General features: G+C 40.3%; 13 protein-coding genes and 1 long non-coding RNA gene across 28 annotated transcripts; 5 read left to right on the forward strand and 9 right to left on the reverse strand.

Moving 5' to 3' along the window:
• Window positions 1-1102: 1102 nt before the first annotated feature.
• On the forward strand, window positions 1103-11444 carry LOC135641355 (alpha-humulene 10-hydroxylase-like). Its single transcript, XM_065156714.1, has 4 exons — window positions 1103-2007; window positions 9639-9771; window positions 10004-10135; window positions 10756-11444. The coding sequence occupies exons 1-4, from the start codon at window positions 1120-1122 to the stop codon at window positions 11442-11444; spliced, it is 1842 nt and encodes a 613-aa protein (XP_065012786.1). The 5' UTR covers window positions 1103-1119.
• On the reverse strand, window positions 10687-16918 carry LOC135640430 (F-box protein SKP2A-like). 3 transcript variants are annotated; one of them, XR_010497320.1, is made up of 7 exons: window positions 16777-16918; window positions 15862-16121; window positions 13907-14258; window positions 13683-13824; window positions 11988-12366; window positions 11591-11745; window positions 10687-11504 (listed from the first exon to the last, which is right to left on the reverse strand). XR_010497320.1 is itself a non-coding variant. In XM_065154846.1 (6 exons), exons 2-6 carry the CDS (start codon window positions 16104-16106, stop codon window positions 11712-11714), a joined length of 1122 nt encoding a protein of 373 aa, XP_065010918.1. In that variant the 5' UTR covers window positions 16107-16121; window positions 16777-16918; the 3' UTR covers window positions 10687-11711. The 3 variants fall into 3 exon arrangements, 2 of the variants coding, with proteins under 2 accessions (XP_065010918.1, XP_065010917.1); XM_065154846.1 differs by having other exon boundaries at window positions 10687-11745; window positions 13683-13794; XM_065154845.1 differs by having other exon boundaries at window positions 10687-11745.
• A 969-nt stretch (window positions 16919-17887) lies between these two features.
• Window positions 17888-29702, reverse strand: LOC135584332 (serine/threonine-protein kinase CDG1-like). Of its 11 annotated transcripts, none has more exons than XM_065154833.1 (11): window positions 29166-29700; window positions 27465-27649; window positions 26800-26897; window positions 24450-24826; window positions 21799-22248; window positions 21484-21644; window positions 20602-20714; window positions 20363-20507; window positions 20131-20280; window positions 18395-18468; window positions 17888-18118 (listed from the first exon to the last, which is right to left on the reverse strand). In XM_065154833.1, exons 1-10 carry the CDS (start codon window positions 29473-29475, stop codon window positions 18397-18399), a joined length of 2061 nt encoding a protein of 686 aa, XP_065010905.1. In that variant the 5' UTR covers window positions 29476-29700; the 3' UTR covers window positions 17888-18118; window positions 18395-18396. The 11 variants fall into 11 exon arrangements, 10 of the variants coding, with proteins under 10 accessions (XP_065010905.1, XP_065010911.1, XP_065010912.1 ...); XM_065154839.1 differs by adding an exon at window positions 28565-28678 and having other exon boundaries at window positions 17888-18468; window positions 29166-29181; XM_065154840.1 differs by adding an exon at window positions 28565-28678 and having other exon boundaries at window positions 17888-18468; window positions 29155-29169.
• A 1436-nt stretch (window positions 29703-31138) lies between these two features.
• On the reverse strand, window positions 31139-32354 carry LOC135640432 (NAC domain-containing protein 104-like). Its single transcript, XM_065154849.1, has 3 exons — window positions 32038-32354; window positions 31651-31949; window positions 31139-31578 (listed from the first exon to the last, which is right to left on the reverse strand). The coding sequence occupies exons 1-3, from the start codon at window positions 32186-32188 to the stop codon at window positions 31450-31452; spliced, it is 579 nt and encodes a 192-aa protein (XP_065010921.1). The 5' UTR covers window positions 32189-32354; the 3' UTR covers window positions 31139-31449.
• Window positions 32206-39348, forward strand: LOC103988477 (protein DMP6-like). The gene is made up of 2 exons (XM_065156715.1): window positions 32206-32292; window positions 38917-39348. Exons 1-2 carry the CDS (start codon window positions 32206-32208, stop codon window positions 39346-39348), a joined length of 519 nt encoding a protein of 172 aa, XP_065012787.1.
• Window positions 39349-39781: 433 nt separating this feature from the next.
• LOC135640431 (MADS-box transcription factor 2-like) lies at window positions 39782-42283 on the reverse strand. Of its 2 annotated transcripts, none has more exons than XM_065154847.1 (7): window positions 41850-42283; window positions 41689-41755; window positions 41493-41554; window positions 41304-41403; window positions 41163-41192; window positions 41015-41059; window positions 39782-40436 (listed from the first exon to the last, which is right to left on the reverse strand). In XM_065154847.1, the coding sequence occupies exons 1-7, from the start codon at window positions 42035-42037 to the stop codon at window positions 40293-40295; spliced, it is 636 nt and encodes a 211-aa protein (XP_065010919.1). In that variant the 5' UTR covers window positions 42038-42283; the 3' UTR covers window positions 39782-40292. The 2 variants fall into 2 exon arrangements, with proteins under 2 accessions (XP_065010919.1, XP_065010920.1); XM_065154848.1 differs by having other exon boundaries at window positions 40298-40436; window positions 41163-41242.
• Window positions 42284-56952: 14669 nt separating this feature from the next.
• Window positions 56953-60853, forward strand: LOC135640428 (protein kinase STUNTED-like). Its single transcript, XM_065154831.1, has 10 exons — window positions 56953-57602; window positions 57698-57819; window positions 57892-57998; window positions 58084-58797; window positions 58875-59123; window positions 59221-59387; window positions 59474-59553; window positions 59632-59779; window positions 59966-60115; window positions 60342-60853. The coding sequence occupies exons 1-10, from the start codon at window positions 57231-57233 to the stop codon at window positions 60600-60602; spliced, it is 2370 nt and encodes a 789-aa protein (XP_065010903.1). The 5' UTR covers window positions 56953-57230; the 3' UTR covers window positions 60603-60853.
• LOC135640433 (uncharacterized) lies at window positions 60623-65134 on the reverse strand. The gene is made up of 6 exons (XR_010497321.1): window positions 64888-65134; window positions 64662-64767; window positions 62553-62575; window positions 61772-62309; window positions 61552-61625; window positions 60623-61254 (listed from the first exon to the last, which is right to left on the reverse strand). It is a non-coding gene; the product is annotated as an uncharacterized LOC135640433 (long non-coding RNA).
• A 5373-nt stretch (window positions 65135-70507) lies between these two features.
• Window positions 70508-75726, forward strand: LOC103988151 (F-box protein At5g39450). Of its 2 annotated transcripts, XR_010497319.1 has the most exons (3): window positions 70508-72858; window positions 74690-74866; window positions 75092-75726. XR_010497319.1 is itself a non-coding variant. In XM_009406693.3 (2 exons), the coding sequence occupies exons 1-2, from the start codon at window positions 71010-71012 to the stop codon at window positions 75109-75111; spliced, it is 1869 nt and encodes a 622-aa protein (XP_009404968.2). In that variant the 5' UTR covers window positions 70516-71009; the 3' UTR covers window positions 75112-75726. The 2 variants fall into 2 exon arrangements, 1 of the variants encoding a protein (XP_009404968.2); XM_009406693.3 differs by lacking the exon at window positions 74690-74866 and having other exon boundaries at window positions 70516-72858.
• Window positions 75727-75785: 59 nt separating this feature from the next.
• On the reverse strand, window positions 75786-77883 carry LOC135640429 (NAC domain-containing protein 48-like). Its single transcript, XM_065154844.1, has 3 exons — window positions 77247-77883; window positions 76897-77171; window positions 75786-76607 (listed from the first exon to the last, which is right to left on the reverse strand). The coding sequence occupies exons 1-3, from the start codon at window positions 77866-77868 to the stop codon at window positions 76149-76151; spliced, it is 1356 nt and encodes a 451-aa protein (XP_065010916.1). The 5' UTR covers window positions 77869-77883; the 3' UTR covers window positions 75786-76148.
• Window positions 77884-80372: 2489 nt separating this feature from the next.
• LOC103988153 (beta-galactosidase 3) lies at window positions 80373-91256 on the reverse strand. Its single transcript, XM_065154317.1, has 18 exons — window positions 90957-91256; window positions 90765-90860; window positions 90549-90661; window positions 90387-90453; window positions 90179-90266; window positions 89305-89453; window positions 88723-88811; window positions 87371-87476; window positions 87185-87272; window positions 86945-87063; window positions 85965-86126; window positions 84883-85076; window positions 84280-84386; window positions 83261-83358; window positions 82616-82723; window positions 81485-81595; window positions 81067-81278; window positions 80373-80699 (listed from the first exon to the last, which is right to left on the reverse strand). The coding sequence occupies exons 1-18, from the start codon at window positions 91125-91127 to the stop codon at window positions 80573-80575; spliced, it is 2205 nt and encodes a 734-aa protein (XP_065010389.1). The 5' UTR covers window positions 91128-91256; the 3' UTR covers window positions 80373-80572.
• A 14651-nt stretch (window positions 91257-105907) lies between these two features.
• Window positions 105908-107934, reverse strand: LOC135639660 (protein DETOXIFICATION 54-like). Its single transcript, XM_065153515.1, has 2 exons — window positions 106939-107934; window positions 105908-106568 (listed from the first exon to the last, which is right to left on the reverse strand). Exons 1-2 carry the CDS (start codon window positions 107875-107877, stop codon window positions 106020-106022), a joined length of 1488 nt encoding a protein of 495 aa, XP_065009587.1. The 5' UTR covers window positions 107878-107934; the 3' UTR covers window positions 105908-106019.
• Window positions 107935-112736: 4802 nt separating this feature from the next.
• On the forward strand, window positions 112737-117277 carry LOC135641727 (UDP-galactose transporter 1-like). Its single transcript, XM_065157385.1, has 5 exons — window positions 112737-112963; window positions 114249-114498; window positions 114582-114789; window positions 116591-116822; window positions 116922-117277. The coding sequence occupies exons 1-5, from the start codon at window positions 112853-112855 to the stop codon at window positions 117144-117146; spliced, it is 1026 nt and encodes a 341-aa protein (XP_065013457.1). The 5' UTR covers window positions 112737-112852; the 3' UTR covers window positions 117147-117277.
• A 6495-nt stretch (window positions 117278-123772) lies between these two features.
• LOC135640900 (patellin-3-like) lies at window positions 123773-126748 on the reverse strand. Its single transcript, XM_065155725.1, has 4 exons — window positions 125379-126748; window positions 124751-124875; window positions 124520-124661; window positions 123773-124394 (listed from the first exon to the last, which is right to left on the reverse strand). Exons 1-4 carry the CDS (start codon window positions 126663-126665, stop codon window positions 124134-124136), a joined length of 1815 nt encoding a protein of 604 aa, XP_065011797.1. The 5' UTR covers window positions 126666-126748; the 3' UTR covers window positions 123773-124133.
• Between the last annotated feature and the right edge of the window lie 8689 nt (window positions 126749-135437).

A 135437-nucleotide genomic window follows, 5' to 3' on the forward strand; every position in this document is an offset into this window, starting at 1 on the left:
GGGAGTGGAAGCAACATTTACACTTTTAGGTCTCTTCCTATCACAAAAAAAATATATTCAAGATTTATTATCAAAGACAAACATGCAGGATGCGAAAGAGGTTACAACTCCTCTCTTTACCAGTGAATCACTTAAATTATGTGATGGAAGTCCTGCTACAGATTCGACTCAATATTGACAAGTCCTTGGCTCCTTACAGTACTTGGCTCTCAACCGTCCAGATATTTCATTTGCCGTCAATAAATTATCGCAATTCATGCATCGACCGTCTACTATGCATTGGTCTGTGGTCAAATGAATTTTGCGGTATCTTAAAGAGACTCTTAATCATGGTATTTTTATTCGCAAAAATACTTCACTCCATCTCCATGCCTTTGCTGATGCTGATTGGGTACGGAACTTTGATGATAGAACATCTACGTCAGGATACATTGTCTTCCTTGGAGCTACTCCAATCAGTTGGAGTTCTAAAAAACAAAAGATGGTTGCACGATCTACAACTGAAGCTGAATATCGTGCCATCGCCACCACCGCTGCTGAACTCAATTGGGTCACAAATCTGCTCAAGGAACTCAATGTCAACTCCACAGTTATTCCTACAATATATTGTAATAATATTGGAGCTATCTACTTATGTGCTAATCTAGTATTCCATTCCCGCATGAAACACATAGCCATTGACTTCCACTTCGTGCGAGATCAAGTTGTCAGACATCAACTCCATGTTTCTCATATACATACAGCTGATCGACTAGCAGAGTCACTCACAAAGCCTCTCGCCAATAAACTTTTTTCATCTCTTCGGTCGAAGATCGGCATTCTTGATGAAGCTCAATCTTGCAGGGGCATGATAAGCAGATAAGATTTCCTCAAGGTAGTTGAGAAAAATCCTCCATACTGAATATGTATAACCTTCCTGTTGACGTGATCGATCACCGGTATCAGTTGTGGTGATCACATCGCCCTTACTGCATTCAGTCAATTGATAGATAAGCAAGTGGCTACCAAATTCAACTCATTCATATCCTTGGGTATGCATCGCACTGATGATGAGTGCGGCTGTTCCACCTACAAGTACTGCGCGCACAAGCTGGCTGGCTTCGGTGAACCCATCGACACATGGATCTCGGACTTGCTGCTCTCCTCCCACTGCTGCCTTTCGCGTTCCTCCTCCTGGTGGCGCTCAGGAGGAGATCCATCTCCGAGTTCCAGCCGAACCATGAACCTCCTCTCCCTCCCAGCCCACGGGGGCTGCCCGTCATTGGCCACATCCACCACCTCGTCGGAAAGCCCACCCACCAGGCGCTGCGTGACCTTGCCGCCCAGCACGGGCCCCTCGTGCTCGTCCGCGTCGGCCAGGTCGACGTGGTGGTCGTCTCCTCCCGCGAGGCCGCCGAAGAGGTCCTGAAGACCCAGGACGCCAACTTCGCCGACCGCCCTGCGCTCGCCGCCGCCAAAGTCATCACCTACGGCTGCGTGGACGTGGCCTTCTCCCCGTACGGGAGCTACTGGAGACACCTGAGGAAGATCTGCGCCACGGAGCTAATCAGCATGAAGCGCGTCAAGTCCTTCGCCTCGGCCAGGGAGGACGCCATCCTCCGCTTGCTGAGGGACGTCTCCATGACGCCCCTGGCAGTCCCCATCAACCTCAGCAACAAGTTCATGACGGTGATCGGCGACATCATTTCTGCGGCAGTGGTTGGCAAGAGATTCGAGCACCAGCAGAACAATCTGCTGCTGCCACTCGTCAAGGAGGCGTTGTTATCACTGTCCAGGTTTAGCTTCGCTGATTCCTTCCCCAAGTTGAAGTTCGTAGATGTTGTCACCGGCACCAGCTTCAGGTTGAATAGGATCCGACGGGAGTTCGAAAAGATCACGGACGGCATATTTAAGCAGCACCAGAGAAAGAAGGCGGGCGGAGCAGGAGACGTGGAGGAAGATTTGGTTGATGTGCTCCTCAGGATTAAAGGCTGTGATCCAGGTCGGAACATCTCCTCTCTCGTAAACTGAAATGTAACATTTATTTAAATTAGTTGAATATAATATATATATATATATATATATATATATATATATATATATATATATATATATATATATATATATATGTTTGAAGAGAGAGTTTTATCATGCCCCCACAAGATTGAGTCTGCTAGTTGATTAGTCATTGAGGTCCCTCTAAGATACCGTAAAATTCGTTTGATTGTAGACCAATGCATAGTAGATGGTCGATGCATGAATTATGATAATTTATTGATTGTAAATGAGATATCTGGACGAGTGAGAGCTAAGTACTATAAGAAACCAAGTACTTATCGATATTAAGTAGAGTTCGTAGTAGGGCTTCCATCATATAATTTGAGTGATTCACTAGTAGAGATGGGAGTTGTAACATTCTTTACATTCCGTATGTTTGTCTTTGATAATAAATCTTGAATATATTTTTCTTGTGATAGGAAGAGACTTGAAGATGTAAATGTTGCTTCCACTCCTGGAATGTAGCTCAGGGTTCTTAGATCTTTCAGGGAGAATCGATCGACTAATTGCTTTAGGAATGCCTAAATCTCCAAAGGATCATTGCCCGTGATGATAATATCATCAACATATATCATAATATATATTGTGCCTCTATTTTGTTGTCGTAAGAATAACGAGGTATCAGACTTGGAGTTAATGAAGCCAGTTGATGTAAAAAATGAGCCAAGTTTAATATATCAAGCTCTTGGAGCTTGAATAATTGTGATGGGTTCACTGGCCTTAGGGGAGGAGTTTGTTATAGCATGTAGGTCAAGGATTTGATGTTGTTTGAAAATATAGCTTTTAGAGCGTGTTGTTATTGATGTCTAGGGGCTATGAAAGTGGTAGATTATGTTGTTGGTATAGTTGGTGGTGAATCATTGACACGGGCCGAGCCAACCTGTGGCACTTCAATGTCACTAGGTCTAGGAGAAGGTAAAGCTAGTGGCGATGTTGCCGAGGGCATTGCTTCATCAATAGGGGAAACTTATGAAAAAGTGTGAGACCAATTTCAACTATATGCCGATGTTTGCATTCGGTAGAGCCAACTAATTAAGGAGTATGTGAGGGTGACTTGAGGTGTTGTATATCACAAGCTGAGAGGCAGGATGTGAGGGCTTGATATTCACCTCCGTCATCAAAGTAAACTATTATATTTGAAGACCGAAAGAAATTCCTGACCAACTTTCTAGAGTTGATAAAGATTATTAAAATTTCAGATTTATCGTGGAAAGGATATAACCATATATACTTAGTGAAATAGCCTACAAAAATAACATAAAATATGAACTTGTCAAAAGAAAGGGTTGGAGTAGGGCCCCAAATATCGGTATAAATAATTTCAAACGGTTTAGAGTAAGATACGAAGGATGTGCCAAAAGGTAGTCTATGAGTTTTATTGCTAATACAAGTATCACAATGAGTTATAATGCTATTAGTTTTAAAGGTAGGAACAAAATAATGAGAAAGTAATTTTTGCTAGATAAAGGACGATGGGTGACCAAGATGACGATGATATACATCAATTAGAGCTGCAACTAAAGAGTGAACGATGGGCTGGGTTATTTGTGAAGCTAATGGTTACTCATAAATGTTATCTTTATTCTAGCGTTGGACTAAGGATGCCTCTGCGCTCGAATCCTTGACAAGAAAAAAGTTATGAAAGAATTCAATTAAGGTATTATTTTGTTTGTAAAATCAAGAAATAGAAATGAGGTTTCGTTTAGTGTGGTGTACACAAAATATAATCAAGTGTAAAGGTTGTGTTAAGTGAATTAAGTGTTGTCGAACCAATATGAATAATGAGAATTCCTTTGCCATCACCGATGATGATATCTTCATTTCTACCATAATTGTTGTGGATAGATAAGTTCTGAAGATCAAAGGCGATGTGATGAGATGAGCGAGAGTCCACAATACAATTAGGTTAGCTTGTAGTCGGAGTAGTCATGAGATTCGCTTGAGACCATCATGTTGGAGTACGAAGTCTGGGTCGAGACTGACAGACTTTTGCAGAGTATTCGACTTTATCATACAATTGGCAAACGACTCTTTGTTGGCTTATGAGGTTAGTACGCCAAGGCTGACAATTATTAAAGTTCCCACCTTGATAGTAATGATTGAGATGTTGATGATGTGGATGAGGGGGGGTTTGTTTGGGATCCATAGGGTCAGGAGGCAGCTTAGCCAGACCTTTGTTGACATGTTTATTGTACTGGTTACTCTTCCTCTTGGATTTTTGACTGACCTGAGATGTGATAGTTGGTCCGGGCAACTTATCATCACTCTTTAAATATGTCTCATAGGCAATCAACTTGTCATAGAGTTCTTCGAATGATATTGGTGAGTTGCATGCCTGAATTATTATTGTCGGTTCCTTGTACTTGTCTCCTAGACCGTTAAGGGTATGTACTAGGACTTCTTTATCACTGAGAGAATGACCTATCAAAACTAAGTCATCGATGAAAACTTTGATATTTTGTAGATAATCGACAATAGTACTTGTTAGTGTAAACACTTTTAAGCCGTGGCCTTGGGGCCGACGCGGCTCGGTTCGGGTCTGGATGACGGGGAATCTCCCGGGGGAGGGGCTCCTCGGGACAGGCGGGACTCGACGGTTTCCTCCGAGAAGGGGCTCTTCGCCTGTGCGCCCGATGAGAGCGCGTCTTCCTCGTACCTGCACACAGGTCGGGTCGGAAGCTCGGCCCGACCCCTCCGACGATCAAGTTAGTGATGTGGAGTGAGGATTTCAGATGAAGAAAGGTTTTTGTGTCGGTCCCCTCCTTTTCCTTTTGGGACTCGGGGGTATTTATAGGTAAGTTTAAGGTTACCTGACGGGCCTACCGACGGGGGCAGGATCGTACCTCTGATGGCGTCTGACATGGCCGCTGGCGTTGCGCGGAGAACCGGACTGCCGCAGGGTATGGACGAACCTCGGTCGTCGTGTTCCTCCGCCTCGGTCAAGCATGCCGGGTCAGACGACGATGGGATCGTTGTCTGAGAGTGGGTGACGTCAGCACACATCGCGTCGGCATTATTGCCCTCTTTTGGGGCAGAGCGTCATCTAGGCGTGGTTGACATCGTGGCACGTCATGTCACCATTATTACCCTTATCACATTCCCCCCCCCCCCCCCCCCCCCGAAAGAAGCTATGCGTCGGTCGTCGAAAAAAAGAGGGGGAGTCCGAGGCATGGCTTCAGCCTCTAATATCACGATAGTCCCAGGCGACATGAGGCCGAGCGGGTCCCAGGCGACATGAGGCCGAGCGGGTCCCGGGCGACGTGGGGCTGCGGAGCGCGACGCAGGCGGGCTGGCCGCGCAGGTGTGGTCTCGGGCAACATGTGGCCGAGGAGCACGATGCAGGCGAGCTGGCCGCGTAGGTGTGGTCTTGGGGGGCATGGTGCCGAGGAGCACGACGCAGGCGGGCAGGCTGCGCAGGTGTGGCCTCGGGCAACATGTGGCCGAGGAGCACGACGCAGGCGGGCTGGCCACGCAGGTGTGGTCTCGGGGGGCATGGAGCCGAGGAGCACGACGCAGGCGTGGCCTCGGGCAACATGTGGCCGAGGAGCACGACGCAGGCGGGCTGGCCGCGTAGGTGTGGTCTCGGGGGGCATGGAACCGAGGAGCACGACACAGGCGTGGCCTCGGGCAACATGTGGCCGTGGAGCACGACGCAGACGGGCAGGCCGCGTAGGCGTGGCCTCGGGCAACATGTGGCCGAGGAGCACGACGCAGGCTGGCTGGCCGCGCAGGTGTGGTCTCGGGGGGCATGGAGCCGAGGAGCATGATGCACGCGGGCTGGCCGCGCAGGCGCTTTGATTGGATCCTTCACGCTGTGATGTGGGAGGCGCGGGTGGCCAGGTAGCCTTTGGTCTCCCTGGGAGTCCAGGGGACGAGTCCTTTTCGCGAATCGCTAGTTTTCTAGAAGACCGGCGCTCCATGCCTGTCTTTTGCCACGCGTAGTGCGCCTGTTGGCTATCCTGTCAAGCCGCATTTATGGTGGAATGACGTTTTGGTCATTCCGATGCAACACGCCTCTGGAGGGGAAGGGTCGCTGCTTTCGGCGGGATCCTGTTTATAAGTAACGTGGGGCTAGCCCCCTGAGGGTCTTCCCATCTGTTTTTACTCTACTGCTTCAGACTCCACTGTTTCGTTTGCGTCGATCGTTCTTCTCCTCTCACTAAAGGTCAGTAAGGATGGTGTCTTCTTCCTCCTCCTCTTCGTCCTCTTCTTCGGCTAAAGTCGGGAAAACGGTGATTGTGTCGAATCCTAATTCGTCACCTGACGAAAAAGCGGCTCGGGCCCTTGAGGCCCTGATGTGGCCACACGACCTCGACTCAACTGTGAGCGAGTCATTGCTCAGTCGCCTCTGGGATCTCTACGGCATCCTAGAGGAGTTTGTTCTCCTTGCTCCCGAGCCCGGCCAACGGGCGTACGATCCAATTCCCAGGGGTTTTGCCCTCACCATTGATGCTTTCGAGGCCGGGTTACGCCTCCCCCTGCACCCCCTCATAACCTCCTGCATTTCGTGGTGGCGCATCTCTCTGTCTCAGATGGCGCCCAACTCTTGGCGCTATCTCGTGGCGTTCCTGGGGAAGTGCCATTATTCCAATATCACCCCAACCCGGTCCCTCTTCCTTTCTTGCTTTCGTCTTTCCAAGGGGTCGGGGGGCTACTATCTGTCCGCCCGAGAGGGCTTACGAGTTAGCGGGGCTCCTTCCGAGAGGCGGAGGAACACGACGGAACGGGCGTAGGCCTTCCTCCCAGACATACTGGTTCCCCCGGCCGTCGGTCCTCCCATGATGACATCGATGTGGAGCTCTACGGGGCCCTCCGGGCGGGGTGAGGGTTCCTTGCTCCGCCGGACGTAGCGGTTGAAGTGACCCCCGCGGACAAGTTCTTCGATCTGCTGTTTCAGTTGGCGACAGTCTTCGGTGTCATGTCCGCTTTGCCTGTGAAAGCGACAGTGTTTGGACTGGTCGGCGAGCTCTTGCGGGTTCCTCATCGGGACGGGGGCCTTGAGTAACCCTTTCTCCCTTATCTGGAGAAATATCTCCGTCCGGGACGCACCCAGAGGGGGCAGAGGAGGCGCCAAAGTGGGCAGATCGAATCGGTTCGGCCTGCGCCTAGTCGCGGCGGGCTGTTGCCTGCGAGCCGGTTCTGGCCTGACCCTCGGGGGCCTTTCCCGCTTTTCGACCATCCAAGCCTCAGCCGCGATGAACTGGTTCGCCCGTTGAAGTATCTCAGGAACCGTGGTGGGGGGTCTCTCCACGAGGGACCAGAAGAACCGGGAAGGACGTAATCCTGCCATGAACGCCTGCATCAAGAGAGAGGGATGAGCGTCAGCTAACCCCCGGATCTGTGTTACAAAGCGGTTCACGAAGTGTGAGAGGGACTCGTCCTCCCTCTGATGTAGTCCGAGAAGTAGGGCGATGGATGGTTTCGGCCGTGCGCTGGCCAGGAAGTTGAGCTCGAAGCCTCTAGCGAGCTGGTCGAACAAGGTAATCGTTCCAGTCCTCAAGCCGTTGTACCACATGCGGGCGTGTCCTCTCAGGGTTGTGGGGAATGCCCTGCACATCAGAGTGTCAGAGGTTCCATATAGGGCCATTTGGGTGCGGAAGGCCGCTACATGGTCAGTTGGGTCGGTGGAGCCATCATATGCGTCCAAAGAGGGGAGGCGAAAGTTCTGCGGGACCGCCTGATCCCATATTTCAGGGACGAATGGGGATCCCGGATGTGCATCCTCCCCCAGCTCTCCTTTTGACCTGCGGATCTCCTTCTGCACCTCGTCAAGCCGCTGACAAATGAGGCGCAGTTGGGCTCGCAAGGAGTTCGTCGAGGCCGAAGAGAGGGCCTCCGGTCCCGCGTGGCCCCCATGGTCCTCCGTCGCTCGATCCCCGAGCGGAGACGACGGGACCCGAGGCGAAGCGGGAAGCTCCAAGGGCGGGGCATGAACTTGGCCGGGCGTTTCTTGTTGCCGAACTGGTCGAGCGGCCGGCGGGTGCAACGTTGGGGCGACGAGCGGAATGATGGACTGCACCATACCGGTCAGAGTTTGGACTTGATGGGTGAGGTCGAGGAAGGTTTCGGTCGAAACGAGAGAAGGTTCGGCAGAGGGGGCGTTGGGCGGCGACAAGCCCGGGTCGTTGAATATCCGCTAGTAACGCTCCAAAGTTGCGATGGGGTGTTCGTTGCGAAGACCCGCTTGCGGGGAAGGTTCTTCCGGAGCCGCGGCCGGGTGCGACCCCTCGGCCGCGGGTCCGATTGAGCCGGTCGGGTGATACCTCGACATCTTTCAGGCCCTCCTTCTAGCGCCAAAATGTTAGTGTAAACACTTTTAAGCCGTGGCCTCGGGGCCGACGCGGCTCGGTTCGGGTCTGGATGACGAGGAATCTCCCGGGGGAGGGGCTCCTCAGGACAGGCGGGACTCGACGGTTTCCTCCGAGAAGGGGCTCTTCGCCTGTGCGCCCGATGAGAGCGCGTCTTCCTCGTACCTGCACACAGGTCGGGTCGGAAGCTCGGCCCGACCCCTCCGACGATCAAGTTAGTGATGTGGACTGAGGATTTTAGATGAATAAAGGTTTTTGTGTCGGTCCCCTCCTTTTCCTTTTGGGACTCGGGGGTCTTTATAGGTAAGTTTAAGGTTACCTGACGGGCCTGCCGACGGGGGTAGGATCGTACCTCTGATGGCGTCTGACATGGCAATTGGCGTTACGCGGAGAACCGGACTGCCGCAGGGTATGGGTGAACCTTGGTCGTCGTGTTCCTCCGCCTCGGTCAAGCATGCCGGGTCAGACGACGATGGGATCGTTGTTTGAGAGTGGGTGATGTCAGCGCACATCGCATCGACATTATTGCCCTCTTTTGGGACAGAGCGTCATCTAGGCGTGGCTGACATCGTGGCATGTCATGTCGCCATTATTACCCTTATCAGTACTTTCCTCTTGTTTCATTTTCATTATATTGGATAAAAATCCGAGCCTGTGAGTACGCGAGCGATTTGCTAAGGTGGTTTGTAACTTGTATCATGCTTCTACAACAATCATACATGAAGATATCAATAGGGCGATGAACCCAGTGATTGAGGCTTGAATAGCTTGGAGGATGAGACAATCTTGATGTAACCATAGTTTGTGGGCTTGTTGGAATGAGTTCTTTTGGGATATTGATCATTGTTGGTGGATATAAGAGAGAGGCGTCGATGTAGCCTAGTAGATCATATCCAAATAGGAGATTAGAAAGTTGTGCATGCTAGGATGCTTAATTTGAAGGGGATGAGTATTGCAGCATTGATGGTGATAAGGCCTATATGTTGAGAAGTGCTATAGTTCCTTACGAGGATAATAATTGGAGCGTCAGAGGTAGACAATGAAGACATTTAGAGGATATGTATACGAGGGAGCAAGTTGGGAGTTGTCAATTGTAGAAGGGTAGAAGATGGCTGCGACAAGGTGCAGTGCTTCTTCTAGAGGCACGGTTGCTGCAACGAGCAAGGCAAAGTTGCTGCAGTTATACAGATCTTGTGGCGGAAGATCTGAGCGATAAAGAACTTGTTGTCACATCAGATCCACCAAGAAGTTGGTCATTGGAAGCTCTCTTGTTGTTACTATGAGAGTTCTCAGATCGTCAAATCTGGGATGGAGACAGTGTTGTCGAAGAGGGTGGCAGCATTGGGAAAGGTGGGAAGGGGCGCTAGGGGCAAGCAGAGTGCCCTGCGCTCTTCTGCTGGAGGGGAGAAACTCGAGGACTTTGGAGGTGTCACGGGATGGGGCTAGTCATGTTCGTTGCAATCGTTGCCTCCGGGATGTCATCTGATGGCTTCATCGTAGGTGGCAGAGCTGTGGCTTGAGAGGTTGGAAAGCGAGGACGCGACACCGGAGAGGAGCGGTAGTGGTGAGGTGGCCAACGTTGTGCTCTCGCGAAGAAGGCATATCAGCCACTTGGTGGATTCTGCGGTGTGGATCTACAATCGAACCTGGTTGAGGAGTTGTCGGTGGCGCTGCACCTAAGCCTGACGGTGGATTCAACAACGGCTCTAGTGATGCGTTCGGCGATAGTGATGAACATACGCGGGCTGCAGATCTCTACCGGAATTCTTCAGCTAGAGGAAGGAGCAACGGTTAGTGATAGAAGTAGGGGTTGCAGATCTCTACCGGAATTCTTCAGCTAGAGGAGGATCAATCACTTGTTGTCAACCGGAATTCTTCAGCTAGAGGAGGATCAATCACTTGTTGTCACCAAAGAGATGTCGTTGGACAATGAGAAAGGAAGATAAATCTTACTCTAAGACAATAGATGCTATGATATTATGATAAACTGAAATGTAATGATAAAGCACACACATTTGAATTAGTTAAATATAATATCTATTCATAAGTGTTAGAAGAGAGGATTTCTCTCAATTGATTAACGAGATTTCCTCGTACGATTGGGGAAAAAATAAACCACGTAATATCGACTTTGAAATTGAGATCTCGATTTTGAAATCGATAATTTTTATTTCTAATTTTTAAAAATCAAAATAGAAACCGAACCACATAACTGAAACCAATTCAGATTTCAACCATCGATTTTTTTATTTTTTAATTAAAAATAATTTAAAATAAGAAAAATATAATTTAAAATAAAAATCGAAACTACCAATCAATTCGATTATGATTTGGTTTGGAATTGAGGAATCATCGAATCAATTTGATTTTTATTCTAATCTGATTTGAGCCTTGAGTCGATTGTGGTTAGGACTGTTGCGACTCGATCTCCTCATCTTTTCTTCCTCTCCTTGTCAGGATATATTCGTGGGAGGGATTGACACCTCGTCGACGACGCTGGAATGGGCGATGTCGGAGTTGATGAGGAACCCCGAGACGATGAAGAGAGCACAGGAGGAAGTGAGAGAAGCCATGAGAGGCAAGGGTAAAGTGGAGGAACGTGATGCGGAGGGGCTCAGCTACTTGAAGCTAGTAATCAAGGAGACACTGAGACTGCATTCGCCAGCGCCCTTGCTGATCCCGAGAGTAGGCAGGGAGACGTCGCAGGTGCTGGGATTCAAGATACCGGCAGGAAGCAGGGTCGTCGTCAATGCCTGGGCACTGGGGAGGGACCCAACATACTGGGGCGACGACGCCGAGTGCTTCCGGCCTGAGAGGTTCCAAGGAAGTCCTGTCGACTTCAAGGGGGCCAACTTCGAGTACATACCCTTCGGAGCTGGGAGGAGGATGTGCCCCGGCGTGCAGTTTGCGTTGGCGGCCGTCGAGCTGCTGCTGGCTGATCTTCTCTTCTACTTCGACTGGGAACTTCCCCATGCCATGAAGCCAGGAGATCTGGACATGACAGAGAATATGGGGGGAACTGCATCTCGGAAATCAGAGCTGTTCTTGCTTGCTGCTCCTCGCATCCCTCTCCCCGACGTCGATATAAGCTGGTCTTGATCTAAGCAGTGCGTCGGTCCAAGGGAAATACCAGTTGAGCGAAGGTGGAGTCTCTCCTCTCTCTCATCATATCGGCAATTCATATCCTCTATCATGATCATAAGAATTTTAACGAAATGAATGGGAAACATGGGAAAAGATTGTACCATAGTAGCTGTGTTTCAGCATGATCTTTTCTTCTTTTCATCTATGGAAGTCATGATGACATGCAACTCTGGACAGAAAGTCAACCCGCGACCATGACCAACTTTTATCACCGGTGGAGGTTCATTCTCCGGCAGAATTAGCTTGCTCGTCGTTACTGTAAGAATTAGGAGGTAGTATGAAGGTAAGGAAGCAGATACTTTAGATGCTGAAAACCAATGCACAGGGATAGTAATGAACACCATCATTCATCCTCTTAACATTTGAGTCATGGGATCCCCAGCCAGTAATGAAGCAACCACATAAAGACTATTATCTATATATAGTCATACTCAGAAGCCAAGAAAGGAAACAGACAACCAGAACACTCGTTCGAGTTCTAAATTCTAAAGATCTTACATTGGTGTAGCAATGTTGTGTGGCGATGCTAAAGTTGCTCCACCGGCACGGGAAGTTTGAAAGGTGCAACCACAGTGAACAGAAGTGAGGCTGAGGCAGCCGCTGATGATGAGTGAGTGCCTTCCGGGGCAGGTATGAAGCCCTGGGAATGAGTCACAAACAGCTTGGACTGCCGGAGGTGTCAAGGCCGTGCACTGGCTGATGTTCAGGTTAACTAGTCCTTCTTGGTCATGGCTGCTGTTCTGCCACATCCGAGTGTCGTTCCTTGCACGGCTGTTTGCGAGCGAGTACATGGCCCGATCAGTGATGTTTTGGCAGTAATACAAGCCGAGAGATCTCAGATGCGGACAGCCATTTGCCAATGCAATCACACTTTTATCTGCAATGAAGCAAGCAAATCATTAACACTAGATGCTGGAGTATGAACTGACTCGCCGCTAAAAGATGATGTGTAGTGATCACAGCAACTAGAGGAGGCAGCAATATCCATGCAACACAATCTACTATCATCTGTCAAAACCCAAAGACAATAAATACCATCTCAATGAAAAATCCATGAGCAACTCCAAATTTACCTCTCTGCAGAGAAGTAGCAATGTAAAGCAGAACCATCACTATGTTAATAATATGTTCAGGCATTCAAAACACCTTAAAAGGGAAAGACAAAATTGTACTTCTATTCAAAACACCATAAAACTAAACATATGTTTACCACATATAGTTAGAACTCAGTATACACTGAGAAAAAAGCCAAATAGTAGCTTTTGTATAGGCATGAGTGGCTTTCACAGCTTGTTGGTTTGTTTTACTCTTACCAGTTTTCTTCCATTCGGCATTTATTTGAAAAAAACTGCTGAAATTACAGGGATTAAATAAGCGTTTATCATCTCATTTACACAAACATAAGATCACAAGATAGGAGAGATGAACTAGGCTCTATCCAACTTCATAAAATTATGCCATGTTTGGGTGAAAAAATGCTTGCCAAGAAGAACCATAAAACATAAAAAACGACTAATAATCTATTTCAAATAACCATCAAGGGCCTTTAACCCAAAATCGATGATACCTGATAAGTGTAAAATTAACGCTCCGGCAATAGACGTACAAAATGTTCTTAAAAAAATTGAATGTATGTAACTCATTAGGCTTAGGTCATTCACCAACTCACCAACAGATATGATAAATTCAAACTATTAGAATTTTCTAATGTACATGATATGCAAATGAAATGATAGAGCTAGCTCAAGTACATCAAATACTTGAAGGAAAGATTGCTTGTATATTATCACATTGTATTTGACAGGAGTTGTTCCAAGATGCATTCTTCTAGGTTACTCTGATTTCTAATCATGTGTTGTTCATATATGTTATGTTGGGATTTATCCTAAGCTTGTAATGGTGTACCTTGTATAACACACTGCAAGATTGATGCACGTAACTAGACCAACATTAATGCATGAAACTTAAAGGGAAACAGGTTCAAGGACAAGGAACATCAGCAGGTTCCTAGGTCCTATTTAAGCAAAGTAGACAAAATAAAACAACCCAAGTATGTCACTAATCTAAACTAGATATGAAGGTTTGAATGTAAAGCTATTACATCGTTCATGGAATAGGATGAAATAAGACTATTTAAGTTTGATATCCCTTTCTTGGTAATGATATTTGCACATGACTCTTCAAGGAGATTACCTGTTATATGAACACAGCCACACAAGTCCAACGCCCTGAGATCAGGGCAACCTACTGCCAAATTGGTAACTCCTTCATCACTGATGTCTTCACACCAGCCCAAATTCAAATACTGCAATTTAGGGCAATTAAATGAAATAGCCTGCAATATACCCATCAGATCTAAGGAGATGTTGCAAAAGGATAAAGCACCAATGGGACCAAATTACCAAACAAAACCATACCTGTAGAGCTCTGTCTGATGCAGCTGCCGAACATCCACAAAGGTTCAAGTTTTTCAGGTTTTTGCAGCAACTACTCAGGTATACAAGAGCATAATCACTGAAGGCTTCACAGCCACTGATGTTTAGTTTTGTTAGGTGGGGACATCCATCGGCCAAAGCATACAAAGAGCGGTCACTCAGTTTCAGGCCTTTGCTAAGGTCTAGATCCCTCAAATCATGGCAGTACCTAGCAACAATCTCCACAGCATCATCCTCAAGCTGAGGTCGATAATTTTGTCGAAGTGTCAACACCTGCAGCTTCACAAACTTAGGGGCAAGCGATTTCACAAGACTGTTCATGTTGTACTTGCACCTACATCCAACAAGACACATCTCTGATTATCAAGTCTTATTTTCATCACTAAAAAATCCAACACACACAATAAGGATGGGATTAAGAAACTTAAAAAGAGAAATACAACATAATAAAAGTTCCAAAAGATGCAAATGATTTAAGAAAACTCAAATTGATTGGTCATCCGTTGCAGGTCAATCTGGGAATCGATCATAATATCTTGCTAGTAGCTATCCTCATTTACAGAACAATCCTGGCTCTTATGTAGAGTTGGAAAGTGAGCCTGCCATAGCACCGATAACAGCGTAACATGTACTGCTGAAAAATCTATATATATTAATTTAGAATTATCAAAGAAAGTTAATCAGCTTTTGCTTCGCGATTTAGATTGATACATACAGCTATGTTTTCAGGCTTCAACATAACTTATGACATTCAAATATGAGGATGGTAACATTGTATACTCCATAAATTTCCATAACCATCTTTTCAGGTTTAACAATATGTCCTGCAGAAGCTGATTCTGAGACAACAAAGGTTCAGATATAGGAACAATGACTTTCTGCAGAAGCTTTCTTCTGGAGAGTTCTTGCAGTCCCTAGTTGGAGAGTTCTTGAATGAAATACCCATATTTCCTTCTAGTTCTAATATCTAGCCTCTTACAGAACTAACATCACCACATAAAGAAAATATACTATATTCATAATGCTGACCAAGTTCCTATATTCATGATCTTGAGCGAGGAACGTCACAAAAGAAATACACAGATAAACTATCAGCCGGTCCATTGGATCCCTCTTGAACTGCTGCTTCGAATAGTCAATTATATGTGTCCTATTATCTCTGAAGATTGATGCTTTATGTAAACAAGTCTCAGTCTTCGACATGCACCCAAATGGTGCACACATGGATCCCTTTCAATGTTTGGACTTGCCATGTGGATGCCACATAGACAACAGAATTCAATTAACTTGCAGGCCAGAATATTGTCAGCCAGAAACATCACCATAGAAAAGAAAGACGACTGATAAGTTATATGCTTACAAACAGGGAAATGATAAAAAGTGACAGGAGACAGCATTTGCAGCAAGGTTATTTCAGCCGGTAAGCCCCTCATCAGATGCTGGAAATTATCTTCGGGTATAAATCAATCAGCAAAATAAATCAACCTCAAAACAAGATTGATAAGGAAATTTAGAAGGATGGTCCACTAAATGATAGCTTTCAACAGGCGAATACAAAAAACACATCAACATAGTGTACCCACTCCTATGTAGCATATATAGCAGGATACAATAGGTCAAAGAATTTAGTAGGATAAGAAATTCTTGCTAGACATTTCAGAAATTGTCAGAAATGGTGATTGTAACCAAGAAGAGAAGATGGGGGAAATAACTCATCTACTCTCATACATTATCACGTAACCTCCCAATATGAACGAATTGGTCAAGCATCAACTGCCAGTCAATGAAGCCACGACTCATTCTTAAAAATGCCATTACTTCCTACTGGATCAAAAAATAAAGCAAACGTCTGGAGGATGAACAATTAAAAGCGTCCAATAGAGTTACAAGCAGCAGTTTGTAGAGGGATAACAGAAGCAGAAAACAGGAAAGCATACCATGATAGAGAAATACTAGTAATTCCCAACCGCAGTGCATCTCTCCAGCTGGTACAAACATCTGAAGCCACAATCACAGTCCGGTCGTCCACTGGAGACAGGACTCGCAGCAAAAGTTCCATAGGGAGGTCCTTCCAACCTGTCATGACATCCCCTGCCCCCTCCATCTTCCCTCCACCACCAGACACAATGAGGCGCTTAAACCAAATGTCCAAATCTCCCGACTCTGAACTCCTACCAAGCATTATTCAACAGAACACCTGCATCATAGCAAGTTTAAGCATAAAAAGTAAACAATAAAATTGCATCAAATTATCTTTTTTTTTCTTTCCTTCTGTTGGAGGCAAAGACGCAAGGCCAAATAAAATATCATACTGAGAAGAAAAGAATCAACGAAGTAACAGTGACGCACAGACTGAAGCTAAAATCCTCAGTTCCTTTCTTCCAAGAAATTAAAGAACAACCTTTACGCTAAGAAAGATAACATCTCAACTGTTAGCAACAAAATAAGCGATAACGGACACTCGCAGAAGGAACATTTAAACGTATATCAAAGATGACCTACACAAACATCATAACCCACAAACCGATGCTTCAAGAAATCCACAGAAAAGACTGGCGAAGACGGAAACTTTCGGAAACCCTAATCAAGAAACAACGAAGCATCGGACAGCTGGCTCTATAAACCTCATTAAGTTCGAAACTGTTCATCGGAATAAGGCGAACCGAGTTTTGCCCGGAAGGAAAACTGACGAGCAAGGGAAACAGAGTACCAAAACCTCGATCGCAAAACTCCTCCTCGTCTTCAAAGGGAACGACCGAAAAATTCGAACTTGGAAGTGGATCAACGAGGGTTACACGAATTCTCAAGAAAGAAAAGAAAAGAAAAGAAACAGGAATCGGAGAGACGATCACCTGGTGAAAGAATCGGATGCTGAAGTAATCCGAAAGGAGGGGATCGAACCGAAGCCGGAAGCGAGACGAGGGATCGAAGCCGATGCCCTGAGCGTCGGAGCTCCCGCAATGGTTCATTTATAGCCAGGTCCCGGGTCACGCGAGGAGGGGGGGGAGAAGCGGCGGTGGGCCGCGGAAGGACACGTGTCTGCCGAGCTCATTTCTGGCGCCTCCTCGTGGGACCCATGCCGCCGAGCGCGACGCGGTGACGAGACTCGGTTGATTCGAGGATTCGTGAGAGAAAAGTGTGGGCGACGGGAGGGGTGAAAGGAACCACAAAAAGACGACGTTTTGTTGGGTACGTCAGACCTCTTTTGATAAAGAGAACAGCCAAAAGCAGACTTCACGGTAAGATGGACGATTGATTCATCACACAAAAATCTCAGTCCATCCTAATCTATGTTCATAAGTGTCTGTAGTACATTTAGATGGAGAATTGCTTTGGCACATACATTAATATTGTCGATGCATTTTAGTGACTTGCCATAATAATCCTATGTAGTGTTGGATATTTTAAAAATAAAAACTTCTACAATATTGTATTTAATGCATGAAATTTAGTTAGAAATTGCAACTGTTACATGTCTAGTGAATCTATTCTTGTTCCTCCATGATCAACTTTCTTTGCATTTTTGTAGTTTTATGTTACTTGTTCTATTTCTATACCAAATTTGCTGATATTGATCCGAGATTTTGGACGTTGCTGAATAGAGATGAGTGAGGAATTTTCATTTCCGGTGGGTGTCTGATAAAATTGATGTGAAATGTCATCTATCATACTTGGAAGTTGGCACAATTGGCACCCAATTCGGCAAATGATGATGCTTTGGACTTTGTCACATCAAGATAAAGCTGGGTGATGTCAATTTATAACTTGTCGGCCACTTGCAAGAACCATTTTGACTAGATTGCCTGGAGAAGATTTCTAGTTCTTATCCCATTGAGCCACCATCACACTCTTTATCTGCTCTTTTTTTTTCTTTTCATTATAAATCGGTCTTACGTAGATACCTTAATCAAACAACATCGATAATGTCAATCCATTCAACATTAGATCCTCGGGTTCAACTAATTGAGATAAAAAAATTAAGATTTTAATTCCACATATATTATCTAATAGCTTAGAGCAAAACGAATACAAATTTTATTTTTGTGACGAGAACATTTAGCATTGTTTTGGAAGGGGAAAACCTACTTGGGTGGTGAGGGTGACGTGGCCGCTTGGCATACGGACGAGAACCCACCATGCGAGATGTGCCATCACCCCTGTTTGCTTTCAGAATGATCCGAAGCAGCGTTAATGCTGAATTATGAAACAAGATTAGCAGTAAGAGTTGATGAGTGCCAAAATAATAAGTGACACAAAGCTTTATGATGCCATGTCACTTGATACACATAAAACCTAACTCAAAACATATGCATGATTCTGCTAGGCTAATAAGGTCGGAGGTACATGAATCTTTTACTGTAATCGATGTATATAGCGTGTGGTTCAACAAAAGTATTGAAGGAGCATCTCGGTGATGTATATGATCCAAAGGATACACAGTGCATATGAGAAACCAAAGAAGAGGCATACATTCATTTGATGTAGTGTGGAACAAACTGCTGTGCCAAGTCTCGTACATGGCCTGCTTCAAGAAGGTGCACAACCTGTCTTTCCACAAGTGAAACTAGTTACAGCAGCTTAAGTGAAAGTAAAACAACAAGAAAAGAGAACACACATGAAATTTAAGTCACTATTAGCTCCATATATTATATTGATGTCAATAATGCGAAAGCAAGATAAAAGTCGCACAAACAAACATCAGAATCATCTGTCAAACTAGCCGAACATTTGATAATAGTCCAAGCAGCTTGTAATTGTTAGGTCCCTAGGAAACCAACTCGCTATTTGTTTGGTGTTCTTGAGGATTTCAGGATGAAGGCTGCCAAGTGAACTGTATGTTTCTCTACTTTCTTCAGGTAAACAACATCGATGTGGTAATAGGTGGAGTACATATAGCATGAGCTTTTATGTGTCAGTCATAAAACACAAAACATCATAGGTATGATACGACAGTCTATCTTGCCAGCCCCACATTCTCTCAATCCATTTAGATTAAAGGCTTTACTCTTAGAACACTGTGATCAGAAGGGTTAGTTGCAGCTATAATCAGGGAAGATTATATAACTTCGTGTTTGACCACCTCAACATTCAGGTCCAGTATTATTCATTGCAACATGAATTCAAAAATAACTGAAACTAATTTGATGATCCAAACCTTTCAAGGTGATAATATCTGATTAATCAAGATAGAAAATGATGTTTTCTCAAACTCCTTGTCATCGGATAGCTTCATATCATAAAAAAAACATCTCAAGGACAGATTCAAACTACCAACCTTAATTCTGTCATATTAAAACGATCTGAATAAACATTCAACTATTGAGAACACTTCCATAGAAGCGGTAGATCATAGTATTGTAACATCTAAGTTACCTTCTAATTCAAGTAAAGAACTCTGTTATCTTGTGATGTCCAAATATCTCAAACTCTTCTATGCTCTACTAGTTGCCCATGTTGCTTAGTCTTCCTTTAAGGGGGTTGTCGTGTGACAAGTGCATAACTTGAAGTACCTTTGGGATTTAGATCTTTTCTAGTAAAACTTGAAGTAGGTTGTTCAACAGCCTTTACTGATCCTTGTGTCTGGTACTGCACAAGTCCAGCCCTAAATTGTTCTCAACCTCCTTATGATAAATCATCTGCTTGCCACTAAAGTACCCAGCCTATCCATAACAGTGAAGCCGACTTCTTCCTAGTTATACATGCCTAGTAAATATATATGCAGATGGATATATCCATCAAAAATCAATCATACAAGGTAATATACTATTTTGCTCTTAAAATAGAAATTGCAGTTAAAGATTTTAGCTGGCTAGGCAAATTAACTGAGGAATTAATGGTGCGACAACATACAATTCAATAATCTTGGCTCCAAGAAAATATTGCTCCAAAATTACCAAAATGTTCAACCATAGCTTGTATTATGCAGTTGTTTGAGGTTAAAGTACATGATTGTAAATTTACTAACAATATGGTGATTATCATGCACTAAAATTATTAACAAATGTACTTTACCAGTTCTGCATTCAGAAGGCCAATTCTTGGAATAGATTATCTACAAGAATGGAATTTCAAAAAACCTGAGTCTAGAAAGCAGAAATCCTGTTGCAAAAGTGCTTTCTGAACTGCATCAATCATCTATCAACCAAAATCACTACTCTTACGTGAACTAATTGAAGAATTATAACGATGAGGGTCTAAAGACAAACCTCTCCAATGGATGGACGCATCTCAGGGTTTCTCCTGACACAAAGGAATGCTGCTCTAGCCAAATGGTAAAGCTCATAAATGTCATAAGATTCTCCAAGGCGGGGATCGATAAGCTCATGTAAAGCCAGATTTTCAACTAGTGGCTCCACCTACAAAATATTAAAGACCACCAATTACACATGCTGCCATCTGACAAGAAACAAGAATTTAAATATAGTAATATGCTCATACCCATTGCAATAGATGTTGGTGATGCCCATTCGCTTCATCAAGTACCCTACGTCCTGATATCAGTTGAAACAGTATTATTCCAAATGCATAAACATCAGTCCTTACTGAGACAATACCAAATTCAGCATACTCAGGTGCAATATACCTACATTCGATCAAAAATAGTTGTCAGCATGAATAAATGGAAGGTTCAGATAAAACTGTCAATCAGCGCATAGTAACCGACAGAAGCTCCCTACCCAGATGTGCCTAGCACTCTCGTTTGGAATGAATCACTATTGGACTTCCATTTAGCAAGACCAAAGTCCCCGAGCTGTTTAAAAGCAGACTTCATCATACAATGCTCTAGGCACTGTGTAAAGATATAAATGCAAGTGATCTTTTCTCTTACAAACAAATAAAGTAAGCTACATGAAAGATATGCAGGTTGGAAATAGTAGCAAAGGACCAGAATTTGAAATTAATTTCATTATATTACGTGCCTTAGGCTTTGGGGTGGCTATGGTAGCCCAGCAAATGAGGATATGACTAACATGAGGTGAAAATATATTTAGATCTTAACCTAACAAGAACTTAATCTTTTAGTAAGTTCAAAATTAAAACTACATGAAAGTGAAGAGCTTCTTTTACCTTTTGTATAGTAAATTCTTTGTAGCACAAAATTAGACAAGGATGCAGGGTGTCAATATCGAAGTGGATGCAAGTGTTCTGTTGTTTCATAATCCCCAAATAAAAAAGACCTCTCCTTTGAAGCAGTAGAACAAATATTTAAATGAATTTTAAGCTATTTATAACAGAAAGAGAAAGCATGAGAAGAAAAATGTTTGACATAATATATGGAAGAACTTTGTGCATGCCTAGATACAAGGGACTAAGTGTCACTTGATGTAAAAGCAATTTGACAGTTCCTCGAACTAAGTGGCAGTGGTTTTGTGTGACAGAAAGTAGCATACTACATCCACATCACCTAATTATTGTGTCCACTTCTGCCAGATTTTGGCATTAAGGATTTTTTATCCACATCAAAGCAACTTGTTCTTGTTCACATAATGAAAAAGCAACATTTGAAATAGTTTGAGTTAAAGCAGAAGCTAGTGGATATAAGTGATGAAGCAAATTACCATGGGAACAAAGTCATGCGTAAGAAGAATATTTCTTGGACGCAAATCTCGATGAATAATGGGACCTCCACGGCACTCTTCATGTAGAAAACGGAGACCTTTGGCTATTCCCATAGCGATAGCATATCTTTGGTGCCATTCTAGTAACTCTGCAGGTTGACCTAATTTTTTGTTTAAGATATTAGTATCAATCTAAAACCAAATTCTGGTAGGTTACTGATTCATTGCATATAGCTGTTAAACTACAATATAACTGACAATTTATCATTTTAGTATGCAAGCAATAGGTCATATTCAGTCCTATATATCACTTACTAAACAGATGCCAGTGAAGAGATTTGTTGCAGATATATTCATAAACCAAAATGTTATATTTCTCCTTGCAACAATAACCCAAAAGCATCACAATATTTCTATGTCTTGCAAAACTTAGAACATGTACTTCAGAAAAGAATTCAGTATATCCTTGGGTGCTTTCTTCTTTTCGCATTTTTGCTGCAATAATCTGGCCATCTTTGAGTTGGCCTTTGTATACAAGACCAAATCCACCTTCTCCCAATAGATTCTCTTTTGAAAAATCAGAAGTTGCATCTTGAATCTCTGAAAAGCGGAACTTCATAGACTCTTTGATATAAAACATTGACCGTAGTCCACAAGTAGCACAAAGAATTGGCTTTTCTAAGAAATCATGCTGAAAAACATTTTCATTGTTGCCCGCCAGGACCTTTGCAGAAAAGAGACTTCTATGTTCTTTGGAACTCGTCCCTGTAAGAAGACACGCTCGTTGTTACAATAAAAACTTGGATGAAAAAAGAACTTCCAGCTAGTAGATTCCAGCAGACAAGTAGAATAGCATATTAAGCTATTGTAGAATTATAACAAGCTATAAAGCACTCATCATCATATTGATTTTATCGAGCACAAAATTACGGTATTCATTATACAACCAACATGAAGTATAAAATGAAGGCTACTTATTATGTACTAGAGGATACATGCATACAGATTCAATCAACTGTGGCAGTTTGCTCAGTATTCCAATGAACTGAGTTCACCCTTCACTCAAGGTTTTTCAATTGGTCCTGGCTTCACACCTAAACGGCATGTGAATTTTTCCTTGCAACCTTCCAATTCAGAGTCAGCTAAATCCAGCAGCATTCACAGCAGATATCACAGAAAAATTGTACAAAAAATTGCAGGTCATGAAACGTCAAAACTAAAAAAGATTAATTATGTAATTAGAAGATATCATATGAAAACTAGAGTTCTAAATTTCAATGTGTACCGCCCAGTATGGGCGGTATGTACCGATCCGAGAGGATACTGGTACGTGAACTACTCTCTACTAAGCGGCACCAGTATTTTGATTAGTACCGAGGTGTACCGATCGGTACCGCCTCGGATTTTGACTGTTACCAAGGTGTACCAGTCGATACGCCCTGACATGGTAAGTAAAGGTATTTTTAAGGTTTTAGAGTATATTGTCAGTATGTCTTAACGTACCAATGGTACATACTGTTAAATTTCAGATTTTGGTGAGAAAATAAATTAAAGAATTTATAGGCTAATATGTTTTTAAGATAAGGAACATAGGAAAACTTCGATTATGGGCTCGAACCTTTGAAGGATAAATTATCGAAGCAGGAGAAATAGATGTTGGGTCGGAAAGCATCATATCATAAATTGGACGTCGAGCCAGAGGATTGGTCGATGTGCTGAAGGATGGACTTCATACCATAAGTTCGAGCATCAGGTAGGAAGGATCAGGTATTGCGCCAAAAAGATCGGATATTGTAGGAGGTTAACATACCGATAAGAGTGGGAAAGGACGATGTGTCGGACGTTCGGATGAAATACCGGATGAGCAGATGACATGCTGAACAACGTGCTAAAGGCTTCATGATTGTAATTAGAGTGGTTAAGTCCTGATCGAAGTCGTTTGGAGTCTAATTGAGTTGGTTTTGGGTCATAACCATGGCAACTTAATTAGAAGCTCATTGGGCCTATTGGAAAGTCAATTCGGTGACCTGAGATTGGCCCAAGCGATGGTACTGCTTGAGAGTCGGAAAGCACGAGTTGTGCTTTTCGGGAGTTTTGGCGATAGTATCGCCTAGGACGACAGTATTACCGCCTAGGCTGGCAATGGTAGTTCTAAAGCCCAGATTCCCAGGCTCTGTTCGGTGATAGTACCGCCAATACCTCGAAAACTCAAGGATTTGATTTTTTGGCTCTATTTTTTAAACCATTTGGGGTCTATAAATACCCCACTCATACTTGCTTGGTGTATGAACGAAAACTTATGATTTGAAGTGTGTAAACTCTCTTAAAAAGTGTCGAGTCTCTTCCTCCTTGAGTTTATAGGTTATACTAAGGAGGAGTGAGGTCTTTTCTTAAAGAGATGTGTGAAAGTTCTTTCGAAAGGATTATAAGGAAGGTAGTTGGTCTTCGCCCATTGAAAAGAAGATCGGTAATGAAAGCCGATGGTCTCGAGGGAAGAGGAATCGAGAGTGGACGTAGATCGGGACGACTAAACCACTATAAATCGGTCTGCATCCTTTTCTTGCTTTCCCTTATCATTACTTATTGATTTACTCACTACTCTTACTCACATTTTTAGTTAAACACATTTCCGATACAGGTTTTATCAATCGAAATTTTCAAATCAATACTTTATTTCGAAAGCACTAATTTATCGATCCCCTTCTTTGTGTTTTTATGATCCTAACACATATCGGTATGTACCATACCGAGCAAAGTTTGATACGTTGGTACGAACCGATATTCAAAACCGAATGAAAATCATAAAATTCTTATCATTAAAATTCTGAATATCATTCCAAGATTGCACAATTGTGTGACTACCGAATGAAATGAAGGTCAGGAGATAATAATATAAACTTCCAAAGAAAGAAACAATTATGCAAACAAAACCTTGTAATAAATGGTAGAGGTCCACTCTCACGTACCAGATTGCTTAGATGAAGACACAGTCGTATCAGATGCCAATATACTATAATCCCAGGACCTTCCAGGGGATGAAGATATCATGCTTGACTTTGGCTTCAAGGCATTGGAGCAATCTTGGGCAGTTACAGATGCATAATAGTCTGCAGAATACATCAAAGAAGACAAATTGGTTTGATTCTCCTGCTGGTTATCCTCCTGTATGTTTGAACTGGGTTGAATGGTTTTCCAGACAGAATAAAACTTCTGCTCTAATATTCCTTTACTTGAAGAATTTGTTACGAATGGCTTTGGCACTTCAATTGATAGATTATCACTGATCAATGCAACTTTGCAAGATATGTGTTTCATATAGAATTTCAAATCCCTTCGCAGGTGTCTGTCAACACATGTCATTATTACGATTTAGTAAGCACTTAAGGTTGAAATATTAAAAGGAAAAAATCATAACAAATTTTGTGCTTCCATGAGATAAGAGGAAAAAGAGGCATCCAGGACAAATAACTTGCACTAGCAGCTGTTTGCATGGCTTTTCTCCATCATTTGAGAAAAAAAAAGTGGTATACTGAAAAACCAACCTGTATTTACTGGTCCAGGCACATCCTGGTAAGTGGACGACCATTTCTCAGCCCAAAATACAGTTTTAGAAGAACATGGTTCAATCATGATTCGGATGGTTCTTTCAGTTTTGTCTCTGTACTAGATGAAGGAAAATGAGTTTTGGCTAGTACATCTATTTCTGCTTTCGATAATCCACTTGCTAAGTGAAGTGAATCAATCATGCAAACCTGTATACTTTGAGGAGCAACTTTTAGTGGAAACTGGAACCTAAACCTTAAAGTGGTTCATGAATGAGAGATTCAAGTCCCGAACATAAGGGGATAATGATCAGGAGGAGGAGGTGGCGGTGGTCCTAATCGGATATACTATGAGACGATTGAATCACAAAACCGATGCGGTGGAGGAGAGGATGACAAGGATGCCCAAGTACCTAGAACTCCAATCAACTCCACCTCCACCAAGAAGCAAAGGGCAGACAAGCTGAAATCACTTTCTTTCCTCTTGGTTTTTTTTGGCTGGGCCTTTAATCTTCCTTGTGGTTGCCTATACAGATATACTGTACCAAGCTGCTAGCAACAAAGTATCCGGTATGGACCAACACCTAATCCTTCCTCAAATCCTTTCAGAGGCTCAATTATTCAATAGAGGTTGAGATGCACTAGTTCAGTGATAATTTTTTTTGTCTATTTGACAACTGACAAATTCACACTTCCTGCAGCTAGCAACAGTTGGCTAATATTTGATCTGTTCAACTAAACTACAAACTCCATTTTCTAAAACAAAATTCACCTTTGCTATTGAATAAGACAAGTTTGTGCAGTAAAGACTAAAATTTGAGGCATAAATTTCATGCATGTTATTTTTAATAACTAAGAAAAATATGTGGTGATTTTATCTCAACTGCATCCCAAAGAAACAAGCAAGCAACCTGAAATAATTTATTTTATGATAGATTCATTAGAACCCTACCGGAATTACTAAGCTTGTTTCTGGTCCCACACACATTAGCATGAAAGACTTGCCAACACATAAAAGTTGCGACTCAGTACACAGAATGAATTCACTAATTATACATCAGAACAAAGCTCTGTTTTCTAAAACAAAATCATTTTGTCACAATTAAAAACATATGTCCCAAGTTGCAGCTTGTTTACCAATCACTGCTCTTATGCCCTCAACCTCAAAACGCTTGGCATATGGAACCAATGATCCAAATTTATCAAATTTAAAAGTTCATTGATTATTGTTAAAATGGTACTCTAAGGATAATGAACGAAATGCTAGGAGAAAAGGCATCCATGTAAACCAATTCAAACTGAATCATGGCCTCAATGTAGAACTAATTTGATATAGGGCTGTCACAAGCAATAACAAATATATGTCAGAAGTAGCTACCTTCAGCAGAGCGAATTTTATATAGATTATTGATATGACATATTAAGTACCAGCCAAGCATTATTAAAAATCTATGTAGATCTCTCTTGCATGCATATTTCCAGAAACAGAGCATAAGTAGTGGGAGCCCATTGGTTTAATGCAAAGTTGCAAACCATTGTTTCAATTGATTGTTTATAAACATGAATACTGCACTCAAAGGGCATACTTTGAAATGCAAATTCATTTAGTAGCAACAAATGTTATAATACAATATAAGAGCCAACGGATATATATATATATATATATATATATATATATATATATATAATCTCTATTGACACATCTAAAATCTCTATTGATTCACTTGCATTGAAATAAGAATCTAAATAACACAAGCAATTATTAGCATAATACCTATCAAGTATCACCCAGGAGGCTTTATTAGAAACAACCGCTTGCAGAATAACAACCTTTGCTGGAGTTCCGGCAGTAATTTTGACATTAATGCTGACCTAGCACATTGATCATATGATATTAAACAGATACATGAGATATAGTTTGCCCCTTTTTTTTACACCCTCTACATATTGGAAGGTGAAAATAGATGCATAGCCACATATATGAATGAAAAGGCATCATTGCCTTGTTGAACAAGATATATATCGATAAAAATTGAAGAACCAAATAAAATTAGCAAGAACCAAATTTGGCTTCTGCAGAAATCCTTCAAGCATTCAAACATGTGAGATGCATTTATAAGATGCAGATAAAGAATTGCAGCTAACCAAATGTTAACTTGACAATGATTTTTTGTGTTTTCCAATAGATGCAAGATTGCATGACAGAATAAATCCAGAATCCAAAGTGGAAGAGAAGATTCAGGTGGATATCATAAAATGATAAAATAAGAGAACAAGAAGATGTAAATCATATATGTGCCTCAAGTTGAAGATGCTTGACATGAGTGCTTATGCTAATCCCAATTGATTCACATGTACTGGAAGATACATTAAGTGTCACCTCAATAAAACTCATCATGGTAGAAACTCTGCAAATGGTAAGTATCGAAAGTAAATCACCTTACAACAAATAAGTAAAGGTGTTTGTTCCAAATTTGTTGCTATTACCGCTTCATTGTTACACATTTCAGCACTCTGTTGAAGCATGCTCTCATATTTATCAACCTTCTTTGAGACCTCCTCTTCAAGTGCCCAAAAATTCGTCCCACCAAAGGAGTCAGCGCATGCTTTTGTCTGATATCCCACTAAATAGAGCAAACAAACTGACTCATAGTAATCAAGAAAAGAAGATAATGCAACACATATTAGACACTTAACATTGTAGCTTTTTTATTTTATTCCCTTCTAGAACATTATGTTATTCCCTCCCAATTATGGTTTACATGTGACAACAAAATAGTTCAACTCATCGTAGAAAGTAAAATTACATAACGCTATCCAACTCTTTTGCCAAAATACATGCATAGTTGAATAATTACTTGCTTTCGTCCAATAATGCAGCAACCATTTTCACTTCAGTCTACAAATGCTTCTTCAGTATCAATTCTATCCATAATTAGATATTTTTCTAGCAAAGAAACAACCCTTGTATACTCTGTGAACAATGTCTGAAGCAATAAAATGAATGCTAAACTAATAACTGACAAAGAACAGAAAATTTAAATCCGAATTTATAGCTCAGTGGAGAAACACGAACACAGTGGCTAGGTTTATTGGCAGATAGTCACCAGGAATTTATTCAATATACTGCCTAAGGTCATCTGATTGACAAGTTACACATGTTTTTGTCTTCAATTTTTGTCAATAACCACAGAAAAGCAACATCAAACATTCATGATCTTAATCGGGAGAATATGTAAGTTCTTACCCCTGTTTTATTTAAGCATAACCTCTTACCTTGTGAAGTTAAAATCACAATTGACATCTCAGCTTTTCCGGAGTTTAATAATGCAATAAGTTTCTTTTAATTTGTTCTATTAGTCATACTTCCACTTCAAATAGATAACTAAAACCCCAAAGGCAACACTCAGAACAGTTAACAAGGGACAAAACTACCAACCGTATTAGGAAAGACTCATGACTTCTCTACTTTCCAATAGTATTTTCTAGTTTTCATCTCCATTTTTTTATCTGGTGAGAAAAAAAGAAGTTATGTTTACCAGTCATGGCCTAACTAGTGGTATGGCTTCTCTACTTGCTGGATATGAACTCCTCGAAGACATTTGCTGCTGGAGGGCTGAACTCAATGCAATCAATTGGGCTTGGAAATTTCCCTGAAGAAAGGGATAACACATCTTGAAGTTGAATCAGATGCAGAACTTGTTACTAAAATCCTCAACAAAGAGGATAATCCTTCATGACACTTGATAGATTGTGTTAAGAACTATTTTGAGTCTGGCAAGCTGTTTTCAGCATTGCACTTTTGGTCATGTTTTCAGGGAGAGAAATCAGAGTGCTAACTGGTTAGCACATTTTACGAAAACCTCAAGTCTTCTAGTATTTGGAGGGGATCTTAGCTGACTTTGGTCAAATTTTGTGCTCCGAGGAGCATAGTTTACTTTGTATCAGGCTTTTGATGTAATATAGTTTCTTTTTTCGGGGGAAAAAATAACTGGTGGTAGCTACGAGCAATGTGGTGGCGGTAATGGTGATGTGGTAGCGGAGGTGGAGAATTTCGAAACAGTTTTCTTAGCATTACGAGGCACTTTCTTGATTAATTCAAGCAGAAAACAATAAGAAGAATGTGAACCTCAATCTTACTGGGGTTGGTGACGGTGTGGAGGACGCCGAGGACGAGGAGGGTGTCGCCGCCGCAGAGGATGCCGCCCCTCGTGCGGATGGCACTCACGATGAGTCGGAGCTCAACCTCGTTGTGGTCCCTTGTGGCGTCGCAGGCCAGGATCACCACGTTGTGCGGCGGCAGCGAGGATCGGCGCTCCTCCTCCTCCTCCTCCATCTGCCGCCACAACGAGTCAGCCGGTCCCTTCTCCTTCCTCGTCTCCCTCTCCTCCTCCTTCCCGCCCCGGCTACTAGGGTTCGATCCCCCACTCCGCTCCTCCATCTTCCACATCGAGCCGATCGATCCCTCCTCCTCCTCCACATTAGGAATCGATCCGTCTTATGACTTGGCACTCGGGATCGGAGCATCAACAAATATTCGAAGGATATCCTTCGAGGATATTCGGAAGAAGATTTGGTTGGAATTTGGAGGTGTCTGGGGATATTATAACGGCGCCTGCCGGCCGAGTGGGGCGGCGAAGAGAAAGAAGAAGAGGATGAGACGAAGGGAAGAGACATTTCCATGCAGCGGGTGTAATGACATGTTACACCTCTTTAGCATGTCTCTCTTAGATTTAAAAAATAAACTTTTATAATTATAAAAATAAAATATTTAATTTTATTTATTCTATTATAAATGAAAAATACAGTACGTGCGTGAATTATATGAAAATGATAGATAAAAAGATAATTTTAATTATAGTAACAAGCTAATTATAAATTACCTCTTCTAGTTAGATCTTTTTAACGTCTCGATCTATAAATTTAAAAAATTATATTAAATTATCTATAATTACTAAAGTAAAATATTTAATCATATTTATCCTAATGTCATCCGTTTTACTGACGAAAGATATAGTATTTATATTATGATAAAAAATGATGAACAAAAAGGTAATTTCAATGATGGTGGCGGATAGTGACAACATGAGTGGCTGTTTGTGGTGATGGTCAATCTTGTCCATATCAATCTGAACATCAACGATGAGGAGGAAGAAGAGGGAGGTGAGATATCTATGTCGGTACCACACTGTTTTGTCTTCTCTTTCTCCTTCGATATCGTTTTGCATCTGTGTTGATGCTATAAGAGGAAGAAGAGATAGATGAGGCATTTGCATCATGGACAATGAGGAGGAAGGAGGAAAAGAAGGCAGGTGAGGTAAAGCGATTTATTCATATACTATATCTTTCGTTGGTAAAGCCGATAGTATTAGGGTAAATAGGATTAAATATTTTACCTTCATAACTATAGATATTTCAATATAAAATTTTCAAATATATGGATCGAGATGCTAAAATAATTTAATTATAGGAGGAAATTTATAATTAGTATGTCATCGTCATTGAAATTATTATTTTTATCTATTATTTTTATGTCATTGATGTATATGTTGTATTGATTAAATATTTTATTTTTATAATTATAAAAAAATTAATATAAATTTTTTTAAGTCTAGAGATCAAAATACTAAAGAAGTATAACTATATAGGGTAAGGTAATATGTAATTAGCCATCCATGACCCTCCATGACACTTTAAAAAATAATGTTGAATTAATTTGTAAGGTCACATCTATTATGATTGGCTATATAAGCTCTTTAGTTAGGCATCCCATAAGGGTTGCAAGATTTGAATCCACATGATGAGATTTGTGGAAAAGAGGCGGCTGGGCTCACTCATCTCTCTAAACCTTCATTTGGTCAACAAATCCACATCAGATCATGATTACCTCAAGACTATAAAGCACCTGAGAACTTAGAAAAATATGTGGAATGATCAGCCGACAGGGTGTAGGAATTGGCCAACCAACATTCTTTGATGAGTGTGCCTTCGTGTTTCCCACCAAAGCTTTGGAATTAAAGCAGAAGATTAGGAGCGTACAGATGGATTACCAACTTATTAAGTAAAGATGACGCAGTCATTATCCCATGCACAGTTCACGAAAAGGATGCATGAAACTGAAGCACTTTGCCAATGAAGTTAGGCACAAGTCACTATGAAAGAAACTCACTTTTCTTGTGCAGTTCTGTTCTTTCAAAGAGAGTTTATTGGGACAAAAACACCTTCTGCATTGTTGCAGATTAAAGAACACCGACAACTAGCAAATCAACAGTGCATGGAGGAGAATACAAGATTAAAGGCCAAAGAGTTGATTATAATCTCATTGGCAGAAGAACTGTTTCACTTGATCTATACATATATGCTTGAACACACACACACACAGCGACAGGAACACGCCTTGATCGAGAAACTACGTGCATGAATCCTAATACGGCATGCTTATCTCGTCGAGATCATCCAAGGACAAGAACACCTCGTCCAAGCACGAAAGCTCGGTCTCCTCGACGCCGAAGAAGCTCGCCTCCTGGACTCGGCAAATTGCGAGGTTAAGATCCTGGCGAACAAAGGGAGATTTAGTGAGAGATCTATTACAGGGAAAGATAGCGTGAGGGCTTAATGCACTCACCGGTCTCTTGTTCCCTCTGGCTCTGGATGCAGAAGAACTGCTGTTTCTGTTGGTTCTGCTACTGGGAACAGCAGCGCCGTCCTCCAAGAGTCGGTATTCATGCATCACCCAACTGGTTTTTACCCCCAGAGGGGCTTCTCCTATGTGGAAGACAAGAGTAGTCTTCGTACCGACATCCTTGTCGCCGCTCGTGACCGTCTCCTTTGCTCCGACCGGCATCCAGTAGCCGCTCGGCGAGACCTTGTTTACGGTGGCGTGACTGAAGAAGTAGCAGTGGTTGCCTCCTTGCAGGGCTTTACCTAAAGGTTACGTATCGATACAAAGTGATGGGTCCAAGTCATGCATGACGATCGAGCAAGAAGAACAGGTGAGCACTGTGAAGCTGACCATTTAGTTGCCATGGATCGAAGCGGCGGAGATCAAGGAAGGGGACGACATCAGGCTGGCATGGCAGACGCGAAGCCTTGCGGGAGAGGAAATGGACGACGAGCTCTTCATCGGTAGGGAAGAACCGGAAACCAGGAGGGAGGTCACTCATCCTGACAACTTGTATCAATGGCGGTGGAAGAGGAAGAAGAAGATGAGGATGATCCAGGAGCTTATATGGTGCTAAGATTCATGGCCGTGGTGGATATAGCAGACGTAAGAGACACGGGTTTGGAGACCAAGAGAGTAGAAAATGGAGGTGGGGTGCCGAGCAAGAGATCAACATGGAGAAGTTAATGATGGCCGAAGCCCCCACATAACATTTCCCTGCATCAAATCATGCGTGCAAGCACACACACCCCAATTATCGTGGGGGTCCTATGGTGCTTCTCGACTGTGTCAAACTGGTATCTAATGATGATGGAGCTTAACACTACGTACCTTGCTACCATGTACTGTATCAGAGTATTCTCCTATCATTGACCTTACTGCAATATCTATTACCTAAATCATTCCCAATCTGCTCTTCTGATTAGTAAAAAGCTCACACATAGCTATAGCTCTCATCAAGTGAGCAAAAGTAAACCAACATAAAGATTTGCTGAATACAAAGATCGATAGGCCATAAGAATTCCCCCATGAAAACTAGGAATTCTTTCGAAACAAAGACTGTTATCTGCACACCTCATGCCACCGCAATAAGAACGTCATCAGTGAGCCCCTTCCTCTCAGTATGATAATACTGTTGATCACAGAGCCTCCAACAAAGGAGGCATGGTCTTGCCTTGTTCTGGTGTCAAACAAGGGGCAATGATTGCTGTAGCTAAGAGGCCTGAGACAGAGAGGTAGAACCACTTTTGGGTGGGGGATTCAGGTGCAGATAGAACATGGCGGACTCCAAAAGTCCAAGCACCGTGCCCCGGTGCTGTTCTTCCATCGTGCTGTTCGCGTAAGTATGATGCAACCTGTCGTACATGTCCAGATCAAAGATCACACCACCGATTCCAGAGTTTGACTTGCTTTGTGGGCATCGTTCATGATGCCTTGGCATTCTGTCGAGCACTCCCATGACGCCACGCTCACCATTGGCCTTGCACGAAGCACGGACGAACCCGGATGCGTGCCTCGCCGAGTTGACTGACCTCTCCTCTACCGAGCATCCTTTCTGAAGCATTTCATCAAGCAGCGGCGATGGTGTGAAGGCGTTCTAGGTGTTGGATCCTTATTGGATCCGGTTCCACTAAAGTTTGGGTCTTACTCGGGTTGAAACCCGAACCCGATAACCCAATCCAATGCGTTGATCCGCCAAGCGAAGCGAAGCGATGCACGTCCCGATGTAAAGGAAGCACCCACCGAACGAAAGGCGCTTCGCTTCGTCTCCATGGCAGCATAACGCAGAGCTTTAAGAGTCGTGCTTCTCTCCCACCTCCACCAAAGAATCCATTGCGCCAGCCTTCCCTGCCTACGAAATGTGCCACCCGCTATCTTAGAAAAGATCAGATACAAAAGTCATGAATATATGAAAGTGATAGTGATAAATATATAATTAAAAAGATTATTTTGATAAGAATTAAACGAAGAAGATAGAAAGATAGAAATTGTAAAAGAAACTATGAAATGTATAAGATGTAATTGCCTAGTTCATTTTGATAGTGAGTTCTTGATAGCTATTTATACATACCGATCTTGCACCGATGAGATGAAAAAAGTTTACAGGCGAGAGGCTTTGTGAGTGAGTCTGTTAGCTGATCAGCTGTATGTACGTGAGAAATACGGAGTTGATGTTTGACAACTTGATCTCGCATAAAGTGGAAGTCGATGGCAATGTGTTTCATGCGAGAATGAAACACTGGATTAGCACATAAGTAGATAACTCCAATATTATCACAATATATTGTAGGAATAACTGTGGAGTTGACGTTGAGTTCCTTGAGCAGATTTGTGACCCAATTGAGTTCAGTGGCGGCGGTGACATAAGTAGGTAGCTCCAATATTATCACCATCTTTTGTTTTTTAGAACTCCAACTGATTGGAGTAGCTCGAAGGAAGACAATGTATCATGATGTAGATGTTCTATCATCAAAGTTCCCTGCCTAATCAGCATCAGCAAAGGCATGAAGATGGAGTGAAGTATTTTTGTGAAGAAAAATGTCATGATTAAGAGTCCCTTTAAGATACCGTAAAATTCGTTTGACCGCAGACCAATGCGTAGTAGATGGTCGATGCATGAATTGCGATAATTTATTGACGGCAAATGAAATATCTGGACGAGTGAGAGCCAAGTACTGGAAGGAACCAAGAACTTGTCGATATTGAGTCGAATCTGTAGTAAGAGTGATTCACTGGTAGAGAGAGAGGAGTTATAACCTCTTTTGCATCCTGCATGTTTATCTTTGATAATAAATCTTGAATATACTTTCTTTGTGATAGGAAGAGACCTGAAGATGTAAATATTGCTTCCACTCCTAGAAAGTAGCTTAAAGTTCCTAGATCTTTGAGGGAGAATTGATCGGTCAAGTGTTTTAGAAATGCCTGAGTCTTCAAAGGATCATTTCCTATGATAATAATATCATCCACATATACTAAAAGATATATTATGCTTCCATTATGTTGGCAAATGAATAATGAGGTATCAGACTTGGAATTGATGAAGCCAATTGAGGTAAAAAATGAGCAAAGCTCGTTATACCAAGCCCTTGGAGCTTGACGAAGTCCATAAATAGCTTTTTGAAGTTTGCAGACATGCCTCGGATATTGAGGATGAACGAAACCAGGAGGTTGCTGCATAAAGACATCTTCAGTAAGTGTCCCCTGTAAAAAGGCATTGTTAACATCCAATTGTCGTATGTGCCAGCCCTTTGAGATGACCAAACTCAGGATAAGACGAATTGTTGTGGGTTTAACAACGAGACTAAATGTCTCTGTGAAGTCAACATCAGGTCGTTGATGAAACCCTTTGGTGACTAGACGTGCTTTATATCTGGCAACGGATCCGTCTGGGTTCCGCTTAATTCGAAAGACCCATTTACACCCGATGATATTTTGTGTGTGATGAACGGGTACTAAGGTCCATATAGAGTTATGGAGGAGAGCATCATATTTGTCACACATGACTTTACGCCAGTGAGAAGATTTTTGAACTTGAGTGATTGTAGTGGGTTCACTGGCCTCAATGGAGGAACTTGTTATAGCATGTAAGTCAAGAGCTTGACGTGGTTTGAAAATACCACTTTTGGAGCGTGTTGTCATTGGATGTCTAAGGGGGATATAAGTGGTAGATTGTGTTGGTGGTATAGCCGAGGGCGAGTCACTGTCATGGACCGGGCCAACCGTCGGCACAACAATGTCACTAGGTCTAGGAGAAGGTAAAGCCAGTGGCAATGTTGGCAATGTGAGGAAGGGAGTGGAGAAATAGAGGGAGTGAGTAGCTGTTGAATTAGAGTAATAGTAGTATGTAGATCTTGAGGGTAAGGACTGTATGGTGTCATTGGAGGTTCGTGTGATGAGATCGGAGGGATATTCCAGTAATGTATGTTTATCGGAGTAGCTTGTATGGTAGGATTATTTTGAAAAGGAAAGATAGACTCCTCAAAAATAACATTACGTGATATAAAGACTTTTTTTAATTTGGGGTTCATAGCATCGAAAAGCATTATGTTCAAGAGAGTAGCCTATAAAAGTGCAAGGCTTAGATCGTGGTGTTAGCTTATGTGACGCATAGGGACGGAGCCATGGATAACATAAACAACCAAAAACTTTGAGTTTATGAAGGTTTCGAAGCTTGTGGAATAATTTTTCAAATAATGACTGGTATTGTAAGATTGGAGTGAGCATACGATTAATGAGATAAACTACAGTTTGAAAAGCTGAGGACCAAAAAGGTGGTGGCATGGATGCTTGATGTAGAAGGGAGAGACCAGTTTCAACGATATGCCGATGTTTGCGTTCAGTAGAGCCAACCAATTGGGGAGTATGTGGGGGTGATTTGAGGTGTTATATACCACAAGCAGAGAGACAGGATGCGAGGGCTTGATATTCGCCTCTGCCATCAGAGTAAACTGTATTAATGGAAGACTGAAAAAAATTCTCGACCAATTTTCGAAAGTTGGTAAATACTGTGGAAACATCAAACTTATGGTGGAGAGGATATAACTATATGTACTTAGTAAAATAGTCTACAAAAATGACATAAAAGTGAAACTTGTCAAAAGAAGGAATTGGGGCAGGGCCCCACATGACGGTATAAATGATTTCAAATGGTTTAGAGCAAGAAATGGAGGTTGTCCCAAAAGGCAGTTTATGACTTTTATTGCAAAGACAAGCATCGCAATGATTGACAGTGCTATTGATTTTCAAGGTAGGAAGAGAATAACGAGAAAGTAATTTTTGCTGGATAAAAGGGGAGAGATAACCAAGACGACGATGCCATACATCAACCGGAGCTGCGACTGAAGAGTGAGCAGTAGGAAGGGTAATTTGTGAAGTGGATGGCCACTCATAAATGTTGTATTTGTTCTGGCCTTGGACCAAGGATGCTCCCGTGCTCAAATCCTTGACAAGAAAAAAATTAGGAAAGAATTCAATTGAGGTATTATTTTGTTTACAGAATTGAGAAACGGAAATGAGGTTTCTTTTAATGTTAGGTGCACACAGAACATCATTGAGTGTAAAAGTTGTGGTAAGTGAACTAAGCATTGAGGAACCATAATGAGTAATAGGAATTCTTTTACCATCACCGATAATGATATCTTCATTTCCGTAGAGTGTCTGACTTTATCACATAGTTGGCAAACGACTCGTTGGTGGCTTGTGAAGACGCGACGGCTAAGGATTATGAAAGTTACCACCTTTGATATAGATAAGGGGGGTTTGGTCTGGGTCCCATAGGGCTAGGAGGCAGCTTAGCCAAATCGTTGTTGACGTGCTTATTGTACTGGTTGCTCTTCCTCTTGGATTTTTGATTGACCTGAGCTGTAATAGGTGGTCCGAGCAACCTATTATCACGCTTCAAGTACGTCTCATAGTCGATCAACTTATCATAAAGTTCTTCGAATGATATTGGTGAGTCGCGTGCCCGAAGTGCTACTGTCAGTTCTTTGTACTCGCCTCCTAGGCCATTGAGGGTATGGATTAGGACTTCTTCATCATTGAGAGAATGACCGATCAAAGCTAAATCATCAATGATAACTTTGATATTTTGTAGATAATCAGCAATAGTACTTCCCTCTTGTTTCGTTTTTATCATATTGGAGAGAGGTCCGAGCATGCGAGTATGCGAGCGACTTGCCAAAGTTGTTTGTAACTTGCACCATGCTTCTACAGCAGTCGTACATGAAGCTTGAATAGCTTGGAGGATGAGGCGATCTTGACATAACCATAGTTTGTGGGCTGGATTAGGCACTGGACTGGGTTCACCTGGGATGTCGATCATTTCAAGTGGACACTCGAGAGAGCTATCAACGTAACCTAGGATATCATAGTCAAATAGAAGATTAGAAAGTTGCGCCCGCCAAGATGCGTAGTTGCCGCCTTTGGATAATTTGAAGGGAATGAGTGCTGCAGCATTGATGGTGATAAGACTTTGAGAAGTGCTCAGAGTCCCTGCAGAAACAGGGATAGGAATATCGAAAGAGGAAAATGAAGGCATCCCAGATATTTTGTGGCGGTTTAAGTGATCTTTACAGATGATGTAAAGATATATGAGAGAGGGAGGAGGAGAAAAGCAGATCGATGCGTTGTAGAGGAGGCTGTAGCGATGCAACGATGCAATGTAGAGGAGGCTGCAGCGATGCACTACAGAGGAGGCTGTAGCGATGGGCGAGGAAGCTGCAGCGATGAGCAAGAAATCTGCATCGATTAGGTGAAAAGAAAAAAAAATCTGCAGTAGTTACAGTTGCAGAGAAATTATTGCGGTAGAGGGAAGTGGCTACAGATGGAAGCTGTAAAAACTACAATCGTTCCTATTGCCGCAGGAAGGTAGTGACGGTAAGGATGGCGGCAGCAGCACTTCTCGCTCGAGTGAGATGTGGGAACGAGGAGGAGAGGTCGCTGGCCGGGGAGCAGTTGCGAGGACGACGGCCACCACAGTAGTGTAGGCGAGGTTCTTGTGAGGGTAGGAGGTGGCCGAGCAATCCCGACTCCGGAATAGGAAGCAGCGACACCGGAGGAGAGGTAAGCAGCAGCACTGCCCTTTCCAACTGAACATAAAAGAGGAGCAGTAGAAGGCTTCGGCAGAGCTATCTACATCCGCAAGGAAGAAGGCACTGATACCATGATAAGAATTAAACGAAGAAGATAGAAAGATAGAAATTGTAAAAGAAATATGAAATGTATAAGATGTAATTGTCTAGTTCATTTTGATAGTGAGCTCTTGATAGCTATTTATACACACTTAACAGGGAGGTTATACCCATTCAACATAAGTATTTTTTTCAACTGAGAGATTTCCTCAACTTGAGGAAATCTTATCTGCTTATCAATTTCATCGTGTGTTTTTGTACATCTCACCATATATGTGTGGGAGGAGGCACTTACACTCATATTTGTCCATTGAATGACTCTCTAACTAATGATTTTTTTAAAAAAATCTTAAATAGTTTGCATTTGATAATTTTTTTATTTTTAGAATCTCATAATATGTAAGTAAATTCTTCATGTGCATACATTATTTAGATTTATTATTTGATCTTTCATTTTTTTGAAAAATAAACAAATACCTATGACAAAATACTCTTTAGTGATTATAAGAAACATCTTTCTCTGTCGATATTGTTTTTGGAACATCTTCATCTAGTAAAACTGGAGAAGTAAGGTTAATCAAATCCACTACAATTCTCATAGTTTCACTCCAAAAGGATTTGGAACACCTTCCTCGTCGCCCTCTGCGCCGCCTATTGCGTCTCCTTCACGTTCACCAACAGCTACCGGGCAGCGTCGGGGCGGCTTTACTACGCCGTGGCGACGCTCAGGGGGATATGGGCGTTCAACGGGCGGCGCAAAGACCCGCCGGAACCCGGCACGTACCGCCTCACCTGGTCGGACCTCTTCCACGCGTCGCTGTCGCTGTCGCTGGTGGCGTTCCTCACGATAGCGCTGCTTCATGACGACGTGATGCGATGCTACCACATCGACTTGCCGAGGAAGGTGACGAACACGGGGCCGCTGGTGATCGGGTTCCTCTTCAGCGTCCTGTTCGTGGTGTTTCCTTCGACGAGGAGGGGAACCGGCTATCGTTTCTTGTCGCAGGGCGATGCCGTGTACTTGAGAAGCTAAGCTTGTTCGAATCGATTAGTTCTCTTCTTTTCCTGCTCGACAAGAATCGAAAGCACTCGAGTCGATCGGGTCATCACCCAAGCAATAGTCTGCTTACTCTGCTATCGTTCTTTAGACCGCCACAGGCACCCAAAGAACAAGCAAAATGATACCCAACAAATCAAGCTCAGAAAACCCTTGCAACATCGATTTCAGATCAAACCTTCCGAAGTTTTGCTCGATCATGTCACTCTAAGAAAGTAATATGAAGTGAAGATTAACACAGTTCAATCCCTTCTACACTTGGAAGAAGATTGTAGCTGTTGTGGATGGCATTTAACTCTGTTGAGGTTCATAAGAAGGCAAAAAAGAGAACTGAGCATGTCCAACTATAGAGATTAAGAACAGGAGTTACAATTCTAGTTTCATATAGATACCATCAGGGATCAGCAGATGGGCAGCAAGACTACTTGCATGAACAGAATTACCATATAGAGATTAAGAGCAGGAGTTACAATTCTAGTTTCATATAGATACCATCAGGGATCAGCAGATGGGCAGCAAGACTACTTGCATGAACAGAATTACCATATAGAGATTAAGAGCAGGAGTTACAATTCTAGTTTCATATAGATACCATCAGGGATCAGCAGATGGGCAGCAAGACTACTTGCATGAACAGAATTACCATATAGAGATTAAGAGCAGGAATTACAATTCTAGTTTCATATAGATACCATCAGGGATCAGCAGATGGGCAGCAAGACTACTTGCATGAACAGAATTACCATACGGGAAGAAACAACTTTATCTAGTAAAGAGCAAGCATTCATTGGCACAATTCATCTGTCTAGTTCCGACACACTTATGACCATGGGAAGAAGATGAGAAGGTGCAAAGATGATCCTCCTGCAGATAATTTAGCATCAACCCAGATTAGACTGACAAATGACAAGCTCTTGTTATCATTTGTTGTTCTCCTGCAAGTTAGGCTGAATCGGCTGCACGCGGAAGGCCATAGTCATCTGGGGGGCAAATTCACTATCCCTTTGATGATACCCAACCTCCAGTTCCATGACATTTCCTTCCATTGCCCGTTGCTGGTGGTGCTGAATTCATGAAACCCGATGGCCATCAATAAACATTACTTTCACAGGAAAAAACATTGAAAAGTATGTAATTCTAAGTCCAAATATCAACACATTCCACAAAATAGTACGAGTAAAATGATCCAAGCTACAGTAACCAAGAAGACTATTTTGAAAGAACCTAAAGTTGTCCCCTTGTCATTTTTATGTTTCTTTTATTTCATATTACTAGTTAATTAGTTTTCAAAGCCTAAATTTATCTCACATTGCTAGTTAACTAATTTTTAAGACCTAAAACTAGTATAAATAAAGATCTCCTCTAAGCCTATCGAATCATCAATAAACAACATTTTCAAATATTGTAAAAGTCTTCACCACTATAAAGAGTTGATTCCACTCGTCCTCCCTTGATCAGTTTGCTATAATCTTTTCTAGGAGTATTTTCTTGATTTTGTTTTCGTTCTGCGTCGTAATGAAAGATGCAACAAGTGTTGCCTAGACAAGATGACATCAACTATATAATCTGTGCATCTATATGGCGTGCCCTGCAGAAAGTATCTGAAATGAGAAGATCGTCGTCCGATAGGAAGTATCATTACCAGCATACAAGTCAGTTGCTCGTTCTCCTCCTCGAGCAACTTCTCCTGAGAATTGCATGGAAGATATGGTTTGAGGGAGAAACAAAAGGCAACAAGTAATTTGAACAAATCCAAAGGAAAGGACATGAGTTGGTTATTGGATCTTTACATTCTTCTTGTGCATCTTCCAGATCTCCATCTACAACAGGTAAGGAACACATCGGTAAGATCCAGCAACACCAACACCACCTCAATTGCACAGATAAAATCAAATCAAATCAAATCAGAAGAAAAGAAAAAGGAAACTCACTTGCTTATCCCTCACGCTGGCGAGCCCAATCTGGAGGCCCTCTTCGATAGGGATCAGCTCCTTAGGGTAAAGTGAGTTCAGATCCTCCCCCTTCAGATGCCTAATCATCCCCACACCATGTTACCACAAATTTTACCGAATACAAAATACGCGAACGAATTAGACGAAACATAGAGTGGCATTACAAACCTTAGCTCGATCTGCATGTTGTCATTCTCTTTCTTGATCCGATCGATTTCAGCACTCAGACTCTGCAGTAGACACCCATGAACAGGTTAAAGTTGTCGTTTCTGTAGCTTGTTTTCATCAAAACAAAAGGCCTAAAAGAAGAGTCTTTTTAGGCCGAAGCTCGACAAAAGGCAAGATTTCTCCCGCAGCGAGTTACCTCATGCTCTGCATCCCAGAGCTTCCTCCCGGAGTTCTGTTGGTACCTCTCCAGGATCTTCGGCAACCTTCCGAAACACCCCAAAAATCCAAATCCACCGATCAGATAAGGAGGGAAAAATACAGAAAAAGATGGGTACGGGTATGGGGAGGCGAGCTCACGCGGTGGTGGGGGTGCAGTAGTCGGACATCTTCCCGGAGCCAGAGAAGATGACGACGGAGACGTGGGCGTCGCAGAGGATGCTGATCTCCCTCGCTTTCTTGATGATGCCATTCCGGCGCTTGGAGAAGGTCACCTGCCGGTTGGTGGAGTTCTCGATCCGCTTGATCTCTATCTTGCCTCGCCCCATCTCGACCCAGCGCCCTCGCTCAGAGCAGTCCAACAGGAAGATAAGGGAGATGGGAAAGCGATGAGAGGGAGCAAAGGGAGGAGATAAAGAGGAGGGCTTTCCATCCTGGGCTGGGGGCGAAGGAAACTTTCGGGGAGGCACCGAAACAGCTCGCTGGTTTTAAGCCCCCTCTCGCCTTCGATCACCAAAGTGGGGGTGGTGGAAATAGAGCTTCCGACGTCGTCTCTCCAGCTTTGCCTTTTGTTGTCTCGCGAAGGATGCGTGTGGTGGAAAAGACGGGAAATCAATTCAATATATATTTTCTTTCTTTTTTCAAAAATAAATAAATAAAATAAAATCTTGTGTAAATATTTTTTTTTACCAACAAAAAAAGACCGTATGAATAATATATATATTTTTTTTACCAGAGAAAATTTATTCAGTATTAATGTTTCTTATTACCATCCCATACGGTGTTATAAAATGAATGATATGATGATGAGAGCAAATCATGAGACAGTAATATGTTGCTATCCGAGAGATTCATTCAACATTATGCTATTTGACGACAATCCAAAATAGGCAACTAAATGGAGATGGAATGATCCTCTCGTGCAAGCAACCAAACTATCGAAAGAGATACTAACTAGACTTGCTAGAGTTGGCTCTCCCTATAAAATAGTAGACATTTGATTTCGATCCATATATGAATAGGATGGAAACCATAGGTACCATTTCGATAGCTATAAATTGGGAATCTGTTAAACTCTTCGTCACTTTTGATAAATGAAAATTTCTCCGGTATGAATTTTTATTTTTAATTTATATTCAAAATATCATAATGATTTAAGTTAGGAAGGATTCTGTTCGATACACTCCTATTGTTAGTCTTACATGTGATATCATGTAATATTTTTTTTTATAATTTTATTTGGGTGAGTATATATTATATTATGTATAATATTTTATAATCATCAATAAAAGTTGTCTAACTATAAACCTCTTGTCTTCTTTAGCGAACATAATTTTATAATATATATATATAATAAAGAGATAAAATATATGTCAAAATAATTTAAAATTCTTATATGCATATATAGAAAATATAATAAATTCATGAACTTCTATACCTCATATCATAATATATACATGCACTATCACTCTGCTTATTATAATATATATATATATATATATATATATATATATATATATATATATATATATATATATATATATATATATATATATATGTACTTTCACACTATACATCATAACATATACATGTATTGCATGTCGTGATATATATGTATATTTCCACACCACACATTATAGAAAATATATGTACTTAATTATATATGCATGCATACAAGATATTTTTAACATAATTCATATATTTTATGTTTATAAGATATCTATATTCATATTTAGCTTATGCCAAGTTTATGGTAATCACATCATTCGAAACATGCTTTCTAAAATGTATTATGAATACGATAATTTATATGATCACTATTTTATAGTGAATTAAATGTATACTTATTTAATTTAACTCAAAAATAATTATGTATCATATTCCTTTGTGATCTAGTGTGCTAGAGAGTAGTATACCTATTAAATTAGGGGCATACGATTATAAGACATCTTAATTAAAAATCATATATATATTAAATTATTGATTTATAATAATTTATAAAAGAATTATGATAAAATTATTAATAAAATAGACTATAGTCAATTCATCTAAATTTTATGATCAAATTTTTAACAATTCATTATATAAATAAATGAACTAGTTAGCATTACTTAAACCATTGCACAATTGTGTAAATAAATTTTACTTCAATTTTTTAACTGATCTAATGATATTGAATTATCATAAAATTTTATAAAAAAACTAGGATACATATATAACTAAATACATACTAATTTTTAGCTTAAAATAAAATTATTTAGAAGCTAAACTATCCTCCTAATTCAACGAATGATATTTATTCTATTATACTAAAATTGGGTTGGTGTTATCTAAATTTACAAACCACATATCTTTGTGCACAGAATTAATATGTACTCAATTATAAATTTTATAGAACTCTAAAAGAACCTTTTAAGGCATCAAAAAGATAGAATCTAATCATATCTTTAAGGGAATCAATTCAGCTCCAATAGATAATTTCTCGAAAAAGACAAATTGAGGAACTCATAACTCTATGCATCGATCTCAGATTAAAATTATATTAGAAACCTTAAAATTATAAGAGATTTATATAAAATATATCTAAATATTAAATATAAATTTGAAGTCTATCAATCTATAATCTATAAAACTAAATACCTAGTTATATTAAAGAAAGAATTGGATTTTTTTTATCTTAGCCTTTTTGGGGTTTCCTAACATGCATAAGAAAAACTAAGAGAATAACTAAAGAATAAGAGAAAAGGTTATGAGTTATCAAGTTAGTAAATAGGATGAGGATAAAATAAGATAGAAATGCTTACGAGATTATTATAAAGTCTAGGGTGGGTTGAATCTCATTAGATCTTATTTTAAGTTTTTCTTACTAATATAATTATAAGATTATAGCAACTTTAATTGAGTCTAATTTGATTTATAAAGATAATATTTTTGTCTAAGCTTATCCTTCAATCTTCTTTATGTATCTCAACTTTTTTAGCATAATATTTTTCTTTAATTTATATTTTTATTACTTTATCCATGCCTAAGTAATTTATTATCCTTCATATATATGATATTTAAAACTCAAACTTTTCTATTTTAATTATGGTCAAACTCATTCAAGTCATTAAAGGCCGATTAAAATTTAATCATCACTTTTAATCATTATATATATATATATATATATTATAACTTAATCTCATATTTAAGTTATCTTATTGTTCCTAAAGGACTATGATTTCTTATTATAAAATATGCTTAAAGTTGACAGTGATGTACATGCTTAATCAAAATTTTATAGAATATTATAAATAATATATTTTGAGAAGCATCCACTTTAAATTTAAAAGTCAAAAATATAAGTAGATCATTTATCATATTAATGAAGCATAGATATCATAAATTATATCACTAAATGAGCGTAATGTATACATATTATTTTTATTTCTATTGACATACTAGTTGTAATTCAATGTGTATGATATTCAAGCACTACATGAAATAGTCCCTGATTCAATTTTCAAGTCTTTCTATTGAACTCCTTCTTCCAAAATTCCTAAGTATGTTAGTGTTCAAAATGACAAACCCTTGAAGGTAGACCAAATTATCTTATCTAAGACTGAGTCAAGTTTGCTCAAGTGTGTCTCTTATATCCTTCTAAACCACTCACACAAAGGATGTGGGTTAAGATTGATAAATTTTAATTTTTTCAATCTATAACTTTTAAGAAGAAACCATATATTTATTTTACTTGTGATAGAATAGGTTACCATATCGATGAATGTGTCCCGTTAAAAGAGATGGAGGTAAGGTGCAAAACTAAGAAGGCCCTACTAAGGCTTTGGAGCAATTCCAATGAGGAATATAACCTTATCTATGGCCTTGGATTTGGGTGACACCTAGGGGAAAGCAAGTGCAACTAAGCAAACCTAAGTCTTAAGGCTCTAAGGCCAATCCTTCTAATCTAGACTAAGTTATAAGGGAGACTGATAGCAACCGAGTTGACTCAATAAGGTGTTGTACCTAAAATGGAGTCGAGCTCTCATAAAGCTGTGGTAACCCCTTTTGTAACCCATTTTATGAGACATATAAGGATTACTTGTCATATTTAAGACACCTAGTAGTTGTTCTAGTACTAGTACAATAAGTCCTCTTGCTAAGGATCCATTGGAAATGACCCTAGGGTTAGGTTACCTCGACCGACTATTGTTGGGTCTACGAATATGCCTACTCAACTTATGAAGGCTTGCTTGGGGAGAAAATTCGATACCCCTTGGAGATTTTCAATTCATTTACAATGCTAATATTTAAGGAGATACAGATGAAGAAATCTAATACCCCTTCCATTCCCTCAGAATTCTTTTTCTCTGTAGGACCAACGGCTGAGGACGAATAGATGATCAACAAATCGATTAAGTCAGTAAGAGGAGCTCTATCCTTTGAGTAGCTAATGGAGAATCTTTTAACATTATTTAAGAAAGTAATTTTTGATTATGCTAGAGGAGAGGGATGATACTAAATACTTAATCTACCTAGTGCTCCACTTGTTTTTTCAAGAAGGAAGTTTTAATAGGGAGCACCTTACCTTCTCTTCAACCCCATCAAACACAAGCATAAGAAAAAGTGAATAAATGCTATAAAGATTGAGAGGTCTAAGAGGTCCAAGGTTGATGAACAGGAGGGGAGCTAGCAGAGAGTAATTCCCTATAAATCACATCATTTGAAACTATAAAAGAGTTGTTAAAAGAGAGTATAAAGATGTCTTGTCTATTTTCATTAGAATATGTAATCTAGATTTAGTGATCTTACTTGAGACACTTGCAAGAAGAGAAGAACCCAATATTCCTGATGAATTTAGGAAGCCTTATCAGTGAAGGAACCAAATTATGGTTATTAAGTCCCCTTAAAGCATTAAAGTTTTCAAAATTGAAGCCATTCTAGGAGCCTTTATGAATTGCTACATTTCTCCTTGGAACAATCAGCCAATCTCTTTTAGTAGCTTGCTAACTTGCGTCTCTCAATTATTCTCATGGCTACTTATAAGCAGTTGTGTAAGATATTCTCCTTAAAGATGCTACTATGACTTTTAAGTAAATGGGTAAGGGTAAGAGATCGGTCCAAATGGCTTTAATATAGACTTTTATGTTCACTAGATCAAGTTAATACTTTAGTTCTTAAAGCCCTAAACTTGTTTCATATCTCAGCCACCCTTTTCCCTAGTTGAGAGCAAACCTATTGTTGGGTCCAGCCCATATGTGGGCTTGGACAATTAGGCATTTGAAACCCAAATCAAATTATTAATTAAAAGGTAAAATAGTTGAGGGCAGCAAATAAGAGAGAGAAAATAGTGTAGTGAACGACGACAGCATACAACAAAAGAGAAAGAAAGATTAGGTTTTTGAGTTTTCTACTTGACGATCGGTGGCCAAACGTTGTCAGTTTTGGCCCAAATTTTATGTGGAGAATTCTTGCAGCAAACTCTACAATCATAACGGTGTTGATCTACATTTTACTCTCTCTAAGATACTTTCTTGCTATACCCACTTTGTGAGACCTAGAATTTTCTTTTAAGGAGATCCATCATATATGATGATATGCTAGAGGCAAGATCTATGTTTTTGATGTTATTATGATCCTCTAGTCATTTTAGAAAAGATTTACTGTAAACCTGTTATCATTATTATTGATAGTGGAAGTTTGAGGTGGACTACGATCCTGTGGTTTTTCCCACATTGGATTTTCTACGTTAAAAGATTTAGTCTCACTGTATGATTGATTAATTGCTCTATTATTTATGCTATGTTGGTTAATATTTACATTTTGATATCAAGTTAATATTTTAATGAGGAACTCATTTTGATTATGTTTTAATGAGGAAAAGAATTATTCCACTTCAACATGTTTTTCCCAACACTTATCTTATGTTTATACTTAAGAATCCAAATGTCACTTCATACCAATCCCTATTTATAATATCCTTTATAAGATTCTTACCCAGATCCTTACTAATAGATTAAAAGATTTCCTTAACTCATTAATCAATCACAAGTAATTTGCCTTCATTCATCGAAGGAATATTAATGACATCATAATTATTAATGAGCTCATTCATATTATGATTTATTCTTGTGGAAAAGCCCTTTGTCTTTTTAAAGTTGGACATTGAAAAAGCTTAATGTCTTGATTATTAAGTATATCCTAAGGAAGATGAATTTTTTCAATAGATTTATTGAGTGGATGGTGGCTTGTCTTTTCTCCTTTCACTTTGCATGCTTGATTAATGGTAGAAGGTCCACTTGTTCAGGAGTAAGAGGAGTATCAGGCAAAGGGACTCGATCTCCCCCTACTTGTTTATCCTTATTCAGTAGATCATATTTTGTTTGATTTCGTAAGCTATCTCAATGAAATAAATCATCCCATTTAATTTGAAAGGTGTTAAGATATATTACTTTCTTTTTACTAATGATCTCATTTTGTGCTTTAGAGCTAATGCTTCCTCTTACAAATATGTCTTAAGAGTGTTGAAAGTTTTTGAGGTATTGACAAAAATATGAGTTAATGTTGTCAAAGTTAAATATTTACTTTTTGAATATTGCCCCCCTAGAATCACACATGAGGTTATTTAGCAATGGTCTTGAGATTAAGGGAGTGGCCTTTCAAGTACCTACCTGGTCACATACATTGGATTTAGCACACTCGTAGAACGTTTTCGAATGCTTATGGCTAATAAGGCTTTAGAAAGAATTCAAGGTTGGTATAAAAATTTCTTGTCCCAGATTGATCGGTTGATGCTAATTAAAATTATCCTAAATGCTCTTCCTACTTATATGTTACTGAACAGTCATATCTTAAAAAAATTCTTAAACTAAATTAACAAGGGACTTTCTTATAGAAAGAAAAGTTATCTTCCAAAAGACTTCATCTCCTCGAATATAATATGTCAAAATAAAGAGCAAGTTGGCCTAGGAGTCAGGAATATCTCTTTGATTAAGAGATACATTTGTACAAGAAGGCTTCTTCCACTTCTTAACGGAGAGAATGACTTATAAGTGAAAGTATGCGTCTCCTCACCCATGAATTTACCTTAGGAGTGATAGGTCTTATTGGGCCATTAGAAATATCCATAATCTCCTAAATATAATCGGAAAGTATTTAGGATCTCAGTAAGTGATATCGCTAAAGTTTTGATTTGGTTGGATCTATCGATTAGTAACACCCCCTTAAGCTTTTGGCCTACCTTTGTGAATATAGAGCAAATCACAGACCATACTTATATGGACGAACTTATCTCTAGTAGGAATTGAAATGAGAATAGAAATACACTGCTCTTTGGCCTAGCTTTGAGGGATTATGTTGAGGGTATTTACTTATATGCTATCCCTAATGATGACATATCTAGGCTGAGAACAGGCTGAGAACCCCGAATGAGTGCTAATGATCAAAGATGTTTTCAATGCTTTGTCCTTCTAGCAGCGCAATGGAGAGGAAGGGTGGCTTGGTTGGAAGGCTCTTTGGCACTTGAGGGTGACTCCTAGGGTGAAAACATTTCTCTGGAAGTTAAGTTGGAATAAACTGCTCACTTCTAGCTAGTTATCACACTTGTTTCATTTTCAACTCAACTCGTGTTTCATCTATACTTGTTTGACGATTCTCCTAAACATATATCTATTTGGACTGCTGGCTTGCTTGTGAGTTTTGGAACCTTGTTCAGCAGCAACTCTCTATCTCCTTTCGATTTATGGATTCTTGGTTGAGTGGCGACTAACTTCGTTAGAGACCATTGTTGCTTTTGGTTTTTGGTTTCTTAGGGTAAGCTGCAACGAGGCCAAACATAGCGATCGTCCGAGTGAAATTTTGTCTTTCTTCTGTTTGGTCCCATTCTAGAGAGTACTTCTCTCGTTGGGATTTGCCGGAGGGGAATTGGTAGACAACTGATGGGGAGAAGGCACCCCAAGAGATATATAGCGACTTATTCTTGAAACTGATGAATCTTTTATAATGCAGGATTGGATTATGTTATCAAATCTAAAGACGATGCAATACTGGGCTGTGGGGGCGGGCCATGCACAGCGCACTCGACAATTATGGCGGATGGTGATGATCGAAGAGCTGTCAGGTATACTTTGAATGGTCGAGTAAGGAAGTTCCCTTTTGATTGAGAAAAAAAGAAGAAGAAGAAGAAAAGAGTAAGCTCAGTATCTATGGCATAGATTCATAGAAATCAGCCTGCATGGCCCATTGGGTGAACCTTAAAGCCAGTCATTTAGTCCATCAATCATCTCCAAATAATACTGGAGCTATTATTGTTGTTATTACAAGTCCATGTGAAGAAGTAAAAAGGATTCAATGTGCATAGCGCACAACCACGTGCCCCATCACTTGGGAGTAGATGAGGCTTAATGTAATGAGAGTGCTTTCTTCTATATTGATGATGGTGTCCACATGCAAACAATACTGTTCTTGATTGGATGGAGCAGCAGAGAATGGAAGATGATGATGATGAGAAGGAGGAGGAGGAGGAGGAATCTCAGAGCTTTTCTCAGAGCATCAGATTCTGAAAGGAAACTCCACATGGTTGTAGGTGGGAGTTCAGTGACACAGCTCATCTTCTCCACTTTCTTCCTCGTCCATCCTTCCTGCTAAAGACTCGTGATTTCCTTATATTCTATAAGTCATCTCATGTTCTACATATGCAAATAATGGTAATGACAGATAATTTAAGACCATATCAGCAGCTCAAATATGCAACTTTATATTTCCTGAACAAACTACTTGACTATATATGCTCTCATATCATCTGATAATTGCTGCACTGTTTATACCAAATAGTAAAAGTGTGAATGAAGGTTAGCCTGCATGAATCACCATGAGAAGAGCATGTTAGAGTGGGAATGCTGTGACTATGAAGGGGAAGCTCGTTTCCATATGCCAAACAGCAACTATGCGAAGACATTCTTCAGCCTTTAGTGCAAGAAGGAGAGAGAGAGAGAGAGAGAGAGAGAGAGAGAGAGAGAGAGAGAGAGAGAGAGAGAGAGAGAGAGAGAGGTGCTGTTGTGGAATAGGATTGCTGTGGCTATGAACCAACAAGTGTAAGTCCAAATGCTGCCACTGAAGGCATATTGGAAGCAGTAGATGATATATGTTGCTTCCATGAAGAATGTCTTGGTCTGGAGCAAATGGACACTGCAACTCTATTGATGACTCCAAATGCATGCAATGACATTTGTTGGTCCATCTGCTAATTTGGAGAAGAGAACTTTGATGGAACATTTATGCTGCATCTCATAATTGATGCACGGACGTGGTCCTCCATGTCCAATGATAACTCCAAAGATCGACATAACAAGCACATTGACTCTCTCTCTCTCTCTCTCTCTCTCTCTCTCCACCAAACACCTCCTTTAGGTTTACTCTCTTTGTTTGTTCTGTGCTACATAATCTTTTATGTGTGTGTATATATATATATATATATATATATATATATATATATATATATATATATATATATATATATATATAATTTAAAATTATTTATTTCTTCATCTAAGTTTTCTCATCTCAGACATGAGTGTGTCGGTGGATCATCTTCTTCTATTACTAACGATTTAAATTCATTTGTATCTTTATAACTCTATAAGGTAGTTACCAAACAAGGTGTTATGATCAATATAATGATACCGATAGGCTAAGAGAGAGAGAGAGAGAGAGAGAGAGATACGATCTAACCAAGTAGGGTGCTATGATTCTTAGAGACTTAATTTTATATTATTTCTATTTGATCTACAAGACCCGAATATTATGAATTCCAAAAAGCAAAAATCTTCTCATGTAAGTGGTATATAAGTGCATTGTATAGCTTTGAATAATAGTACTTAGAGTCAGAGGTGACTTTTGAAGAATCGTCAAATCATAATAATAAGATGGCTTTCTCCAATGATGATTGAATTAAACTTACTATTGATGACTCATTAGCATATGAATATAAAGAAGGGAGTCGAGTGTTTTCTTAGGAATACTAAGGCTTCTTATTTACCTATAGGGTACATTTTTTAAGAGAACGAAGGATGTAACTATAATAAATGTGTCTTAATGGAAGAAATTACTAAACTAATAATTGCGATTGGTCGTTAAGATTTTTGAGAGAAAAATTAAATCTCCATAGAAGTTGATTTGAACTTAATACAAAATTTATTGAATATTCTATTATGCATGTATTTACAAAATTTATTGACTAATTTTGCTACATGAAATAAGGTTATAGGTTTTTGGAATTAGCATTGGTCGGACGGCTTATGCTCTCCACTCTTCTTTTAACAACATATTATTGGTTATAATAAAATTTTAAGTAAATAATTTTGTTTCTTTTAAAAAAAATCTATATAATAGTTCGTTCACGTCTAATTATAACTCATATTCATTCAGTTAAATCACAAATTCACAAAAGTTATTTAATCCATGAAACTCACTTGAATAACTTGTCTTACTCTAACCCTACTCACTTAGCTCATCTTATCTTATTTTTTTCTATTTTTATCACACAATCCTAAATCCTAAATAATTTTATTATAAACCAAATTTATTGCATCATCCGACCCTCTTACTTATTAACAATATATAACCATTCTTTTAATTTATTATTTTATTATCTTAATATTTTAGCACATAATAATACGACTTATCTTAATAAGTTGGTGGAGCAAAACGCATCATCACGCTATAATTGCCAACCACCACCCAATTCACGCAAGCAAAGAAAGAAAAAAAGAGTTAATTATGTGGAATTCATCTTATTTAAGTGCAAACACCACCACATATACAGCAGTAGGTGAAGGCTGCTCAATCTCGTGAAATCATGCCACGTAACGTTGGGATTGCAACTATTAGATCACCAGTCTCTTTAGTAACTATCACGTCAATCATAAACTAAGACGTAGACATGAATAGTGCAAATCAAACAGTCATTAATAGCATTATGAATGTATGATGGGACATAGAAAGATGGCCACAAGCACAGACTGAAGAGTGTGTGTGGTGACCTCATAACTCCACGCTATGAATCTTCTTCGTCTTTGGTTGCATGTGGCATTGTTTGGGTGGCGAACAAAGAAACAAAACGAGTACAGCAGTCACTGTTGGATTTCGTCGGCAGACGCAAGTTTTGATGTGATGATAAGTAGACAGACACTCACAGCTTTAATCGGGAGAACAAGAAAATAATAGTAATTATATTCAATATTAATTTTATTAACATTAAAATCCGTTTAATTACATAGCATTCAATTCCAAATCCGAAGTTGACTCGTACGTATTAGAATATTCAACATCGGAGCCCTCCCAATCACATCAGAAAACGATGGGTAGGTGCTCTTATAAATTTTGCTTTATTGAATTTTTAGTTTGACAAATATACACTCGCATTATTAGTCGGTAGTATCATAAATAATAATAACAATAATAATAATATTGATTTTATTTAAATTTAAATCCATTTAATTAACTCCGATACATATTTATACCCTATTTAAATTCATAATATCAAATATCCGAATCTCGTATCATCGAATAATGATGGATAGGTTTTTCATAAATTTTATTTTATTATTTTTTGTTCGCTAAGCTTAATCTATACCGAATATAATTAAAGAAAAAATATAAAACCTATTATTTATTATACTTTTATTGTTGTGAAATGAAGATTGAAACAATCGGATAATATATATTGAGTTTGATCTATAATTTAAAACTTTTAGATTAGATGGGATCAATTTGAATCAGATTTAGATTCTCAGCAACCATGTTCTTTTAATGAATTTGGGGAGATAAGATTCAACAACTATCCACTTAAAGATGATTACAACTCGATGACTACCTACTCAGGCTATGATGACAAAAAGAATAAGACATATAAGATGATGATTAAGGGAGTGACAACCACTGTGACTCCATGAAGATTGCAGAGCATGTAGTAGATGAAAAGTGGTGTTATCCTCTCTGCTTGGCTGCATCCCAAACCACCTCTTTTTCCTGATGTCAACCCACAAGCCAAAGCTCTTTTATGATGATCATTAAGTGTATTCATTTCTTCATTTTCTTCCTTCATTCTTTCTTTATGCTTGTTCAAGAATTAAAAAAAAAAAGGAAGAGAGAGAAGAAGAAGAAACAAAGTGAATGTTCTTGATTAATGGTGAACATGTGAGGCAAGGATTTTTGCAGTGATCTAAAGCTAGCATTGGAAGGAGGAATCCAAGGATTGCAGGGTCTACTGATCAAGAACATGCACTTTAACAGGTGGGGCTCAGTCAAAAAAGGCTAATGGCTACTAAGGATATGTTCACATCTTTGGCAGATGCAATCTTTGTTTTAGCATGGCAATCATCTTCGTTATTCCTCAAGAATGATGAACGATCGAAGGATAAAAAGTAGGTTGCTCTGAAACAAAAGCTAGCAAGCAATACTTTGGAGACACACAAGTCTCCAAGAAATAAAAGGAGGTATTCAGTGTTTCACTGTTTGTATGTCCGTCAGTCTACCAGACGAGCATTTCCAGAGATGCTTCTTCGACTTTGGAAGCAGTACTAATTGTGGTGTTATGATGTGACATTGAAAAGGCAAAAAAAGGCAGTATGTTGAAGAAAGTCCCCACTACAGAAATAAATTAGCCTACGCATAGACAGTCCTAAAAACATAATATAAAGTCTTCTTTATTTTTCGTCTTTCCATAAATATTATTTTTATAAATTCTGTATCCTCTTATTTATTTATTTTTATAATATTTTTAAGATAATATTATTTCTAACATTCGGCCTTCGCCCCTCATTATCATTCATCGCGAGGCTTTATCTTTACCTCTCAATATTATTTGTCATAAGGTTTCATCGTTCTTTCGTTGGATTGCATTCGCTCTACTCACGCATAGATATAATCGTCGACCATCTCATGAGAACATGACGATAGCAGAGGCAAGAGTGAGCCAAAACCAACTACCCCACAGGTAGCATATTTGTTCGTGTCAGTTATACATATATGATAGTAGTCACAATAACTTATGTCAGAATCTATAAGAATAACAATGAGGGTGAGTATATGTGGATAAAGACAACGATATGAGTAATGGTGTGCAAGTGAAACAGGGACAAGACACGCAACTACCCACCATAATGGGTGATGCCAAGGTCGCTAGTAAGCGACAACAAATTCTCGTAACTGATGATAGAGAAAGAGAGGGAGGTGAGGATGATTGGGCTTACAATAAGATATAGGCAACGACTAATGAGGTAGAGACTAAGGATAATATCATTTTTTCGATGAGAATAAATAAAAAAAATGACGATAACTTAAAATTTATAAAAACAAGATATTTTTCTAGAAAATTTACCCTAAAATAAAAATGTCACATCATTATATTTCACAAATGAATCACTAATCTGAATGGGTTATTTATTATTATAAAGTTTGCAAATAACATATTTCACCTTACAAAAAATTAAATATAAAATATATACAACTTCAAATATTAAGATAATCCATGTAACCCATTCTATTTAACCATCATTATTTCTAGTTAGTTAGTCTAAATTTAATAAAATAAAAATTAATATGTTTAATATTCTCTCGATATTCTTAATATGACGAGTCTTAAAAATAATAATTATTCGGAAGATTAATTCAGATGTACAGTAGTTTTTAGGTTCTGAAACAATACATGCTAAAGGAATATATATATTTGAGGAATCCATATATGTAATTTGACTAATATTTATTAATTAAAAGTTAAACACTCTCTCTATGAATATTAGGGTTTGTAGCGCGACAAATTTTTGGGACTTCCAACTCTTTTAGAAAACATAAATTAAAAATGCAAATGATAAAGACATATTTCTACTCCCAACTGAAGAGAAAAGTAGAGAAATATAGAATCGACAAAGAAATAATAAAATATGAGAGCATGGAAGAAGTCATAAACACAATCTCACATGTCATAATAGTTTAAGACCCGCCTCCTCTCCTCACGTTCAACTCTGGCTACTAAGATCCATGTGCTATAAAAATCGTGCCTACATAGATTGAGATCAATCGACATGATTTGGCATCACAAATAAATAAATAAATAATATATATATATGTATGTATGTATGTATACATGTATGTATGTATAAAAGAGGAAGGAAACATATGCCTTCTCCTTGTCCTATGGGGGAGTATGAACTCAATAATTGACATGGATCACCTAAGGAGATGTACTTCATTCAATCTTTGAGCTTTTCTTGAGTTAGTTATTTTAATTTTTTGTTTTTGTTTTCAATGTTTATAAAAATAAGATGCACTTATTTTTAATTCCAATTGATTGTTTCAAGAATAATTTTAGTGGGTGTAGTTTCAACTTTTAAGAGTCTTTTTTTTTTAAATTTAATTTTAAAAGTAAAACAATGAAAAAACACAAAAAGAAAAACAATAAAAAGTAAAATTGAGTAAGTCTGATTTTTTTTCTTTTTTCTGAAACAAAAATAACCTGAGAACCTAAAGAAATTGAAAAACATAATAGTAATTTGTCAATGAAAAAACCTAAACTTATTTTCATGGCACATATTTGGATCCAAATTACCCAAAAGTAAGACAAAAGGCAGCCATTGGCAAAGACTCAATTTAGTTTAAGAGGCACCAAATGGTTCTTCAAAGCACATATTGACCATTGCCATTAATGTTCCATTCTTCTAATTGCCCACTTGAAGGTGGAAATGGTTGACCAATTTAATGACTTGGAAGACGAGGAAGTCTTCCGTTTCCTATCCCATTCAACCTTCCATGTTGCTCTTACAACATGAAGAGTACAACTTGTTCAAAGCCTTCATCTAGAATTGCTCATCCAAATGAGGAAGATAGAAAGAGAAAAAGTCAAAAAATAGAATAAATCATGTACTGTTTAAAGATAGTAATTTAATATAAATATCAACATTATAATATCCATATTATTGTTTTTTTAATTATTTTTCAATATTTTACCTTTTCTTTTCATGGTTGTAAAAGTCATTCCCCAAAGTATATTTACTTTGATTCATCTACCAATTCTATTGATTCTTCTATGATTTACACATGATAGAGGATTTTCTAACATATATATATATATATATATATATATATATATATATATATATATATATATATATATATATAAACACTTAAAATTAGTCTTTTCCGACAGGTATTTTGGTTACCTACAGAGAGACAAGTATGTATTCAATGTTCGGTCCAACATATACTTCGATGTGTGTTTGGGAACAAAATACCTGTCTCAGGTCTTTGCCATTTTGTGCCGCCGCTGCACACCGCCCCGAGCCATGGCAGAGAGGGCCACGGGCAGTGCAGGAAAGCGAAGAGGCCCCATCAGAGACCGCAGGTAAAAGGAGCGTTGAAGCTTTGCCCTCTCTCACTCTGTCCCGCTGCATGATGAGAACAGGGAAACAAGAAGACAGAGATTTGCGGAGAGGAAGGAGAGAGGGATCAGCAGCGGCAGAGAAGAGGAGGCTGCAGAAGACTTAAGGCATGAAGATGGCTAAAGAAGGAGAAGCTGCTCAGAAGAAGAGGAGGAGGAGGAGGAGGGGGAGCAGCAAAAAAGATGAGGCCTTTGTGGAGGAGGAGCCGAAAGAGAAGACCGGGGAGGGAGGAGAAGGGAAGACGGTGGTGGTGGGCATCAGGATGGACTCGCAGAGCCGAGAACTCCTTACGTGGGCGCTCGTCAAGGCCACCGCCCCCGGTGACCGCGTCCTCGCCCTCCACGTCCTCTCCTCGTCCTCCTCAGCCGGCGAGCCCCCACCGGCCGTAGATCCCGGTGGCCAGCCCGCCGCCGTGTTCTCTCTCGCCAAGGAACTCGACGCCATGCTCGCCGTCTACGAGGGCTTCTGCAACCTAAAGCAGGTCTCCGCCCCTCGACCTCAAAATCCGATCTTTATGCTCAAAATCGCCCCTTTTCGACCCCAGTGGTTTTTGTTCCTCATCGATTTCTTGGGCAGATCGACCTAAAGCTGAAAATTTGCAAGGGCTCGTCCATCCGCAAGCTTCTTGTCAGCGAGACGAAATCTTTCGCTGCGTCACAACTCATTCTTGGGGTGACCAAGAACAACCGCACCATGGGGTGAGTCGGTGCTTCCTATGAGTTCTCTGTCATCGTCTCCTTTGTGCCGAAATATTTATCGACCTCTTTCAGGTCGTATTCGATCTCTGTAGCCAAGTACTGCGCCAAGAAGCTACCAAGCTATTGCTCGGTGGTCGCGTTGAGCGACGGCAAGATCGTTTTCCAGAGAGCATCAGCAGGTTGGTTCGTCGCCAGTGACCTTTTTGTTCTGCTTTATGTTCTCTGTTTTCACTTGTAATCTTTGGAGCTCGATACTGTTGACAGAGAACAACAAATCTCAGGAGAAGTCGAGCAAGGAGTCAACTAAGATTGACGGGAACAACGAGATGTACTGCTTGTTGCCGATTGCAGGCCCGAAGAGGTTGCATGACACAGCCTGCAGGCCTTCGCTTGTGCCAGAAGATGAGTCGACTGGCTGTAGCAATTCCCCTGTCGGGAACGACCCAAACACCATCGATGGCGCACCGAGGGATAACTGCTCAATCTGTGTACCTGAATCTGATCCTGCTTCCCTGAATGCGGCGAAGGATGAGGACTCTTTGGCCTCGGCTCCAGCGGGGAAAACTGAAGCTCCACTGAGCAGCTCTGTGCCAATTGTGGGCAAGGATCTACCAGAAGCTCGACATGGTTGGCCTTCTCTTAGAAGACTGGCCTTGACCAACAGGAAGAGTGTCTCCTCTGAGAAGCATAAGATCTCTGTGGTCCAGTGGGTGAAGTGGCTTCCGAACCGACACCAATCTATGCATCCAGATCACAAGTCCAAGAAATCAGATGGAAAACATATGACACTCGGCCAAGATGGAGAGAGCTGTGCCATTGTTCCGGTTGGAGCCAGTCTGCCACCACCCCCGTTTCTTGTCAATGACGCAGAAGAAAGGCTTCCAGAGGAGTTGGTGCCTCTTCAACAAAAGTATTCATCCGTTTGTAGATTATTCAGCTACGAAGAACTGATCCAAGCAACATCCAGCTTCTTACCTGGTCATTTACCAAAACTTGTCATGCATATAGCTTATAGTTTATGAACATCTCTGATGCTGGTTGAATCTGTGATGCAGAGAATCTAATTGGGAATGGTGGCAGTAGCAGTGTTTATAAGGGCTACCTTTCAGATGGCAAGGAATTGGCTGTGAAAATCTTGAAGCCTTCTGAAGTTGCAGTAAAAGAGTTTGTTTCGGAGATTGAGATTATTACGACCTTGCATCACAAAAACATTATCCCATTGCTTGGATTTTGCATGGAGAACAATAGTCTGATGTTGGTCTATGAGTATGTATCACAGGGTAACTTAGAAGAAATCCTCCATGGTATGCATTTTACACCCATGAATTGCTTCTTATTTTTGCTTTTTATTTGCTTAGATTTCTCTAAAATGATGTATCTGTCCAATTATTGATATGTTAGATAAAGAAGAGAACAAGCATGTTCTCAGTTGGCCTGAGAGATACAAGGTAGCAATAGGCGTCTCAGAGGCACTGGATTATTTACATGGGGGTGGTAGTATTGAGCCTGTGATCCATAGAGATGTGAAATCCTCAAACATCCTTCTCTCCGAGAATTTTGAGCCACAGGTGTTGTGTCTTTCACAATAAATTGTGTGTTGTAACCCTCCTTTTATGCACGCATATCACATTGTTATTTCTTTTTCTTTATTCAGTTGTCGGACTTCGGATTGGCAAAATGGGCATCAGCAACAACATCGCAACCCGTTTGCAGTGATGTTGCAGGGACTTTTGGGTCTGTGTTGTTTGTGTACCAATACTACATTGATTTATCTTTGGATCAATGTTCTAATCTATGCACTTTTGATGACAGTTACTTAGCTCCTGAGTACATCTTGTATGGGAAAGTTAATGAAAAGATTGACATCTACGCTTTTGGTGTGGTGCTTCTCGAGCTTCTTTCAGGAAGGAAGCCCATCAGCTCTGGTTGTCCCAAGGGCCAGGAGAGCCTTGTCATGTGGGTGAGTCCGCCATCGGTTTTATTTCCTGTATCTAGATTCAGACTCAACGCAATAGGAAATACTCAGTATCTACCTAAAGATCTGAACAACTAGTTAGGGTTTTGTTGAGCATGTCTGTCGTTAGCAGATCTTTGCAGAGGAACTTCCAACACTTTGTCCTTATTCTTGTACCCCATGTAACTGCAGGCAAAGCCAATCTTACAAGACGAAGACGTTAAGCTGCTTATAGATCCAGCCTTAAAGAACGACTTCAATAGTGATCAAGTGGAAAGGATGATCTTAGCTGCTTCCCTGTGTGTAAGGAGGCTTCATCGTGCACGACCTTCGATGAGCATTGTATGATCTCATATCCCGCCTGCTTATGATTCATTATATATGCATCTTCATGCTAAGTCCTAGTGTAACCATGGAATATCTAAGGTATCACAAATTTTAAGGGGTAGCTTGGACTTGGCAGCATACTTCAGCTAGTTAATATCGAAGCTACTTAAACAGTTATTATTGGCAAATACTGTGAATTCACTTATTGAAATCGAGCAATCAAAACTTTTTCTTATGACAGGTACTGAAACTACTCCAAGGAGATGATGATACTGTTAAGTGGGCAAGGTCAGAAGTTACCACTCGGGCTGATGTGTTGGATGATGAAATGCCGAACCTGGAATCCGACATCCGATCGCATCTTAATCTTGCATTGCTCGATGTGGAGGATGACTCGATCTCAGTCAGCAGCATGGATCACACGGTTGATTCCCTGACGGTGAGCACTTCCGTGGAGAACTACCTGCAATGGAGATGGAGCCGCTCGTCAAGCTTCGATTGATCGTTGAGTTTTGTATAGGGTTTATACTTATGTGTTCTTCTGAATCGTGTTTGATTATACAGCAACATCGAGCAGTTGCCGGAGAGGCTTTACCTCGTTCACATGCCAAGTTCTCGAACAAAGATCGAGGAACTAATAAGAGAGAGAGAGAGAGAGATAGAGAGAGATGATTGTTTTATGTTCGAACACCAGTGTTCGGATTCCTGGTTGGATTTTAAATCTTTGAAGCTCTGATGCTGCTTCTTGTTGCATTTTCTTTCTTCTTTCTTCTTCTTAGCAGTCTCTTCCATGACCACTGGCTCTGATAACGCTGCCTTAACTGCAAGGAAAGCTCAGTCCAGCAGCATTGGCAGTTGAATCTCGAAACACAAGCCGGGAAGGCCACGAGATCTGAAGGGTAGAAGCCATCGACTCGTGGTAACGCAGAGGAAGCAGAGTGCAATCATTGTGCTCCAAGAGAAAGAAGCAGGTGTGAGATGGGGGGTCCGAGCAAGCGTTGTTACGTCAACATCACCATCATTTGCCATGATTCCCATCCTTGGCCCTGCATCTCAAAGAACTCGAATCATGACTGATAGAATTGCTCGATCACACGAGGACGTGGATCCAAGGGTTGTCTTTTCTCATGTTGCTGGTACAGCCGAAGAAGGATCTGCATACATTAGATTTTCTTAGAAACAAAAAATCTAATGTATGCAGGATCTTCAATTTCTTGTATTTTAAATAATCCGATATTCTTGGTTGTTGTGAGGATTGTCCAAAAGCGAAATATAATGAATCTCAACATTGAGAAGTCAATTATAGATTTTTACGTACGGAAAAATTACTAAGGGCGGGTTCGTGGATGTATATGATAAAAGAAAAAAACAAAAATCATGATTAGATCTGAAATTGGGATAAGGAAAGTTGCCATACGATAAGGAAAAAGAAAAAGAAATGCGAACCATACTTGTTTGAGAATCAAATAGATCTCCGATGACGATATATCTGGTGAGTTCATGAAAGTGGATCCAATCTGTAAACCTGACATTAAAATACTTGTGTTAGAGAGTAACCATCAACAAGACTCGATCGATCGTCTGAAGCAAACATCAAATTGAATCATCACGGATGTCATATATGCAGGACTAATAGAACGATGGGTAAGGCCAAGTGTCGAGGATGATTACCTGTATCAAGCAGATAGCGGACGAGAGGTTCGATGCTCAGCAACTGTCAGCCTCTCAAACTGCTCAACGATGATGGAAGCTACAAAACCTGTACTCGTTAATGATAAGCAAGAGCACACTCTGATTCCACAAATTAGACTCACAGATATGGTGATGAGACATCAACATCCTTGTAAATTCTTTGGACTAAATATGAAATTTCAGATGCCTCTAATAATTGCAACAGACAGAACAGATAAATCATTTTCCATCGAAATTGTCAACCATACAAGATTTTTCTTCCACAATCACATGTGAATAGGTACCTTTATTTGTCCATGGATTCCCCTCGATCATTTCATGGTTTAACTTGTCAATCATCGAAATGAAGATTTGGACGACTCTTCATGGACAAGTTTTGCACAAAATGGGGTTAGTCTATTATTATAGCTCGTCTCAGCAGTGTTTACTTCAAATGTTGTTCCATATTCGCATTTACACCACAAATCAAAATTCGCAACAGGAAAGATTCCCAAGTTCACAGTGTATTCCACTTCATCTGACAAGAACAAGAAAAGATCAAAATGAGATTGGCAAAATATGAAAATAGAAATTAGACCACACAATCAAAGTTCTGCAGTGTAATTACAAGAAAATTTTAGAACGGCATAAAAATGAAAAGAGAGAATGTGATCATTGAGCTCCTGAGATGGCTTAACTTCACAAACCATTGGAGAATTATCCAGAACGTAAAACCATGATATGATGAAAAGCACCACCACAATAATGTAGTGACGAGTACCTGGTCTGCAGACAGTGATATGCCTACAAGGAAAGCAATGAGCCTTTGTTAGCAAATTTGGAATCATAGCATAAAAGAACTATATTCCTACTAAACAACACAGGAAGAAAGTTGCACCATGTTTGGACAAAATCTAGAGAGGGTTTAGTAGATATAGAAATCACTTTGAGATGTCAATAATTCAAGTACAATATTCAATTCAGCAGAAGCTCATAATGGGCGACAGTGTGGTCTCTAAGATCATTTAGTAATCTTAACTTGTTTCCAATTTGACATATCTGAATATAGAGAAGAATAAAAGGCTCCTTGTTTGCATCATTGTCACCTATAGAAGCCAATCATGATCTTCACGATACACAACTGTACTTATCTCTTCATGTCAAGTTATTTTTGCATTAACTAAGATCTTGCTGTTGCAATAAAGAATATGAAGCCGACTGGAGAAAGTTAAGACTCAAGGGATCCAGACAAAGGAGAATGAATAAGAGTGCATATTTCAAGTACCCATGCATTAGTCTTACATGCTGGAATTATGATTTGCTAGTGGACGGCAACAATATTAAAGAAGGTAGTGTAGATTTTCATAAATATGACTAGGTAATTGCTAGATTATAAAGAAAAGTACCAAACTAGGAACAAACACAACACTCCTAAATCAATGCTATGCAAAAGGTAAAGCTAGATTGTTGCCGTTCAAAACCTAATATAATACAGAACCAAGTAAGCTTAGGAGAAATAACTACCCAATATATGAAGAAAAGAGCTCCAGGGAAAGATACTGACGATGAAAGTTGAACAGAAAGAGAATTAAATTGAAAGAGGCATCAAATGCCAGTCTGGACTGAGAGGACAATTTAGCCAAATTATAACAAGCTGATACCTATGTCGTATGAATACTGAAATCCCATGATAGAGCAAGCACATCAATATAAGTACTCATGAGGTGAAGGTTGAGAAAGGGAGCCAGTGCCCAAGGCATGAACTTTCTATGAAAGATATGTATCATAGTCTTGTTCACATTCTTCATTTATTTTACAACTATCACTACTGCAGTACAGTGCTGACAGCAAAAGGGCTATTTCTTGAGTTCTCATCATAGGGAACAAATAATGTAATAGTAGATGTAAATTGGCGAAATTCGGGAAAAGAAGTGAAAGTGGAGAAGAGATGACTAAAAGGTGGCATTCTTTGATGCCACTCCTGACAGACGACTAAAAGGTGTACAAATCTATCTACTCATAAAAATTCAGCACAAATGAATGAGTGTAGATTGTTAAATTATCATTTTCTGTATATTATTCTCCGACCACAAAACTGAACAAGATAATGAATGTTTACTGAAGTTCTGTTAACATTTTGGTTTCCCGAATGATTTATCAACCCATATAACTACATACAGATGGTTAGCTTATCAGGGAATGTGGTTAATCTTCATTTACGCGTTTAATCTTCTGCGACAAACAAAAATCACTGATCAAATACTATAAATACGGGCCTCTCTAGGTCAGCAATGAGCTCCAACACTCTAAACCAACCTCGATCCCTTCGGTCTTTTCTCCCCTACAGTCGAGTACTAACTTGAGCTTTGTAGGAGTCTCATCGGATATTCCCCCTACACCGACCTTGTAGGAAACACCTAGATCAAGATCAGACAATCGAACACTCGTTGAACTCGAAAGAATTCGCCACAAGCTAAATGACTCGGTAGGCTCAAGTCGAGCATCCTGGTTGGGCATCCCGGTCAGATATCCTAGCAGGGAAATCCATTTTGGATTTCCAGGTCGGATCTCATCCTGAAGTGGACCATCATCAAATTTCAAATGTGATAAGATTAAAAGAAACAGGGGCCAGTTCGGGTCAATCCATCACGTTGAATTAACGACTAAAATCGATACTAAAATTACATAGCCAAAACTTGCAAGAATTGTACGAGGCCCTATTCATGATTAGAGCAGAAAATGACACGAGACTAAAGAATCAAGGAAATTAAAACGAACTTTTAGCCATAACTCCCATGAATGCAGAAAAGGCAAAAACCCAGGAATGTTTAATCCCTAAAGCAACAATAACAAAGCAAAATCTTTGAAGTACTAAAGAACTAGTAGAAACCTTTCATCCCCGGATGCGGTTTGCCCTTCTTGAAGTACAATTCTCGGAAGTACACCACGGCCACCGCCTTCCATTTCCTCACAGAAACCCTCCGTTTATTCGACAGCTTCACCTCGTAAAACAAGAGAATCAAAACCCTTATCGGAACGACACAATGCGCTCGAGAACGGGGAGGAAACGAGAGCACGGGCTTGGGGTTCGGCGGTGTGTGCTCGATACGGCTCACCTTGCGGATAATGATCTCGTAGGTGTTTCCTCCAGATTCGCCTTCTTCTCCGGCGACGCTCCCCCTTCGTCGTCGCTATCGTTGTCATCTGGCCTCCTATCCCTTTTCATCGGCTCACCGTTCGCGTCGATGTCACGGAGCGAAGAGCAAGAAAGGCGTTTGAACTCTTTTCTTGGCTTGGCGGGGAATGCGTTTCCTTCCGGTTGGGCCCCTGTTCTTCTTGTCGCATAGATCAGTGGCGGTAATCTCCTGTGGGTCCCGATTTCTTTTATCTGATAAATTTTTAAACAAGATGTTTGATGTAATACTTATGTATGTCCGTATCTTTTGGTATGTTAATGCTTTGTACAGCATGTAGAGAGGTGGTCGAAGACTTAATAGTCTCATTTTAGTTAGGTTGGTGGCCTCTTTAGGCTTGTAAATAAAGGTTGTGTAATGTGGACACGTGTGAGAGATTTTCGATCTGTAATGGATCATTTTACCCTTTGTTGTGCAACTGTTCAGAGCTTGTAAAATTTGTTTGTAATTTGCATTGTCTATGAAGTGTTTTTCAGATATGTTTGCTTGTGGATCCCGATTGAGGCGTTCTCTCTAACCCGTTCTCTCTTTTGTTGGTCCTAAGGGACAATTGGAGGCTTCGGGGAGGCTGACCTTTGCGGACGGACACGCAAGGGTATCACACGACTTAGGCAAAACCAGCTAAGTCCGTGACAGATAGTATCAGAGCGGGACAAGCACTCATACAAACACTTAGCATGCAAACGTGGGGGACCTAGCGGGGCTGCGTTGAGGGCAGTCAGCACACGCACGACCGTTTGGGGGAAAACGGGCATGGAGATATAGGGAAAAGGAGTCGCTCGGAGGAGCGGACATCTGACATTGGCATTCAGAGGAATGGCCAACCCTTCGCGTAAGAGGCACCACGAGAACAGGTAAGCTTGGAAGAATGCGGAGCGCACAAAGGTTGGGATGGCTGAGTTTGAGCTACGGCTCAACGTTGACAACTATACTTGATGGTACTCAAGGCAAGCGAGGTGCTTGGTAAAGAATGAGACCATGCAAGGTGGAATGAGTTGCTCAGCGATCGAAAGAGTTATGCAAAGCTCACAGAGGTGAGGGGAATTGCTAACTCAAAGAATTCGGTACTCATGCATGGGCTTGTATGCGGACGATGGAATGTTCGCGGCCATCCCAAGGCGACCGAAACTCGGCGCCATGGAGCATTGAAACTTTATCTTCGGCATGTGAAGGATACGTCTGTAGGAGGCTGAAGTGTGCAACGAGTTCAGCATATTACTAGGCCTTGAGTGGTGCAACGGGGGCTGTATTGACGTGGAGTCGCAATCTAGCAAATGCGTTTGTAGGATGCAGAACAATGCACAGTTTGTTCAGCAGATCGGAGTAGTCCAAGGGGATGGTGGTCTCCGAAACGAAGAGAGATGTTGCTCCAATTGGACAGTTATCCAAGAGGGATAAGTCCCAACTCTCCAGAGGGAGAATCATGTGGGACGGACCTCACTTGTTGAGGAGGAGTACCTCAACAAACAACGACTCCACGAAGCTCAATGGACTGAGCAAGCGGCGAGGAGTCGTCGTATGATCTCGCTTGAGAGAATGCATTGCGAGATCAAGTGGGGGAGCGACCCAAAGCAACCCAAATGAATGCACACTTGGAGTCGATGTGGAGATCAGACTCAAGGGAGGGCTGACCCATGGAATGGTGGGTGCGAGGGCCACCATCGACTCAATGCAAAAACGAGGAGCGGAGCAACTTGGGTGTAACTTGGCGAAGTACCCAAGCCGTATGAAGGGAGCCAGCATAGAAGTTGGAACATGGAGCGGAGGCACAGTGCTTTCCTTAGACAGATGTCAAGGACATGAACTCTTACAGAGGCAAGAGTAGAATCATGTTGTTCCATGGGTCCTTCATTCTGACGGAGTGGACTCATCTTGCATGGTGCCAAAGACGAAAGGAGCTTCTGGGCACATGCACCTTATCTCGGAGAAGCATTTGATGGAGGAACTAAGGCGACTCAATTTGCGGAGGCGAAATTGGGTTCAGAAGGCCTTAGCACGGGGCAAGAGGACTCAGAGGTGGGTACTCTTGAAGAATATGCCACAGTATTGCCATTCAAGTTGCCATGAAGGAAGCGGTGCGCAGCAGAGATTGTGCTGGTAGGGGCAGAGGCCCAGGATCCAGACAATGGTGCACAAATTACAATGAAGTCAGTGGACTTCGGGAGCTACTAGGCGACGAACTATCCTAGAGTGGTGCTTCATCTAGGTGTGACCCAAGAGTGGGTGGATGAAGGTCGATTGCTAAATGAGCGAACAAAATCGAAGGTGAAAGAGACCCTGCGATGTATTGGCATAGGCCACACATGGAGGGTTCACAATTCGAGTTCAACCCACAAGGATCAGAATGTAATAGAGATGTCAACAGGAGGCGACATGGTGCAGCGGATCGTGGTGGAACAGTTCGTGGCAAATGCGATACACACGATCTAGTCCCGTGAGGGATTAGATCATATGGAGGTATGATCGGGAGCTACTGGAAGCACCACTTCGGTGAACAACACGACAGCAAGAAGGGCTATGGATTTAAGGAGTGAAGGCCATGGTACCGTAGAGGCGGGTCTTCCGTGCGTGCATCGAATTTTGCATCAGATGAAAACCTTGGTCATCAGCATATGAGGGCTGTGTTCCACCAAGGGAAAAGTTCGAATACAAGTACCAGTGGGCCCCATGGGGGGGACTTGATCATGCAGAGGTATGATCGAAGCAGTTGGAGAGTTGGACTGCTCTAGAGCTCATATTCGCTTAAGGGAGCCCGACAAGTCAAAGGACAAGGCCGAGTAAGCGAACGTTGCTACCAAGGAAGCTAAGGAGAAAAGAATCGGTGCAAACCCTACAACGTGATGGCAGAGGCCATGCATGGGAGTTGCAGTCTGTCTTTCCATCGACCAAACAGACTGCTTGGAGAACATAGAGGTGTTGAAGCAGGGGGTCGAAAGGGGCGAGGAAGCGACGACGAGTCCAGAGGGACTTAGCTACCCAAAATCAAGCATCAGTTAGAATGGAGGTGGACTCGGAGGAGTGCCACAGAGGCATATCTACTGATTGTGAAGAAAAGAGATGCAGATGCGAGGCGACGGATAGTAGTGCCATGAGCATGGCAGCGCCATGGTACCACAGAGGCGGGACTTCCGTGAAAGTCATTGATCCCTTGCTCTCATGGAGGGAGAGCGCTTGGTCGTGAAAGGGGCCGAGGAGGTGGAGCATGCAGAGGCAATCTCCAAGTACCGAGACAATGCTGAAGGGCAAAGGCCGAGGAACCTCGTAAGACCGGTGTTAATGAGCTTCTCATCAAGATAGCCGAAAGTGAAGGACTTCGGGTCATGCAAGAGTGCATAACCAAGGAACGAAGCAGGCAGTACGCGGTGCTGCACCTTTGCTACTCAGTGGAGTAGGCGGCAGGGTTGATGGAGAAGACGGTATAATCCCAGAGGCGACCAAACCTATGAGAGAATTACTCCAAGTTGGGGTAAAAACTTCCTACATTCCAAAAGTTCGATGACATTGAGAAGGTGAATCACAGTAACTAACTCAAAGCAAGGAGTGCAAACACTTCAAGTGCTTCAGAAGTGTGAGCAAAGAGCAGACGAAGGTTAGTAACCAGCTCGATGCATGGAGTACAACCTGGAGGAGGCGGGCGAAGTCAAGTTACCTTTGCCTTCTCAACCCTTAAGAGAATGGGCGAAACCGAGTACCCCAATTCTCTTATCTATCCAGTAGAGGAGCTCTGCACAAGTTCAAAGACCCTTCGAAGATAATGAAAGACAATAGTTGTCAAATCCTCACCAACGATGATCAATGCTATTGAGAGTAGATTGTCTGCTTCATTTCCCAACAAAATGCCAATCGAAAGCGGAAGTGATGCGAACCTACTTGGATGTGACAAGTGAAAGAAGAGTCAATGAGCAAATTTTATGGAGGAAGGACCCAAAACTTCAGAAGTTTGCGAGACGATGCTCGTTAAAGCTTCAACAAGCATCCACCCAGTTCAAGCAGCATGAAAGATTTGAGAGACTGGCGCAGTAAGGATGGTATTTTCCTTCATCTGGGGGATCCGTAGGAATCAACAATGATAAACACAACTCAGCCAACCCCACACCAGAGTCAGAGTCATTGGTGAGTTGAAGCAGCTAGGAGCCAAGAGGCGCATTGTAGCTGGAGCAGAAGATTGAAGACTCAGCAAAGGCGAGGAGTTGTAGTGTCGACAAAGGCTTCAACGAGGACGTCGAAGGAATAAGTGGAGGAGAATGTCACAGATAAACTTCTAAACAAGATGTTTGATGTAATGCTTATGTATGTCCTTGTCTTTTGGCATGTTCATGCCTTGTACAGCATATAGAGGGGCGGTTGAAGGCTTAATAGTCCCATTTTAGTTAGGTTGGTGGCATCTTTACTTTAGACTTATGAATAAAGGTTGTGTCATGTGGACACATGTGAGAGATTTTTAGTTTGTAATGGACCATTTTACCCTTTATTGTGCAACTGTTCAGAGTTTGTAAAGTCTGTTTGTAATTTACATTGTCTATGAAGTGTTTTTCAGAGATGTTTGCTTGTGGATCCCGATTGAGGCGTTCTCTCTAACTCGTTCTCTCTTTTGTTGGTCCTAAGGGACAATTGGAGGCTTCGAGGAGGCTGACCTTTGCGGACGGACACACAAGGATGCCGCATGACTTCCGTATGACTTAGGCAAAACCAGCTAAGTCCGTACAGATCAGTGAGAAGACTATTATTTCCCTGTTTGAAGCCTCGGTTGAGAGAGCCTGATATGGAATACCTTTTCCGGTTGTGCTTTTGATACCCGTTCACTCTGTCCAAAGTACGCTACCTTTCTCATGAATGGATCTGAGATGGCTCCCACCGGGACCCACTCGAATCGCGAATTATGATCAGGTCGGTTAAGCGAGTGCGGTACAACGTATCGCCTGGGAATTCCTTCCATAGGTGTGCGAACCCCTTTCGTGTCCCCTTTAGGTCGAATTGTTCGACAAGATGGGTTTTACCCACGGCTTTTATTGGGCCGTTATATGGGCATCACTTGCAAGGCCGTAATGCTTTCCACGTGTCTTTGTGTGCATCCCATGCATCATTCTCGCATGCGACCGCAGGTTTCGGACCAGTCAATCTTGCCGTCTCAACATGCCCTGTTACTTGTCCCTCTCGTGTCTCTGCTCTCTTGTTTCCGAGCAGCTCAGATTTCTACTGTCAAACCTCCTCATCTTAATCCACGAATGAAGTTTCAGATCATGTCCATCCAAATTGGTCGAGGCCACAAGTCGTCACCTGCTTCGGAGATGACAGAAGGAAAACGAAGTGATTGACAACCCATAGTTTTCTGGAGGCTTCTTCCTTGTTGCTTTCACCTCTGTGAACATGATTGAACTGCTCTACCAGTTGAAGCTGAAACCCTAGTCAATGTTTGACTTTTCGGAGTCTGAACTGAGTAGGGAATCGGAACACGAGTGATCATCCCAGGCGGCAATCATCTTTCGGATCAGTAGCGGTGAACAGAGGCGTGGGAACATTGATTGGTAGAACTCCTCTGGATAAAGACTTGGTGTGCCAAGAGACGATTCACATGGCAGTATTGTGACTGCACATCTCCACAGAATGTGAAAGCATAAATAAGTTGCTTGCGGTATGACACACCACATACATCCACCTCAGGATCTAATGAGGTGCTGATTTCAAACTTGCTGAGCACTAAAGAAACAAACAGCATATGAATCAATTAGATTGTGCAATTTACTACCATTCCACAGTTGAGGAGCATCTGTTCCTGTTCAGTCAGTCATCTTTGCTGCTGCACAACCGAGTAGTAGACTCTCCCACAGCTCACGGTTGCATTGTAATTTTTACATATAAAACCTGCTCCTCTAGTGAGCATCTTCTCTGGTTCACCTTTGAGAAGAGCCAAGAAAGGTTCTACCTTTATGGCTCTGTGCTGAGATAAGAGTAGCAAGGAGCTACCTTCTGCTCGACTTTGGCCTTTGCTCTAGTATTTGATCAAGAAGAGAGAAGAAAGGAGACTCCTTTGCGGTTTGGGAACCATGTCCGGTGGGGTGGCGGTGGAGGCGGAGGATTGCGGCTCCGGTTTTTTCTTAGGGCTGCCGGACGACGTGCTGGCGCTCATCTCTGCCGGGCTCCACCACGGTGACCTCTGCGCTCTTGCCCTCTGCTGCCGCGGCCTCCATGCGGCCATAGCGGCCTCCGAGAGGGTCTGGCTCGCGCAGTGCCGTCGCCTCGGCCCGCCGCCCCACCTCCTTTCCAGGTGGCGAATGGGCGTTCGCTCCTACCGCGCCCTCTGCCGCTTCCTCGCTGCCGTCGCACCGCTTCTTGGCATATGGGTGCATCAGAACCCGGAGCTGGGCAACGTCGTCTGCGTCATCTGGGGTTTCCTCTCCATCGTCGGCGTCCGCGTCATTCCCCAGGAACTCGGGCCCCTGGGCCTCGACGCTGGACCGCTTCTCTGGGCGCCGGTTTTCGAGATCCTCGCCGATGCCAACGGCGCGCCCTCTCGCTTCTTCCTCCACGGCCGAGACTGCGGCTTCGACTGCCTCTACCCTGGCTTCGTCCGATCCATCGAGTCCTCTTGCAACGTGCTCTTTCTAGAGGCCGATGCCCGTCACATAGTCTCCACCTTTCCCTCGAAACAGCATTTGTTCCCCGCCCGGAGCTTCCCTGCCATTTCTGAATCCAAAGGTCCAAGTTTAGGAAGACAATATTGCCGGTCGTATGCCACCGTAATCTACCGTTCCTTGGCTGCTCCGCGGGCTTCTTCCCTTCCCTTCAGCCGATTGCCATTTAGAGATGGCCGCCGGCTTCTAGAATTGGTGGCGGCCAGAGTCCGCCTCAAGGTCCCCCGGGACCTGGCCTCTGCTCCTCTATTCGAACGATCCTCTTTTTGCGATGATGCCAGTCTCTTGGCAGATCGAAGGTTGGAGCTCCTCGAAATGCTTAAGCTTAATGGAGGATGGATCAATCGGGATGTGGCTGAGTTGGCATTAGGCTTGATGGAGCACCAAAGTGCTGAAAACATCAACGCCATCGACGACCGGCCATGTCCTGCTGCTCACCAAGGGAGAGCCTTTTCCTCCATAACTGGGTACTTGAAACAATTCATGGGCAGGTCCAGCATTCCCAGTGCATCCTGTTCGATTTCGAGAAATGGGAGTTCTTCGGGCAGCAGCAAGAACAAGCATGCGCAGCTCCAAGAGTTCTTGAGGTCAGGCGATCTCATCGGACTGAGCTTACGAGCAACACACATGAGGCTAACTACGTACAGGGCATGGCCCAACATGCACGACAGCAGGATCGCGCTGTATAAACTCCCATTACAGGGTCCAATGGCTGGCCGAGAGTATGCAGGCCTGTGGGGTGGCACCTTTGGCTGGCCTCCGGGACAGCCTTCTGAGGGCAAATCAGAGAAGGCCTTGTTCTTCTTGTTGCTTTCTTACGAGGAGGTCGAAGGTCATCTTCTGCTAATCGGCACCAAGATACTGGAAGGAACCCATTATGTCCTCCACCCCAATGGCTCGGCAATGTTCATCGCGAAGATGGATGAGATAGGATCAGAGCCATTCCCATGGGAGACTAGTGCTGAGTCTCTTCAGGTGGAAGTAAAAAATAGTTACTCCGGGGAGGGGATTGTGAGTGGTTATGGGTTCCAGTACGGGTTCCAGTACCCAGGATCGAAGCCTGGCTCCTTGTTCGTGCTCCAGAATGGACTACTTGCATTTGTGTGGAAGGAGTCGAAGTCTGTCCTGACCTTGCAGAGAGTAGACTTGCAAGAGCTTCTAAAGAAAGGAGAAAGAGTGCCCGTGTTGCCGCCAATTGCAAACTTTGCCTATCTTACAAAGTCTTACTCTAACGTCTTCGCAGGCTTCCCTACTAATTCAGGTCATTCATCTTCTCCAAACTATGATTAGCCCTGCTTACGTTGCCATTTCAGTCTATTTGATTGGAATTACAGAATGATTATCTTGAATTGACAGATTAGCATTTCGATAATCTCGAGTTTCCTGTTAAGCTAATTTCAGTTGTATGCATCTGTTAAGAGTATGTTAGTGTAGGTTATTATCCTTTTTTACTATGTTTTCATTCTTTCTGTAAGCTTCTTCATGATTATAAATTGTGGAAACTTCAACCAAGTTTCCATATGACTTCATTTGCTGTCTAATATATGTAGTTTCTGATTCATTTGCAACTGACCTGTTTATCTATCTGACCACAGAAAATGGCATGCTACTTACTGAAGCACTTGCCTTCTCTGAAACTTTATGACTTGAAAAAAAAAAAAAAAAACACCGGGAGACCACTTATCAATGAACTTTCATGAAGTCATCGAGTGATGGACCAACTAAGATTCGGATGCTTATTTGTGAAGTTCTCTGCGGAGAAAGGCTTCTTAGGAGTTTAGATGAAGGGGTTCGTGGCAGATGATAGGACTCAGTTTCAGAATTATGAGGTGAATGGAAGAGTGATCTGCTGCTATGCGGTAAGAATAGCTTGATGTTATTTGTGAAAGGATAATAAGTCATGTACTTCCAAGGATGTAGTAATTAAACAAGTAGAAGTTGGGAACGGTGACAAGGAAAATGAAATCATGATCGAGGCATAAAAAGAGGCCTAACATAAATCTTAAATGGACTTGAGAAAACAAGTCAACTAGAAGAGAAGACGAGACAAATTAGTCAAGGTTTTCGGCAGAGGATGTTGTTTTCAGTATTCAGATGATAGTACTGGTAGCTGTTTAGAATTATGATGATGCCTTAAAGAGTCGAATTGGCGTATCGCAAGATCAGCTTGTTCTTACCAAAAGGATAGCAAGTCATGCACTTCTAAACATGTAGTATGAGTTTGGGGAAAAAAAAAGGACTAAAAATACTGAATGAAACATAAGAAGAGGCCTTACATGAAATCTGTATATTGCCACCAAAAAACAAGTCTACTAAAGGAGACAATAGGAAGCAGTTAGAGTGCAATCTCAAAGCAAGATTTCATTTACAGGTATAGAGGATGAAATGATTGAAACATCCATATGAAAAAGAACAGCCCAGTGCAAAAAATACTCCATATAGAGTGGGGAGGGTCAATGTGTTGCGAACCATGCAAACAATGATGATGATTAGTTTATGGTTGAGCATTCTTTTAGAGCTTAGTTATTTTACCGTACAAGTTGTTATAGATAAGTAGATGTTATCTAATTGCCATCATCAGAAGTCATTGTGTGATACATCTAATGTCGTTTAACGTGACAAGTTTACTGTTTTTGAAATATAACAGCCTGTAGAACTGAAAAAAGGTTTTGTTTAACAAAAAAGTCAAAATAGATGTGCTATAGAAAGAGTTGCAAATTCCAAGCTTGAAATGTCTCTACTTTGTAACGAGATGCTAGGAGGAGCTGTGAACATAAATAGAAATGATAATGAAAGTAAAAGTTATATTCATCAATTTTAATATCCTTAACGCGGCCAAATGCAAGGATTTGGTAGCTGGTGGGGGACGCTTATGGTATATAACAAGTGGTGAACTTGGCATCTAATGCTTCTGGCATATATTTCATGTATAACAAGTGGTGAACTTGGCATCTAATGCTTCTGGCATATATTTCATGCACACGAGAAGCAAGGAATAGAAGGAACAAACACATTCTGCATACAATTCTATACTCCCTGGAAGATAAATGAAAAGTCTGATCACTGTCTTCATTATCTTTTTGTTGCTGCAGGTATCATACAATTTACATATTTTTTGAGAGGCAATGCCTCCAGCATACAAATTTATCTCGTTTCCTGCACGAACAAGAGGCCAAGTATCTACCATCTAGCATTAATAGTTATCTAGTTTTATCCAGTTTCCTGCTTGGATAAGGAATATGAATAGGCTTCTTTAGATGTGGCATCAGGTGCTCATTTTATCTCTGAAGTATACTCTTGGAAACCTCCATCTTATTTTCTGGTAGCAGTTTAGCTTTGCAACCATGAAAGATATGTTAACCAGTAGATCACATACAGGAAAATGGTTAATTGATCCAGTTTACTTTTTTGGCTCTTGATGTCAAGCAAGACATCAAAATGGTCAACCAATCAATGTTTGATAATGCAAATCCTAATTCTGCTTTTTTGTACAGGTTTCATTCCACATATCTGATAAATCCTCAAGAATCAAGTGGTTGGAAGCTGCCAAGTGAGCATCGACTATAGGAGTTTTGTGAAGCTCATACGATTAGTGGGCATAACTCTAAAACCGTCGTTGCTCTTGCTCCTGATCGAGAAACGGAGTAGACGTACTAGTGGGTCTCTGAGGTCGATGCTAATTGTTCAATGTTGCAGATCGGAATTTGCCTTTGTTCAAGCTGGTTACTCGATTTAATTGTGTTGGTCCATCGAAGGCAAAGCACCAACTCTTGAAACATGACAGACTGCAGACCAAAGCTTCTTCCTGTTGGCACAACCAAAGAGAATGTCTCAGAAGCTTTTCCACAGATTAAGCAATCAATCTACAGTGTCAAAGGCCATCCTTTGTCTTCATGAGATTTCTCAAGTGTGAAACCTGTTTGATGGCTACTTAGTTTGTCCTCTCTTCACTACATCTGATAGAATCTACGAGGCATATTGATCCGGGCAAAGTGTATTCAGTCAATGAAGCTTTTGATAAGTACCGAACGAACTTATCTTCCGTTCTACAATATGGAAGAACATTGTAGAATTATCCCAAGAGCATATTTATTCTGAGTGAGAATTCATGAATAAAATTAGTGGTCAATTGTGTAATCTTTATGCTTATTTTTCATGATCTACTTTTCATTTATTTAGTTCATGAGATTGAGATTAAAATCGGAGTTTTTTCTTCATAATATACAAGACTTTTAAATGATGAAAATACCATATCTGACAAGGTATAAGTATCTACCAAGACTCCAAATACTAACACTTCAAATCAAAGAATGGTGGCTATGTAGTATGCCCATATCCACACTCACATCCCTATAAAATCTATGACGCGTTGACTCAGCCCGGAATCGACTCGGTTTCATCGCTGCCGTGGCGACTCCAGCCGTCCGATTCGGTTGGTCCCGTGACTGACGGCCGGAGATCATCTTCCAGACGATTCCATTTCCACCGCAGCTCGCGGAGTCGCCACCGTGTCAACTCAGTTACATGTCCTGCGTGCGGCTCGTTTGTAGCTCAAAAGGGCTTCCCCAGGTACGTGAGGATGTCCTGGAACGGGTCCCTCGACTCGGAGGAGAACAGACCCGGTTCGATCTGGGAGAAGACCGAGCCGCCGGCGGCGGTAGCGGCGGACTCGAGGCCGAGGGCCCGGTCCCACTCGGTGGTGGGCCGCCACCGCGGCTGGCTCTGGACCTCCCTCTCGCACGTGAACTCCGGCCGCTCCGAGCAGCTCGAGTCGGCGTGCAGCTTCGGCATCGAGTCCGACGGGGCAAAGCTGTACACCATCTCCGCCGGCACGTGGGCGAGCGGCGATGGTGCGTAAGGGCCGAGCACCGGCTTCCGCTCCTCGGGGCTCGTGGCTGGGCCCGGCCAGACGCTCCTTGACACCACCGGCTTCCCATCCGTGTTCCCAAGCTTCTCCGAACCGCTGCTTCCTTTCTTGTTGTAGATACGGCATAGAACCCAGTCATCCAGCTGCAGTCCGACACGTCCCACATGTTAGTACATCATGCTGCTTTCTTGTTTAGATTATCTATCACCCAAGAGGACACGATGACTCCTCTCGTGCACTGTTCAAACGATGAGGATTCCTCACCGGCTCACCCTGATAGCAACCTGGCAAGTTGCATCGGGATGGTCACCCACACCAATAACGGAAGAGGATCCAGTGCACCTCCCCCACCAAACCAATAAAATTACGATACCCGTCAAAGACCTCGGCCCTTTGCATGTATTCGATTAATATGGTGGGTGCACAACGTACCCGGAGCGAGTTCTTCTTGCGGGCGGAGCGGTCGACGTCGGCGAGGCGGTACTCGTGCATGATCCAGTTGGTCTTGTCGCCCTTGGGGGCCTTCCCGATGTAGAACACGAGGGCCTTCTTGATGGCCACCGGCTTAGGCGATCCGACCGGCTTATCCGCACCGGTCGCCTTCCAGTACCCCGACCCGGCCGCCCGGTTCGGCCTCGACCCGTTGGGGTACTTCCGGTCCCTCGGCGAGAAGAAATACCACTCCTTCTCCCCGTACAGCGCCATCCCTGTCACAGGCAGCAGATCCAGATCACACGGCCATCACACGCGCGGACGAGACCGTAAGCCAAATCGAAACCTACCTGGGAGGTGCCAGGGGTCGAACTTGTAGAGGTCGAGCTCGGCGATGATGGGGACGGCGACGGGGAGGCCGGCGCACCTACGGCAGAGGTAGTGCATCACGAGCTCGTCGTCCGTGGGGTGGAACCGGAACCCGGGTGGCAGCTGCAGATCTCCGCCGTTCATCGTTCGATCCCTTCGATCCACGCCCGTCGGATCTCCCGCGTGATATATTAAGGCAGGGAAGGGGAGAGAAGCTTTAAAACTTGGAAAGCCACGAGCAGAGCCACATAAATAGACGCGAAAGGGGTGCGGGTGGGTCGAAGAAACCGACAACGCGGTGGCAAACCGGTCGAGTGCGGGGCCCAGGCGGTGGGCAGCTTCGAGAAGGACCACCAGCCTCCGTGTCACGCATCCAGCGGCGGTGGGGGGCTTACCTAGCGAGGGTTGCGGCGGGATTCTGTCATGGCTTACGTCACCTGTTTCGTCGCTTCCCGGCCCGCGGGTCCCGCTAGGGCTGACTGGGGGTTTGGCCGTCGCTAGCGCGACACGTAGCTGGTACGGATTCGCGTTCTTTTTTGACGTGGGTGGATAAGGATGCTGGACGCGGGTGAAAGAGATTAGGTACCCGAGCACACGATTCATTCCAAGCACTATAATAATAATAATAATAGAGGAGGGAAAGAGACAAAAGGTATGAAGCGTGTTGGGCACGTGAGATTGGAGGAATTCACTTCAGTTGCTGACTTTTTGGCGCACACCTTTGACCGGTCCCAAGTGTCATCACGATCTGTTCGTGATTCGTGCAGTAAAGAAACTTGCGGCCGTTATTCCAAAACCATGTGCTCAGATTGGATGATGACGTGAATAAAAATGTAAATTAGAGAAGGAATTTTACCTAGAACGTATACGTATACGGTCAACGCGTACCGTACGAGAACGATCCCATCATCCTATATATAGTAATACCTATCTAATTCGAGTGGGGGCCCACTAAACTGGAGGATACGTATGGATAATCGTTACGCGTGGATTCCATATCATCACATACAATAAGATAAGCTAGAAAATATAGACGAACTCCAATGATTGTGTGTATTCGTGTCAGCAACTGGAATCCGGAATCTGGTTGTGTGAATCTTTGGAAGAGGTGCGCAAGATACCGTATCACCTGCCAAAGCTTTGACTTGGGACAAGAGAAGAAACCTTGTATTGTTGGACTCTTGGAAGAATACTTTCTGTTTGTAAGTTGTATAAGAGTTATCATCACCATCTGATCCGATAAGATCATCAATTTCTTATGAAATACTTAGATCCAAGATAATAATAATTTATATTTATTTAAATTCTATTTTTTTTTTTTAATGATGATGAGACCACTTTTGATGGATTTGATTTGAGATGGTCAATTTATAACCACTGTTTCAATGATATCACAATAGTAGTAATATATAGGACTTGGGATAAGATAAACTCACAAGTATTTGTCCTTTATGCTTTGCATTCAAAGTCAATAATTGAGAACTTGAATGAGACAAGTACACAATATTGAACATGATTCCAAGTTCCTGAAGTCTGTACCAACAAAATCTCAACCTGTATCAAACATGAGAAAATAAATTGCCAAGTCCCAGCATAATTGAAACTCAGCTTGTGTGCATAATATCTTTATATTAAATATGACTGCAGACCTATCAATCCATAATTAAATATGCCATACAAACAATCCTGTAGGTTGGATGATACAAAGCAACAACTGTGAGAAGCACATGCAATGTTGGGTTCCAGCATTTGGTATCCATCCTGGTCATCAGTCAGCAATCTCTAAAGTAATAATATCTCATCGACTAAGAACACTGTTCTGCTGCATGGATATTTAGACAGCAGCTGTTCCAACACTGCACATGGATTTAGGCACCTTCACCTTATCTTTGATTGGGTATTGCCCCCCTTTTAGTTTCATGTTCTTGATGTCTTTATCCATATCCAGAAAACAAGAAAGAACAGAAGAGAACAAGTTCAGAGCACATGGTTTATGTAGCAAAACAAAGCATATCTTTGCTGTCTTGGATTGGGACTTTGTTGCATGCATTAGGGATGCAGATTGAGATCTGATTCCAACAATTGGAGTTGGGTCCTTAGCAACAACAGGCTTTACCCACCATCACTTCTGTGGCTCTCTTCTTCAACAAGGTTTCAGCCCTCCTGTGGCATCACTGATGTCCTCAGAACATGCATGGAGTTGTGCTAAATATCTGGGTGATCACAGCTAGAGTGGACCTCATTTTTATGTGTGTTGCAGTGCAGTAATCAAGACCACAATTTGATTTGTCAGGGGAGTCAATGCACAGCTACTTGCACAACAAGATGTCAACTTTGACCTAATTTCCATGTGTTGTATGCTTTGATTGTCAATTAGAATTATATAAGTACTACAATTAAATATACAACTGCAGTACTATCTCACTAGTGATATTAAATTATCAATTAAATATGATTCAGAATTCTAAAAGCATTTGTAGGATGATAATAATCATAGGATCGCGACACGGATTATTAATACTTCAGTTAATATATCTTGATCATTTTGACATTATAAATGATCTTTGAAGTTTTTATTTATTCGTTATATATATTTTTTGTTTGCATCATACCAAACAATCCAAATGACCTTTGAGCTAATACCATTTATATTAGCATAGTAAACATACAAAACTTATTGATAGTCTTGTTTATCCATTGTTGTGCATTTAGATTTATCATATGTGGTTTATTATTTAGTCTGCCAATTTAAATTTAATCCTTAGTTTATTCATTATGTTAGCTTAATTAGCTATTCGGCAAGTGATCTCAATAATAAAAATATTATGATTATGTATATTATTTTTTAAACAATTCTTTGATTTTCTTAAGGAGCAAAATAAACACCTGTGATTGTGATTGTGATTGTGATACCATAGATTACTTAAATATTTAGGATTACCATTTAAATCATCTACTCAACTTTTGATTATTCAAACTGATATCTTCGGAACGAACGTATAAAATATATTAAAAATGACTGTCATTCTATTTAATTGATACTGATGATGAATCAACAATCATAATCGATAAGCATTATCATCAGGATTATAATACTATTCCCATAATTTATCATCATGCAAGATATTTGATATTCCTTTATTTGTGTGAATGTCGATAAATAGGGTTGAGATGTATACAATAAACACAACATACGCAAGTCTTCTTTCACATGCATGGAAAGCAAATTATTCATTAACCTACTACGTAGCCGCATCTACTCATGACATCTTAATTTCTCTGCAAGCTTCAACAGCCGGTGTCTTGGTTATGCCGGTGCACCTGCCGTCACACGTCTTCTTGCAAAGGTGATCCGGGTAGGATCTCCCCCTTTCTCTTCGAAAAAGACGAGTGTGTTTCCTGATGGCTGAAACCATGATCTTGGAACATGGTACCTGTGGTCAAAGTTTAAAGCACACAAGGAAGTCAATACCCGAAGGAGAAGAAATCTTTGGTGCAGATTTTTGTAACAGCAAAGACTACAAGATTTTGTTTCTTGAAGTGGATTAATTAGTAGGTGTAAGAGAGTACAATGCAATGAAGATTTCGAAGAGAGTTAGTATTTTTCGGAAACTTGTTACTGAAACACAGACCACATATTAAGTCATTCATATAATTGGCCAAATAAAGAGAAGATGAAGAGATCTTGTCAGCTGAATGAGGATGCTAGATTCAGAGAATTCATGTGTAGGTTCTATAGAGGAGTGGAATCATTAAACAGAAGAGTAGAACAACCAATTGAGATTTAGGAAGAGAAAGTACCATCTCTGGGAGATCTCTCCACATCCTGTCCTACATTTGTCTGGGGAAAATGGGCCTCTGTAGTCACAATTCTGGTTGCACTTGTTGTATACAGAACTTGTTAGAGACCAGTATCTTCCAATGGCTTTGCCATTCAGCCAGGCCTGACCTTTCCACATGGACTGCATGTCGAGTGCAACTGGTTCATTTCCTTGGGGAGGAGCAATTTCTACCTGCAGTGAAATAAGAGTCAGAGAATTTTCACTCAATTTATTAGATTGAAGGTTGAGGAAGAGCAGAACAAGCTAATAACAATGATATATACCAATGACAATTGCAGCACAGTTTTCATGAAACTTAGCATCTCTGACTTGATGTTGATAAAACCCTTTTTAGGATAATAAATATTAAGAAAGATCAAGAAACGAACAATTAATACCTTGTACCATGTCAGAGGTTGATTTTTTGGAGGATCAGATGCTGGTGTCCACCTAACATCATGGTTACCATCTGCCTTGAATATATTTTGATGCTCTCCTTCCAACCCAATCTGCAAAGAGAAGCACATCATATTATAGAGCTTCTTAGGTGATATATTTCCAAGAATTAGCACTGTCAAAAGGTTGTTGCGTTTCTAAGCATTAAAATACCATACAGCCAATGACATACCTATGCAAAAAAATAAACATGTAATCTTAAAATTCAGTCTCTCAAACTACTAGAAATGAGGAAGAGAAGATCTTAATTTACGTTGTTCCGAATGCAAGTCAAAAGTCCTGATGCCACCCTTGTGAGGTACTGACCTATGACATAATAACAGGTTGTTGACTTACTATGAGTAACACCTGCCTAACTAATCACTATAATGAACACAATGCAATAAGCAAAAAAAAGAAAAAGCCGGAATGCTCTTTCCTTAGAAAATTTAACTAAATGTTGAAATAAAATAATAATTTTAATAAAAGAGCTAAGCCATCTCCCAGTAGATAAATAATTTAATGTAATGGATTCTTGAGTCAGAAAAAGGGTAAGCCTTGATGTCATGGATTAGATTACCCCTTGTCGCAGAAGCAAAACAACCTCTTTCTTTGCTAAGAGTTAAGGCTGCACACATTGAGCCTCCCTAGACCTAATAATGTCGAGAGCCTTATACTTGGCTTGCCATTTTCTGTTCTTGGAGTCCAAGCAAACATACAAAATAAATTTGGCTCTATTATTCACATGACCACAAACATGACAAAGAATTTCTGTTCAACCACTATGTTACTGTCCTAGATTAAATAATACTTGTATGGTTAACTACAAAACCAATTTCTATGGTAGCAAATGACAGACTATATTGAGAGTTACAATGCCATAACTTGTTGCATTTTGTTCATATACAACACAGAACCCCCTGGAAACGAGCAAAACTAAGAGTCATCCTGCAGTGGAGGCAAGAGAAAACTAACAGCATTCAACATAAATTTAGCTCCATGATAGTCGAAACTTGAATACATCACATATAAATGCTAGCAAACAGTTTTGAGAATTAAAAGCTCACGATGGATACAGTAGCCAATCTGATTACCTTATATGCCCATGCAGCTCCTGACAAGTCTAAACCTCCATTTCTAAGTCCAGATATCTTCACGCTGGTTAACCCTGCACCTAGCCATTCATAAAAAGGTCCTGCATTCTTTGGTTGGAAGACAAAATATCAGAATCCGTAAGGAGCTTATAGACCGGTCATGCCACTAAAAAAACATACCACAGTTATTTTTAGACCAAGAACAAGTATTTACATTTTCAGTGAAAATTTCTTAGACACCCAGTTCAAAGTTGCTGTGTTGCTTTTTCAGAGATCAAATAATTGCTGTCCATACAATTTTCAGTCTCTATCATGGTTTGGAGAGTCTTACGCATCAATGCACATACCGTGTGCATGACAAAGAATATAGAGCATTGGCAAAATTCTTAGATTGTTAGAAGAATTAATTTTTCTTGTTTTTAAAATGAACATTGGGGAGACCAATAATATATGATGCATTAATACAGATATTTGTTACTCAGAAACTCCTTGAAGATCTATGAGGCAGATGATAGAAATAATGACTTGAAGAGCTGTAGTACATTAGAAAATCCTTTTACTCTCCACATATTGTCATTCTGGTTTTCGGAGTAAGACATATGTTATAAGCAACACTATCAGTTAAAACAAGGCACAATTACTTACTTGCAGCCCAACAGTCATGCTCAATAAAGCAATTTCATTTACCCCTGCCCTTAGGGTTATGGGAGCCTCAAGATTGATAGTATAACCAGAAGAATTGGCTGTAAGATAAAAGCCATAGGAATCATCAGTCAACTTTTATGAGTTAATAGATATGGACATATCCAAAGAGACTTGAATAGCATCAACCACTAGATGCACATGATTTAATAGGACAAAGGCGATGAAGTAGCATGAAAAGCAAGAGCGCCAGAGTTCTGTATTGTCTGCCTTATGACTGCATTTGATGACAACTGAAAAATCATTCATGTGAAGTCACAGTCTATATGCCATGTTAAGTTTCACAGGAAAGAAGGCAACTAGAACCAGCATTGAATGAAGCAGATAACAAAGTGTTGTAATCAATTTGAAGTGGCAAGAGGACCATCTGTGGTTGTCAATGATTAGCTTCACAGGACATTTCCTTAGCCTTTACTTTTAAGGCCCAAGATTGTCCTTATTATAGTTATTGGTCTGCTCATGCAAGATTAATGATAAATGACTAGTACAACTAATTGAATATCTACATGTACATATGCATTACTATGTATGTATAGGTGGAAGCGAGCACATGTTAATTATGTATTTGTGGAATTCCACCTCCCCAGAAACACTAGCATCATACTAAATATGTTCTATCTGTGGTCACCATTTGCAATCTATCAGTTCAAAACAAGGCTGTCTATGGTAGGAAAGATGAAATTGCTCTATGGGAAAAGGTGACTCCATGGAATAGGCTTATCGATGGTTCCCAATAAAACTTCTAAAGCTTCTACAATAGAGCAGTTTAATCTTCCTCTCTGCATTTGCTATATGTATTATATCCATAAAAGCATTATTATGAGTAAATCACAAAGATTTGGCTAACAAACAGATTCTTGGAATGTGCAGATAACCAAGTCCGGCACCAGAGTGTATCATATTTTTACAGCAATGATCCATGGTGAAATGATCTATATATGATGAGAAAGTCGGGAAAGAACCTTGAAGTTGACCATTTACAAAAGCCTGAACAGCATGGCCTTTAGATTCAACCATCAGAATTGGAAGACTCCCATTACTAAGAAATTCATTTCCATCTATATAAAAACTGCATTTATAAAAAAATTAAAGAAAAATTAGTATCTACATTGCAATCATGGACCAACTTTCATGAAAAACAGAACAGCTAATCACATTGTTTATGTATATCTAAGGCATCATGCAGGTTCCTAATGCCATATGTTATCAGATGATCTCTGAATTTCGAAGAAAGAAAACGTAACTAATGATGATATCGGCCTCTGCAAATACAAGGTTTCCTTAATGCTGAATTAGTTGCACTTGCCAAAAAAAGAATTCTTCCAGATCAAAATTATTCTCTAGTAACTATGTAACAAGATGAGTCTCCACGGAGACATCCAGGTTGTTAGCACATTTTATGCATGGTCAAGTGGTCAGTGCTTCAAGTCCCATTGAGCATATAGTGAATTGTGATTGACGTAATAACTGTGCAAAGAAGAAGGAAAACGAAAACTATCTGTCAATATGGAAGTACTGCAATAAACTAGCAAAGAAGATAACAAAAATTGCAGAGTTAAGCTTACCTTGTTGTATACCAAAGATAATCAGTTGTATCCTTTGTCGTATTAATATGATCTACAAGCTCATTTTTAATAAAATCAGGTGCTCCCCAAACACCAGCTTTCTCTGTGTAAACTTGCCAAGATAGCTTTCCTGAACCTGCAGATGCTTTCAACTTCTCTGGTACCATTTCTACTCGGGAATTTTGTGATCGGACCTGAATAATAAATACCAATCGAGACTGTTAGCAACATCAAAATACAGGAATAAGAATTTTAATTTGCTATAGTCACAAAATTCTTCAAAGACATAAATGAAAGAAACACAACCAATTTCACCTTTATATTTCAAGTCCTGATCTATATTTAGTTATCACAGTGTAGCAGCATTTTCATTGGTATGTAACAGTGCACTTAATGCCCAAAAAGGCCTTCATTGCAAGTTATCATAAAGGTATTAATTAGTATAACATAATGTTGCAATATTTAGTCGGCATACCGATGATGGAAAAGGCAGACATCTTTATTTAGTAGTTATTTAATAAATGGAACTTGAGATAGCTAATCTGGTACAACACATGGTATAATGCTTACTAGCACAATACATGTGCAAGTGTATGTGAAGCTGTTCATATGATTCTTTGGAATTTTCTTTCTTATAACCATAATAGATATTAGCATTTCTCTTTTGATCAAACAAATATTACTGTCACAGAGTTTCCTGTCATGGTATGTGAGAGAAAGTTACCACCTAGTATTAAACGAAGCAAATGCCTTGTCATTGTAAAGAAAGCACCAGAACATGAGCACTAACATGCATCTGATGATGTCTGAATTTTGATAAAAAGAAGTTTAACAAAATGCTCTTTAAGTGCTTCAAAAGTGATCTTGAAAATTCACTGTATGCTTAAATATTTGAATTGAAATAGAGTATAGCTAATATTACAGCTTATATAAGCAGGTTTTGCATCTCTGTCTATCATTTAGCCCCTCATAATAGATATCATATCAGGTAACAATTTGAATTTGGTTCTTAAGAACTATAGGATATACATTAATGTTGCCCATAGTATGTAAATAATAAGTAAATGGAAGATTGAACATACCTTTGCAGTGTTGAACACAACATTCTTGCAATCTGGAAGGATGCTGACAGACCAGGCTGGAAGATTGTATCGTACATTCCGAAATATGACCAACTTATCATTTCGTTCATCCACGTTAGCAAGGAATGCAACACACTTCCCTGAGTGTTCAAAAATATCAGCCTGCATAAGCAAGAAACTTATGTTGATAATATAAATAAAACAGAATAGCTGAAACCCACCAAAAAGATAATTTAAAAGAATGAAGCCTATCCTCTTAATGTAATGACCAGTGAAAACATTAAACTTAAAGAGGAAGACATAAACAGCATGCTATTTCATGAGTATTCCAAGACTTGATTGGCACTTTTATTTAAAGTGCACTTATTTGATAATAGGTTAAAAGTCCAAAAACATGATAATATTTTCCAAATAAGATTCATGAAATAGGGGTGGGAAAACATAATTAGAATGATATTAACCGTATAGGTGTACTTTTTGGCTCTCTTTCCTTGCTGGGGCTAATTATAGATTATCCCTTGTAATTAGCTACTCTTAGCATCCCAGTCCCTATACTTTCAAAAGTTACATTAAGATCCCTACACTAACGAAAATAAAATATTTAACTCCATTACTCCAATAAAATCCATCTCTCTTGATTTTTAACTCTATAAAATTATTTTTTTAATCATATATAAAGATCTCAATATTTCACTTTCTTAAGTATAGAAAATCCAATGTAACTTTGAAAGTGTAAGGATCAAAATACTAAAGGTAGTTAATTATAGGAGATAATTTATAATTAACCCTTAAAAATGATAACAAATTATAAAATATACTTGCATTTTGTAGTTATTACTTTATAGTGCTTAATTTTTTAATTATGCATAAAGTGGATATATTTGGGTGTCACTATGCCTATACAAACACATAAAGAAATACTTGGTTTTGAACTTAGTGAGGAAACTATATCATAGGAAAAAAAAAAGAAACTGTGTCACCTCTTGATGAGAGCCAAGAGACAGAAACTTTGACGTGCCATAGAGCAAAGTTTGTTCACATAATTTTATGGCTTCATGGAGCTCCTTCAGATGTGACCATTTTGGGAGCCTAACCAACCCTAAAATGCAATCCATCTTCATTAGTGAAATCAAATATCAAAGAAATAAACCTTTCAATTAAAATTTAAAAAATATTAGTTATTTGTAACTCAGTCAATGAAAATCTAGAAAGTAACATACCATATTCATCTATTGGAGCATCATAATCATAGCTTGTAGTGATGAATGGTCCCCCTGAAGTGCGACCAAAATTTGTTCCACCATGATACTAAGAAAAAGATGTGAAGTGTGCATTCATTGTTTTCAGTAGCATGAAATAATTTGCAATCTCCTACCAAAAAATATAATGATTTTTAAAAGACATACCATGTAATAGTTTTGCAGACTACCACCCTTCTGAAAAAAGCGAGCAACAGCAAATGCAATATCCTGAGGTGGTCTATGAGGCTTTGCCGTCCCAAAATTCTGAAACCTGGAAAAAGGTTACATTTTAGCATTAGTAAAAGCCTAAAAGATCTGTAATTGAGCTTACAACAATGGAAGTAAAAAAATTGTGCCGTGAGATTTTGTTGACATAAGATGCATCAAAGAGATACTATGGTTGACCAGATGCAGAGCATAAAATCATAGAAATTTACAGCCAGCAAGACCTAGAAAGATTATAGTGCTCTGGATTTGGGGCATTAGGTAATTCCTCCAGTTTATAGTTAATAAAGTAAAGCATTAGAAACATATTTACAGAAGCATCTTCCAGTTATCACTGAGAACTAATCAGGTGCGGAGTGGAACAATCAAGAAATCATAGCCTCTTTGCAAGTCTTCTTGGGTATGGGTCTGAGTTAGTCTCAAGCATAAACCTACTGACCCCACTTGATTCAAATTCTCTTTCTTTCTCATTTCTGAAAGCCAAAATAAAATTTGCCTTAGTCCACCAGATTGATCCAGTCCAAACCATCTTGTCCCAGCCTGGCTTATTCACCAGCTACAATGATCAAGTTTGAGTCAAGAAATCTTGTCCTGATAGCAAGTCTCATCAGGTTCAGATAAGTTCCTATGCCCCTTGCACCCAATATCAACCCAAACCCACCATTTACAAAGAATAAGATAGATTAGTTGGAGAGAATACAAAAACCCAATTTCTCCTCCTTGTGCTGGGAACATTGAAAATGTTTATGCATGCACATATATCAATGTTTTCCTTTCCCAAAGAAAAGGTGGAATACCCATCTATTACGTATGATATGTTGGTTAGTTATTTGATCCACGTCCACTCTAGATGAACCTTATTTCTCTCACCTATCTCTCCCCTTCTGACCACCATTTCCACATATCTTAACTATTGTGAACCTGTGACTTCCTTTTCAGATCAGAAACAAGTTGTCCCCATGTGTGAATATGATTCTAGCATGCTAGTCTCTATAAAGTTAAGGTGTCAAAATCATAATACATAGAAGCTTCACTTATTTGACAGACCAGAGTGTTGTCCACAGATTTGGACCAACATACTTGCATCCTTAAATATCATCTAAAATATAATGAAAAGGAAACCAACTATATCCACTCAAAGTTTACGTATTTATTCTCAACTTCTCATTTACTCACATGTAGTTTATTTGGAAAAGCCAATTCTATAAATTAGATTCTCCATGTCAGAAGTTAAACTTGAGAGTAACACTTTAAAAGCAAAGAAGATAATGCTGATTCAACATAGAAATTACCATCCAGGCCAATTTTCTGTCCAAAATTTTGGTTTGTTCGCAGAACTTGGTTTGAATTGATCGCAATAAAATGAGTTGCAAGTATTTATCTGCAAGTTTGAAGAAGAAAAAAAAAATCAAACTTTAGTCGCTACACGATAATATGTTTCTAATTTTTGAAGCTGTGAAACAGGGATTGACACTAATATAACAATGATGATACATATAAATGTAAAGAGCCATAATTTTGCATTCTCACAAGTTGAGTCACAAGATAAGAGACATGTAAAACAAGAAAGAATAGCAAATTCTGTTTGATTTTGCTTGATGCACTCTATCTGATAGGAAGCAGCTACACTGTCTTGGAGTTCCAATTGAACAGAGTAGTGAATTATCTCTTATGCATTGCTGCTCTAACTACTTAACACAAAGTTTGAAAAAGCTACTGACAACTTCTTGTCAATAGCTTTGTCAGTCAAAATAAACAGTGGTTAGCAAGTTCCATGCTGTATATTATATTGGCCTACTACCATTAATCTGAATCCTCAAAAAATTTGAGATGGAATCCAGAAATTGTACACCAACAAGGATATGAACCATTACCACATTATCAGGGGCATCATACTGTTGGCACATGATCCAAGGTACACCAATGTTTTGAGAGAGTGCCATATTGGCAGCCCACCTTGAATATGACCTCCCCCCATCACCATACACTGCTTCAATATCTCCATATTCATTTTCAATCTGCAGTCAAGCCAAAAAAAGGAACGAAAATAAGAAACTGATTTCAGTTCTTGAGCTTCAACGACAATAAAAGAATGATCTTTGATAGGATTTTTGAACAAATGACAATAAATGAAACAGATAAAACTCAGCCCTATCAGCCATCGATGATCTTTCACAGTGGTAGAGCACTTTCTATTGGAACGAGGAAGAACACTCTTATATCATGCAAAAACTCGAAAAGACTGATAGAGCTATGAGGCTACACCTTTAGCTGGCTATGATATATACACACTTCGAAGTTAGATCAAAATTCTCAGTTACAGTTTCTATCTTCCACTCTTATTACTAATAAGCAAGGTCTTCAAAACAGCTCGGTCAGTCAGCACTGAAAAGAGGTAACAAAAGCAATATGGTCTGTAAAACTAAGTTCCAACGAAAGTTCTGTTCCATGCTTGGATGCTATTGCAAAATAAGCTCAATATTAAAGCACGCCCCATTTGAAGGTTATCTAAATGCATAAAACGTGCTCGCTATGCGGATTGCAAGAGAGGATTGCGATCATTTGGTCAATACTTGTAGTTGAACCATGAGGCTGGATTGAGCTAACTACAATATTTGGGAAGGCAGGAATTGTAGAGATAACAGTAGATTCAAGTAAAGATGTATGAGAATCAAATTTTTCTACAAAGAAATCAAAGAACTTGGTCAGTTGCAGAAATTAAATGATAGTTAAGAGCAGTTGCCTGAGCCAAAATGATATGGCCTCCTTGTGATGCAAACAAATTCTCTCGCTTCATCATCTGCACTATGAATGTGGTGAAGCTCGCCATATGACTCTGAAAGCCAACAATCAAAGACAAACTCTTGTCTGTCAGATTACACTCCGCATAGACAAAAAAAACCAAGAACATGCCGTTCCCACCAAAGAAAGATTGAAGCTTTATTCATCCTCAGACCTTGAAAGGTTCACTGTCAGTCCGGAAAACAGTCCCCGGAACATAGTGCAGCCAAACCGGCACTCCCCTGCATGGCAAATCCAAAGCCCAATAACAATCGAATCCCCTCAAGAACAAAACCAACAGAGGTGCAAAAATCTGAACGTCACTCGGCATACACACCCGTAATTCCACTCTGCGGCCACAAATGGCCCAATGCGAAGGATCATATACATGCCCGCATCTCTGACGATCTTCGCGAACCTGACAAGATCGAAGCGGTCCTCGAAATAAAACTGCAAACAGAGAGAAACGGCAGAGGAAGCGGGTTATGTTGAGGAACATATCAAGCAGGAGCGCGATCAAGAAACATGGGAAGGGAGTTGGAAGGGAACTGACTTGGCCGGGAGAGGGCTCGTGACCATTCCAAAAGACGTAGGTCTCGATGACGTCCACGCCTCCCCTTTTTGCCGCCGCGACGAGGTCGGGCCACATCTGGGAGTAGGATCAAAGACCGAGAGTGGCTTAGAGAAAGAAGAAGCAGAAGAAGAACAGCAACATGAACAACAGAAAGGAGGGTGGAGAGCGTACGGCGGGGACGCTGCGAGGGTAGTGAATGGAGGCGGAGATGAGGAGCTTGCGCTGGCCGTCGATGATGAGGGAGCGGTGGTCGAAGGTGACATTGCGCGAGACTGCAACAGAGAAGAAGAGGAAGAAGAGAAAGGAAAGAGAGAGGATGAGGAGGCCAGCGTTCTTGGCCATGGCTGCAAGTGTAACTCGAGCTGCGGGAGGCCATCAGCTGAGTTTATAGAGACGCCGGGAGGCGGAAGGAAGGCAGGAGAGGAGAGAGCGTGACAGCTGCGACCAGCTAACCCTGTGATTTCACCGCAGGGAATCGCGGTAATTGCAGTTGCATCGACAACCATCACTTTCCGTGCATGACACTGAGCAGCGCAGGCGATTGGGGAAACCCAAAGGAACAGGGAAGGCCATGTCGGTCCGGGTGCGCGTCGCCTGTCCTATCGAAGACGGGATCCAACAATAATCGCCATACCATTATTGTCCAAGCGGGACCCACGTCCCATGCATCTCCCGTACCTGAATCCTGTGCCGACTGGGTCCAGTTGATCCTATCCGGGAGCAGACCATCTGTCGGCGTCTGATTTCCTTACGAGATCCTAAAACACACGTACCGCACACATACCGAACACCTTCTAAGAGACCGGATCGTGGGGCCCACACCATGACTTCCACGTGGGAGGAGGAGGGCGCAGGTGGAACGCGGGTAATTAGACCAAAGGAGAACGAAAGCCTTTCGTTGCTTACGTGCGGAGATAATAAGATACTCCAATGCAAAAGACTTCGGTGGACTTCTTTTTAGATTTCGTGATGTACGTTATAATAATAATAATAATAATGATTATTATTAGTATTACTATTATTTGATGGGCATTTCAGTAGACTGGACACAAATGACTAGTTTTAGTCTGCCTTTGGATCGAAATCAAACGGCTAGCATTAAAGAATGTAAATGTTAATAAACTAGGGGACAGGACATTGGACACAAGCAATTTAGGGAAAATGAATGTTTGAGATTGAGATAGGAAAGTGTTTAACGATATTAAGACAGGAATAATTAGGTAACTATGATTGAATTATGTAAGTTGAGAAAATGTGGGATGAGAGGTTACAAGGATTTTGCCATGGATGGAAGATACGGAGATTTAAGGGTATCACCAAATACTACATATGTGTAGATGTCATTGGAGAAATCATGTACGGAATTTGTTGACCATTTTAATTTTAATGTAAGTAATCCATGATTCTTATGGATATTGATTCAAAGTTTATATAGAATGTTAGTGATATCGTCTTTATTCAAAATTCATGGTTATGGAAGGGAGGAGGTTTTAAGATGAAAAATATATAGTTAGTGTGATTTGATGGTTGAAAGGATATAGTAGTTTACTAAGAGCAAATGAGGGTGATCATTTATTTACATGAGAGCTTTATTATCGGATGGAAATGATTGTGAATTAAGCATACGATACCTCTATGATGATTCTAATTTTTTTAATTATATAGTAATATTAAGTAGCATTGAGAAACCTAAAATGAATGAGGAGTGAGATCTTTTCATTTTTAATTCACATGATACGATGATATCTTTATCAAATGATTTTATTCAATAAATTAATCGTATATGTAAACATGATAACTATTCCTTCGTCTAAATCAACTATTAAAAATTTTATGAATAATATCTTTTGTTTGGAGACTATATTCTTATAGATTTAATTGATATTGCTTAAGTTATACGACATCCTTTCAAATCCTTCTATAAATAGTCAATCTCTTTATAACCTCATAGGGTTTTCTAAAGACTTGCAAAAGAGAAGATAGGTTAGTAGAAATGTTTAACTCAGGATCTTATAAAAAAATATTTAAGCAAACACTTGATAAATAATTTTTTAAAATATAAAGATGAAATTTATAAGATATGAATGACCATCAAACAAAGGATCCAAGGTAGTTGGCTATACTCAAGAGTCCTCATACGTGTCCATACGATACCGCTGCAGAATTAAGCAGCGAACTAACCCAAAATACTATTCTAAAGGCCTATATAACATTGTGCCACTTGAGTAGCTCTAAGGTGCTTAGGTGAATGATATTTCATGTTACTTTGTGCACCTAAAAAACATCTAAAATGACTACATGTCTTATTTTTAGATAATTTTATATTTATACGATAACCACATACATCAAAATGGAGTTGTCAAACTAACTACAAGCCCCTTATGTGCTACCTAAGGCATGAATGGAATCGAAAAGCATGGACATATCTAGATATTATGTTAGACACCTTCCCTTGAAGCTATTCATTACATTGTTCCCCATTTATTCATTGAATGTCCTTATTGAAACCTTTACAAATGCTGCACCTCATTAACTTCACTAAATCTTTAATCTCCTGCTTTAGTCATAATGCATTTATCACATTTAGTTGCTCTTTGTTGCTACTATTAAGTAGTCGAACTTTGATCTACCAATGTTGTTTTGACTTGCTAGTGAATCTGACTTTAGTGTAGGGTCGATCAAGTTGTATTGACCTTCATTGGTTCCTCCAAACCCTTTAAACGAATGAAAAAACATTCCCTATTATATATCAATCCCTCAAATGTCTATGCCAATTGAATTGGATAGATGTCTTTAACGATCATTGCCTCATAGAATTTAAAGTTTTTAGGTAATTTTTTCATAAAAGTTGCCCATCGACTTATCTTTTGCCTAGTTATCATCTTTGCTTTCAATTATCACTTTGTTGAGAAATGAAGCAAATAAGCTATTTTTGATAGAACCAATCACCATTGATTGTTTACCACTATATCTCTTCGAAGGGCCTTTAAATATGTATAGAGCTCTTCTATTGCATAACTAAAATAACTGAGGCACTCAGTTTCGCTCGTTCTCTTAAGAGTTGAGAAGGCTAAGAGTACTTGACTTCACTTGCCTCATCGAGGATTATACTTCCTTCACTTACTATTTGCTCACACTTTTGAATCACTTAAAAGCATTACATTCTTTGTATTGAGTTAGTTATTATGAGTCATCTTATCATTGTCGTCGAGCTTCCGGAATGCAAGAAGTATTGCCCGATGGAACAAATTTTTTTCCTAACTAGAGCAACTCTTTATTAGTTTTGGTCATCTCTCATGAATGTACCACATACTTGATCATTTTTGTTGCCTACCCCTTTGAGCAAAAAGGGTACAACATCGCATACTACATACTTCGTTCCTTAGTCAAACACTTTCTCATCGACCCACTTTTGACTATCTTGATGAGATGTTTGTCGACACCGATTTTATGACGTTTCATGGCCTTTATTCTTTTGTTTTATCTTAATACTTGGAGTATGTTATTATTTTTTTTGAACTCCTCGGCCTCTTTCATAACTATACACTCTCCCTCCACGAGAGCAAGGGATCAATGACTTTATGAAAGTCTCACCTCTATGGTACCATGGTGCTTCTATGATCACGATGCTATAATTTGTTGCCTTACATCTCTGTTCCTTTCTTCTCCTCGTAATCAATAAATTTGTCTCTTTGGCATTGTAGTACTTTAAGTTAATATATATTCTAACTGATGCTTAGTTTTGGGTAACTAAGTTCATTTGGACTCATCACCACTTTCTTGCCCCTTTCAGTTACTTACTTCAATACCTTTATATTCTCTAAGTAATTTACTTTAGTTAATGGAAAGATATTCTAACTTGTTTGGATCAAGTCAACACTACGAGGGGGTGTGAATTAGTGCAGCGAAAAAATTACGTCGGTTTGAAAATCTTCGTACAATAAAAACTGATTTCGATGAAACCGCCTGTTTGATTCGTATAAGTTTGCAAGTGAATAGAGAAGAGGGGATTGGATAGTTTGCAATGAAGTAAAGTAGAATGCATTAAAGAGAATAAGAAGTAAGGAAAGAACACACCGAAATTTATAGTGGTTCGGTCGTAGTGACCTACATCCACTTCTGATTCCTCCTTCGTTGAGGCCACTAGCGTCCACTAAAGATCTTCCTTCAATAGGCAAATACCAACCACCTTTTTATAGCACTCTCTCCTTTTCACGGGTTTAGGAGATAACACTTACTTAAGAGCATAGGTACTTTACCAAGTTTACTAAGTTTCACCGAAGTCCTCCACTCCTCGATTTGTATTAAGATGATGGTGTCGCTCATGCATCGTGCCCACCATTTCATGTGTCAACCCTTGTTGAACTCGATCTCCTTATAAGTTTAAAGTGTGTCTTTGTTTGGTATTGCCTCTGGTCGCTTTTTCACTTAATCTCATAATGCGTCAATCAATGCATTACCTTATGTGAGATTACGTGATGAATCCTTGTTACTCACTTGATCCTTTGAGTTTTACAAAACTTCAAATTTAAGATACCTCCCTCAATATATGTGCTCCATTACACATGAATCTACCATTGAAGAATTGAGATTTTATCTCTCTTATTTTTTTGTCTTGTTGGAGTAATTATCCTCTTTCTATACTTTCTCTAAAATTTTTAAAAACCACTATCTCCTCGGACTACTCTACATTGCTATGAAAGTTATATTATTCTGTCACTACGAAGACACTTATTAAATTATGACTATTCACTAATATAGTCCCTCGTTGTATCCCACAATGTTTGGAAATGTGTAAAACCTATTGAACAATGTAGCTCTTATGGATGTATCTATCACATGTTGTAGAAAAATTTTTCACACTCCATGACATCAAGTTTCAATCCCCTTGAGATAGTCACAGATAGCCTATCATTCATGTACAAGTCATTGTGTAAGTATTGAATTTTTCGAATTAATTTCCCTCGCCTTTATGAACTTTGAACAAACTCTTTCGGTCATTGAGCAACTTATCCCTCTTTGTTCAATCTTGTCCTTTTCGAAATGCTCTCAGTTGTATTTAGCACTATCAAGTTTGATTATCAACATCGAGCCATAGCTCAAATTTGGCCATCATAATCTTTGTACTTTACATGCTCTTGTGGTGCCTCTCATGCAAAGAGTTAGTCATTCCTCTAAATATTAACATCGGATGCCTACTCCATTAAGCAACTTATTTCCCTATGTCTCTATGCTCATTTCCCTTAAATAGTCACATATTGATTACTCTCAACATAGTCTTACTAAATTTCCTATGTTTACATACTAAGCGCTTCTAAGTTTTCTTGTCCTACTTTAATACCATATGTTATGGACTTAGTTAGTTTTGTCTACATTATGTGGCATCTTTGATTATTCGTTCACAAATAATCAATCTCCTCGTAACCTCACAAAGTCCCATAAGGACCTACAAAAAAGCATTTAACTTGGGATCTCACAAACAAACATTTCAAATGCACTTGTTGGCAATGTAAAATGCAAAGAGTGAATATGCAAGCTTTGAACAATTATGTAACAAAATGTTTCACGTAGCCTAACATGCTTAAAAGTTGCCATAGGTGCTCATATAACATTGCTTTAGAACTATGCAGTGAACTATCTCAAGACATTATCATAAAGATCCATCCAGTCTTGTACCACCCAAGTTTTTTAGGGTACAGAGATAGATGATATTTCATACTATTATTTGCACCCAAAATGGCTAGATGACCTATTTCTCCTACGTATATAAAAGCTTGAAATGATCACAAAAGTAATCAAAATGGGTTTATGGAGCCTCTTATAAGCCTTTTATATATTCGCTAATGCATGAATAAAATAAAAAAGAACTAACATAACTAAACATTAGATATTATGGAAGTCGTATGATTACAAGCTTAGTTTATTATATGATTTTGACGTATAAAAATATTATAAAGTCATCTATAAAAATTTAGTGAAATTGTAAAGTTGAAGATGTTTGAGTTTTAAATAATAGTGTCATATTATAAGGATTTAACACTGTAAAATAAATTAATTTTAAAATGTCTATATTGACTGATGATGCTAGATGATGTATGCATATAATAATAAATATGTTAGATTGTATCGTTCCCATCAGGTTTGTACTTATTATGTTACACAAGGAAGCTTCATTTGAAATATTATTTATTAATGATGGATTTACCATAGTAGTGGCCAATCCTTGGTCATTAAAGAGACATCTAAAAGCCGATGTTGATTCAGAAACCCTTGCTATCCTAATCCCAATCTCGATACTAGGTTATAAGCTAGGAGATAAGACTCGTCCAGTGGGCGCTCTTGCTGACTATTGACTCGTTTCTCTTATGATAATATGGGCGCAAATTGTTAATATCTAATTTAGTTCTATGCCAAATTAGTAAACGTTGCAAATGCAAATTGGTTTGAGACTACTTTCATCACAAATCGACGTCAAAAGCAAGTGAGAGTTGACTTACACTAATATGGGTACAAATTGTCAATATCTAATTTAGTTCTATGCTAAATTAGCTGGTGTTGCAAATGCAAATTGGTTTGAGACTATTTTCATCATAAATCAAGCAAGTGAGAGTCGATCATCTATCATAGCAGATAAGATTTCCCTAACTATATGAGAAAATCTCTCTATTCTATTGAGGGAAATATTGTCGCCCTTCCTCTGCCTCTGCCTCTTCCTATAGAAGCAGAGCCAACCTCGCAACTGCTCCTCGGCCAGCGACCTTTCCTCCTCGTTCTCGCATCTCGCTCAAGCGAGAAGTGCCGCTGCCACCGTCCTTGCTGCAGCAGCCCTCTCTGCCGCAACAGCTGCAGCAGTAGTGATCTCAAACTGTTGTCCTCTGCTTCTTCTTCTTCTGCTACAGCATTGCTATAGCTTTCTCTATTGCTGTAGCTTTCTCCTCTACTGCAGCCGTCGTCATCGTCATCGCAACCGCCGTCGTCGTAGCCATAGCAATAGCTAGCAACAACAACGATCTGCTCTTACCCTACTCACGAAGCCTCTGGCAGGAAATCTCTCTATTATGTTGAGATAAATCTTTCTAATCTATATAAATAGGAGAGGACATATTAATGTATTTAAACTAAAGCTATTTCAATAAAGCTTCTTCAATACAATCTTCTTCTTTTTATTTTATTTATATCAATCTAAACATGCAAAACTTAGGTTAAGGTATTCTCGACAAGACATCTCCGATGCTCAAGTTCAAATACATCTAGCTTAAAGAACAATGACTTGTACCGAGGGCTCTTTTGATAGAGAGAATACATTTTCAACGACCTTACATGAATGAGATATATAACCGTCAACGTTTACGAATATTTTACCATAGGTTGTGAAACCTTAAGATGTTTGTTAGACAGTATTCGAGCGTGAAGAACCACCCAAACCATCGATTGTTATCGTTCATTGTTTGGTGTCATACTGAATATGACCAGGAGCTGACACACAAGGCTGACTATGAGCCCGACTCGGTGTTGATGCAGTACTCAGATGTCCACTTTGCTGATGTAGTAGTACTCAAATGCCTGCCCACTTCAAATATTCCCAATAATAAGTATAGTAGTGAACCGGTTGGGTTCCGGAGAACGATTAGCTGAGGCACGATTAGTCGAGGCAAAGCAGCCAAAACTACTTAAGGCACACTGACTTTAGAAAGAGAGAATTGACGTCAGTTGTGCAGGGATCAATGTATCCATTATCATGAACAAATCTAACGATACGGTACTCGGTTGCGAAGGCAACAAATGAAGATATTCCATATCGCTCGCTCTATTGCAGATTGGAAAGAAAGTAAGTCTGTGTTGGCTAATTTTCCATAAATGTAGATCACACACTGTTAAACATTTTCTTAACAAGTCCTCGTAACACAAAGGCCAACTTATCTTTTGAAACTTCTTTTCCCAATTGATCAGCTCATCAAAGATCTCTGTTTGTCATCTTTCTCCCAACAATGATTCAAGAAGTGCAGCCTCCTCTTCCTACACACAACATAAAAGCTTGTAAGCAACCACATCAAAAGAGTTTTCACGGGGTTCAGTTAAACATGTCAAATTGCACAAGGTAAAGGCGCTTTCTTCGGAGAAGGTTGCCTCCTGATCTCTCTATCAAGACCTAGAGGCCAATTAACTTGAATGCCAATGTGTTGTCATTGACAATCATCACACCCCCGCAACACCTTAGTCAACGAGCATTTCGTCGCTTTTGTTTGCTGTATATCTCTTTTACCTTGTTTTTATATCTCTTTGCTTGAAAACTGTGAGCAAGAACAATTTACAGAGCTACAAAACAACTGCTCATCATAATGGACAAAATTACCCTAAAATGGTTTAGTTTTCACGTGGGGGTTTAAGGTAGTGTTGAGCGTTGATTTGATTCACAAGTTCACACATTAAGCCTATAGGAACTTGTCAACGCACCCGACACCTAGTAAATAATCGTTTGTGGCTTTGCAACTGTTTGTTTGTCTTCTAAAATCATTGTTTTCTTCGTTCTCTCTTTTCTCTCTTAAACACCGGGATTTGTCCGTCGCTTGTTTTCGAACTAATCAATTTGCTCTTTGACAAGTCCTTCGGGACCTGAGCGAGGTTGCAACTAAGCTGACCCTTTACAAACAGATAACGTAAAGGTGCCTCAGGGCATAAGCAATTCCAACTAAGTTTATGACAATATGAATTCTAAATAATAGAGAAATAATCATTAAAAATATGACTGTAAAACATACCACAAGAGCATTAAATTCTGTCTCCTCATCTATGGCAGCAACGGCAACAGGGTCCTCCGGCAGATCCTGATTTCCAGGTCATGGAAAAGAATAGGGCATAAAAAAACACAACTGTTTCCTTATTGAAATAACAACAGACATGGTTTCAATATAATCCATAATCGGAACACTGATTAATGATTCTAACTACATAACTTATTGAAGAAAAAGTAACTTTTTTCCAAAATGCAAGAGAAAAAGGTTACATGTAGCTCAAACTGGGATCCCGAGACAAAACTTGGTCTACGAGAGGCAAAAAAAAATCAGCATCTGATCTACAAACATAAAGGCTAAAATATCCAAGAACTCAATACAATCTAACAGGCAATATCTGAAAGTAGGAAGCAAACAAACTAACCTGAAATAAACCAGGGGCCACAACATCCAGAAAAATTAAATCAAGAAACAGTGATTAATATATCAAAGGCAAGCAGAATAACCATAGTAGCAATAAATGAATACTGAATTCAAAACCTATTTCATAGAGATGAATCATTTGCATCGTCAGCAATTTGGAGAACACCATTTTCACCCTGCAGAATTAAATCACTGTTATTCTTATTTATTAGTAAATCTTGTACAAGAAACGAAAAATATAACAGATATATTACAGACATTGATCTTAAAAACATCAAGAATGTTTTCATCTGGAGGATAAACAAAAAGAAAATTGGCAATGTACCTTGACAGCAACAAAGAGAAGTGGATCAGATGGTGTGTAGATCATGTAATGTGCACCATCCTACAGATCGAATCACATGAACATAAAATTACAATGTGATGTTTGAAACAAGAAATTATCTAAACAACCCTGTTGTTCATATTCACAGTACAACCAAAAATTCCATAAGTCAGCACAGAGTCAAAAAAAAAAGAAAAACACAGTTCTATAGAAATGATACAACTGTTCTATAATGCTCATTTTAATCATATTCAGCACAAGTGTATAACGGTATCCCAAGAAGTAAATTGGAGACAGAGGTTAAGGCTATGGAAGCAGTTTACATAAATCAGATGTCCATGTTTAAAGGTTTAATAAGACTCCATGTAACATAGATGATACAACTGTTTAGACGATACAAAGTATTTCCTCCAAATATCAATACATATTTGTTAAGTCAACAAAAAACAAACTTTAAACACGCAAAATCTTTAAGGGCATTGGTTTCTCATTAAGAGATGCAAAAAAAATTACACAATAAGGTGAATCTAAAAGACCTAACAACTGATTTGACCTAGCCCTGCATGGCTGATTCAAATAAAAGGCAACACATAGTAAATTATAGTGACTGACAACTAAAAAATCAAGAAGTAAAAGAAATATTCAATCAAATACCTTCAATGCACAAAATACTCCCCTAGTAATAACCTAGTTTCAGGTATATCAATAAGTAATGATTTTTAGTGACCTGTTTCCAAACAAAAACAGGTAAAGATTTAGTTCTTTTAACAATCAATAATTATGGATAGATAATTTTCAGTCACATTTATCATCTTATCTGGAACAAATTATTTGAAGGAACCCATTTTCACATAAACAAATAGATAAGAAAAATCAAAAATCATTTTCATAGAGAGATATCCAACAGAAGAACTATCAGTGCCAAACTCCAGTATGTCTTCTTCAGAGTAACAAAACCTGAAAGGGAAGAAAAATAAAAAATCTGTTGTCCTAACACACTGAATACAAGATGCACATTGATTTTAGCAAGGGCATATGCAGCAACAGGGATAACCTGAAAAAGAAACTCACAAAGTACACTAATATAGACTTTAAACATGTTAAAGGTAGAGCAATGCATCTAGGAATTCTGGATTTTCCTTTTTCTCCATTTGTGTGTATTAATAAACGTAGATGGGAAGGAGAGGAAGAGAGAGAGAGAGAGAGAGAGGTTGGTTTAACAAGCCAAAACATTGCGATTCTTCTTCATGATCCTTGAGTTTTATTTTAAAAAGCCTTAGCAGCAAATATACATGTATAATCTTATGCAAGTCTGCTGTACCGAATCGTACCGCCCGATACGGGCGGTACGTACCGGTCCGATAGGCCAGCTACAGTGCTCGGTACACCGTACCGTACCGGTACCGAGCCCAGGTCGAAATACCGATACGTTACGGTATTACGAACCTTGATCTTATGCACAAAGGATGATGCATGAAATTATAACCATAAGCAACATCTAAAAATTCTACATGTTTTGAAAGTAGAAAACCATAAGTTTTGCTTTGCGTAAAGTTATTACCTAAAAGTACTTCATTTGTGGTTGCAAAGGAGTAAAAATAGATATTTTAGCCTGCACCGACTTGGTAAATGTTACGACCAAGATATCTTGATTCTGAAAGACCCCATGCTTTATGAGGATCTTGTGGTGAAAGACCACATGCTTAGCTAAGACACTTTAGATAGAAAAGCTACTTCGAACACATGGACCATGATGTTCCTGTGGCCTTCTATGGTCCTTAATTTCTGATGTGCCAGTAATTAACCTGAGCCTACTGACTACCATAATATTAGAAAAGAAAATTTCATTACTGATCTAACCCCATCCAACCTGTGTAGAAGAAAAGCTATGTACTAAATTAAAACGAGGATCAGAAATAGGAACACAATCGAAAAGTCAAAATGCAATTCCAATCAATCAACATTAAGAGCTTCAACTATGAATTTACTTCAGTAGCAAGATTAGTAATACCGAAAACACAAGTAAATGAAAAGATAAGAATATGACACATACTGCTGACCAGCCACTGAAGTTTGTGCTCTTCAATATTTGTATGGGCCTGCCCAGGAAGATAACGACTTATAATATAAAAGTTGCAGCAAGAAGGAACCCAGTACTCAAAATGTTGAACACATACGTATCCACTGGGCAGAGCAGCATGCATTCATCCCGTTTAGAACTTTGGAACACTCTCCTAATTACACATTCTAAGGGCAGATTATTGGAAGCATCAACCTGCAAATATGTCACAGGAAAATAAGTACCTCTTTATCTGGTCATGAAAAGGAATCAAAGTCATGCTTTTCAGTGCAATAATCGCTGTAGAGCAGAAGGAAGGTACAGGACACAGTGTAAGCATCAACAGTTACCCTACTACATACAAACCCTAGTTTGAGCTCGCTGAAACGAAGATTTGCAAAATCTATCCAATTAGGTTTCCCGCCTCTGCTTGTGCTCACTGTTAATCTAATTCAAGAACGAATTTTGGCCATCACGGATGCATAAATCTATAACCTAATAGCCATATCAAGATTCGAGTCCACAACAATGTCCAGATAAAGTCCGCGCCGATCGGACAAACAAACAGACGCCATGAAGGAAAGAAAACCGTTCAAAATTTGCTTCCGATTTAGTCCACCATTTAATATTTATTTATCTAACTAGAGTCTAAGTTTTATTATGAAAGCACACAATACAGAAACAATCTTTCGAAATTCCTAATTGGGAGGGATCCTTCAAGGAAGGTAAATTTCCTTTCAAGTATTTGGGATCCTTCAGTGCTCCTCGTCGGATTCCTAATTGGGTACTTGAGTTCTACTCAAAATGTTAGAAATAGATTAAGCACTTACAAAACTAACTTGTTATCCCAGCTGAGTGCATTACTCTTGTTAACTCTGTGCTCTATTCGCTTCCCTTGCATACTTTTAGTGCTTGTTGGATTCCTAATTCTATTCTTGAAGGTATTAATCATATTATTAGATAGTTTCTTTCAAGGTCTATCATACCAAAGCGTACCACCCGTACCGGGCGGTACGTACTAGTCCAATAGGTTATCGGTACGCGGACCGTCCGCTACCGAACGGTACGCCCCAAAAAACCCCGTATCGGGCGATACGAGGCAAAATCGGGCGGTAACGATCAAAATTTCGACTGTTACCGCCCGGCACCACTTGGTACCACTCGGTAACGATCGAAATCGACCGTTACCACACAGTAGCAGGGCTACAGTGTTCCAACAGCCAATTTGACCGTTGGAGCTTTTTCTCCTCCTATTTAAACCATTTTTCTCTCCCCCATTTCATTATACTCTCTTAAACTCTCTCTCAAACTTTCTTTTTCTCTTCTAAGCTCTATAAAACAACGATTTGTGAATTCAATCGAAGCTAATTTGGAAAGATTAAGAGGAAGAACTTTCTAATCAAGAGATATGTATTCGTTTTTTTTAATTAGAGAGTAATTAAGACTATCCTAACTTTTCTAATCAAGAGGTATGTATTCGTTTTCTAATCAAGAAGTATGTATTTGTAACTTGACAACACTATCCTAACCTTTTTTTTTTTTTTTTTTTTCTGATTTTCAGATATTTTGGAGGGATAAATCGATAAAATCAGGTGTACCGCTCGGTACACCTCGGTATACCGATCGGTACACCCGTACCGTACTGTACCGAGCTCGGGTCGAAACTCCGATACGATACAGTATAATGGACCTCGATTTCTTTAGTATACAGCAGACTACTCTCGTAGTCTTCATTTATTTTCTTGTGAGATGGTTTGTGCCCCAAAAGCTGTGGGCGATTTTGGGTATAGATGATCTTCATTTAATTAAATTTGTTTTACATGCTAAACGTATAAAACATTTTAATGATGTTGATTCAATTTGGATTAGTATCGTCAAGGCTAAGTATGGTCACCTTGATCCGTAGAATTTAATCTATGCATGGTAAGTACAGTTGGACTTGAGGTTTTTTGGTAAGGCTTTGAACAAACTTAGACATAGTTTTATGATATTTACTGCTCTTGGTTCTTGTACATCCATTCTTTCTAATCTTTAGATTTTTTATATCCCTCTGTTAAATCTCAAGCCTACTTTTATTAGACGTGATGATGCTTCTATTATTTTTTTGGATTGTAAATACCTTCAAAAGCGAGACAATAATCATTGTGAGGCAAAAATATAAAATTATTTTGGAAGAGTTACGCTTGATTTATAAAGATGATTTTTATCGAGTTCATATCAAGATAGATTCTTTGATGATGGTGGATATAGTAAGCAATCAATCTCCTGCTCTAGGATGAATTTTGAATATTAGTAAGAATATTTTACATGTAATGTTTATTATGGATAATTGTAAGATCTGGCATGTATTCTATGAAAGAAATTATGTAGCTAATTCATTGGCCACTTATGCTACAGCTAATAAACTCTTTAGTCTTTAGAGTAATTTTTATCTTTTGATTCGTTTTGAGGTCAATGGGATTGTTTCCTATCAATTTTAGTAATAAAATATTTTAATTTCTCTTTTGACAAAATAAATACTTTAAATTTTTAAAAATCATAACAAAGCTTTTTATGGAGTCTAAATATGACAAACAACTTAAATTTTGTTACAAGTGTGTGTGTATATATATATATATATATCTCAGGTAAGAACTTAAACTTTTAGATAAATAATATTGGTAAAAAATTTATCATGCAATGTGATGTAGAGTCTTTATCCCATTTGAGATAACTAAATTATTGATTCAAAATGATTAGATCTAAGTTGATAATGATATAAAACCTATGAAATATTTATAAGTTTAATTTAAGGTTTGATCGATGTTTTGACTATGAGGTTAAACTGACAAGCAAGAAAAGTAGACATTGCTTTTGTAGTGACGATCAAAATCTTACTCATTGGCACACATACAGTGAAAACTGACCGTTAGCTGGCACTGCAGATGAGGAAAGAACAGAAGAATGAGTGTATGTTGTACTGTGCAGAGCAATTATTTATCCAACTGTTGCTGCCTTAATGATATGGTTGAACTGTCGGAAAGAGATTGGATCCTCCTTTCTGAGGAAGGACAAATGATGCATGGTGAATACAAGAATGCCTGTGTCTCCACAATCCTCATCATTCCTTGTGCATCACCAAAGAGGACACGGACACACATGTTAGAGACACAGATCTAAAGCTGCATGATTGGGGATGTGGTAAATGACATGGTCATTCTGCGTGCATTACTGCAGGGTCATACTACTTTTATACTGTGCAGGAACGGCAGGGGGAGGAAGGCAAAAGGTGGCTCCAAACGTGAGACCCCCCAGTCCCACGGCAGAAGGCCTAGGAATAATGCGCATGGAGTAGGTCGAGAGTGTACTTGATTGTCTCCATGCTCCCTTTCAAACCCACAGGACGAAGACACTGTATGCAAAGCACTGTGTGCGAGTTGTGTTGCACCTTTTCTACAGAAGAGAAATATCTGTGCTCTCTGTGAAGGCATCATTTGATTCTAAACCTGGAGACGATTTTGAGCAGAGACAGTGAGAGAGAGAGAGAGAGAGAGAGAGAGAGAGAGAGATCAGCTTCGTTTAGACCCACAGCAGAAAGCAAGTAGTCATCGTCGCCGCCTAAAAGCTTCTTTATATGACTCCCATCCCCATCCCCTGCCAACCACAAATCGCAACTTCCTAAAAGCTACAGATCACACTGTTCACCTCCCTCCCCACTATATGCCTCGAACAGCTTCGTCGTCACTGTCGCAAATTATCAGTGCCTTGGCGTCCTCGGACATCACTGTCACCTCCAAGTTGGTCAGCTTCTTGGCCCGCAGTGCCTCCACCTCCCAGTCGGTGCGCAGAAGCACCACGGCCAGCACCAGGACGACGCACACCGCCTGCGCCGTCAGGAGGCCGTACCAGAGCCCGCCGAAGCCGATGCGGAGCTGGAACGCCAGCCCGACCGCCACCGGGGCGCCCACCAGGTAGAAGGAGAGGAGGTTGATCCGCGCCCCGGTGGCCGGTCGCGCCGTCCCGCGCAGCACGCCGCACCCGGTGGTCTGGGGGCAGTTGCCGAGCTCGCACAGTCCCACGAGCGGAAGCGCGGCCGCCGCCAGCCGCAGCACCGACGCGTCCACCGTAAACAGCCTCGCCCACTGCTCCCGGAAGAGCGTGGTCCACGCGACGTGGATGACGCCGATCACGACTGCGCAGCCGAGCGCCACCAGCGCCGCCATCTTTGCCCGCTTCGGCCTCCCGGCGCCGAGCTCACTGCCCACCTGCGTGAGCCATCAGAGCACGCAACAAGCACAAGATGACGAATCCACGACGACCACTCCCGTTTCAGTATACGAGCGATAAAAGCGACCAATGGAACAGTGTCAGAGACCGAAGGCGAAGAACAACAAAGGCGAACATCCTACGTGGCGAGTTCTGATTCGTAGAGACAACATAATTCTCACCTTTACGGGAATTCGAAAACCCCAACAAAATCTTGCCAGATATAGAAAACGGCAGACCCCCAAAAGAACCCTGCGGGTCCGGTGCTCCGGCGGAACACCCCTAAAGAGAATCCATCCAAAGACGGTGCACGAACGACGAGGTAAATAGAAACGAGATGGAAGAGCGGAAAGGAGGGGAGTAGGTTACCCTTGTGGAGACGCAGGCGGCGAGAGCCATGGGGACGGTGTACATGAGGCTGGTGGTCTGGATGAGGACGGCCGTGGCGGCGACGGCGGAGGTCGGGTCGGGGAGGTAGCCGGCTAGCACGGTCATGATCTCGTACCACCACCACTCGAGACAGACGCCGATGCAGCTGGGGAGCGCCAGGCGGAGCACCGGGGAGAGCCCGTGGAGGGACGCCCTGGACCATCCCCGCCAGGAGAGCTCGCAGGCGCGCGACACGCGGAGGTAGCCGAGCAGGAAGAGGGCCATGTTGAGGTTGGTGACGACGGCTGCGAGAGCCACGCCGGGAACGCCGAGGCGGAGGACGAAGACGAGGAGGAAGTTGAGAGGGATGTGGAGGAGGACGGCGGCGGCGGAGCAGGCGGCCATGGGGCGGGCGATGCCCTGGGAGCGGAGGAAGACGCGGAGGGGCTGGAGGAGGGCGTTGGTGAGGAGGTCCGGGAGGGAGTGAAGGCAGTAGGTGGCGGCGGCGGCCGTGATGGCCGGGTCCTGCCCCAGGGCGACGAGGATGGGGCCGAGGTTGACCCACAGGACAGCGATGGGGACGGCGGCGAGCAGCAGCAGCAAGATGGTGCGCTGGAGCGAAAGGGAGATGAGTTCCCAGTTGCGGGAGCCGTAGGCCTGGGAGCAGAGCGGCTCGAGGCCGGAGGCGAGTCCGAACAGCACGGAGTAGCCGGTGATGTTAGTGAACCCGATGGATAGCGCGCCGCCGGCGAGCTCCAGCGGGCCGAGTCGCCCCAGACACACCACCGACACCATCGCCCGTAGGTACACCAGGCAGTTCAACGCGGTGATCGGCGCCGCCATTGTCCACAACTCCCGTAACTCCGCCGTCACCAGCCTGCCCATCCCTCCTCCGCGTCCGCCCTCCGCCGCCTCTTCCCGATCCCTCCCCTCCGCCATCACAGACTCCCGGCGACAGAGATCAATCGCAGGGGAATTTCGATCTCCGTCCGCCCGTCGCTTCGAAAGGACGCGTAGGCCTCGCGACCTTAAATGGAGCGCAAAGCGGTGAGCTTCACCGCGTTCCGAAACGCGACCAGGGTGACGCGACCACGATCGACCCCCTCTACGGGCGACACGTGCGGCGCGCGTGGTAATAACAGTAGCATCAGGCGGCGCGGGTTAAGGCTCGCGTTGTTCCGCACGAGCGCGAGAGAGGGGGAGGGCGTTGGCGCACACGGACAAAACGATGTTTGGTCCAACTGCGAGGTGACGCGTGTCAGAAGTAAGGTGCATCTATCAGATCGCTCGTGCACAACTCAACAGAGATGGCTGGGTAATCACTCGAAGCCTGAATATTGTACATGTCATCAGGGCTCCACAAGCAAAGGCCGATTAGGATCCCGCCACGTCAGCCTTGTGTCGCACCGGCTGCGAGTTGGCCGAGCGCGCCGAAAAAAGGCCGGCGATGTGAGTAGTCCTGTATGCTTCGGCAACGACCCACTCTTGGATTACGTAGCTGCCATAGCCGCGAATAGAGGCCATCATTCATACACCCTCGATACGTCGTCTCCTTCTGACGCTGGCGACGTGTTTGCATGTGAGGTGGATGGAGAGGCACATGAGATTTTATCTCAATCCTACTTAATGAACCCAAGGTTAGAGGGACTAAGCACGGCGTATATAAATGCATATGTATATCATTTTATCTATGATTCATCGCTGTTTAAGATAAGAAGAAGGGTGGTCCAGGACTTAGGCCTGCGCATGGCTTGGGGTTTATGACTGCGAGCTAGGGGTTATAGGTTGGACCAGTCTGCAAACAGGAGGTTTAACCGGATAAGTGTTCACTACCATGACTCGTCTTTATGGGGTGGTGACAAGAGTGTACCCTCTTGGATGAGCTGTCGGAGTTGTAGGTGCGATGAGTTCCACACTTAGTTTAGTTCATTTTTAGCAGTCCTAACTTTGTGTCTTCGGTACCATATTTGAGAAGCCTATGTGGTCGTCGATCAGGTCAATGCTTCCTCACTTGCGTAATAATGCATCGATCACTACAGTGTCTCCACAGAGATGACTGACTATACAAGGAGAGTTTTTTTGTTTTTTTGAGACTCAGCAAATAGTTTCGCGACACATCAGGTTGAAGATCGAAATTTACATTACCATTATTCTTCCAATTTTTATCTCCGCACTTAGATTCTTTTGAGGAAGGAAAAAAGTTGGTAAAGCAAAAGCTTATGGTTCTAATTATTAGACAACATCGAAGGAGTTATGTGCCGCACACTCTCCCTTTCACCACATGCCCCTCACCCAACATATTCTTTGACACCAAGGGCCGGAGCCCTTGGTGTTTGTAGGACTCCCTCAGCCTAGTTGAAGATAGTGGGCATGGACAGGAGTACAGCCTTCTTCTACAGTGGTCTTGTGGGGATGCCGAAGGATAATCTTTTCTATTTACATGTACTGAAGGCACTATTATTTGACAAGGTTGAATGTGGTTCATTTCTCATTTAACTATATTATCTATGAGTCACTGCTTTCAATTGTTTAGGCACGTTTTTCTTGACTAGCATCATTATTGATCCATGTTCTTCACCATCCTCAACAAGATGTTACTTGTTAAACAAACAACAAGTCATAAAATCTCAACTGTTTCATTGTAACTATTGCTTCAGCTCGTTCGGCAAAACAAAAGTTCCTCTCCATTAACAGATGCAGGAGATCATGGGCAAAGTGAATGACCTCTCCTCAGTAAGCCCGAGTGTTTCAGGTCTGTAATGGCAACACAGAACTGTGCTTACATGATAATTTCTTTACCTTTAGGGTTTCATTACCGGCTGTGCTGAAGACGAGAGAGACTTGGTAGAGACAAAAGGAACTTGTTTTTGGGGAAGATGATATGGAGATCGGTTGATTAACTTAGGAGGACTGCTTCAGATACATGAAACGAATCATGGCAACGATGCTCGTGATCGTAAGATGATACTTAGAACCGGAGGTTGTTTCGCTGAGTCCTCTTGATGAGATGATGATTGATGGACTGTGCCTTTAACAAGAACTCAGTCTCAGGTGAAGACAAGCATACCCACATATAAACACCACAAGTTGCCGAGTTGGTGATTAGTTTTCCTTCTTACGAAAGCAAGAAAGAATATATATATATATATAAAATGGGTTTTGGATATTATTATTTTTGCATTAGAGATCGATTATGAAGAAGATGGTGCTCCTCTTCTGAACTTAACAGTGTTTATGGTAGTACAACCTCATGCAGAGGTGTTGCTCACGTGTCGCTAAAATATTAATCATGTGATATTTATGTGTCGATCACATAATTGAGGTATCTACTCCTGCATCAAAACACAAACAAAATAGGAAAAGAAAGAAACATAAACATCACTGATGGGAAGCTCTAGTTCTTATTCCCTGTCGCTCTCAGTAGCTCTCACATGTCATGAAAGGTTCGAGCCATGAACACCGACACCCTCTCCGCTAATCCAACGTCAAAGATTAGTCAAAATCACAGGACGACTGGTCAAAATTATATCATGCATGGCATAACACTCAAAACAATATCCACGCAGCAACATTTGATCTAAATTATTCTCAACCTTGTATTACTCTTCCCGAGGAGAATGTACTGTGGTGGGGAACATTACCAGGTCTGAGACGGCATGTGCAAGGGATTAGCACACCATGTGTTGAGCCCATCAAAGCATCATATCGCTGCTCTCAAAAGAATGGAGGAGCAAAGGAATCCCGAGTATTGAGTTTAAGAATTGGTCTAATCCTCCACATCTTGTTCCTATTATTCACACGATCTATTATGTAATAATGCACCTCTCTATTTGTGTGTATAAAGGTTAGATTAAGTAACCCTGTTTATGGAGCATAGCTAACCATTGGAGAGGGGATTGGCCTTCTCGAGGGGTGATTTTTGTTCTCGTTTGATCGAGTAATATATCTTTTTGTTTCGGTGAAATGAAAAAAGCATTATGCATTGGATTCATCTTTTTTTTTTTCTTTACTACTTATTCCGCTATTGTTCTAATCAAGAAGCACATTCCACATATTTGTTTGGAAATTAATAAAAAATCTATCCAAAAAAGTATTTTTCATTTACAATTCTCTCTCTCTCTCTCTCTCTCTCTCTCTCTCTGTGTGTGTTTTTTTTGGAAAGAATAATAATTATTTTTTATTTCTCATGAGATATCATTTTGGCTAAATAGTTAAATTAATGTTTGAATAATGAAAGTAGATGATGATGAGGACGATGATGATGACAATAATATCGTGTCGATATTTTCTATACATTTCTTAAATAAATATATGACTTGCACTAAAGAAAATTATATTTTTCTACAAAATTAACATTTTTTCAAGGAAAGGATGAATCGATCATTTCTTCGATCAGTAAATAAAATGAAAAAGTATACGATGAACATTTTTCTTAAAATTTCATTAATTTATTACAATAAAAGGAAAACAATATACTGTGAGCTTTTTTAGCTCAATCACTTCCTCTCGCTAGCATGGAAGAAGAAGGGAAAAAAAAAAAAAAGGCTTTCATCAAATTGGATTGGATAGGATTCAATTAAATTTTATCAAAACAATTAGGTAAAAGACTAAAGTAAGAATTGACGATAATATTTTATATAAATAGTATTTTATAATACAACCAATGAATATATGTTAATAATGTAAAATATAATTATGCATATATAAATTATAAGATAAATTCTTAAAAAATTGCTACAAAGTGTTTTTCATCTAATTTATTTTCATACAATGCCTCTTAGTTTTTTAAATGATGAGATCATTCACTCCCATATCTCGTTTGTTACTATTGTCGCACGTTCATTCACCATCTCTATTCTTACTCTTGTTCGTTGCTCTTCAGCAAACCCTCACCCTCATTTGTTACTATCATCACGTTCTTATCCACTGCCTCTACCCTCGTCCTCATCCACCATTATTGTTGAGGCACCATTAAAACTCTATTACGAGGCTTTCACCTTTTCTCTCTATTATGGCCTTAAAACTGTCTTATTATTGTTGTTTCTATACTCACTTTATCTCGGAGATCCTCAACCCCCCTTCACCTCTTGGATTCTAAGGTCATAATGCTAAAGAAGTGTACCCTTTCCACCTTGTCAATTTAGCCTCTTATCACAACTTGATCATAGGAGCAAAGTAGCTTAAGAGTAAGGCATGGGGGACCATATAGGGGAGGAAGGAGGAGAAGCTCCATCATAATTGTCTCATTCCATTTTATTGAGGTACGAAGATAGCTTAAAAAGAGGTGTGACAAAATATAGTAGAGTCTCGTGTTGTGACGGAGGTGATCCTATGATCACTTCCCTATCTTTAGCCTTGTCCCCTATCTCGATACAGTTCGATAATAATCAGGTCTCACGATGAGGCAAAGACAACCACATGCAGTAGATAGGACGAAAATCAAATAAATCTCATTTAAAAAAATAAAAGGTCGAAAGTGAAAAGTTATTTTTTTAAAAATTTTATCTTGAATTATAAGTATATATTTATGTGACCGGGTTATATAATTATAACCAAATTATACGTATATATATTGTATACTAATAGTACAAAATATTTTTGAGTGACCGAGCGAGCGCTGGTTGACCCGTTGCCATCCGCTGGGCAGAAGCGACCAAAGGATTAGCAATAGAACTCGTTATAGTGTCTATCAACCCCCATTCTAAAGAAGTCTCCTTTCCATCTTCCGTATCGGATTTGGAGGAGGCGAAGGTCGAGGATACGGGCGGGGGGGGGGGGGGGGGGTTTAATTCGCAGCTTCCAGGCCCCGTCGCTGTCCTTAATTTCTTCGGATTCACCCGTTTCTGCGGCTGCGCGGCGGGGGGGGGCGGCGGAGGGCGCGCAGCCGAGGGCTTTCTGATCTGAAGTGGGACGGATGGAGGACAGCAAGACGTCGAATTGGGGGATGCTTCGCGCCGTGCTCTCCATCCTCCAGTGGTGGGCGTTCAATGTCACGGTCATCATCATGAACAAGTGGATCTTTCAGGTCTGGCTCCGATCCGTTCCTTTTGCCCCCTGTTTTTGGTCAATTAGGTGGAGATTGTTCTGGCTTGTTGGTGGATTTACCGATTTCCGTCCTAATGTCCTTCCCCTTGGCTAGATCTTAGGAAAGGTTTAGGTTTTTTCTTTATTTGTATTAGAATCTTTATTATTCTTTGTCTGTGATTCATATATGTAAGTTTCTCGCAATCTTATGTGATAAAGTTGGTGTCTTTTCAGAGAACCGTTGGGTTGGAGGTACTTTTCACCTTCCTATATGGGTTTAATGATATTGTTATGTGGTATGAATGAGGACGTGCACTAGATCTGATTCTTCCTACCATATTTCCCATATTTCGATTCTGGAAGGTCGTTAGAGGAAATATAGGCTCGTGAAGATATTAGGGTTAGGTTCTTTCCCGGAGTTGATCCCTGGAAGTTGCGGTTTAATTAGTTTTTAATGCTATTCTTTATTAGATTTATAGTGTCAGTAGCTGTACGTTTCTTTAGCTCTTAGATCTCCAATCTTTCACTTGTATGCTCCTCTGGCACAATGTACCGCACATCTTGTTTTTAAGGTTATGGTGCTATGGCTTTAAGATAAAGCTGGTTTGATTTTCGATGAATTACCAACATTTCTGAACAAAAGATCTGAATAGGGGAACAAATGCAGGTTTCAGCAACAACATGACTGAGATTATCAGTTGCTGGTGGCTAGCATGCTTCATCATAATTTGTTTCTTCTTTTCTTACACATAAACTGATCAATACCCCCTCAAGTCATGCAGGCCACATACATTATAATAGTAGAGGATGGTGGAAAGGTTGCTGTTGAAGTTTTATAAACAGTAGGAAGTCAGTTATTTATCTCAGCACAGTCTGACCATCTAGTGACTCACGTTAAATGGAAATGCTAATTCATTTTCTTGTTTTACATGATATTTAAGTTATCAGCAGTATAATTTTATACAATGATGGAAATGGATAACCACACTTTTTGGATCACAATGAGAATAAAGACAAATTGTGAATTAACTTTTATGGTACAGTATTGAGCAGAATTTAAGTTAATGTAAGAATTGGAAAGCTATTGAATTAATTAATTTTCATGTATGTTACTCTTGAACTAACTTTTTCTTCATATAAGCTATTTTGTCGCAATTATTCTTATTTAGCCATCACCAAAAATAATTGATTAAAGATAAAATGTTTTTCTTTTAGTCATCCATGCAATTACCTGAACTTTTGTTTCATTTTGAGTTGTTGGCCAAAAGAACGACTTGTGTATGCAGAATCTGGACTTCAAGTTTCCTCTGACGGTATCGTGTATCCATTTCATATGCTCTGCTGTTGGAGCATATACTGTTATCAAGTTGCTTAAGCTGAAACCATTAATTGAGGTTGATCCTGAAGATCGCTGGAGGAGAATATTTCCCATGTCATTTGTCTTTTGCATTAATATTGTATTGGGGAATGTAAGCTTGAGGTATATTCCAGTCTCATTCATGCAGACAATAAAATCCTTCACTCCTGCAACAACAGGTTGGTTTATAGTGTTGTATGTCATGTTTTTTTGCTATTCATGCATTTGTATCATTTTATTCTTATTTGTACATCCTTGTCAGTCATTCTGCAGTGGTTGGTATGGAGAAAAGTTTTTGAGTGGCGTATATGGGCTTCATTGGTGCCCATCGTTGGGGGTATACTTTTAACCTCTTTATCCGAACTTAGTTTTGATATATCTGGATTCTGTGCTGCATTATTTGGTTGTCTCGCTACGTCAACAAAGACAATTTTAGCAGAGTCACTGCTTCATGGATATAAATTTGACAGGTACCTAACTTTATGTTTTAATGTGCCCAACATTTTTCCAATGAATTTTTTCTTAAACTTTCTTTTCCTCATTGCTGATTGGCACCTGCCAACTTCATTGAATTCAGTCAACTTACTTTTTGGTGCTACCAAAGATAAGACTTCTCTAGTGTTGACGTGAGTTTACTTCCAAATGTGTCCATGAAAAGTTGTTGACACAAAGATAAGAACATCATGTTCCTGTTGTACAGGATAATATTTGCATGACTTTCACGTGATTACAAGTTTGGAATGGAGCCTATATTAAACTTTATCATTTCCGTTAATGTTGTTTTTAGTAGTCTAGAAGTTACTTGATGTTTCTTTCTACATGTGAATTTGTTGGTGTTTGATTGAAGTTGTCAAATTTTGTCAATATTTTCCTTTCCTTTGTTTTCATTTTGTTGAAAGTTTACATGTGTTACTTTTGCATGTTCAATTGCGTAGAACAAAATGAATTTACACTGTCATGTTTCTTAAACTTCAAACTTTATCTTCAATCATTTATACTGAGACTGCGTCGCTGTCTAAGAACTGTCTAGCATTCTTTAGGTATACAACCTATGCATTCATATTCATTTCTTGAAGAGAAGAATGATAAATTCACTTAGTGCCATATGCAAGGTAAATTATTTTGTGATTCTCACATCATTGCAGATGCCATAATTTATGGAATCTTCAACCACATACTTTATAGTTTGCTAATTGCTAGTAAAGCTTATGGTTTGTGGACCTTTTTTTGTGTATTTCGAGCATAACATGTTTTAGCTAAAACATCATTTTCATGGATCATTTTAAGCCTTTGCTCTTTGTAACTTCTAAGAAAAAAGTGAGGAAATTGGAATACTCTAGATTTGAATTAATATGTATTGCTTAATTGGTGTCTTAAGTTGCAATTTTATTGTTACCAGCCCGTGCATATAATTATTCATGTTGCAATTTTTTTAGTTATTTTGACTCGTAAAACTTTTTTTGAGTAATTTACCATGTCATGATTACTTCCATCCTGGTAGTCTTTGGCACATACATCACTCTCCCTATTGGGTATTTTGTGTCTTATGCTTCTTGTTTGTAACCATTTCTAACTTGAGTACAATTGTGTCTGTTGTTTAGAGCACATTGTTAGGAAATTTGAGTTTTAAGAAAATGTAAACCTCTGGATCTAGAATGTCAGTGCAAATGCAACTTTTATCAATATCCGGCCTTTTTTGGTTTAGTGTTGATATCGGTTGACTTGACTTCTACTTGTAGTAAAGCCTTCGACACATTTTTAATTATTATAAAAGAACTAGAACAATGAGGTCCAAAGGAAACACAGACCATTTTGTGAGAAATACCTCCTTTTAAATTGCCTAATTTCCATGAGAATTATCGATTTGTGGATTTTGTAGGTCAGCAGCCTAAAACCTGAACAAAAAAGAGGGTAAAGCTAGAGGATTATATCCATTCTGTAGTATTTTACCTGTTTAATTTTGTGTGCTTTAACATGGCAATAACAGAAAGCTAAATGGTGTAAGATATTCATGTGAGACTAGACACATAGCACCGTGTGAATTTCGCCGGATGCAAACATAGTGTATGCCTGATCTGAAACGAAGCATATACTATAAATTCATGGAATTCATTGAATGCATGTGCCTTCTACAAGTTGAATGATCTGCAACATTTAAAAGTCATCTTCAGGTTATTTGCAGATTCATGAGATTATTCTTTAAAATAAATATTATTATTCTTTTTTTCTTGGTTAATTATATGTTGATTTGGTAGTGCCTACAATGTGTAGCATAAACACGGTGTACTATATGGCACCTTTTGCAACTATGATACTATCTGTACCGGCAATCCTCCTCGAAGGAGCTGGAGTATTCAACTGGTTTTACACTCATGAATCTGTTTCTTCGGCAATGTTCATTATTTTTGGCTCTGGGGTTTCAGCCTTCTGTCTCAACTTCTCAATCTTCTACGTCATACATTCAACTACAGCGGTTACCTTCAATGTTGCAGGCAATCTAAAAGTGAGTTACTTTTGTAATGCATTTCATTAAGTTGATTATGCAACATTCAGAAAGATCCTTGTTACTGTTTGATGCTAAAAGAAGAGTGTTTTGTTACAGGTTGCTGTTGCCGTATTAGTTTCATGGCTAATTTTCAGAAATCCAATCTCTGTCATGAATGCTTTTGGATGTGCAGTGACCCTGTTGGGCTGCACCTTCTATGGATATGTCAGGCATAAACTCTCTCAACAGACTGTTGTTCCTGGAACACCTCGGACTCCTCGCACCCCTCGAAGCCTAATGGAGCTTCTCCCCCTTGTAAGCGATAAGCAGGATAAGATTTAGAGGTTTATGTATTGATGACTGTATTTCTGATAGTTTTGACTACCAAGAACACGTTTAAGATGTGGGTGCTTGTACACTTTCACAAATCTCACTATTTCGGGTTTGAGTTACAGGAGGCAGTATTCTTTAAATGATCTCTCGATTTGGCCTTTCTGCTTTCGAACCTATAACGTAATTTCTATGCTTATTGGACTATTTTCTATTTTATTCTATGCATTTATATTTATAGTTCCATTTGTCATTGATGATAATCTGCACTTTAATTGTTAAGACTTTAACATAGTTTGATATGCATAGTTCTAGATGATGTTGTATTGTTTTAAAATGAGAACACTAGTCACATCCCATATTTATAAAACGAATAAATTATGAATTTATTATTTATTATTTAGATTTTTTATCTTTAAATTTAAAATTTTAATTTTATAATACTAATTATTTTTAATTGAAAAAAAGAAGAGGGTCATAAATGATGAAGATTTTTTTATATTTATTTTAAAAATAAATACTTGATAAAAACATAATCACATATGTTAGTAGAATTTTCAAAAAGTTATAAAAATATTTTTAATATTTATAAGACATATATAAATATTAATTATTTAATATAAAATATTTTATCATATATAAAATACTAATCATATAAGTTATATATATATTGTTCTTGACACCATACATGATTATTAGATAACAAAGGTGTTGTACATCACACCTAATAGTGTACTTTCTTAACAACGGATGGAAAGATATTTTATGGGATGGATTTCTCTCAACAATGGATTAAAGAAAATTTATATGACACTCATAACAATGGATGTAGTTGTATCTTTTACCCACCCAAATGGGGATTTGATCCTCTCAACAGTAGATGGAGGAACTATCTAATCGTAATGTTTGATCCTCAAAAGAAATCACCTTATCTGCTCTCGATAGAGATACATAGTCAACTATGATCATTCATTTACGTTCGTCTATTCATTGATGCATGCTTCCAAGAAGTATTATGATAAAATATTATGATAAACTATTGCTTGATATATGATTTACTAGACTATATTTATCAATGGTTCTGTAGTATGATGGACTCGTAGCTCCTTTCTCATGTACACTTTCATTATTGACCACTTTGTGAAGTCATATATATTACATAGTAATAATTATATTAATATCATCAATTTAATCTAAAAAAAAGAAAATCATTAATTATTTCCAAATGATATATTTAATAAAACTTTTAAGTTAATCAATTCATAAAGACACGAGACATCAATCACTCAATGGTCTCCATCGTTCAAAACTCTAATTGGAATAGTCCAATTGATTTTAATCAAATTCAATTCAATTAGAATACTTATAAAATTGATTTGGAATCACCTGATCTAATTTGGATTTGATTGATTTCAATTAAGTCAAGTGGGCTTAAATTGATCAAGTTAGTCTAAAATCATCCTGAACCGACTTGAACCAATCAAACCTATCTGATTTAGTCAATTAACAAGCTCAAACCAATAAAGGGAAAGAAAATTGGATTATGTTGCATAGTTCTAGTCCAAACGAAATTGACTCACATGAGCTTTAGACAGGTCACGGGCATTGTACATGCCTATCCCAAGTAGCAAGTTGAGTGAGGTATAACGGGTTAGGTAGAGCGATGACGATGTGTTTAGCGCCAATTGCATAGTTGGGCGAGCCTAGTTTCGTGAGTTGGATTGAGCCTCACTCACGAGTTGGGCTGAGCCATATCACTGAATTGGGCTATGCTTAGCTCATGATTTAGGTTGTGCCTAGCCACATAAGTTGGATCATGCCTGACCACATTGTCACAGACTTAGCTAGTTTTGTCAAAGTCATATGGCACCCTTGCATGTCCTTTCATAAACAACTAGTCTTCCCGAAACCTTTTATAGTCCTCTAAGGACTTACAAAAAAAGAGACGAGTTAGAAGAAATATTTAACTCGGGATCCCATAAGCAGACATTTCGATAAATATTTGATAGGTTATATAAATTATAAATATATATTTCGGAGACTCTAAATGAACACACGATAAAAGGTCCAAGATAGTTCGTTCTAATAAAAAATCTCTATAAGTGATCACATAATACTATTGTGAAATAAGATGAACCAACTATAGACACTATCTCAATGGCCCATCTAGCTATGTATCACCCAAGTAGCTCTTGGGTGCTATATTAGCTAACACTCTGTATTACTCTACAAAGTTAGAAAACCTTCAAAATGGTAACCTAAATGACCTATTTTTGGATAGCTTTACCTCTACGCAACAATTACACACAACCTGTATTTATAGAGCTAAAACAATCATAAAAGTCAACCAAAATGGGGCTACCAAATCTACTGCAAGCCCTCTATATATTGTGCAAAGCATAAACATAACCAAAAAACACGTGATAGCATGGGTTAGTTATGTCTAGTCATATGAGTTGGATCGTGCTTGGCCACATAGATTGCTTCATATTTGGCTATATGGGCTAGGTCATGCCTAACCACATGGGTTGGGACATACTAACCATATCGATTGTACCATACTTGGCCACATGGGCTAAGTCATGCCCAACCATATGGGCTGAGTTGTACCTAGCAATATGGATCCAGTCATGTCGGGTCACATGAGTTAGGTCGTATTTAACTAACATGGGTTAGGATATACGTAACCATAAGAGTTGAATCATACCTGATCATATGAGCTAGGTTATGTGGGACCATATGTGATAAGTTGTGCTTGACCATATGAGTTGGTCTAACTAATCAACTTAATTCAAGTCTAACTATAATTTGACCCTTATTATTAAATTAGAAATTAACATTTTGAGAAGTATTTTAAAATATTATAAAATAATAATTAACCACAACTCCATTCTTTTTTATGAATTAACTAATTTAGATTCATGATTTCAAATTTAAAACAAATTAAATTATAAAATTCACACATAATTTTTTGAAGCATAAATATGTATAATTAAATAACTTAAAATTACTATTTAATTAACTAATTATTCTAACATCACCCTTCAATGATGATTATTTATTATTTATAAAATTTTAAAATTAAAATATAAATAAAAATTGATAAGAAAATAATAGAAGATCCTATCACTCCTCGGGATCCTATCTACGATGAATCCACTCCTAAATCCTCCAACTACTAGGCTTAGTGAATAGTGAGATGGGAGAACCCCCAAAAGATGAGCTTTTTTCGAAAGATAAATTAATAAATTAATTTTTCTTTTTTAAAATTTTTTTATTTTATTTTCATATATAAAGAAAGAATCGTGATATTTATTTCTTATAATTCACACACAAAAATAAAATTTAAATTATTACTTTCTAAAAATTACATCACTCGTTAGGAAATAAATCAATAACATTCTTAACTTGTCCATATAATTAAGGAATCAATTTTAATTATTTCCTTAACCATACTACACAAACAAGGAAGCTAATGATTTATTTTCTAAAAATTACATCACTCATTGTTTATTTTCTTATGGTTAACATATAAAAAGAAAATTTAAATTATTTATTTTTTAAAATTAAGAAATAAATCAACTAACAATTTAATTGATTGATAAAATTTCTAACATGTCCATATGATCAAGGAAATAAATTTTAATTATTTCCTTATTCATGTTATATAAATAAGGAAGTTAATAATTTAAATAAAATAATACATTATTTATGATAATTTAATTTATGTTAAGGATAGAAAAAAAAAATCATCTTTAAATACAATACAATACTGCTTCCCATAAATAGAAGAAAACTAATGCCCTTCACCTAGTATATGTGCTTTGAATATTAGAATTTTGATCTGGTTAGATCTTTGCCAACCAATAATGCTACAATGACCCTATTATCTTTTGAGGACCTAGTCCTACTCTGTCCAAGTTTCATGCACTTTTAGGATCCTAACATATCATATAGGGCATGGATTGTAAGAAGTCCATAGGTCAATTTAGAATGCTTGTTTATAAATTTCTAAAGCATTTGTACCCATAAAATTTGGAATTTGAATTTAGTTAGATACATGGAACCTAGGGAGAGAGGAAACTCTTGAGCATCCCAGCCCCACCAAGGCATGAATCTGGGACCTTTAGCACCCTCTCTCTATGTAGAAAAATCCAATTGCTAGAAACCAAGTATCATTGCCCTACCTTTTGTTTGTCCAGAAGGATTCACCAAACACACCACAACAATGAAATAGAAGGAAACAGTTCCCTTTTTGATGTATTATCCTTTAATTTCTATGAGTAGATTCAAGTACTCAAGCATTCACTAATGAGTCCCTTCACATCTCTCTCTCTCTCTCTCTCTCTCTCTATCTATCACAAACATCACTCACCATGTCTCTAAAAGCCCAGATATCCTACTCCCATGGAAAGACTCCCCACAACTGAGCTCAGACTTATGTCCACAATCCAAGAGAGAGAGAGAGATCAGAATCCTCTCACCATATGTTCCTTTCCACAACTACAGAGAAGTGAGAGGTGAGAGAGGGGGCTTAACCCCACTCAACTAAAGACATGTACTCCCTATGCACATGGGAAAAAAAGGCCTCTTTCAAAGTGGTTTGGTCCAGACTTTTCTTTTATTTTGTATCACCATCCATTTCTTTGCCCTTCAGTACACAACAGCTGCCAATTTGGTGTGAAATGAGCAAGTTGGTCCTCCAGTTTTGATTTAAGTACTGCAACAGCAAAAGAGAGGGATGGAAGATGGAAGAAGGTGAAGAGGAAGAGGAAGCAATCATATAAAGCACATGAAGATCCACATGCTTGGACCATGGACCAAATGATTCTGGGGGATGAGGAAAGCTTCTCTAAGATGTGGGGAGGGGGCAAACCCAACTTATTGTTTCAAGTAGGAATTGTACTTCACATACCTTAATTGAGATCATTTCATCATTTTTCATCAGTTTAGAAATTAACTTGAATTCTAGTATGGATAATTAAAGTCACAACAATGTACACAACAATTGAATCATAACTTCATACATCATATTTTCAAAAGGTTACTTCTCGTCGTCGATAAGTACGATACGTAAATCTTATTCAACAATCTTTTTTTTCAAAATTATATACATATAATTTTTTTCTTTACCGAAAAGAAGTTGTTGTTCAAATTGCAAAGATGGCTGGCCTTTGAGCTGGTTGGCAACCCTATCTCATGATTGCTTTTTCCATCTTTTGAAGAAATGGCCTCTATGATTTGCTCTGATAGCACCAAAAAGCACAAGCAATTCAAAGTCTTACTAAAAAGTCACTTGGAATACTGGAAATTTTCTGAAACAAATTAGCCTGGAATTAAACAAATCTCGAGACAGATGGCAAATTGCAAAGATGGTATGATGAGAAGACAGCAAAAGCAAGTTGGACAGTGTGTGCAAAAGCATTTCATTTTCTAGTGGCTTTCCATCTGAATCTTGTCCTCAAAAGAATCATGCTAACGATGGACGATAAAAGAAGAGGTTAACATCATAAACCCAAACAACAATCTGCTCGAATCAGAGAATCCTACTACTCCTTCCCGTCATCAGCATGCTCTTCCTATCCTTTTTCTGTTTATTCTTTGGTGTCAAATCATGGGCTCACTCTTGAAAGCAATTCCGGTGTTTGTCTCGGTTCAGAGTTTGCCGAGGACGACGACAACAATGATAATGTCCAATGGGAGCGTCAACTGGTGCCTCGTTTACCACACAAATGCCTCGCTGCAGAAACAGGAGCAAGAAGGAAGACCATGCTGCTGCCACATGGATGATGGTAAAGAGAGGAAGGGAAGCCGGGAAACATGGCCTTCAGATGACCCCATGCATTAGCTGTGACTGTTGACTCTTTGGTACCAAGGTGGTCTAAAAATGTCATAAAAGAATGGCACCCCTCCCCTCTTCGCCTCCATGTTCCACTTGAGTCATGACAGGCTCAGCTCTCCCTGCCACCCACCTCCTGTGACCCTGTCCGAGCAAGTGGGTCCAGATACCGCCAAAGACTGAGATGGTACAGGTTGTGCCATGTCCTGTCTCTCGCCGAAAACTTGGTCTGCTGAATAATCCTAAATTGGTTGTACCTACAATTGACCATTTCGGTCGACAGAATACAAGAAGAACTCATCATCGACAGTGCAGGTATGTGTGAGCAATCAAGCACTCAGGTTGCTGGTTATGCTTTAGAAATGGGAGCCGAGTAAAGGGACGATGGAGGAGAATGGGATGTGTGCAGGCAGAGGAACATTCAACTGCAGAATCCACTGTAACCCATAAAAGCTGTGGCCAGCATGCACATGGCTGGCCCGGAGAAAGCTCTTCGGTGCTGTGCTGAAAAGAACCAAGAGAGAGAAAGAAGGAAGAAGCATGATAATGTTGGAGGCAGACTTGTTTACTTGGCAAACCAATCACCAGGTGAAAGATAGCATTCTCCACCTTGCTTTGGTTGTGCTCTTCACCACTCACATGCCCACCGGCAGCCATTCCTGTTTGCGCAATGGAACTGCCTCATTCCATTTAGTACAGAGAACATAAGATTTGCAGCAGCATAGAATGAAGGACTCTGAAAGCAAACGGGAAAACTTAATTTCCCCTGCCACAAAAGTAACCAGCAAACAGTATGATGTAGATAAAGGAACATAAGCTACATTCTTCTTGTATGAAAAGTTTCAAACAATGCAAACCATATGACAAGAAAGTGCACAGAAGAAGCCAATGTACAAAGAAGCATTTACAATGATAGCAAGCAGCATGAGTCCTCTTAGCTCCTTTCTGACTCTAGAATCATGACACATGAACTGTATTAAGAAACTACAGCAGCAACTCACACAGGTGAACAAATGACTCCAACAAACAAACCAATTTCACACCCAAAAAAAAGGAAAAGAAAAGAAAAGATTTTATCATCCAAAGAAAACCCAGTGCTTCCTAATCTTTAGCTTTATTTCTTTTGACTTGAACAAATGGAGAGGAAGAACGGCAGCCGCCTATGTTGATTCGGCAGAGCTCTTAGCCTTGGATCGGTAGAGGAGCTTCTTCTTCTTGGATGTCGGGTTCTCGATGTTAAGAACTACTTTTCCGGGCTCACCGATCTTGAAAGAGGTCTTGATGACAGGCTCATCAGTAGCGATCAGCTTCCTTGTCTTCTGCACGATCACCGTGTACCCGTCCTCTGCGCTTGGCACAAACTCAGCACCGTAACTGACCTCCCATCCCAAGACGCGGAGTTCCCAGACCAGGAGGGTTGTCTGTCAAGACAGCATCATGATCCAAACAGAGCTATTACTAAACTGCTTAAAGCATGAATAATTCCTCTAATCACTAATGAAACAAAGAAGAATTCAAGATAAGGTGAATGTGATTGAGGCACAACCTCAGGAACTGGTATTTCTATGGATTGCTTTGATGAGGGCTTAATGGTAACCTCGGTGACAGCATCAGCAGTAGTGAAATCTGGATCATTCTCCTTGCTTAGGCCTCCAATTGCAACCGGCACTTGCTCAGGCGCTATGTACCTGAATCAAGAACACGAACTCATGTAAGAAAGGTCGTCAAATTGCCTAGGGATTGTATCAGCAAAGAAACTTAAGGGATCTTCACACACTTGAATAGAGTCTCTGCCGACTTGGATGGCCCAGCGAAGACAAACTTGCTCTTGGTCCTCTGGGTGAAGAAGGGACTTATCATCCGATTAAAAGCCAAATACCACCACGGAACGTTGATGAACACCTAAAATAACACGGATGTTACAAATTATATGTGAAGATGGATCTGTCTCATCCAATTATAAACACATATATCATATAAAATTACTTTAACGAAAAAACCTTTGCTTGGATGAATTACATATGCGGATGGATTAGTCTCACCCAATCGATAGAGTTAAGATCTATTCGAGAGTTTCAACAAAAGAATCGTTTGACCACCTTAGCCTTCATTTATAAGGAACAATTGCATCCATTCTATAAGCAAACGCCTTAGGAGATGCAAAGATAGCTGGAATATAATTTACACTCTCACTTACATGTATCCAACTATCTGATCATCCTATATATCAAGCAAAGCCGACATAATTTTTGTGCTCTTGTAATTAGGAATTAGTTGATTGAAGAATTTGATCTCTCTCGCAGAGATGCAGTTTGGTTAACACAACTCGGATCCAATTGCACATCATGCAGATAAAGGTGAACCGGAACAGGAAGAGGAGGACTAGAATTCTATGCTAAAAGTACCTTCTTGGCGATGAATTCAGGGTAGTTGTCCTGCAACAGGGTGACGGCCTGCTTCGTAGCCTGGCGATGCTTCCCGAGCCGTGGCGTGTTCTTGAGGTCGGTCACCTGAACCATGGATGAGATGCCACCGGGAGAGAAGTCCAAGAGCTCCCTGATTCCCTTCTCCAGATATTGGATCCTCCACTTCAGGAACTTCTGTCTCTTCTCCTCGTCGCCGAAGGCCTTCTCGTAAAGCTCCTTGTTTTGGAACTCGCCGTAGACGTTGTAGCACACGGGGTGGCCCTCCTTGTCGACGCCGTGCATGAACACGGCCTTCTCCAGCTCCGGCAGGCCGAGGTCCTCCTCGAGGAGGGCCTCGATGCCGAACTGCTTCCTCCAGATGACGGCGTTCTTGAGCATCGCCATGGCGTCCTTCACCTTGAAGTCCCTGGCGCGGAGGAACTTGAGGAGGATGGTGTCGCACTTCTCGTCGCCGACGAGCGGGACGCCCCAGATGAACACCTCCTCCGGCGGTTCCGCCGGTGGTGGAGCAGGGGTCTCGGCTGGCTGCTCCTTTGTCGCCTCCTCCGCCGCCGGAGTGACCTCCTCGGTGGTAGCCGGAGGAGGGGCGGTGACGGCGACGACGGTTTCCTCGATCGCTTCAACTGTCTTGGCGCCGTCCTCATCGGCTGCGACAACCTTCTCCTCCACTGGTGTTGGCGGGGGAGGTAAAGGCTCCACCTTTACAGGTGGGACGGTTTCCTCCTCGGCTGCCACCGGCGGGGCGGGTGTCTCCGTCTCCGCTGGCTTCGGAGGCTCTTGGGTCTCAATCTTGGGTTCCTCCGTAGCAGGGGCAGCGGGCTCTTCAGGCTTGGATTCCTCCTCCTTGGCTGGAGCCGATTCCTCCTCTTTGGCCGGAGGCGTAGGTGGAGACGGAGGAGGTGGAGGAGGAGCAAACTCGTTGTTCGCAAGGGCAGCTTGCACGAGCTGCTTGAAATCGTCGAGGGCCTTCTTCTCGGGGTCGACGGGGTCAGGAACGGCGGTGCTCTCCTCCTTCAAGGAGACAGACGGTGCCTCAGTGGTCTCAGCCGGCGCCGCCCCCTCCTCCGCCTTGGGCTTCTTCTCCCCAGCCTCCGGCGCCGCCTCCTCGGCAGGCTTCTCGGCCTCCTCCGCCACCACCGCCTCAGGAGCGGTTACCGCAGGCGGCGCCTCGGTCACCGCCACCTTTTCCTCCGCCGGGGCCTCAGAGACGACGGCCTCCGCCGCGGGTGCCGCATCGTGTGCCTTGCTTTGGGCTTCGTCCGCCATGGTCACCGCGAGAGAGAGAGAGAGAGAGAGAGAGAGAGAGAGAGAGAGCGAGAGAGAGAGCTATGAGCAAGAGGAGCTGGTATGCGGAGAAAGAGAGAGAAGGAGAATACATATATAGATAAATAAAACAAATATATTATTACATGATAAATAAATAAAAAAAATTGGAAAGAAATGGAGGAGAGATATTAAGAAAATTCTCATTTTTCTAAACAAAGAAATAGTTCAAAATTTTAAAAATTATGATGATTTATCCCCATAAACATGTTTTTTTAAGTTGTTTCCAAAAAAATTTCTATACTTATTTTTATAAATATGTTTCTCATCATCTTCATCTCTTTCCTCATGTTTGTGTCTCCCTCTTTCGTTATCGTCATAAATCGGTCTCATACCCTACTCCATTCTTCCTTCTTTATCTCCTCTCCTCCTCTAAAGGATCTCTCTTACTCTTTTTCCTCTCTCTCTCTCTCTGTCTCTCTCTCCCCATCAGTCTTATTAACTCTTTTAAATGACTAAAAAAATTGAGGAGGTGTTCATAAAATCACTACTCAATTTTACAATCTATTTTTAAATTAACTGAATAAAACTATCAATTTATTCATAGAAGAATTCCACATAAAACAAACAAGGTGGTGATAAGATATAGGACCCATGTCACATACATGACAAAAGGGGTAGAAGGGATACAGTATTCCTATAGACACATCCCATTGTTGTCATAGACTTTGGATTCTTGCAAGCTAAAACAAAAGAGGAGGCCATCAACGTCAACATCAACATCAACGTCGCCCGCCTTCACCCGCAAGCCTACTCTACCGTCTTCCCTTTCTCCTCATGCTGAGTTATCCGCTTATTGATCGATCATACATCTCGCCATGGCTTGCCAACAAAGGAAACACTTTTGAATGTGGCTGTTTGAGGGAGGGGTTGATTCCATCGACATGATCCTATTAATGTGTACAATGTTTGGGTGGTTGGAGTTGACATCCATCCACATGATGAAGATGTCACTTATTGTGATCATGATGCTCCCAATGCCATCTCAGTGACACCAATAATCCCATGCTTTTTTTAGATTCGAGATTTTGATTTGATTCGTAACAGTGACAACAACGATCTCATGCTTATCGATCGATCATATATCTGGCTTGCCTACAAAGAGAATACCTTTGAGTTTTGTGGTTGGAGGGGTTGATTCGATTGCCACAAAGATGATTATTATTGTTGCATGATCGTATTGGTGTGCACAATGTTTGGATGGTTTAAGTTGGGACTAATTACTGCCTCTCGTACATAGTTATATTGAGTAATTCGATTTTTATATTTTAAAAAATTATATTGGTATCTGTATGATTATAAAAGTGAAACATTGATTTTATCAATAAAAATATAAAAATAAAAAAATAATTTTAATATTTCAATTGATGGTAATGAATAATGTCGATAGTGGGGGATGACGATACTATTGGGGGCCATGGGTGGATGTGTAAATAAAGAGAGCGATGACGAGATATGAGGGTCACTCTATATCTACGTCGACGACGTTAATGCAATTGCCGAGCAACTCTACATCTACGTCGACGACGTTTTTGCATATGTATCGTTGTCGATGTAGTTGTCGAGTGACTCTTTCATCGCTCTACATCTGCATCGGTGTTGGCGTAGTTACTGAGCAACGAAAGGACCACTCAACATCTACATTGGTAGCCCTTTTATCGCTCGATAACTGCATTGATGTCGATGTAGATACAAAACGACCATCACTTCTCGTCGCCACTTTTCTTATCCATAATATCCACCCACGACTCCCAACGGTACCGTCATCCGCCACCCTCAACGTCTATCACCATCAACTGAAATATTAAAATTATTATTTTTATCTGTTGTTTTTATATTTTCGTTGATAAAACCTACAAATTAGAGTAAATAGATATAGATGTCTCATTTTCATAACTACAAGGATGCTAATGTAACTTTTTAAAGTATAAAAATCAAAATACTTAATATAGCTAATTATAAGGATAATATGTAATTAATCCTTTGAGTTTAATTATAGTATTACATGAGATGCACATTAGATCGAAGGCAAACTATATCCCGTCTAATTTTAATCAATGTAACTTTTTGTTTTTACTTATTCCAATCGGGTATTATATAATACTCATATTAAACATGACTCTGATGTCTAATTTTAGAACTATACACTTTTTACCTCAACCATTTAGTTATCTTTTCTGTTCTTATTTAATGAAGTAATTCTCTTGAGCTTTTAGATTCATAGCTTTTGTTTAATTAATTTTTTATTCAATTATTATATAATATACATATTAGACACGTCACGACTCAAACTCCTCATCATAGAACTATGCTCGCTCTCTATATTTTTGAATTGATGGATTTTGGTTTAATTATGATTTTTTTTTTTCATGTTACAGAATGTTTGTCTTAGATACTCAAAATCAATCTCGATCAATTCGGTTTTAGTTCTTAGATTTAAAAAATCGAAATCAATTATGTGATTTTAAATTATTTAAAAATAAATTTATATTTTATTTTAATTAAAAATTAACAATTTGAATAATAAAAAAATAGCGATTCAAATTGGAACCATTCAAACTGGCTCTGATTCGATTTCGATTCTGATTTTTGATATTAAAAAATTATAATCAAAATTATTAGGAAAAAATATTGGTGATGTTTGTATCGACATGGCCTTGATATGTTTGTGAGGAGTTGTTCAGGATAGAGCAGGGTCTCTCTAATCTCGTTCCTATACAAAGATCAAGATCGAGAAAAGTTTCGCGAGTTGATGCTCAAGTTAGTACTTAATTGTATCTTTTCTTATCTTCTTTCTTCCTCTTTCCTAATGTGAAGCTAACGACATATATTTATACTCACCGTAAAAGAGGAGAGAATATCTCGTGAAGATCTGAGAAGATAGTTCATAATCGACCTGAATTGCCTCTTTTTTTTTTGAAATATTTCTATGAATATTCCACATAGGAGCCTATTTGTAATTGATTGAACTACCGTCTGATCTTCCTAGAATATTCCTGCGAATATTTCATAGGGGAGTTGGTTTGTAACTGACTCGAACTGCCTTCTAGTTTTTTGAAAATATTTCTTCGAATATTCTATAAGGGAACCGGCTCGTAATTGACCTAAATTGCCTTATAGTCTTTTAGGAATAGTCCTATGAATATTTTGTATGGGAGTTGGTTCATAGTTGACTTGAACCACCTTTTGGTCTTCTAGGAATATCCTTGTGAATATTTTGTGGAGGTAACCTCAACAACTTGATAATTGACCCGAGCTATTTTTTGGGCTTCTACAAGAGAGTATTGGCTTGATATGGTATTAAGATGATGAATAGTAGCTATTTAATTTTATATTTCATATTATTTGCGCCCCCGCAGCCCCCTCCAAAGGCATGCTTCAAGGTTTTTGGGGTTTGGAGCATGGCTTTTGGGCTTTTACGTACTTTGAGCATGCTTCGCTTTTACGTACTTTGAGCATGCTTCGCCTCATACCTTTGTTGTGGGTTTCGTTGAGTGTGGGTCAAGTTTTTGTACCTTATGTATCTCGGATATTTTTCTTGGTTTAGTTTTTTACCATAGCAGATTTCTTCTTATGTGGGTTAGGTATGCTTAACTCATGCACCTTAGGTGCCTTCCTTGCCCATTTTTTTATCGTAGCAAATTTCTTCTTAGGTTTTTTCTTACGTAGGTTGGCTGTGCTCGACTCACATGCCTTAGGTGCTAGTCATATGTGCCCTGCAAGCCAATCACGTGAGTGATGACACATGTGACTTGACATGCAATTTTTATTATTATTATATTATGGTATTTTATCACTTTATATCGAGTGTTGCATATATGCAATATATATATTGTGATGTCCTTGAATCTATGCAATGAGAATCAAATCGTGATGAGATCACGATAATGAGACTGATTCATCTTTAAACACAGATCTTTAATAATCACAGTCATAGGTTACTCGAGAGAGACATCGAGATAACCGGACAGACTGGTGTGTTGTATACTCATCCATATGATGGATGCAGCTGGTCTCATAGCTACTCGTGTGGGGACACTAGGGATACAGTATAAGTGCTCATTGAAGAATGTGTTTACTAATTGATCCGCTTACGGAATGCTGGATGGTTGATGATGCATTATTGTCAAACAGCGATTTTGTGGTCCCAGTGGTATATCTAGTCCTTAGACTTGAGACACCAAGGATGTCCTGTATGAGTGCTCCACTCTTTGATACTGGACTTATAGGTTTGAATGTCCCAAATCTAACATAGCTAGTCTTCGAGAGTGATAGTCAACCTTACGAGGTCTATTAAGTGTCGATAAAGGATCATCCACTCTCGGTATCATGGGAGGAATGTCCCATGTGTTCTTGCTCAGACAAATCCCTAGCCAGGGTCATTTGGATTGAGAGAGAAATAGTTCTCTGGGAGAATCTGATTAGAGCAAAACTCGAGTAGAAACCATATTAGGTCTGACAGCACCATGCCCGATATATAGTCTTTGAGATATTAAATGGATGAGTGACTATAGGTATATGGTAATTGAGGATAAAAACAGGTCTAATGGATTGGATTCCCCTATATCGTCTGGGGACTACGGCGTAGTCGCATAGTACGTTCGTAGTCGACGAATCGAGTGAATTATTATGGAGATAATAATTCACTAATTCTAATAGGTATGACTTACGACCAGCTCGATATTGGACCTAGAGGGTCACACACATATGATAGGCGTTGCGATGAGTAGAGGTTCGGATATGAGATATCCGTCGAAGACCCTATCTTATTGAATTATTGGATCTCATGGACGAGATCCAATAAAAGCCTATGAGAGATTATTGGATAGAGATCACTAATCTAAGAGGCTTGGATAGTTTGATGAAGATCCAATACCCAATAGGGGAGGATTCATTAGGGTTAAGATGACAGGGGACCTCTATAAATAGGAGGAAATTAGTGATTCATAGGCTAGAGCATTGCCTCTCCTATTCGATCCATTAGGGTTAAGATGATAGGGGACCTCTAGAGTTTTGAGGAGCGATCACCGCTAGAGAGGAGGACGCTTGACCTCTTTCATCCTCTCCTAGAGATCTGTAAGGATTTAGGGATATACGATCTCCATAGGTAACACAATCTACTCTATACGCAGTTTTAAGTTTTACAAAATTTTATGCACTAATTTTCGCACGACGAGGAACATCTTTTTAAAAAATTGAAGATTTTATTTTTTATTCTTCCACTGTGCATATGATGTCACCCCCAATTTATCAACAGTGGTATTAGAGTTAGATTGTTTGTACGAAAGATTAGTTTTAAATTAAGTGTCTTGTGTTTTGGAGAAATTTTTCACATCAAAATTATTGACGCGAGGAAGGGCAACAATAGTTGCTGCCCTCGATCTGCGTGTGTGCCGCCAGTAGCGGTAGCCGGCAGCACAGCGCCGGCGCAGGCGCCGCGCTTGTAGAAGCCGGCCGGCGGCCAGCATGCAGCAGGTTTGCGGCAGGCGGGGCCCGCAGTCCGCGGGTGCCCCACCCGCAGGCGCTGCCTGCGGCCACAGCGCCCGCAAGGGCAGGCGGCGCCGGCAAGCAGGCCGCCTGCGCGCAACATCTGTTGCTGCGCGCAGTTGCAGCCGCAGGCGGTCGGCCGCCCGCAGGAAGAGCCGCCTGGTGCGCAGGCGGTGGCACCCTCGGGCGCTGCCTGCGCACACAGCGCCCATAGGCGACCGGCCCGCAGGGGCGGCCGCCACCTGCAGCGCCGACCGCATGGGCAACCGCCCTCAGGGGCGCTCACCCGTGGCGGCGCCCAACCACCCGCGGGCGAGCCGCCCGCAGGCAGGGGCGGCGCTCCCGCCCCCCGCCGCAGAGGTGGCAAAAGACAATTTTGCCATCGAAATTTGGGAAATTCTAGTTCTGTCCTTTGTCCAAATTACGAAAATACCCCTCAGAATTTAGAAAATTTCCTGCATGTCGCTGATTTTAGAAAATATTAATTAATTAAAAGATTTAATTGATTATTTTTTTATTATCTAGTAATCCTACATTATGATGATTTATATATGTGATTATGATGTGTGGATAGATGATCATGCATCGTGTGATGTGTGTAGTTGTGATTATTATTATTGAGGTTTGCGAGCCCCAATTATATTTCTTGTTTATTGTTGGGCCTACGTGCCTATGATTAAGTTGTAATCACACGAGGAAGTGCAGCAGGAGCGTGGATGCGATAGCAGGACCCACGAGACGGACGATCGCGATACATGGAGATGCGTCGAGATACCGACGGAACCGACGAGTACGAGATAGACGATCATAGGGCATAGAGATACACCGTTGCACACATAGATCTTGATATGAGTGATTAGGCCCATTGGCTCGGGTTTGATCATATTAGGTTGTGGTTCATGATCATCTGGTGTGATTGCTCATGCGATGTAGATATATATTAAATATGTATATGTGTGACATGTCGAGACTAAATCATAGAAACTCATCTCTCGATAATATTAAGTCGGTAAACGTGAGGTAATTAGATTGACCCACATGACCTTCCATCGTTATAGGTAGGGATCGATTCTCGGTGTAGGTTGAGTTGGTCGAGTTCCTCAAGACTCACCTATATTGCGATTCACTATCTTGCCTACGACATAGAGATGTCACTGGTGACCTGAGGACATGGTATGCTTGGTCGAGTCCCTTGAGTGTATATCATCGAATCAGACTCATCTTGTAACGATGGTGTTGACTTAATCAAACATCATAGTTGGTCAAGTCCCTTGAGACCATAGTAATTCGGAGGCCGAACAAGACGGGAATCACAAGGAGTTGTGATCGACAAGAGTTGCATATATTTTGGGCTTAGTGTGATTAGTCGAGTCCCTCGAGGTTACACTAAGATACTGATTGAATCTTGATCCCCATTAGAAGTCTGTCGGAGACTTTCGTTTCATGCGCTAAGGGTGTCGCGTGACTCGCTAGTAAAATAGTGGGAGCATATTAAGATAGAAGCACATATCTTGATTGTTTAATTTTGTAAAATCTGCATGTTATTTATTTCTACTGCATCTTTATTTTTAGAATATGTCGCTTTCAAATCTCTTACATGGCATACTTGAAGTCAACCGCCTCACTGGTCCAAATTATACAGATTGGCTCCGCAACTTGAGAATTATTCTCACGGGGGAGAAAATTGCGTACGTCCTTGATACAGTGATGCCTACGCCCGAGGAAGGGGCAAGCGAGGATAAGATTGTTCACTACGTGAAGTACATTGATGACTCCACTCTTGCTCAGTATTATATATTGGGCTCTATGACTCCTGAGTTACAGAGACAACATGAAAAGATGGATGCTAGATCCATTCTCTAACATGTCTGTAAACTATTTGAGGAACAAGGAAGGACTCAGCAATATGAGATATCCAAGAGGCTCTTCCACGTTAGGATGACTAAGGGGACACCGGTTCAGAACCATGTCCTAAAGATGATTGAGTGGATAGAGAATCTGATAGGTCTAGGAATGATCCTAGAGGATAACTTGTGTGTGGATATTGTGCTTCAGTCTCTACCAAATTCCTTTTCACAGTTCATAATGAATTTTAATATGAATAAGCTTGAGGCGACTCTCCCAGAGCTCCTCAATATGTTGAGGGAGGCAGAGAGTACTATCAAAAAGGAGAAGCCAGTTCTTTACACTGGTGAGACCAGAATGAAAATGAAAGCAGAAAATTCCCTTAAGAAGGGCAAGGGCAAGGACAGACTAGGTAAAGCAAAAGTTGCTAAGAAAGACCCAACAAAGGACAAAGGCCAATGCTTCCACTACGAAAAAGATGGGCACTGGAAGAGGAACTGCAAAGAATACCTTGCAGAGAGGGCGAAACAGAAGCTTGGAGAAGCTTCAAGTACATTCATGATCAATCTCCAGTTGTCAAATTTTTATGATAGTGCATTGGTATTGGATACCGGTATTACTTATCACATCTGTAATTTATTGTAGATTCTGGTAAAGCTGAGGATAGTGGCGAGAGGAATATTGCATAATGGTTTATTTATGCTAGACACTACTCCATATATCATGAATGTATGTGTGTCCAAGAGGAAATAAGATAAGATGAATAGTGCATACCTATAGCATTATAGGCTAGGTCACATTCATGAGGAAAGGATTCAAAAGTTGCTAAAATATATATATCTAGATTCATTCGACTATGAGTCATATACAACTTGCGAGCCTTGCCATCATAGAAAACTGACCAACTCTCCATTTAGTAGAATTGGAGAGAGAGCCACTGAGTGGTTGGAACTCATACATAATGATGTATATGGACCCATGTCAACTCATGCCATTGGTGGTTACTCCTACTTCATTACCTTTATTGATAATTTCTCAAGGTATGGATATGTATACTTAATGAAGTACAAGTCCGAGGCCTTTGAAAAATTCAGAGAGTATAAGAATGAAGTGGAGAATCGGACTGGAAAGAGTATTAAGACTCTTCGATCAGATCGAGGAGGTGAGTACTTAAGTACAGAGTTTACTCAGTTCCTCAAGGACCATGAGATATTATCCCAATGGACACCTCCTTATATATCTCAACTCAATGGTGTGTCTGAAAGGAGGAATCGTACACTGTCAGATATTGTACGGTCCATGATGAGTTTCGTTGACCTACTTATCTTATTTTGAGGATATGCCCTAGAGATTGTAGCTTACCATCTGAACAGAGTTCCAACT

The sequence above is a fragment of the Musa acuminata genome, chromosome BXJ3-6, assembly GCF_036884655.1.
Source record: "Musa acuminata AAA Group cultivar baxijiao chromosome BXJ3-6, Cavendish_Baxijiao_AAA, whole genome shotgun sequence".
NCBI lineage: Eukaryota > Viridiplantae > Streptophyta > Magnoliopsida > Zingiberales > Musaceae > Musa > Musa acuminata.

Coding starts and splice junctions, on each gene's coding strand:
- LOC135641355 (XM_065156714.1), top strand. CDS start 1,120: ATGGATCTCGGACTTGCTGCTCTCCTCCCACTGCTGCCTTTCGCGTTC. Junction 2,008..9,638: donor ACATCTCCTCTCTCGTAAAC/TGAAATGTAACA, acceptor GAGAGTTCTCAG/ATCGTCAAATCTGGGATGGA. Junction 9,772..10,003: donor GAAACTCGAGGACTTTGGAG/GTGTCACGGGAT, acceptor CTGGTTGAGGAG/TTGTCGGTGGCGCTGCACCT.
- LOC135640430 (XM_065154845.1), bottom strand. CDS start 16,106: ATGCTTGGTAGGAGTTCAGAGTCGGGAGATTTGGACATTTGGTTTAAG. Junction 14,259..15,861: donor ACTAGTATTTCTCTATCATG/GTATGCTTTCCT, acceptor TGTTGGATGTAG/GTGCAAGTACAACATGAACA. Junction 12,367..13,682: donor TGGCTGTGTTCATATAACAG/GTAATCTCCTTG, acceptor GCTTCATTGCAG/ATAAAAGTGTGATTGCATTG.
- LOC135584332 (XM_065154833.1), bottom strand. CDS start 29,475: ATGTGGAAGATGGAGGAGCGGAGTGGGGGATCGAACCCTAGTAGCCGG. Junction 20,508..20,601: donor AGAGTGCTAGGCACATCTGG/GTAGGGAGCTTC, acceptor GATCGAATGTAG/GTATATTGCACCTGAGTATG. Junction 18,469..20,130: donor TGCGTCCATCCATTGGAGAG/GTTTGTCTTTAG, acceptor GTGGAAAGACAG/GTTGTGCACCTTCTTGAAGC.
- LOC135640432 (XM_065154849.1), bottom strand. CDS start 32,188: ATGAGTGACCTCCCTCCTGGTTTCCGGTTCTTCCCTACCGATGAAGAG. Junction 31,950..32,037: donor CGATCCATGGCAACTAAATG/GTCAGCTTCACA, acceptor CGTAACCTTTAG/GTAAAGCCCTGCAAGGAGGC. Junction 31,579..31,650: donor CCAGAGGGAACAAGAGACCG/GTGAGTGCATTA, acceptor TTTGTTCGCCAG/GATCTTAACCTCGCAATTTG.
- LOC103988477 (XM_065156715.1), top strand. CDS start 32,206: ATGGCGGTGGAAGAGGAAGAAGAAGATGAGGATGATCCAGGAGCTTAT. Junction 32,293..38,916: donor CCGTGGTGGATATAGCAGAC/GTAAGAGACACG, acceptor CAATTCTCATAG/TTTCACTCCAAAAGGATTTG.
- LOC135640431 (XM_065154847.1), bottom strand. CDS start 42,037: ATGGGGCGAGGCAAGATAGAGATCAAGCGGATCGAGAACTCCACCAAC. Junction 41,404..41,492: donor AACATGCAGATCGAGCTAAG/GTTTGTAATGCC, acceptor GGGGATGATTAG/GCATCTGAAGGGGGAGGATC. Junction 40,437..41,014: donor AGCAACTGACTTGTATGCTG/GTAATGATACTT, acceptor TCATGAATTCAG/CACCACCAGCAACGGGCAAT.
- LOC135640428 (XM_065154831.1), top strand. CDS start 57,231: ATGAAGATGGCTAAAGAAGGAGAAGCTGCTCAGAAGAAGAGGAGGAGG. Junction 57,999..58,083: donor TTTCCAGAGAGCATCAGCAG/GTTGGTTCGTCG, acceptor TACTGTTGACAG/AGAACAACAAATCTCAGGAG. Junction 60,116..60,341: donor CACGACCTTCGATGAGCATT/GTATGATCTCAT, acceptor TTCTTATGACAG/GTACTGAAACTACTCCAAGG.
- LOC103988151 (XM_009406693.3), top strand. CDS start 71,010: ATGTCCGGTGGGGTGGCGGTGGAGGCGGAGGATTGCGGCTCCGGTTTT. Junction 72,859..75,091: donor AGGCTTCCCTACTAATTCAG/GTCATTCATCTT, acceptor TTTTTTGTACAG/GTTTCATTCCACATATCTGA.
- LOC135640429 (XM_065154844.1), bottom strand. CDS start 77,868: ATGAATCGTGTGCTCGGGTACCTAATCTCTTTCACCCGCGTCCAGCAT. Junction 77,172..77,246: donor CGACCCCTGGCACCTCCCAG/GTAGGTTTCGAT, acceptor TGCCTGTGACAG/GGATGGCGCTGTACGGGGAG. Junction 76,608..76,896: donor GCAAGAAGAACTCGCTCCGG/GTACGTTGTGCA, acceptor GTCGGACTGCAG/CTGGATGACTGGGTTCTATG.
- LOC103988153 (XM_065154317.1), bottom strand. CDS start 91,127: ATGGCCAAGAACGCTGGCCTCCTCATCCTCTCTCTTTCCTTTCTCTTC. Junction 90,454..90,548: donor GCCGCAGAGTGGAATTACGG/GTGTGTATGCCG, acceptor TTTGCCATGCAG/GGGAGTGCCGGTTTGGCTGC. Junction 81,279..81,484: donor AACCTCTGACATGGTACAAG/GTATTAATTGTT, acceptor ATTTCACTGCAG/GTAGAAATTGCTCCTCCCCA.
- LOC135639660 (XM_065153515.1), bottom strand. CDS start 107,877: ATGGCGGAGGGGAGGGATCGGGAAGAGGCGGCGGAGGGCGGACGCGGA. Junction 106,569..106,938: donor CCGCCTGCGTCTCCACAAGG/GTAACCTACTCC, acceptor TGGCTCACGCAG/GTGGGCAGTGAGCTCGGCGC.
- LOC135641727 (XM_065157385.1), top strand. CDS start 112,853: ATGGAGGACAGCAAGACGTCGAATTGGGGGATGCTTCGCGCCGTGCTC. Junction 112,964..114,248: donor TGAACAAGTGGATCTTTCAG/GTCTGGCTCCGA, acceptor TTGTGTATGCAG/AATCTGGACTTCAAGTTTCC. Junction 114,790..116,590: donor CATGGATATAAATTTGACAG/GTACCTAACTTT, acceptor TACAATGTGTAG/CATAAACACGGTGTACTATA.
- LOC135640900 (XM_065155725.1), bottom strand. CDS start 126,665: ATGGCGGACGAAGCCCAAAGCAAGGCACACGATGCGGCACCCGCGGCG. Junction 124,876..125,378: donor CTGAATTCATCGCCAAGAAG/GTACTTTTAGCA, acceptor GTGTTATTTTAG/GTGTTCATCAACGTTCCGTG. Junction 124,662..124,750: donor TCGGCAGAGACTCTATTCAA/GTGTGTGAAGAT, acceptor TTCTTGATTCAG/GTACATAGCGCCTGAGCAAG.